The sequence below is a fragment of the Sesamum indicum genome, linkage group LG9, assembly GCF_026168435.1.
Source record: "Sesamum indicum cultivar Baizhima isolate 11 linkage group LG9, ASM2616843v1, whole genome shotgun sequence".
In the NCBI taxonomy this organism is placed as follows: Eukaryota; Viridiplantae; Streptophyta; class Magnoliopsida; order Lamiales; family Pedaliaceae; genus Sesamum; species Sesamum indicum.
The window spans coordinates 1530645-1652540 of NC_142665.1; the positions used below are offsets into that span (position 1 = coordinate 1530645).

Here is a 121896-nt window from a genome sequence, read left to right on the forward strand (position 1 = left end):
AAAGGTACACTAAATATATACATTAATACGACTTAAATTCACAATATTTTCTTGTGAAATCTTAACCTCACATCCGGGAAAGGGATCATTTGCTTGTCCCACTTAATTAGGTATTACAACTTGAATTATAAATTGATGAATTATATATGTTATTATCAGTACTTTTTTAGAAAAAATATAATTCTGTTTAAAATACGATGTTTTGTTAATATTGTCCAATGAGTTTGATGGACTTCTGCTACATCTATACTCTATATTATTCTAAAAAAAAAAAAACTCATTTTTACATATAAACAGCGATTACTTACACTGCGACACCAAATTTTTTAAATTATCAAAAACACCCTTATGTATTTTCTGCCATTCCTATTCAAATTTTTCTTTTATTTATATATCTATACTACTTATCTATATTAATATGACACTTTTACTCACAAACGACAGTTTGTAAAACAACAATATCAATTTTTTTGTATTTTTATTTATTTATTTATTTTTAAATTGACGTGTTGATTTATATATTTTATATTTATTTATAATATATTTAAAATATAAATAATTATTTAATATACACATAGAGATAACGTGCTATAACTATTACTACACTAATAAGGTGTTTCTCTTTCGTCAACCTGATTTGGGTTTTCTTATTTAGGTGAACACTTGCTATAGAATTTCATCAAAAATTTAAATGTGAAAGTTTTCTTCCCATACCCATAAAATCTTACTTCATATGAGAATTTGAAATTCAATGTCAATTTGAATCAATCATGATTTTAAAAACATGTGATGAGCTAAAATATAATCACTTCTTGAGTTATTCAAATGCAATCATCCAAATCTTTTTAAAAATTAAAATATAAAACTTTCTGCGCCATGATTTTATAATTTACTATCCAAAAATGAATTTTCGTAAAATCAATTAAAAGAAAACAAATCCTCTATAATCAATTATTCAGACGCTGACCCAAACTCAGGCCATTGGGTACTCAAATTTCCCCAGGTACAAACATATAACATTCCATACGGGAAATAAATCGCAAAGAAAACAGCAACATCGATTACAAGTAAACACCTCCACCAAGATTTCAAAAGTAAAGTTTTCCCCATCTAAGAATGTCCATTACAGACCGATGACAAAATGCAGCATCGAATGTATAATTAAGGTCCAAAAAATCATATAACAGATGGAACTAGTTGTGAGGGAATTTCAGTACACATACCCATCCACCAAAGAAAGAAAAAAAAATTGAACATTATACAGCAACAGACCAACCAATAAAGATATACCAAAACAATACTCTCAAAACCAAAACCTAGGAAGAGCAGCATTCAGTCAAGCTCCTCGCTGGTATGTCAAATGATCGAGTCATATGTTAGGCTTGTAATCTTAACATAGTCTCCGTTCCCCCGCTTGATTTGCTAATCACGACAAACTGAAAAGAGAACCATCGTCAATAATCAGAGCGAGGAGCAGAGAAAGTGGCAGTTCAATGTAGATAGACAAACACATACCAAAAACCAATGCCGGATTAAAATTTATCAATGCTTTACAGGGCTTGCCACGGATTTAGAATTTCCAGGTGTTTTCACTCCATCAATGACCATGTTTCCCACTCTGACTTCCATTGCCTCTCTCTCATCATTCTCCCTCTTCTTCTCAGAACCACCATTGTCAACTGGCTTCAGTTGATTAGATGGGGTATGCTGCCGAGCACGTCCACTTATCCATGGATGATTAAGACACTTAGCAGCTGTTAACCGTTTCTCAGGCACAAAATCTAGTACCTGAACGAGGAAATCTGCCATCTCATTTGCATCCTGCTCACGGAACTCATATTTTTCCACAAGAACCTTGTTGAGAGGCCAAAATTTTAATCTCCTGATATGCTTCAGATCTCCAAATCTATTGAAGAATTCCCGTGAATAACGCCCACCCAAGGCAACCTGCAGTTTATGTTTGTCAAGCCGGAAACATGGCTTCTTAGGGTAAATACTAAAGGAAGCAAGCTTAGCTTCAGTAAATTGAATTGGCATACACATTGATATTTAAGGTTTTTATTTGGGGCCAATGGCAGGTTGATTTGCTAATCAACAGGTAGATCACTTCTCACCTTGCGTGGCATCATCCCCAGCAGCTCCATCATCAGGGCCAGATGATCCTTCAGATCACAATGAATAACAATAAATGATCAGTCATTAAAGCAATTAAGCAATACATAAAAATTGGATTGACATTGATGTTATGTTGCTGTGTATGACATTAGAAGATGAATTCTCAGGTCAACTTTGAAAGCAAACACACACCAACAGGGAGAAAGATGCTTATTCTGCTTACGTCTGAGATGCACAGATTTGCTAAATCTCTGTATACATTTCCTTCATAGAATAATCATTACTGATATTAAGATCACCACTCATACTCTAATTTCTAATGACTTCTTAATTTCAAGAAAAACACATTCGAATAGAATTACACTTTTGCAATGGACAAGAGCAGATAATGGTGGCAGAACAGCCTTGTCCAAGCATTCGTTTTCTGCCAAAGAAAAAGAGCAGGAGGGAAGCACAAAAACTAGTAAAGGATTTTTTCCCCCATAAAGCTGCTCTTCTGCGGATTTCTTTCTCCTGCCTAATGTATATAGTACTGCCAATCTCCAACAGAACACTTTACGAGTAAATAGAATTTTGAAACATAAGATTTACATGTTCACCATATGAGAATCATCAACAGGCAGAAGTTATTGGTAGGTAATTTGTTGGGGATTGAGACCCCGTAACATGCTTCCAAACATAGTTTCAGTTAGCACATCAGTCTATATAAGACATGTTGCTAGAAGTGCAACCTCTACAGCATTGTTTCCTAAAACATACTTCGACTGTCACACTGGTAGACTAAAGCATATGTCAAAAGAAAACAACAAACTACTGCAGAGTCTTAAACAGTGCGAAGAGAACATGTTGACCCACACCAGATATATGCTCCTCAGATACGGCACACAAATCAATGATTGGTGGGAGTATAGTCTCTAAAGAGATTAAAACAAGCACTGGATAAGATCAGTAAATCATGTTGCATGCAGTTAGTGAGAAAACAAGCAAGCTGCTTGAGACAAATAAGTTTACAGCGAACAGTTGCTATTCGTGATTCGTTGTCCATTACTTACATGTATACAGTAGTTAAATAAAGAACCGGGCCCTCATACCTCATCACGATCATAGCTGTCACCACTATGTGGATCAAAAAGAACATCGCCAGTCGCCAGCTCAAAGCAAATACAGGCAAATGACCACATATCAGCTGATGTTGAGTACTTAGATCCTAAAATAACCTCTGGGCACCTATACTGCCTTGTCTGAATATCGCTTGTGAATTGTTTGTATGTCCAACATGCATTTCCAAAGTCAACTAGTTTGCATTTCAGTTCAACCTCAGCTAAGAGCTTGTGCTTTTCTGACCGGCTGACTCTCTTCTGGCCCTTAGTTCCTTTGCTTGAACCATTTGTTGCATCATTGTTTGCTGCCTCAGCAACTGAAGTATCCTGCTCCTCAATGGTCTTTATATTGGACTCATCATCCCTATGAGAATCTTCAGGCCCACTTGCCTCATTCTCTGGCTCAGTTTCGTCCTTCCCAGCACACCTCTGAGCTGCTCGCTTAGCCTTTTTTCGGATTTTCTTCTTCTGGTTCTTAGTTAGATCGCCATATGAACCCTTAGCATCTTGAGATGCCTCAGACTCGGACCCAACCTTGCCTTTACTGGAAGGGAGAACAAGGGGTGCACCTGATTTCCTTGGATCTTTAGCTGGATCTATCATAGACTGAAGTAGTACGTTCTCTGGCTTCAAATCTGTGTGTATGATTGATAGTTGACGGTGAAGATAATCCAATCCCACCAAAATGTGGAAACAGATTTCTTTAACCATGTGAAGAGGTAGCCCTTTGTAGTCTGAATACCTAATTAGGGTCAAAAGATTGTTTCCCAAGTATTCAAAAACCATACAGACATGCTGCCCATTTGGCCCTGAATGCTTAAAGTGATCCAACAGTTTCACCACACACTTTTTATCTTCTGGATCGCCTTCAGCGATCTGCTTTAAAATAGTGATCTCATCCATTGCTGCCTCGGTGTAGTGTTGTGCACTCTTTTGAACTTTCAGAGCTACATACATCTATCACCATATATTAAAAAACAAAAAAGAAGAAGAAGAATAAGAGTAATCAATCACCAAACAATTCGTTAGGCATGACCATATTAGCGAGTCATGAATGATAATATAAACAATTTCATGTAGAGTGTCTGCCATATCAAGCGTATGCGTGACTGTGCATGTGGATACAAGTCATCTTCCCTTCAATTTCTGGTTCTCTTCTCATAATACATGAAGCCTGAAGAGGTAGAAACAATTTTGCTAAACTAGTTTTTTCCTTCACCTCCTTGGATACGAAGCTCTTATTTCCCAGTAGAATTAATACATTGAGTTAAAAAAAAATAAAAAAAATCAACTACCTCATTTTAAATCCAGCTGAATTTATATTGAACACATCTCACAGGCCTTTTAAATGAACAGCAGAAAATATCTAGAGGTCTTAGAAGAAGTTAATCAGTTCTACTATTCACTAGCATTCACAAGCACTAAACAGAAGTAAGAAGGAAATACTTGCTCCAGTCACATAATACAAAGATAACAGGCATGTAAGAAGACTACATGAAGCAATGAGCCAGAAAAATGTACCAGTAATAATGGAATTACTAACAACCAACAATAATATTTCATGTTATTAACCCTATCCCTATTGCATAAGAGAAGCAAAATGCATCATTAAAGTTTTCGGGAATGAATATGTTTCAATTTCAAAATCCCATTGACAAAACAATGACAGCAATCGTTTCATGAAAACAATACAAGTCCCCACACAGTAACCAAGAAACACGGCAGCACAAAAGAAATACCACAACGTTTCATAGGAATACTCGTGCATTAAAATATTAACCTACAGTACACAAGTATGCATACTTGTTCGCGGCGTAACTGCAAACACTAAAGTGAAAGAATCAACAGAGAAACCTACCGATTTATGAGTGTCCCAAGCTAGCCAGACGGTAGAGAAATGGCCCCAGCCGAGCTTGCTCTGAACAACATATCTTCCATGTTTGAAGGTGTCCCCGATCCGCACGGCGTGGTATCCACCGCGCCTGTAGTCCTCAGTCCCCTCATCCTCGGTAGTGTAATCGCTCGTCTCGCTCCGATCGCCGCCGTTCCTATCCACTGCCGCCTCCACCTGCGTCTCCGCCATCAATCGGTTTTTTACCACTAGGAGACTTGGAAGAAATTGAAAATGAGATCGCGGAGCGGGCGAAGCTCGCAGAAACCTCAGCCCTACAACACTTGTAGCAGTGTGTTATTCGCAGAGAGAAGTGAGATTAGGGTTTACCTATTCTTGAATTTGACCGGAAAAAGAGGGTGAATTTATTACTCCATTATTTCCTCTTATTTTGTGCTTATTGAAAAGCTGAGAGCAAATTGAGTAGGAGGAACTTTCTGGATACGTCTGATTAGATGATCCGTTGTTATCACAAATTTAAAACAAGGAGAAATTCCATAAAACCCCAACCAACTATAAAAGTTCAGCTAAAAACTCATTGTGTTAAAAATATAAATAAAAATTTCTTGTATTTTTTAAAATATTGCACACATTTTCTTTGCCGTTTGTTTTATTTAATGGCATTAATTTGTTTTGTGACTTTTTGTTGTACCCTGTGATTTGAAAAATTATATCTAACACTTCTGAGATTTGCTTCCATTTTATAAAAAAGTCACTCTGTTAATCAAAATTCACCGAATTTGTTAGTATTAATAAAAAAATAGCAAAAAATTCTATATTTACCGTCATTTAAATTATTATGACTTGTTGTAGGTAAAATAGATCTTTTTATGACTTATGCATTAATACATGTAAGAAGGTAAATTTTCACTATTATAAGGATAGTTTAATTCGAAAAAAATAGTTTGAGCTATAATAAATTAGTAATAAGTCAATCGTGAGTAATAAGTATCAAATTTTCATTCAATTTTTTTATTAATATCATCAAATTCAGTAAATTTGGACTAATTATCAATTTATTATAATTTATTTTATGCGAAATTATTATAATCTATTTTTTTTTCGTTAGTCGTATTAATGAATATTCAACTAATATATTGTTAAATTGGCTAAATTATTAAAATATTAATATAATTGTATAATTATCAACAAAAATTTAAAAAATATCTTTTACTAAATTAAAAAATAAATTATCATGTCACGCAATATACAATTAGATTAACACGATAGAGGTTTTAAAAATATAAAACAATACATCATTAAAAATTGAGCAAGGGATAAACATACTAGTAGATTAAAAATATGACATTGACATTTGGAAGAAAAACGTGTTCTTATTATCATGGATATGATGATATTTTAAAATTTAGTGTTGCAGTATCACTGATTATTTTATTTTAATAAAAAGTAATTTTTTATCATATATTAATAAGTTACACGCGTTATATTTTAATTATCAATGTACTTATGTTTGTTGCAACATAAGTATGACATGCAATGTTTGGAAGCTAGGTTTTATTATGAATATTACTCTTTTAAACAAAATAGTTAAACTTTAAAAATCTCATATTTATTGAAATCAAGCGATAAAAAAGAGGTATTGTAATTAAAAAATCTTAAATTCGAGTTACGAGTATCTATAACCATAGATTTTGCAATATTTTTATTACTGTGAATAATATAATATTTTATATTTACTTGTTTTGAAATTTAAATATAATGATTGATACATATTTGATACTTATGAAAAATAAAAAATGAAATGAGTAGTAACATGCTACATCATTTGTTTTTTAAGCATAAGGCCCATTTTATTAGGGCCCTCAAATAAATGTATCAAAAATAAGTAAATAAATGGGCCTTAAAGGTCTTAAGGCTTTGACTTCTTATTGCCCATGAGTTTCTTCAATTTATACAAAATTAATCATTTTCTTTGTCTGAATTCCATTTCATCTCACCATACATATTTTACTGTAAATATATATTTGTTGATAAAATTTTCTCAAAAGTATTTGAAAAAAGAAAGACCCCAAAAGACAATCTCAAAATAAAAGAAATAAAGAAGGATAATTTTGTAAGATCAAGAAAGGTATTTTAGTCAAATTGTGTCCAAAAAGAGATTTCTTTTTTTTCATAATATGGTGGTTTTTAGCCTTTTTTGGAAAATATAGGAATAAAATAGAATTTGAATATTTTATTGGTCAAGTCAACAACTGTTGACTAAATGGTAAGGACTTGCTAGTAAAAATACAATAAAATAAATCATGACCAACTATAATGAATTGCAGGCATATATTGAAGTGGCTGCAGTCTGGCTTCAATAGGGAACAATTGCTTCCACTACCTTCTCAACTCGTGGAATGATGCACATTTCTTTTCACATGATAATAGCTCCCGACCACCATTTTCATATCAAATAAATATATATTATCATGTTTGACAAGAGGTATTTTAATTATTTTATAATTTCTCATATTTAATAATGACGTGGTCAATTTTTTTTTGCTAAAGGATAAAATTGGAAATTTTGCCACGACGCAATTGCACACAAGGTGAAATGTAATTTCCGAAAAAGGGTGCTCTTCTCAAGAAAATGATGTCTAATCAATGAATAATAACTTGCATAAAAAATTAATATTTTGGTATTTATAGTGGTGTTGTAAATTATATGGTGTGGTGGGTTGTATATGTTTAGTGTATGCCTCCTATACAATAAATTACATTTTTACCTTTATAGATTAATAATTTTTACCAATGTATATCAAATAATTTTGGTCAATCCTCATAATTAATTTCAGTCAAATCAAAAATATATATACCTATATTATTAATTCTCACACCTATATACCTATATTTGAAAACAATTAATCCAAACATATTATCAATTCTCACACAGAAATCAATAAAATATTTTTACACAAAAAAATATTATTAGAAACTGAAAATAAAAATGAAAACACAACCAAATGGGCACTAGAAATGCCATCCCGTAAAACGGGGACCAAAAGTACAATTTTGCCATACCTTTGGTACAATAAAGTTTAATTACTTGACCGTTCTTTCATAATAGTTCCACTGAGATTAAGATTAACTTGTGATTTCATAACTATTATTATTAATTGCAACCCATAATAAACTGGTTTGGGGCACATCTACATCAAATCAGTGGTATTAACTACCAAATCAAACAACTAAATAAAAAAAATAGTTAGATTAAAAACAATCCAAAAACAGGTCCTTTGTATTATTAAATCAATACAACTTTCTTTTGTATAATGATAATATATATTTATTGTGCACGGAGCCAATCAATGTTCAAGAATAACAAAAAGAGAAAGAGCAAAGAAGATAAAGGGGAAAGCGAAGTTAGGATATTTATTGACTTGACTATGATGAGCCTTCCATGCGAAGTTTCCCAGCACCTCAATTTGAATTTAGAGGGTAACTCGTTTCTTTTTTTTCATTTTGGTGGTAAGAATATTAGGATGGAGCAGTATTAAGACTTGTATACGAAGCTTCCCAAACTTTGAATCCGAATTTTGAGAGTAAAAAAGAAGGTAGCACATCAAACTGCTTTCGGTAGAACAACCTTTTTATCCTTGTGGAACCAGTACGACCTTTTGTGTACGGATGTCGGATCACTAGAGCGACACACACATATATTATATTTAATTATTTAAAATAAACAAATGAGGCTGTATATACTTAGCATAAATACACTTTATTGTAATTGAAATTTACTGAGTTTCTTTATATTAATAAAAAAAAAGTTAATATTTGCTCTTGAAAAGCTTATTGTATGTCAAATATTTTTTTATACTTATAAGAGTGAGAATATACATCCTCACGTGTATTAATGTGAGAATATGTATAAAGTAATTTACTCAAAAAAATATTTATTCGACCCTCAATCGAGGGTAAATATGAGTTTTTATTTTATTCATTTTTGTTAGTATCAGCAAATCTCAAGGGAACTATACATAATTTTTTAAATTACAGAGATTTATGTATAATCATACAAAACTTCAGGTGAAGAGAGTGTTATTATTTCATATATTTATTTGTCATCTAACTTTAATATTTATATCAATAGAATTACTTATTTATTTCAAATAATTCATGTCATATTTTAATCATCAACATGCTGTCGTACTTATTTTTTATTTTCGATCATATTTATCACTTTTTGGCTATTCATTAGATAAGAATTTTTATTTTAAAATATATCATATCTACCAATTCATGTATATACAAATATCATATTCCTACGCAAAAATAACACGTATAAATTGAGAAATAGTCCAAAAAATATTGCGTGCTACGGTAGTTAATATGTATTAATAATTCCTTGGATTCGAACTAGAAAGCTAGCCGAGGAGTCAAAATTTGGAAAAAGTTGTATATAACACTTTTTTCCAGTTCCACAAAGCGCGTTCAGCATTATCCCAAAAGTCGACGCCAAGTCTTTCTAAAGCTTGTGGACAAAGCTTCTTAACTATTAAATAGACCAAAATTGTCGCTTTCTCAAATATTCAAGTTATTTTATCAGTTAGGTTTAATTTAATTGAAAAATCCAATTTCATAAATATAAAATTATGAATTTGAGTTCCGTTGATATGTGAACGTTAATCTATTATAAGGATACTTATTTATTAATTATATAATTTATATTATAATTAATGAATATTCACTATTAATAATTAAAATTTATATTGTAATTATAATCACTTAAAAACAAATATTAAACCTTTTTATTGTAGTTTTCTTGAGTTAGTGAAATTGTATTATAATGATAAATTATTATTAATTAAAATAAATCAATTACGTATTTTTATTAGATCATATTCTGCTCAACCTTTAAGATGGTGGGCGAAAATTCAACCATATCTTGTTTGCTAGTAGAAAAGTAATAATGGTGCTGCTATTTAAATTGACACATATTTTCAATTTGGGAAAAATAAAAAGAAGGAAAAGTAATTAGTAATAATTAGTAGTCTATTCAACTGCCACTTGTGCTGTCCAATGCCACGTACCGGGCGCGGTTCCTTATCATAATTAATGCACTCTATTCATTTGAGTTTTTTTCTCATTCATTCTCAGTTTGTTTAATTTATTTATAATATATTGATGTATGAATTAAAAATAATTAACAATATTTTTAATATATTAAATATAATAATTGAATCAGTATACTATTTTTAAATAATAATAATACACCCTATTCATGTAGCATTTTCTTTAAAATTTAAATATTCAGTTTGATGTATGCATTTCTTTAATAAGGAATTTTCAATTTTTATTTTTTTAAAAGAATTTAAAGTAAAAATATAAATATTTATACATATTTTTATTAAAAATATATTAACTTGATACAATAATTCAGTATAACTACAATTTTATTGATTAATTTAAATACATATATTCATTTTAACACAAAAATCTAAAATAAAATAAAAGACACGCATTTAATACCAAAAAAAAAATAAAAATGAAAACATAAATAAATATGGGAACTATGTATTTAGTTATAGAGAAAGTTTTGACTGTTAGTGGGTAAAAAAAAATTGTTTTAGGAAGGTAGGAGTACTCATTTATGAACTTTAATTCAAAGTTTTATAGTAGGAAAGAAGTAATTGTTTCAATTCAGTAAAGAATAATAATAATCACGTAACCTTGTTATGGGGGTTCGAATAAATTACTTAATTAATAATAATAATTGAAATTAATTCAATAATAAATTCAAATATATAAATGCTATATATGGGAAAAAACAAACAGAACTTTCCACGTCAAGCGGGCGGTGCTCCTCTGCGGCCACACCCATGGCAGGTCCAACAGCCGTCGGTCGCTTTCACCGCTAGCAGCTATCACCCAGGCTACTCGTAGTGTAATCATTTAGAAGATTTGAACCCCACTCTCACTTTTAGGCATGATGCTCACGCGCTTCTTGCTCATGGCGCCCGTGCCCAACTCGGATTCTCTACCGGAGGATCACGGGCTTAACCGGCGAGTACGTGAATTGAGCTGAGGGCTAGCGAATCACGACAGGGAACGGTTGGTTTACGTTGAATCCGGCTTCGAGAAATTTTACTATATTACCCCCGTGTTTAGATTTTTCATCACATTAGCATGTGTATTTTTAAGGGCAATTTTAATTTTATAGTTGTAATTTTCACTCAAAAATCAACAGCATACCCAACCCTAATTTCTTTCATCACATTAATATTTATATTTTGATATTTCTTTTGTATTTCAATACTTATTAAATTTCTTGCATGAAATTCTCATATAATAAAGCTTCTATTTATATTATTTTCTAAAATTATGTAAGTTTTAATTCAATAATTGATAAATAACAATTTAAATTATTTCCATAATATTACACTGTAGTAATTTAATAATTATTGCTCTATAAATACAAAATAGACAATAATTTTTACAAATTACGCTCATATCAAATTCATAAATTAGTATTACAATGTTGTGACTAATATATTATATTGACTCAATTCGAACAAATCATCGAGTCACAATAATTATTAAATAGTACGCTTGTAATATTTATAGAGTAATATAAATTCTAATTTAATATTTACAAAAATATGTATAAATTTACTAGCATAACATTATGATATAATAATCTAATTATTATCACTTCCACAAAAGAACAGTAGCCAATAATTGTTACTATTTTTTCTCCAGTCAAATTTTAGTTATATATTAATGTATTATGACTCAATTCAATCGTATTTTATTAACACCTTTATGTTGCAAATCTAGCTTTTACGACAGGATATTTGGGTAATTTATAAAATAATTTTTTTGGTCATCGTATTATTTAAATAATTAAATCTTTTATTTCAAGCATCTTTTTAGGCAATAATACATCAAAATTTAGATTATTATTTCGATAATTTGAAGAATTGTCATCTCACTTGAGTAATTAAACGTTATAATTGAAACATTTATGAAGTTTAATAAAATTTAATTATTTTTATATTGTTTTCTCTCTCTGTATATAGAACACATTATGGACGGATTCTGAACATATACAAATAATAACTATTTAATATATTAAAATATATAAGTATTTATACATTAACAAATGGAATTTATTATGCAAGAAGCAGAAAGTATACTATATATTAGCAAATTATTTTTGCACATTTTCAACAAATCACGCAATTGGGATATTTTTGTTTTATTAATGTGAAGTGATACCAAAATAAAAAATTAAACGAGTGAGTATTAAAATAAAAAAAAAAAATGACTGAGGTGCAAAGTACAAAACCCCTCGTATATTGGGGTGTCTGTTTAACCTTTTCATTTTCCACAAACATATTACTTTATTTAGCATATCAATCTTATTACATATTTACTTAAAAAAGTATGATACGAATTTTCATTTGCCTCTACAAAAGTCATGGAAAGATTATTTTTCTTTAAACAATTGCCTTAATTGATACGCTATATTACATATTTACCTTACTTAGTAGAAACGTATTTAAAAAGCGAAAAACATAACAACTTTTATTTAGATCCATATGTATAGTATAGGTAAATTGGAAAAAAAGGTCACGTTGCACTAAATATATTGTATCTTTATACAAATATAGTTTAAAGGGAAGACAATTATTCAATGAATTTCATTAGTCTTTTTCTAACATGGCAAAGTATCTATTAACCAGCATTGAAATTAAATACGTGATACTTATATGTGCGTGTATAGTAAAAATATTATTGTAGATTGTTAGGATTTGAAAGCATATGTATTTATAAATTACTATTTCTACCCCTTTCGGCTTATTTCGGATGTTATTCAAAACATATTGAAAATTTTGATTTGCATAACAAAATTGTGTATTTTTATATTTTATAAAAATAATGATGTACTGAAAGTTATAAATAAAAATATCATAGTTAGTGAAATTTTGCACACATGTAATTAAAAATAGGGGAAAGGTAAAGGAATTAAAACTCAGGGGTAAAATAGTCCACACAGATGAAAGTTTTGTACCCTCCCGTCACTTTATGACGTATCAATTACAATTAAATCAGATGATACTGTTTTTCCGCCCCTGCATTTTCTTATTCTCCACAATTCTATATCATGCGGTTCTTTCAATTGGCTGCAGTTTCCTCAAACAGCACACCTTAATTCCTTAATTAATGAATTACTCGCTATTATTTCACGCGCTCTTTGCATGACACTGTACGTACTGCATTAAACATACCCGAAGTCCATAGCCCATGACCAAATAATTTTGGTCAATCCTCATAATTAATTTCAGTCAAATCAAAAATATATATACCTATATTATTAATTCTCACACCTATATACCTATATTTGAAAACAATTAATCCAAACATATTATCAATTCTCACACAGAAATCAATAAAATATTTTTACACAAAAAAATATTATTAGAAACTGAAAATAAAAATGAAAACACAACCAAATGGGCACTAGAAATGCCATCCCGTAAAACGGGGACCAAAAGTACAATTTTGCCATACCTTTGGTACAATAAAGTTTAATTACTTGACCGTTCTTTCATAATAGTTCCACTGAGATTAAGATTAACTTGTGATTTCATAACTATTATTATTAATTGCAACCCATAATAAACTGGTTTGGGGCACATCTACATCAAATCAGTGGTATTAACTACCAAATCAAACAACTAAATAAAAAAAATAGTTAGATTAAAAACAATCCAAAAACAGGTCCTTTGTATTATTAAATCAATACAACTTTCTTTTGTATAATGATAATATATATTTATTGTGCACGGAGCCAATCAATGTTCAAGAATAACAAAAAGAGAAAGAGCAAAGAAGATAAAGGGGAAAGCGAAGTTAGGATATTTATTGACTTGACTATGATGAGCCTTCCATGCGAAGTTTCCCAGCACCTCAATTTGAATTTAGAGGGTAACTCGTTTCTTTTTTTTCATTTTGGTGGTAAGAATATTAGGATGGAGCAGTATTAAGACTTGTATACGAAGCTTCCCAAACTTTGAATCCGAATTTTGAGAGTAAAAAAGAAGGTAGCACATCAAACTGCTTTCGGTAGAACAACCTTTTTATCCTTGTGGAACCAGTACGACCTTTTGTGTACGGATGTCGGATCACTAGAGCGACACACACATATATTATATTTAATTATTTAAAATAAACAAATGAGGCTGTATATACTTAGCATAAATACACTTTATTGTAATTGAAATTTACTGAGTTTCTTTATATTAATAAAAGTCTTCTGCCGCACTCCTCCCTGTCGCCACCTATATATATATACACGGTCCACAATTCTGTATCACTTCGCGACTCGTGCTCCCAAACATCTCTCTGTAAGTGGAGTCACTAGCACTGAGAAATCGGAGATAATGTCGGGGAGAGGGGGAGGAGGAGGAGGAGGAGGCGGAGGGCGCGGACGCGGTGGCGGGGGAAGAGGACAGTATCAGTCGCCTTCTGGTGGCCGTGGCCAACAACAATCACGCGGTGGTGCTGCAGGCCGTGGTCGGGGCCGTGGTACCAATGCTCCGCCGTTTTCGTCGTTGTCTGCGTCTGCTCCGCCTTTCCAGCAGGCTATGCCGGAGGAGGCCGCTGCGCTTGGTTCTAGTATGGAGCAGAGCCTGACGCTTCAGGCTTCGTCGTCGACTCTGGTTCTGCCGTCTCAGCCTCAGATTCCAGCGGCGGTGGCGGTGGATCGGCCAGAGGAACAGCCGGTATTGCCGCCTTCCTCTGCGAAGGCGTTGAGGAATCCACCCAGGCCGGGTTTTGGAACTATAGGACACAAAATCATTGTCAAGGCCAACCACTTTTTGGTGACAGTGGCTGACTTAGATCTGAATCACTACGATGTGAGTTCTTCTTCAACCGTGGAATACCTTTTTTGGTGTGGAGGAGTTAATGTGGTTGTTTGTCTGTATTTTGTTTGGAGCTCTTTTCGAATGTATATATTGTGTCCTTGTACTACAATTTTCCCCATGTGTGCAAGTATGTGTATATTTCTACTCATGTGCAGTCTACGGATGTGTATGTTTTTCCGCATGTATATTCGTCTTATTGCATAAAAACATTGTGCATGGAAATGACATGTATTTCATACGGTGAATAGCCTGCGAAGCTTCTCCAAAAATTTACCAATATTTGATTCATGTTTAATGTCTATAACTTTCTCTCTTTGTTGTTTTTTTGTGAATTTATGCATAAAACATATTTTTTATGCTGCAAGCACTTGATACATCGTATATACTTTTGACAGGTTTTGTCCTGTCTTTGATTTGTAAGACAATAATGTATGTTCATATGCAAATGTGCATTCATGGTATCTACTATTTGTCTCATAGTGTGTGCAACTTGTTTGTGCAGGTTTAAGTGATCTTTGTTCTTATTTGTACTTTACCTGTACGGGTATTTTACTCTTTTACTTGGCGTGTTGGAGTGCAACTATTGGGTCCTGCTCTGCTTCTGTTGGTTTTAGAATGTGTATTTTTATCTTTTGATAAATTTTCTGCAGGTTGTGTTCGCTGGTTTTATTTTATACATACATACTTCATATGTGAATATAAGATGTACAATACTTATTTTTTGCTTCACTTACTGTTCCAATTAATTCGAGTAAGCTCACTAATGTGATCTACTTTCCGTTACGGGGACAATTTGTTTGAGTGTGTTCTGCTCATTGTAGTAGAACATGCTTTCTCTTATTCCTTTACTGGTACTGGGGACTCTTCTTTCAACTTATTCTGAGTATATGTCTTTAGGTGTCAATTTCGCCGGAGGTATCCTCGAAGAAAGTATGCAGGGAAATTATGAACCAGCTTGTTAATTCTTTCCATGCATCACATCTGGGAAAGCGAAGGTTAGCTTATGATGGACGAAAAAGTTGCTACACTGCAGGACAATTGCCGTTCTCATCCAAGGACTTTGTTGTCAAGCTTGTTGATCAAGACAGTCAAGCCAGGTGAATCTTGCTATGAATAAGCAGTAGAACATTTTGATTGTGGTTAAAATTCAGCATATTTGTGTTGAAGTCCAATACTGTAATATGTGCACTGTAGGCCTTGCATGTCTCAGGGGAAGAACAATGCTTGATTGTAGAAATTGTAAAGATGGCATATAGATGGTTATATTTTGGAAAAGTGGAGGGTTTTCTATTTCGTCTAGTTGCTAATCTGATATGATTTCACTATGAAGATCCTTGTGGATGCTAAATATGGATTATGGCAAAATGTTAATGCATAAGTGCTGATATGAACAAGAAATAATGTGATTCATGAAGTTCAGGATATCTGCAGTTCTTAGAGCATAGAATTCCCTTGACTCTTTTGGAATTTTTGTGATGCTTACTGTGCAGGAGGGAGCGTGAATTCAAGGTCTCTATTAAATTTGCTGCCAAAGCCGACCTTCATCACCTGAAACAATTCTTACAAAGCAGACAACTTGATTTTCCCCAAGAAACTTTACAATGTCTAGATGTGGTTCTCCGGGTGAAACCCAGCAACAGGTGCAAATTTTCTTATACATACCTATGCAAACACATAAAAAATACAATAAGAGTTGTTCTTACTCATATCTTTTCATTGCAGTTACGAAGTTGTTGGACGGTCCTTCTTTTCTCCAGATTTGGGTAAGATGGGGGAGCTTGGTAATGGTCTGGAATACTGGAAAGGATTTTACCAGAGTCTTCGTCCGACGCAGATGGGGCTCTCACTAAACATAGGTGTTCAATGATTTATATATTTATTTTAAGCTTAATATTGTTTTTCTTTTCACTTTTGTGTTTTAAATTTTGAGTGTGGTGGATGCTGTCTTGGGATTAGTTATGAGCTTGCTGTTCTGTTTTACAGATTGTTCATTAATTCTCGCTACACTTTTATGCTGCAGTGTCATGTATGTCAAAATTCTTTATCAAAATTGCTGAACTCTCATGTTGCAGATATGTCAGCTAGAGCATTTTTTGAACCTATTTTGGTTTCTGAATACGTGTTCAAGTACTTCAACAGGGATTTGACAAGGCCATTGTCTGATCAGGATCGACTTAAGGTATCCTCTATTATCTAAACTATTGCAGCATTATGGCTTTAATAGCACTCTTAAGGAATGTACTCTGCTGATGTTGAGAACATAATCCTGAGGCAGTCATTGTTTGAGGCTTCTTTCATATTTCAACAATTATTCTCTGCATTTGTTATGTTTATATATCTTGCTTTGGTGAAAAGAACTCCATGTGTTTCCTTTTAGGTGAAGAGGGCACTTAGAGGAGTTAGAGTTGAGACCCGCCATCTGGGCCATATCAAACGCCACAAGATCACTGGCTTGTCTACTGAACCAGCAGAAAAATTGATGTAAGCTTATTTGATTGCATACGAATAGGTGCTTCACAAAATTTACTGTAGTTTAATATGTTTTTCCGAATACATGTAAGTTTGTTAACACTTCTTGCTGTTGTACTACAAGAAACTCAAAAGTATTGATGTTATTGATCTCGATCTCATTGAGTACCACTATCAATTTGTTGCGCTTTTTAAGCATGTATGTAGGTTTGCTTTGCAGCATATTGATTTGCAGTCAAACTTGTGTGATAGTACTACTATTGTCTAATGAATGTTCCTTCACTTTTTTTTTCTACCTAGAACAAAGCCTTCCATGAATGTATCCATATCCTACTGTTTTAATGGATATTTCCTTAAAAATCGAATTTGTTTTTAGTTGACATAATCCTTGTTAACGAATCAGGTTTCCGTTGGACGAGTCTGGAGCAAGGATATCTGTTTCTAAGTACTTCAGCCAAAAGTATAATATTGTGCTGAATTATCCGCATTTGCCTGCTATTCAGGCTGGTAGCAGTGTAAAACCTGTTTATATTCCAATGGAGGTATCTTGCTTCATCCCATATGTTATTCTTTGTTGTTCTATCTCTTGGTTTCTGTTTTATTATAGAATTATACTGTAACTTGTTCTTTGGCACAGGTGTGCAGAATCGTTGAGGGCCAACGGTACTCCAAAAAGTTAAATGAGAGACAAGTTACTGCACTGCTGAAAGCCACCTGTCAGCGCCCACATGACAGAGAGAGGAGCATTGTAGAGGCATGGATATATGCAATTGAATGTTGTTGTTTTTTGGTTTTTGTATAGTCTGTCTTGTACTTTTCTCTAATCAATTTATTTATTCATACTCTTTGGTGTCTTTTGTACTGAACTTTGAGTATGTGCAGATGGTCAAACACAACAATTACAACAATGATATACTTGTGAAGGAGTTTGGACTGCAAGTTAGACCTGAACTTACTCCAATAGAGGCACGGGTTTTGCCTCCTCCCATGGTAAATTTTTGGCCTAGTTGTCGTCATATTTCCTTTTTTCATGACCTGATTTTTGCTGTTTTTTTAAATTGCCAGCTGAAGTATCATGAGACTGGCCGGCAGACAGTAATTGAGCCTAGAGTAGGACAATGGAACATGATTGACAAGGTACATTTTCTTTGCTCAAAAAGAGTGTGAGTCTATTTGGTTGGTTCTATTAACTCCTGTTTTGCTGCCTGTGAGCCACGAGGAGTAGGGATTCTAGTGTGAGCTCCACATATAGTTTCACTTGTGTTATTATTTTGAGACACACTAATCCACCCTTTGTTCTTTAGAAAATGGTCAATGGTGGCAGGGTTGATTTCTGGACGTGTATCAGCTTTTCGAGATCAAATCTAGATGTTAACCGATTCTGCAGTGAATTGATTGGCATGTGCTGTAGTAAAGGGATGGTATGCATTTATCTGTCTAATGAATTGATGCACTTAAAAGAAGTGGTAATTGGACATTTTTATATTTTGTTTGTCTTCAGGAATTTAATCCAAGACCTTTAGTTCCTATTCGTTCTGCCCATCCTGGCCAGATTGAGAAGAGCCTGTCTGATATTCATGCAGAATCTTCCTCAAAACTTGTGAGCATGAAGCTGACAGGGAAACAACTTCAGTTGCTCATTATCATTCTGCCTGATGCCAGTGGATCATATGGTTAGTTTCGACCTATGGAGTCTTGAATCTGATATGGTATGTTGATGGAATTCTTGATTATGTCTTCCTCTGCAGGGAATATCAAGCGAGTATGTGAAACAGAACTGGGGATTGTATCGCAATGTTGTCAGCCAAAGCAGGCCCTGAAATACAATAAACAGTACATGGAAAACGTAGCTCTCAAGATCAATGTGAAGGTTGCTATGGAATCATTTGGAAAAGTTTTTAGATGTTTTACTCCTGATTTTTTCTAAGTCAAAACAAGACTTCCTTTTCTGTTTTTGTTTATCTTTTTCCTTATTTTGTCCTGCTTCCTTCTGCTCATTGTTTGACTAGGTTGGAGGGCGTAATACCGTCCTGGAGCAGGCACTACATGGAAAAGTGCCTTACCTCAGTGATCGCCCTACCATCATCTTTGGTGCGGATGTCACACATCCTAATCCAGGAGAGGATTCAAGCCCTTCTATAGCTGCGGTATGTCAACTTTGATCTTTGTACTAGTATAAAATACGTAGTTGTTGAAGTTGAAGTGAGTAATCTATAATGCAGGTTGTGGCTTCAATGGATTGGCCTGAAGTAACAAAATACAGGGGGCTGGTTTCTGCACAGGCCCACCGGGAGGAGATGATCCAGGATCTCTATACCTTGAGAAAAGATCCTCAACGGGGTATAGTTCATGGAGGAATGATTAGGTGAGATTGCCTACTCGACTTTTTCATATTTCCTGCATTTATTATTTCTTTGCTCTAATCGGCATTCCTTTTTGCAGGGAACTTTTGATTGCCTTCTACAAGTCCACTGGGCAGAAGCCTCACCGCATTATATTCTACAGGTTTAGCTCTTTGATGTGCATTTGCTTTACTAGCTTGGTTATGCTGCAGTGTGGTAATTGATCTTAAAATGGCAGGGATGGTGTCAGTGAAGGACAATTTAGCCAGGTTCTTCTGCATGAAATGGATGCCATCAGAAAGGTAAAGTGGTTTTTATTGTTTTCTGTGCTAGTTTTCATTTGAATAAGTTGTTCCATTAGAGGGTTTCTGTTGAAATATCTTTTTCTTACACGAACTAATTGGTAATATTCAGGCCTGTGTTTCCATAGAAGAAAATTATCTGCCAAAAGTTACCTTTGTGGTGGTGCAAAAGAGACATCATACTCGTCTTTTTCCCGCTGATCATGGAGACAAGCGAACAACAGACAGGAGTGGCAACATTTTGCCTGGTACTAGATTTGATTGAATTAAGGTTACTTATCTTCTCCAGTCTACACATTCTGTTTATAACATGTTATGCTTTTGTCACACAGGTACTGTCGTCGATACCAGAATATGCCATCCCCATGAGTTTGATTTTTACCTTTGTAGCCATGCAGGGATTCAGGTGAACTTCGTAACACCACAATGGTTTTATCAAAATCTCCTCTTAGTTTCATTTAGCATTATCTGATGGATAAATGAATAATTCCAAGTGAAGAGATATATACACGGGCCTTTTGCAATTATAACCCACTTTTTTGCTTTTTGAGCAGGGAACTAGCCGCCCAACCCATTACCATGTTTTATTTGATGAGAATAGGTTCACTGCAGATGGCCTCCAAATGCTAACCAACAACTTGTGTTATACGTAAGTATTTCTATGTTGAATTTGTTGATTGGACTCGATTTTTGGTCTACATCTACTGATCTACATCAAGGTACATTACTATTCATTTTTCAGGTATGCTAGGTGTACTCGCTCAGTCTCCATAGGTTTGTCTGATAGTCTTCAATTGATTATCTTCAACCTCACTCTCAATAATCCCAATAATTTTGATTCTATGTAACTAACTTGTGTGTGCAGTTCCACCTGCTTACTACGCTCATCTAGCTGCATTTCGTGCTCGATACTACATTGAAGGTTCTGATTTGTCTGACAGTGGGTCAACAGCTGCGGGGTCTGGCGGGGCTACTAGGGATAAGACTAGAGAGGTCCGCCCTTTGCCTGTGATCAAGGATAACGTGAAAGATGTGATGTTCTATTGCTAATCTGGTTGACTTATGTCATCCAGCCTTTTGACTTAAGAGGAACTCTTAATTTGTTAATAGTCCTTTTTTGCTTGCATTTGAGATAGGCTTTTCTCTGGTTAGAAAGCTTTCATGATGTGGATGGAACTGTTGGTTCTAACTCTCTGTCACTAAAATACATGACTCTTTTAACTGTTGGTTTTAACTACTGGTGCTTCAAACTTATGTAAACAGTTCATGTATTTAGTCGCGCCTTTTTCTTAAGTGTCTGAATTTCCCCATTTGTTCTTTACATTAGAACGCAGTTGTATCCTAACAAAATTGTGTTTGCAAATTGCAACCGCTGAATAAGACCGGATGGATGCTGCAACCAGCATCTAATCTGTGGGGTGGGGGGCCGTACAATACAAACATCTACAAAACCTCTAATCGGCCCATCAATTCCTACAAAAGTAGAAGAATACCATAGAATGCAACAAGAAAGTAAAAAAGCTCAGCGTTAGCTTGTGAGGCCTGTAATGGGCTGAATTCTTATTATCAGCTCGTCCTCCTCTGGGGAAAGATTCGTCTGCTTTATTTCTGACTGTGTCTGTGGCGGTTGTCGCTGAGGTGTTGGTGAAGTTAACAGGCAATGAACCTACAGGACATGAATGAATCTAGATATAAGAAGTATTGATATGCATGTTTTAGTAACATGGACACATGTTACATAGTGTTCAACAACGTTTACTTTTGTAGACAGGTAAAAGTAGTGGTAACGAGACTTAACAGTTGTAATCGGCCCATCCAATCTTTTGACCCGCCAAATCATACACCACCATCCTATCTTTCAGAACCAGCTCTGCAGAGAAGGACCAGAAATTAGTCCAACATTTAGCAGATATGTTCAAGCAGTAGGATGATTCATGATTCATACCTCCTAGAATTGTCATTTTACCATTATTCTGAAAGCCAACGCACCAGAGCGTAGAACCATCCTACATTAGCAAGTTCCAACATTTAATAGACATGAAGAAACTTGTCTACTTGTTTGATAGATAAGTGGAAACTACATGGACACATGTTAAGACCCAGACATATTATTAAATATAAACAATCTTTGCGTTTAGAAACATCATACCAAGGCCACCTGAGCTCTAGCGAACTTACTTTTCATGATATTGTGAAGTATGTGTAGATCAGTCGTTGGATATGAAGCGTTAGCCAAGTAGGGAGAAGATAACATAGTAACCTCAGCTTCGCACCGGTTACCAGACTGAACTGACTTTGTTCATTATGGAGTACATTGAACATGAAGCGACTAGTAAGTTTAAGGAATTTCTGAAATGTTAACTTACGGATGCACGCTGTTGCAAAAGATAATCTTGGGGCTTCAGTATCATTGAGGCACCACCGGCAAAATTTAAGTGAACTAGTGGGAACATTTCGCTGGAGAGGGAAAAGAAATGAATAAATGGAATAAGAAGATGCCAGAAAAAATGGGGAAACAGTAAGAATGCTTCTATGTGAAAAACCTGGAATTAGTCTGATAGCAGTGGTTTCTCCTAGAAAAAATAGCATGCGCAGATTTCGAAACAACAGCTTGTGTGATCTGTAGAAGTAACGTAAAACATAAATGTACTGTCATATGTATTCATTTCCAATGAGGGCATTATTGGCAACACCCTAAAAGGCTTTCGTCTTGGAATTTACTGTTTTAACAAAAGGATCGAAGGCCTCTTCTGCAAGGAATGCCAATGTTGTCCCAGAGTCCAATATTGTTCCTCTCTCGTTTGATGTTGCGAACACTGAAGGATCGATGTTTAGGTTCTGCCCATTTACAGCAATACTTTGTAGATTTACATAATAAAGTGACCTGAGAATTTGGACATAAAGCACTGTTGGTGGCACATGTTAGGAAATCATCAAATATAAGAACAAACAAATTTTACGTGGATTGGAGATAAGTTGCTTTTGGGTCCATAGTTGTTCAAGTGTTTATTACTATGATAAAATTTTCTTGCAGATACAAACAGACAGCCACCATATATAAAGTAAATAAAATTACAAATTTACCCCTAGTACACTTGCCAAAGTGCAGCACTAATCTCAGCTCATCATTCCAACATCCGACTGATTGTAGTAAGTTTCATATGACAATTCTTGAAATGCATAGAGAAAGGTGCATAACAGGGTCATACACTCACACGCACACAAAAACACGAAGGCCGCACCTGACACTGTTATGCATTCTTCAACTCTAGGATGAGCATTTTGTTATTCACAGACTATCTCAAACATAAGAAGTGATAATCTTTCAAACACTGTTGGCAGAGCAAATAGAGAGTCTAGAAAGTGGTGAAGCAGGAAAAAGTGCATACTGTGATGGAACAAGTGGAGTGTAAACCATGTTTGGGGCCTCTGTCTGACCAAAAACTAATACACCACCACCGCCATTTTCTCCTCTCAAGCAATGAGCAAATGCACCTTGGGTGATCCCCTGTGCAGAAAGTTGTGAAATCAAGGATATTCCCGTTCGGCCCAAACCTAATATACCATCAACTGCATTATCTGTCGAGATAAGGTCCCCAGTATGTGATGTGCTGCAACTGTGTCCAAACAACAACAAAACATAAAAAACGTGGAGTTTAAATATAACAAAAGAATGTAGATAGAGAACTCACCCGAAAATGATAGGTGCTGAAGCATTCGACATGGATGGGTTCCCGAGTATTGTATCCAGATATACTGAGTCTGATACATAATAACCTGACGTCCCACTGCCATCAGCATACCGAAATTTGTATCCGCACCGACTGTGATCAGCACAAGCAGCATCTGAAGATCTTGATCCTAGAGCACAGGGTCGGTCAGAACAGGAGATCACTGAAGCTGTAGATGAGTTGGATGGATCAAAAAGTTGGAGCTCTATCTGTTTTACAAACCAAAAACATTGTTCGTGATTGTTGTGAGGAAAACCAGAAAAATTGTTTTGAGCATTGTCGAAGACATTCACTACTATTTGCTGACGAGTTTAATGTAGCAAATCACCTCTAGGATACGACAAAGACACAAAAATTCTATCATTTGTAGGCTTCCAAAAACAATATGCAAAGAGAAAAGATGAAGAATGGATATACTTGGAGTCCACTGTACGTGGGGCAACCTTTGCAGTTCTTGCAGCTGACCCAAAGCACATGACTTCCAGTATCTATCAGTACGTAATATTCTTTTGGTGGAGTTCCCAGCTTAATTCTTGTAAAGTATCGCCTATAAAGCAAGATTCACTATGATTGTCCGTTACATCAATTGATTAATGTAAGAACTAACAATTCTTGCATCATTCCCTCCCAAGTAGACAGGGCAATTATATTCAAGGTTTACATCTACATTTGTCATCAAAAAACAAGGATTTTCACATGAAAAGTCAGTTTCAACGAGGCCCAATGAATTCATAAAAAAATTCAGCAAGAAATTGGCTTTACCACATTGTAAAAACCAGATATTCAATTCATTTATCTATAATTACTTTCTCTTCCTCAAACCAAAGACTCCATTTCCTGCAGGAGAAAAGTTAAAACACTTTTATCCATCTTCTAATTAATTTATCGTATTGAATTTTGATTTCTAACATTGTTAAACTTTTGAATCTTGAAATTTATCATATTGATTCATATTATACCTGATCTGTATGCAAATATAATTCATAACATATATCTATATATATATATATATGTATATCCAACAAAGTTTTGAAAGAAAGAAATGATGAGAATATAGACATATACCCAACAAGAAAAGGATCATAGGTGCCTAGGAGAGGGAAATTAACCACCCCAGCAGGCTGTTGCTGCAGCAATCTGCCGTGTCTAACCCGGTCAATGTTCCTGAGTTGACTCAGCCCAAATCCTGCGTGGCTCGTCCTCTCCAGACTCAGCACCAAGCTCTTCCCTCCTCCGCCAACCGCCACACCCACATCCAAAGTCAACAACAGCACCGCGGCGAACACCTGCACCAGCAGAGTCATCGCCGGCGGCATTTCCGCTGAACAAACCCCACTCCCTTTTCCTGTTCTTCCTCTCTTTCTTCTGCTATATATATATATGTGTGTGTATCAAATTAGTTTTTGTTAACAAATATACGTACATGTATAAGTATATGTACGTTATTGTATTTCGCGTATGCAAATTGGTGTGTGGGCGTGAATTTTGAGAGAGAGAGTGGGCGAGAGACAACGGCCGATAACTGATTTTTGAATTTGAACTATATATATATATATATATATACGCACGTACATTACATATAAAAATTGCATGCTCAGGATGATTGTACATCCAACAACGAAAGTTGCACGTTACTTTGCCCTGTAGAAGCAGGCTTGGGCTACTATTAATTTCTTTTTTATTATTTTATTTTTTTCATGATTGTACATCACACAAGAAAAGTTGTACTTTACTTTGCCCTACAGAAATTTCTTTCCTTTTCTACTGACATTTGTACACAAATTTGATGCCTATGCATAGTTTTTAAAATTTTAAATTATATTTTTTTATTTTAATACATTAAAATTTAGCATTTTCAATTTTGTAAGTATTATTGCTTTAACTATAAGTGAAATAAAAAAAATACATAAAATAAAATAAGATGATATGATTGGAAATTAAAAAAAAATAAAATCTTATATAAGAAAAGTGAAATGAGATGGGAGGGAGGACGAACTTGGCAATAAAGAGGAATGTTCATATAATACCTTTTTTTTTTTTATTTTAAAAAAAATTATGGATCTTACAAATAAATTGTCAAACTAGAAACTTCTTCTGTGGGAATTTCTGCTTCTTTCATAGTTGAAATCTTTTACATTTTTCCACACCTAAATTTGGGGAAAAAAGATTTTAGTTTCTTATTTATTTCATAAAAAAGTTTAAATTACGGACACGCAGAAGACGACCACCGACTCCACCCCCCTACTCTGTCAATATTCCATACCAATCCTATCGATTAGATCTCAAACAAAAATTGAAAATATATATATAAAGTACTCTCCAACAAAAAGTCCTCTTTCCTTAAATAAAAATAAACAATATTAGTGGTGTTTAAAAGAAATGTACAATACTTGTATGAATATTTCTGTGTACAGCAACGTCGGAGTAATTCTATGCTAACCACGAATGGTCTGAGACCCGTCAAAGCAAATGCAACAACAAAATAGGCCGTCTTAAAGCCTGCAATCTAGCGTACACAAACTACCCTCAGCGCGGGCTCGCGCCCCCCACCCCCACCCCCACCCAACTTGGGCTATAATAACAGGGAACTACTACTAACCAAGAGGAAAATGTATACAACCTCCACAGGTCGATCAATAGACTTTACAAGAATGGAAGGATACCGAAGAATGGTATATGCAACAAGAACGTTGTAATGGTGATTGGTATTAGCTTGTAAAGCTCGTTACGTGGTGAACCGTTGTTCTCAACTTGTCCTGCATTGAAAAATTCTGTTTTACCGGTGTTTGTTGTTGTCGAGACGTTCACAGATGACGAACCTGTAAGACATAGATTTGTTTTAGCGAGTCGGAGTATGAATGAAGACAATGATATGATATGATTTCAGGCAAAATACGGTGGTGTGTGAAAGTTAGGTAAACTAGTGGTAAAGAAGCTTACAGTCGTAGTTTGCCCAACCAATCCGCTGACCAGCCAAATCATACACTACGATCTTGTCTTTCAGAACAAGGTCTGCAGGAAGGAGAAATGATCGATAAAATGATCAATGATAATGTCTTCTTATCTTAGCAGTCAAGACAAAAACAGACGTTGAACATGGAAGCAGAACATTAAGAATTGAAGCTTACAACAAACAAACACCAGAGAGGATGCTCAATGATCCGTACCTCCTAAAATTGTAATTCCTTGACCCTGGATTTTCTGAATGCCAATGCACCACACTGCAGCACCACCCTACACAAAGCGGGGCATGTCACCAACATTTACTAAATATCAAGGAACTAGAGAACTTGTTCGATTATATCCAGGCTCGGTGAGTTCATTTCAATGTCTGTCCACATTGGATACACTGCTCCTCTTCCAATGACCAAAGTTCTTTAGAAACAGGAGACAGTTAAATGTAAATTGCATATTGAATTTTATCACTGGTAATCTAAACCAAGGACCTCCACAAGCTTTAACGAACATTTACTTCCAACTATTCCCATTATGCTGTGGATTATTCTCACAAATGCCATAGCCAGTTCGAAAAAGTTCATTGTTTGGTACAAAGGCTTAACATGATGACCGGTTAGATCTTTGAGTTCATTATAAAGTACACTCGAGAAGCAGCATATTAGAAAGTTGATATATGTAGTCGACCAAGGCTATGGTTCACTGAGAAGATAGAAATTTTAAAAGATATGAAATGAAGACTTACAACAGAGTTCTGCTGCAAAAGATAATCTTGGGGTCTGAGTATCATTGATGCACCACCAGCAAAGTTTAAACTAACTGGAGGGAAAATTTCTGAGATACTGAAGAGGAAAATGAAAAAACAAACTAAGGAGGCAATTGGACAGAAAGATATGTGAAGATAAATGAATCTTTGATGAAAAACCTGGAGGTAGTTAGATAGCACTGGTTTCCCTTAGAAAGAAGGGGGCGCACGGATTGTGATACAGTTTGTGTGATCTGCAGAACAGAGAATATTCCACAAATTTAGGCATCAGAAGAATATAAAATCCAACAAAAAAATGACATGCATTAATGTTAATGGGCATCAAGTGGAACATCCAAAAGAATTTCTTCTGCAACTTACTGCCGTAACAAAAGGATCATAAGCCTCTTCTGCAAAGTATGCCAATGTTGTTCCTGAATCAATTATTGTTCCTCGGTTCCCTGATGTTGCAAACACTGACGAATCAATGTTTAATGTCTGCCCATTTACTGAAATACTTTGCAGATTTACATTGTAATGTGGCCTGAGAATTTGGAATCAGAGAATTCATCAATTTGCAATGTTGGTGGCACATCCAACTGATGGAAATAGTGTAATTGATGGTTCTTGGATGAAAAAGGAAAATGCATAACACAGGCACACACAGAAGAAAACGCCGCAGCATGGAACTACTAATTCCTTAACAGCTTATGATTTAACTGTCGAAACCATTCTTAAAAGACAAGCTTTTTGTGCCTCATATACTTTCTGAAATACAAGAACAGTTATGTTTTTGCATATTGAGGATGGAAAATGAGCTAAGAAGACTAACTTGAACTGTATCATGTCATGCTGTTGTTGAATTGCAGTCCAAATTGTAACACATGCAGTTTTGGTCACTAAATAAGGTTACTTTTCAGGGTCAAAAAATCTTCTCCTTATTGGAAAAGGACCAAGCATCAACACTCACAGATGCATAGAGATAGCGTTTCAACCAAGCTAATCTACTTGGTTGCTGTTCAGCTTACTCCGAAGCCCTCAGTTTCAGATACTTTCAAACAGTACACTGATTAAGAAAATCAAGCACTTGGAGTCTAGAGTGTGGTGAAATTCAAGGACTTTTAGTCAGAAACCAAGGCCCTCTATACATTGTTTACGCAAATAAAAGGTCGCAGTACTCCCAGGCAAAAGTATGATAAAAGATTATCAAATATAAATAATCTATAACCCTGAGATTTAAGCATCTTCACTTTCTCATACAAACAGTGGTTTAAAGAAAAGAGATTGTAGGCCAAATACATACCTAGCAATCAGAAGAGATTTACATGTGAGGGGAAAAGAAAAGAGTACCTATTTATAAACAAAAATAGGTTTATTTCCGCCAATTATCAGAACCCTTCTTAACTTATTAGCGCTTCAACTTGAGTTCCTATTTGCTTTGGTGGGTAAAAATGCTACAAATTGCAATCCTGATGTTCATTTTGGACCAGAAAAAGAAGTGGAAAAGCAAATTGATAAATGAGGAAACATCTATTCTGAAGCTATCGCCAAAACCGATAAGCACTTTGCAAACTAACAATTTAAGACATAATTCCTGAATTTCAATTTTTCTGAGGTGGTATATAAGTTACCTGGATATCCATTCAAATGCATATTATACATAGCAATCTATCAAATCTAACAATCTTATTAAGAAAAGAAAAAAAAACCCATCAGATTTACACATTCAGGTATGGGAATTAGACCCTTCTTGCATGATACTTAAACAAAAAAGTTGTATGTAAGGAAACAAAAAACAGAAACAGGTCTTGAAAGTTGTCAATCAGGTAATATACGTACTGTGATGGAACAAGCGGAGTGTACACTATATTTGGCTCCACTATCTGACCAAGTACCAATATACCACCACCACCATTTTCTCCTTTCAAGCAATGGGAAAATGAATTTGGGGTGATCCCCTGTGAAGAAAGCTGTGAAATCACAGATAATCCCTGCTGTCCAAAACCAAATATACCATCAACTGCCCTATCTGGCTTCGTAAGGTCCCCAGACTGTGATGTGCTGCAACTGTCCCAAAAAACAAAACCGGTAAAAACGTGCACCGAGAATGATTTCAATCTAGAACAACGAGAACTCACCCAAAGACAACAGGTGCTGAAGAATTCGAAGTCAATGAATTTCCAACTATGGAGTCGAAATAAATTGAGTCTGATACATAATATCCTGATGTCCCGCTGCCGTCACCATACTGGAACGTGTACCCACACTGATTCTGACCGGAACAACCAGAATCAGAAGATTGTGCTCCCAAAGCACACCTTTGGTCATTACATGAGATCATTGATGCTGTCGACGAGCTGGAAGGATCAAAAAACTCCAGCTCTATCTGTTAAACAAGCAACAGCATTCCATGAACCATGTCACTTCTAGATGTCCAAAAAATCTGCAAATAGAAGACAGACAAAATAAAGAAATGGAGATATGCAAGAATGAACAATGGTGTACTTGGAGTCCACTGGATGTGGGGCAACCGGTACAGGGATTGCAGCTGACCCATAGCACATCACTTCCAGTATCAATCTGTACATAGAATTCTTTTGGTGGAGTCCCCAATTTAACTCTTGTAAAGTATAGCCTATAGAAAAAGATTCAGCAGCCCAATAAGTTCCAGTGAATCAATATAATTCTCCAGCACATCAAACAATGGATACACCCCCCAAAGGAAAAGAGAACAAAGAAAGAATACAGCCAAAAAAAAAAAATATTCCACAATTTGATATAAAGCCTAAAATGTTCAAGAAATTCTTGCATCATTCCCTTCCAAATAGACCAACTAATCCAGAATATATACTTTTTGGAAGGTTAATTACACCCATCATATTCAAATAGATACGACCCAGAACTTAGATGTACTTTTGTAATAAAGAAGCAGAGCATTTGACTTGACAAGTTAATTTCAAGAAATGACTCAAGAACTCATTAAAAACCAGCAAGAAATTATGAAAAAACATCTCCAACATCAAAAGACAACATATTAACTCGTTTATCCATTTGCAATTTGAAAAATGAAAAGCCACTGTAAAAACTCACATAAAAGTACACGTCCAAGTTCCAACCACACACACATATATATCTCTATATACATGTAATATGTTGATAAGAATTAGATATATACCCAACAAGATAAGGATCATAGGTCCCCTGGACAGGGAAATCAACAACCCCAAAAGTCTGTTGCTGCAAGAATCTACCGTGCCTAACCCGGTCACGATGCCTGAGTTGACTCAGCCCCATTCCCTCATGACTCACCCTCTCGAGGCTCAGCACCAACCCCTTCCCCTCACCCTCACCACCGACCACCACGCCTACCGCCACCGACAAAAACAGCGCCGCCCCCACCACCAGAATCCTCGCCGGCGGCATTCCCAATAAACAAAAGAACCTCCCTTTTCTCCTTCTCCTTGTACTCTCTTTCTTGCCTTTCCTTATAATCTAAGCAAGACAACGGCTATATGTAGGAGTACATCTGATGCAATTATCTCCTACGTGTGTATATGTATATATATACATACATACAAATATATATGTATCTCTATATCTCTGCGACGTATATATACGTGTATGTGCGCGTGAATTTAGAGAGAGAAAGAGAGGGATAGAGTGCGCGAGAAAGAGAGAGAGAGGGAGAGAGACAACAGCCTTTAACCGAAGTTTGATTTGAATCAAAAACTTGGACTAATTATTCTATTTTTATACGCACCCACGTTGCACACAGAGTTCTTTGCTTCGACTGCTTGTACGATGCGCATAACAAGTTGTATCTTTCTTTTTCAATTCTTTAATATTATTCTTTTTTTAATTTTCCTTTTCTTTTCCTGATTTTGGGCATCGTGTCAGTCTGCTTTTCTTTTCTTTTTTTTTATTTTGCTATTTATCTTAATTTTTATTTATTTATTTATTTATTGTTCGAAAAAGGGATGGATTTTATATATTAATTTATTTTAAAATCTTGCAAATCTATGTATAATTCATTTCAAAAAAATATATTCAAATATCTTTGATTAATTACAGCATCCAATGCATCATCAATACATTAAAAATTCATTAAATTATATTAAAAGGCAATAAATTAAAATGATACTATAAAAATAGATAAATACCCACATATAGATCGAACCCATTTATATTATCCAAATTCGAAGCCACAACAACAATTCTCCTACAAATATTTTCAAATAATATGAATTGGCAACTTAGAAAAATAAATAAATATTATTCTGAAGCGCATAATTGAAATACAACTAGCAATAATTGCAAATACCAAAATAGATTTGACATAAAAAATAAATAAAATAATGGAATAGAATGGAATGGGGGACCTGTTTTTATGATATAATTAAATAGATTGGAACAAGTTGTCCAGCTTCAGACATTGAGGCATTGTCCTAACAATAATATTTATATCATAATGTTGTAAACTCCGACTCATGATAAATTGTGTTGATATTGTTATTAATTGCAAATACCTTTTGAACAACATTAATTTCTTGTTAATTACAATTGAATTCGTCAAAATTATCAAAAAAAAATTCTACCGTATACTGATACTAAAAGTAGAAATTTAGAATAATACTATATTTAGTGCGTTATTTATAAATTATAAAATGTCCGGCATTCTTTATATGGACTATGTTAGTTGTTCATGGAAGAACAAAGAGTTTCTTATTTATTTCTAAAATATTACAAACTCGTTTTATTTTGAGTTTAGTATATAGTTTTATTATTATGAATCTAATTTCATATTTTTCAAACACTGTAAAATCTTATCTATATTATTTATAATTTGGACTGGGTGAAATTTTATTTATTTATTTATTTCCGACTAATTTAGACTGGGTTGAAATTCTTTATATAAATGTATCGAGCGCATCATACATTTCTAAATTTTTTAAATTTCGAAAACATCTTATATAAGAAACAATGATCTTTCTAGAAAAATTTCACCAAAGACCCTCCAAGAAGTTGCTTATTTTCAATTGATTATAATTATTAATTCATTATTATTAGACTACTATTAATTTATATCAAACTATAGAAGTCCATTTAATGAGTTGACTCAATAAATTAAATTAACAATTGTTGCATTATTATAGTGAATATTAAAAAGGTAGTAATTGAGGAAACTAATGTTAATTAGTTTGTCTTAAAATAGTAGGAGGGTGTCCCATAATCCTAGTAAAAAAGTATTCACAAGTATGATGAATGGGAGGCTTTTGAGATGCTAAAGCACAACCCAAGAACCTTCTTCACACTACCCTTAAAGAGGATAGGAGAGGAGTTTTCACCCACTACCCTAACCTTATACCAGCCCTAGCTACTACCTTACCTTTTTCAGTTCTTACCACCTCACCAATGTGCTCACTATCACTAAAGTATGTAGTCCAAGTAAAAATGGATCTTGTGTTTTTAAAAGTAAATTGTGGGATAGAATCGAATAAGATATAAGTTTATTTATGCAAGTAAATGGTTATTTGATCTGAGAATTGATTTCAGTTCATTTTACGTTTTATTAGAATTGTAACTATAGATTCACCTGTTGGATAGTAGTTATGATTTGAATTGAATATCCGGTATATAGAGAGTCGTGTGTTTGCGTTCAATAATGGTTGTTGCGGAGACAGTGGTTTCTCTAATTTTGTTAATTACAAGAAAATATTAATAATTTAAAAAAAAATTGAGTTGGAGACTTTGGCAAAATGTGCAGCCTCAATTATTTGATTTCATGCTCTTTCACTTTGCCCCTAAGAAATGGATAAAAAGCAAAGTGGGGGGTTGGCTTTTGGTGGATTTACAAAAATAACCCCCTTGCTTTTGCTTTCTAAAATGGAGGCAGAGGCAGAGGCAGCAGCTCTGACCAAAAAGTAGGTGACCAAATTGCAACTTGTGAACAGGGGCAAAAATATCATTGAAAACTTAGCCTGGTTGGTTTCTGACTTGTAAGTTTTTCAAATTCTTGGACCACTCAAGTAAGTACATTTGGATGAATAGATTTAGATTTTTAGGAATGATTTAGAAAAGTAATTTTTAATAAATTTTAAATTCTTAATAATATATTTTTTAAATATGTTTTTGAATACTTTTAAATTTAAAAAATTTTAAATCCTCCCACTCTAATTTTGAACTATATTTTGATTAAATATGGATGAATTTTAAATTCTTTTTATATTTAGTGTTTGAAATATTTTTTCAAATCCTTCTTTCAAATTCGTGCTCATCAATCCAAATACAACTTAAAATCATTTAAATTCAATACTATTCAAACAAATTCAAAGAATTTATTATAAAAAAATTGAAATTCAAAAGTTTTATTATTAAGGATTTAAAGTCCACTCTACATTAGGAGGGAGCTGCTAAATTCTAATGTTGGGATTGGAGGTCCGGTTACGTTATGGTATCTAATTAATGTAACTTTGTCTGGTTTAAGAAAAAGGACACTCCTACCACAAAATTCCACTCTACACATCCAATTTCCCATCTATTTTTATTCAAAAATTTAATAATTTTTCTGGGCTTTGCTTAAATGGAGTATAAAAATCCTCTACTGTTATAAAATATTGGGTAAATGTAACTTATTTCAAAAAGAGTTGTGTGTAATTTTTTTTTATTGTGAGAAGATGTGGAAAGAAACTGTAGTAGTTACAACTTTAATTTTACAGCAAACAAAGAGCATGTAATTAAACTTAACCTCAGAAGTATCGGTATAATTAATTCTGGAATATTTTATTTGAGTAACAACTGTTACATAAAAAATTAGAGTGATTTGGAGAAGTAGTTGAACAAAGAGCATGTTCCATTAGCAGCCGGATTGAGCTTGGCATGAGCATTAATTCACAAAATCAGAATAAGAACCAAGAATTGCATTTTTCCGCCACACCAAACAAGGCGTATAATAGAGGAATCTGTGAGCAATAGCATGTGATGGGGATTACGCGCTTTTGGATATGGTGAGTGAGTTGAGTGTTTCCAATCATGAGACAGCCCGTCCCCTGTCCCTGCTACAACCTGCAGTGAGGAATGCAGCAACCAGCACAAAGACTGGGAAAAGAATGTTATCAACACGGAAATGCTGTGCCTGAGTGTTGTTGACTCTGATATGTAAGGGTTCTAATACTTAGGAAGCATACTACACGAAGATTGCACAAATATCATGTTAAAACGTATTATTCCATGCTGGGTGCATGTGCCGTGAAGGGATATACCCCTGCACTGTAACTCAAGTATAATATGGATGGAGGAGATAACAAAAGTGTAATAGGATCATATATCAAATACAAGCTCCACAATCAAAATTTCACCGAAGATGGCCATATTGTCAGTCCTTAGGGAAATTGACATTATGATGCATAATGCAAAGCTGATAGTACCCGTCTCCAGATAGAGTTCGCAGTTGTCTTGTTTGCTCAACAAAAGAGTCAATCTCGATTATTGAGTGTATTTCTTATTTCTCTTCCAGCAATAGGGACGTGCAGGACAGAAGTGACGACAACTCATCTGGCGTTGCCAAACCAAAACCTTGCCATCGTATTCTACCGAGTCTGTCGAGTAAGAAAATGTACCTGAAGATCATCAGTGATAAGTAGTATGTCAGTTAAAAGTAGCTGTTTTGAATGGAGGCTGGAAAAGGATATCTGCCGAGGAGAATGTGATCAATACCCTGTAAGAAGATTTAATATCCTAAGCTCCTTTCTGAAGTAATAATGATCACCAAAAGAATAAACAATCTGCCTTTGCAGGACATCTTGCTTTTCACCAGGCTTCTGTTTCCTCATGATCTTGAGAAGTAGCTTTTTTATAGGACTGCGAGTCAATAACCACGAATCTATGAAGGATACCTACACAAGAGAAACTATTATAAAAAAAGAATTAATGCAGTTCATTCGCAATCATGCTAACATGAAGTCAAGTAATATATGCCACAGGCCCCCATGTTAATGATTCGCAACATGACAGGGGCACATTCACGTCATGGTAATATGTTTAGAGGGCAAGACGAATGGGAAAAGGATCATTTACAGTCAGCATAATTGTGGCATATATTGCTTCGCTGAGCCATGGTATATTAGTAGATGCGAGGAGGATAATAGCACTCATTATGCAGTTTGAGTCAATTTGGACAAACAAACTGCTGAACAAGAAGAAAGAAGAGAGCATTCTGTTTCTTGTGCAGTGGTAATCAATGACAACAATAGGACACCATATGTAACACTCCCAGGGCTGTTGCAGGCAAAAAGATTGGATGGCAGTGATTAGACACGACAGTAAAGGAACCCAGGGGTTTTATGAATTATATTTGACTCATTAGAACAGGTTTCAAGCTTATATATGATTATGACAATAAACCCTAATTTCTTGCGACATTTCATAGAACTAAAGCAGCCAAGTGAATCAAGAAACAGATTAAGAGCAAACGTTAATGTCCTTTTACTGCTGAGCAAAGATGAGGAAAATATATTTACCCTTACTCATTATTGGAACCAAGAAAGAAAAGTTTAAATTGTAACCACTTCTCTAAGATAATCAAAGTAGCTGAAAATGCAATACCTCATATAACCGAACATCAGGGCTATGACTGAAAGTTTTAAGGAATGGAAAGCTCCAGGAATCAACCATAGGCTGTCAGGATTACAAAAAAATAAAGTTAAAGAACACAATCTTCAAGCAATTTTCACCTAAATTGTAAGGGAGCTTTAAGTGGAATATTTGTTTGCCCCATCCTCAGTACCCAGAAAAAAAGATAGATCTTTTGTTCTCACCAAGTTCAGCTATTCACCTAACTAATTAAAATCTTGTAACTAAAGTTGCTTTTTCAGCAACCCCATTTCCTTTTACTTTGCATCTGCTCATTTAGATGGCAAGAGGGGATCAACATCCAACTTTAGACATTATGTGAACTTCAACAGTTAAACAGCAGATCAAACTCTTTCACATCCCAATTAGCGTTACGGGGTGGAAAGCATGAACAACATCATGCAGCAAAATAATTGGAATAAATTTTTTTATGGCAGCTTTTAGGATGCATTCTGTTTTTACTCTCTCTCATCCTCACTCTCTCAGCTATGTTCTCCAATCTTTTTGCAATTAGTTAACTGTAACGAAAAATATCGAACACCTTTCTCTTTGGGATAGAGGAATATGTTGGTAGTGAGATCCACTAACATGGCATAATAGACAACAATCATTCACAAATCTCACCTGTGAGCTTGCCCGAAACGACAAACACACTAAAGATGCTTTTGGGATATCTGACTTGGACAAATTGGCATCATTTCTGTCAGAGGTTATGGGCAGCTTAAGGCTAGAACCATCTGAGTAGTTCACTTCAACTGTAGGAAACTTCACAGCTGCAACCGCTGGAATTATTATCTTATTTGCCGGTCCAATCTGCATAGAACCACCATCCCAAACTTAACCTCAAAATCCCCAAAATCAAACACCTTTTTATGAAAAACGAAATCTAAATTAAGCATCGAACGTAATCAAACTCTTAGTCCAATAAATACTACATCAACATACCTTCCCACCATGTTGCTTCATCTCCGACATATCCGCAAAGTAACCCCTATTCATCTCATCTTTACTGTCCTAAATTACACATAAACATTTTTCATTCACATTTAAACAAATGCAGTTCCGTAACCCAAAGTGTAAGAACATGGGTGGACGTCAAATTACTCACAGCCGAGCTCGTTCTCTCTCAATTGCGTCCTTATTTCCCATCTACATTAAAATAAACCAAAAGGACACGCATTAAAACAGCACAAATCCAAGTTCTTTACAATAACTCACTCAAAAACAAATTCAAGTCGACCCATGTTCACTTTCCAAAGATCTAGAACAAGAACAAGAAACTAAACTACGAAAACAGAATTCCACAATATACAAAAACCCATCAGGGTTTAGTTTCTAGGATCAAACCCACAATGAAAGCGAAATCTACGGGTCCATACGGTCAAACCTGAAGCAAAATTTCAACCGACCTGATAAATGTCAAGGAAGCGACTGGAAGTCCATTGAGAAGGACTTCGTAGAGGGATTTCTGGGAAAATCTGTACTTCCTCTTTGAGCAATTTTCTACCATTGACACTTCTTCTTGGTGCGATTTCAATCAGTCTCTTCAATCTCAGCATCTTCAAGGTTTTTCTCCTCCCCCTTTGTGTGTGTTGTGTCTGAACTCTCTTCTGAAGCTGCTTGCAAAATTTTTCATTTTTCATATATGGAAAAGAGTATTAGGAATTGGGCTCCATAAAACTCCTGCCAGAGCCCACACTTCGTTAACGAATATATTCCTGAGCCCAATAAAGAAGTTGACAGCTCAAATATGAATTTATTTGGTTTGGGCTTTTACAAAGGCCCATATATCTGTACTATATATTTCAAGGCACATGTCTATTAAGAAATAATCCAGTTCATCTATACTAGTGAGACCATGATTTTGAAGCACAATAGAAGTGAGTCCAAAAGACCTTCACCACACAACAATTCATCACATACAAACAACACAACAACTCAAGATTGTAACAAGTCACTACATACAACACAACAAATCCAAATAACTTAAGTCGAAGCAAGTTTCTGGCACAACGATGTGCTGCAATTGTGAAAATTCCACATTTTTCTTGGCATCAAATTTCAAGTCTTGATACCATATTTTAAGATAGTAATTTTTTCATGCAAATTTCGAGGAGATTTGTGCATCGAATTCAAGAATAAGCTAAAGCAACATTTGAAGAGAAGAATCGAATAATAATATTTACCTCAAAGATTGTAACATCTTTTATTTCAATTTATAAAATTTCATTTTGTCCTATATTTTTTGTCTTGCATAATCCAAATTTTGTGTGGACAACATTCTATTCATATATATATATATATATATAAATATATATATTGTATTAGTAGTCTACTTTTATTCAATAATTTATAATTCATTTGAATACTTACTCGTAGAATGAAATGAATCAATACGTTGTTGACTGGCAAGTGAGTAAGAAACCGATCCTGAAAATGGGTTAACCGTGAAAAGGCTTTGTTGTCATTGTGGTGGCATATATGCCTTCAAAAGTTTCAGCATCATAATAATGTGGCAAAGGGCTTTAATGGGGGGGGGGGGGGGGTACAAAGCCAAAATGGAAACGCATCCGCCGTTCACCACTTTACACCACAACCACAATGCCAATGCAGGTCCGGATTAGGCGAGTCGGACAATAAATAATCAATTCATGTCACGGAATAGGTTCCTTTTTGTACTTTATTTGCGTCAATACACATCTGTTCTTTTTTATGTATTATAGATGAAGCGTGGAACACATTCGAATTCAATGATTGTTTGTAGACTCGTAGAGGAATGGCATCACAGTCAAGAACTCAGAAGGTGCCCAAGAAGGGGAAAAAAAATAAAGTTAAAGAGTAGAATTATAATTTTATAACATTTTATTTTGTTCAACATTTTATGCACTTAATTTTATTCTTTCATTTGAAAGCAAAACTGAACCAATTATTACACATTATCTTCTTTCTCCTTATAAATGAAAACAATAGTTAACATTACATGTAAATTTTAGATTATAAGTACAACTTATTAATTGATAGAGAAAACTAGTATATAACTCCACATCAAGTGCCAAGTGCTGCATACTATAAAAATTAGTGCAAAATAATAGAATCGCTCTTATAAAGCAGTACAATATTTGTGGAATTTGATGCCCTCACTCAACAAGTCCTTTTATTCTACTATTTCTTTAGGGCATGGAGATCTGCATAATACGTATTCATCCATTCTTTTATTATCTTAACCTCTACATTTCGTTGCTCCACCAACCACTCTGGATCAGTTTTCGTAGAATAAAGTATGTCTAGACAATGAGACCCTGCAAAAAAGGAGAATAAACATTTTCACATAGTGGAGATGGGGCATCTCAATCAAATAAAAGAGAAAAAAAATCACTGAGAAATAAAATAAATAATAAAGGGTAGAAAGAGAGAGAAAGATTATTTTTTGGTGACTAAATTCAAGAATCCATAATTCAGCAAAATCTGAAATTGCATACTCTCGACTGTTGTTACGGCGCGCATACTTTTTGATATGTCTTCTAAAACCCTATATATGATTCAAAAGAAAGGGGGTGAAAAGCAATTAAACAAAACATATAACTCTAACATAAATTAGTATATTTCCAAATTAAATAAAAGAATCTGGCTATTTCAGTTACCCTCCACTACTGTATGGATCTTTTAGACCATTTGAAAAAATTATGTTGCTCCCAAATCGGTGCAGCACTAACTTTATATCCTGCAATAAAATAAAATAAACTTTATATCCTGCAATAATTTGGTGTTAAATAAATTGCAATGTCTATAATTATTTATTACATATATGTATATATATAAGAACAATTGGGGTACTTCAAATTTTTGTTGATAAGATAATGAAATGGTAAAAAGAAACTTACATGGCCTCCATAGTAAGTAGTAACCCAATGAGGACGAGGAGAGACACCATATAAGCCTTTGCAGTATTTGATGAATCGATTTAGATTGAAAGGTGCAGCTGGAAACATTGTGTCATCTTCCCCTCTCCCGATAGGGATCACCAGATCGCTACAAGTCTAATGGAAACAAGACCAAACTAACACTCAAACGAAGAATATATAATTACAATATGCAGTATTTTAACTATAAGTCACAGTTAGAATTATCATACTTTTTTCTTGATTAATTTTCAATTCTTTGACCTCATTAATACGGAAATAATTTGTTCGAATTAAAGGGAGAAATTAGATCTTAAATAATGACTTACTTGCCATGGCCACCCCGTGTTGGTTTCATCGGGATAATTGTATTCATTTGTATCATAGCAAGAGACATTCCCTTTAGAAGAGACGACGAGCTCACCGAATCACACGTAGAGATATTGATAATACAGTAAAAGGGGATAAAGGAACCGTGCGTTGATTGTCCTCTAAAGGTAAGTTTTCTTCTTCCTTATGTAAAAAGCCGGCAAAAATCCGGCCAAGAACATCAGTTCCTCTTGGAGCTCCATCAATGCCACGGCACAACATTCTCACTGAATCAATTGGTGGCTGATTATATTGAGCAGCATATGAATATATTGAGTCCAGGTAATCCTTTAGCTCAAAGGAATTATTCAAATGCCTGAACCAAAAAATCAATTAATTATTGCTTTACTAAGGATAAAGTTAGAGGATATATAAATATATATTTACATATTTAGATCAATACAAAGTATGATATTTTACGAGCAGGTCTTGAATTTTTGACTAAGGAGGGAGAGGCCATTGGGTTTGGACTCGATTCTGTCAATTTCAGACCATGACTTTCGTATAGTTTGATAACAAGTGTGACTGGCCTCCTGCAAAAAATAGGAACCCAATATAATATACTACAATTTCCCATGAACTTTAAAGAAAATATTAGATAATAAAAATATATGAAAAGCATGAATAATTAATAATTAATACGTACTTTGAAGTCCTTGGTGACAATTGAATAATATCCATTTTGTGGAGTAATATTGTCGAAATAAAGAATAGGGGCTGACGAGGCTAGAGCACCTAAAGCAATGTGTGGATACTTAAGCCGAAGCCAAGAAGCTAGCACTGAGGGGAAAAATGATTCTCAGGAATATGAATTGCTTAAGCACAAACATTATGTATATACACATGTATATAAGCTGCATATGTGAGAAATAAGTGGATAATTAACTCAATTGAAAAGACATATTGAATTTCTTAACTTACTTCCTCCATATGATCCTCAAATGACAGTACTGGGAGATTTCTGAGCGGAAAACTTTTCCTTCACATGTAACAGAACCTCCGCATAATCTGCTATGGCTTGAGCTGAGTTGAAATATCCACGTAAGGTTTTGTTTCTTATGGCTTCTTCCATTGATCCAAACGGGACTGATTTTCCGTAAAATCGATGCTAATGAAGCAACAAAAAGAAAAAAACATAGTAAGAACTGTCACAGCCCAAATTTTTACTTTTAAAAGGAAAAACTTTCTCTGGTGTGAATGTGTGATAGGAAATAAAGAATATGAAGGTCATATCATAAATTACCTCTATGAAAACCGCAAGAGCTCCGAACAAAGGGGCAGTATCGCTGATAAAACCAATTACTCCTAAGTCTTCGTCGAGAGGTCTTCTGCCCCAAGATATGCAAAAATCGGAGAGCTTGAATTTGCACCACCCCAGTTTCTAAAATCGACCATGTATCTTTGTTGGAAAGTGGCATAACTCTGGGGTCCATAATTGAAGTGATCAAGGGTCTGAGTGTAAAAATATGTCTTAAAATCCTCAGAAGTTGCAGATGCAGATGAGATTTTATTAGGGTCCCTAGAGATTAATGATTGTTTATAATGTGGACTCAGCCTTGGGATTTTGTGTGGAGATAATGAAACAGATTCCAAAAACAATGGGAGAAGAAGGAGAGGGTAGAGTTCGAACGAAAGTACAAATAACCTAATACGCAGCAGCATCATGCAAGTGCAAGTGTAAATTTTGGTGGGGTGGTTTCTTCCTCTTCCTTTTCTTTTTTGGTTCAATGGACATCACTGAAGCAGCTTGTATATATAGGCAGGCATAAAGTAGATACTATGTGGAAGATTACTAGATGGTTAGTGGAGAATAATAGCATTATCTAGACTAAAATCTAAGTTGAAAAGAACTAGCTGAGCCTGAATGGATTGGTTTAGTGTGTGTGTCATGGATGTGAAATACCATAAATTCTCTATGTATTTATATACATTTCATAATTGATGGAATGCAGAATATTCTCATGACTAAGGCAATGATGCAGCGCATGGACTAACCTTAGTTGTGTTTTTTAAAATTATAAATGTGAAGATACCCAAAACTATTAGTTGTCAACTATCATCTAAAAGTTTGCATTTGTTATAAAATTAACAGTAAAACTTGGACAGAAGAATAGAACTCATGCTATTTGCTACCGAGAACTTCAATTGGAATATAGGCATCTTATCGTTGACACCATTTCTTGAATGAAAATTTTTTTTATGTAAACTTCATGGGAGATGCTTTGATATAATAAGTTTTATGCTTAGTTAAAATATACCTGCACAATCGGCTGATAAAATATACATGCAGGAAAAGAATTTAAAAAATCACAAATAATCAAACTTCCCCAAACTTTTAACTCTAAATCATGTGGACAGGAAAAAGCAATATACTCACTTAGATATTAACGTTACCCACTTCTCTTTTTCTTATCTAGATTACCCAACCTGGATGAGGCAAGTAAATTTATATATTAATTCTTTCATCTATTTTTTCTCGTGCTGTGCTTTAATTCCTAACGTTAATAATTAATAAATAATAAATTTGGATAAATGTTGATTATGACCAGCCAACTACTGATCATGTTTTTGCTTCTGCATCATAAGGACCCGTTTCTGAATGAAAGCAGCCGTTCATTATTTCCATATATAATAGCCAAAAAATTTTTGAGTCGTTTAAAAAATAGAAACAGCTATTAATTACCATTAGTATTGATATTTGATAGACATTCATTTTCATTATCAAGAAATCATGGTTCCAACTTTATTTATATACTTGGTTTCTGTAAATAATTCAATAGAGCATGCATGAAGTCCTCTAGGACCCTATAATTTGACTCGAAAAATAAAACAATTAGATACCCAAATTGTATGAAGTGCACTCATAGGCAGTACCAACTAAAGGAAAGTGTCTCTACAAGCCCTCTATTATTGTTTTTGCTTCAAAGTCTTTTATTCTCATAATGGATGCTTCTCATTTAGTAGTATGATTTTTCCACTTGACCTACTGAATTATTTCCATGCACCTAGTGATTTATCCACTCTGGGAGCATATAGCCAAGATTCAAATGACCATCTGACTATGCAAGGTTTTACCTATTGCTAATTTTAAGGACGTCCCATTGGGAAGAAGTACTGATGGAAATATGGACTCTACACATTCTTCATATCAGGATCAGCAGCTGTAGAAGAGGGGAAGCTTTGCAATTTTGGAGGCATGTACCGATTGTGACTGGGATCGCATAGATGTTTTAATATTCTTCCGGCTATTGCCTGATCTTACCTTGTTCGGTGCAAAAACCTTGAAACTTTTTGACTAATATAAGCACACTCTAGGAAATATACAATGTATGGCACTTTGTATAGAAAGAAAATGGAAAAAATATCAGCAATTCATCATCTTATGAAGTCACAAACTTTTCTATACCAAATCACTAATTGATGGATAACAAGAGGCGATAGGATTTAAATAACTTATAGTAATACTCCTATGTGAACAATTGACTTGCACCAGCTTCAGGTAATACATGTTCGAAAGCAGCAAGAGTTGCACCAGCTTCTAGGTTGTGTTCAGAAGGTCCTTCTCACATGGCGCGTCTACGTAAAGCTAATACAATATGCAGTACAAACTTGCAATAGAAAATTCAAATGGCTTCCATTAGCCAGATGCCGAAATTTTCACAATAAAATTCAAAATAAACCTTTATTATCATAACCTCAACGAAATTAAAATGCCAAATAGAAAAGGACACTTAGGAACCAATCAATGCTGTTCGTGATCATCGCAAAAACCTCCCAACTTCAGGGCAATGTGCACTAAACATGCAATAAAATTCACAACTCAACACAAATAATTAAAGAGTACGAGATCTGAGAGGATAAAGGAAAAGAACGAGAAACACACTTGACTGCCGGGAAAATCCAGAATGTGGACGGAGCCGCCACGAGTAAAGAGCAGTCATGCGTTCGGTAACGGCAACACAAAAAGCGAAGTCATCTTGAAGGACCGTCGGCGCGCTGACCGCCCGTTTGCTAGTACTTCGGCCTTGGCTGATCCTCCTCCTCCGATTTTTCTTCTCTTCCGTTGTCGCCTTCCATCCGTTCTCCGTTGGCTTCGACGTCGTTTGCGGCTGCAACTTTAATTTTACGAACCGAAGTGGCCTATTTTCATCCTCGTAAGGCAGCAAGCAACCTTAAGTTTAATTTAAGAGACCGTTGCAACCTGCAACCTTAATCAAATGTGTATGAAATAACTAATGGATTTTTTGTTTAAACATAACCATCAACACATAATCTATATAAAAATGGGCTTAATCCAATTTATCTTCTTATGATATTGTAAATAATTAAATTAATTTATTATTAAAAAAACAGCAATTAACCCCTGTATTTTTAAAATAAAATAATTTATTACTTTATTTTAAAAAAATATAATAAGGTAAATTGCTACATATTAAACAAAACAGGAAGATAAATTGCTAATATTTCTTTCGTACAATATAATTTACTCATTTACAATATCATAAATGGATAAATTGCATTTTTCCCATATAAAAATATACACCATGTTTGGTTTCATGTTTAGGCATTTATGGAGACAAGATAAAACACACTAAATATTTATTTTTGTATTTTTTACACCTTATTTGTGTGTTTTTTTATTTTTCAACTTTTTATATAATATATATATATATACACTTATTATATATAACATAAAAGAAATATGATTTAACAATAATAGTTATTTTTATCTCCAAAAAATACAACATTAAATATACAATATTTATATATAAAAATATATATAAAAGATATATGATTTGATAATGAACAGTGATTTTTGTCTCGCAAATAATAATATCAAAACCTACACTACTTATATTAAAATATTTTAAATTACCTCAAAATACAAATTCAAACATACCATTTATTTTCAACACACACTTATTTTATATCTATTTCTCTCTCTCTATCTCAAAAACACTCAAAATACAAATCAAAAGACTGTATATGTTGACGTGTTTCCGATTGAGTAGTTATTATCACTTTTTTTAAAAAATTCTTATAAGCTAAAAAAAATATACTATGTTATTTACTTATATCATTTTACACAAATAAATTAAGAATTTATTTTTAAAATAAATTTTAATATAATATAAGCTTTACAAATATATTATAAGAAATTTTAAATAAAATTAGCCACACAATCTCTAAATTTTACTGGCTATGAAAAATTAAATTTTAAATTAACATTTAACAATTGACTCTTATATTAAAAAAGGATAAATTATAACGACACTCGATGAAGTTTTATATAATTACGAATACTCTCTTATTGTTTAAAAAATTACAAGTATTTTTTTTGATACTTGATAAAATTATATAATCATTTGATGGAGGTATGAAATTGTAAATTTTACCTTTATTATATTTTGTTCTTTCTAAAAATTAAAAAGTAAAAATTTATATAAAATCGGACAGGACGAATGAAGAAATATAAAAAATTTAAAATAAATTATCCACTTAGTCCATAAAAAAAATTAGAAAAAATTTAAAAATAAATAAAAATTTAATTCTTATTCTATAAGGATATTTTATTCAGTCACCAACAACAAATGGATGAAAACCTAATAGAGGCCAATGGATTGAGTTAGTTGTTAGACGATTGTTAAAATCAGAGGGTGATTGGTAATTTTTCAAATAAAAAGAGAATATTTGTAATCATGTCAACTTTTAATAAGGCCGTTGTAATTTTTTTTTAATTTTAATAAAACTAATAGAAAATTATTTTATTTGAAAAATAGATCTTCAATCACTTAAACTAGCTGAATGTTAAAAAAAACAAAGTAATAATTATACGCGGAAATAAATTGTAATAACCATGTGATGACAATTACTTATTTACTGACAGTTATAGAAGAAATTAATCTGGAATAAATTTCAGACATAAAATTGTCACAAAATTTAGTATTAGCTAATAAAGAGCATTCCTAGTGAAAGAAGATGCCAAACCAGACCAGTTGTAGTTGTGATGTCAATAACAACAATAACAGGAAAAAAACAGGAAAATTTAGTAGGGAGACAGCACAAGTATTTTACCCCAAATTTCAGAAATTACACCGCAAAAATAACCAAATAAGTGTATTGTTATTCTTTTGTTTTGGGGTTGGCTGTGAATTCCCAGTTCCCAATCAGACTGTGGAACCTTAAGATCTGACCAAGAAAAAGTCTTGTGCGAAGCAATTAAAGCAAACCCAACCCCCAAAATCCACCACGCAAATCACACACACAACACACACTGACTGACTGCCGGTACCATTACCTTATCATATATGACTTCCGATCTGATCTGGTGATAATGAGGCGGCGTGATTTAGTATCCAGAGGCGGCGGCGGGGTGTGAATGAAATGCAGCCGGGTAATAATCCACTGACACTGCCATTTCCACTTAGTCCGTTACTGCTATTGAATGCCGCTGGAGGCGGCGTTGGTGATTTGGGAGAGGGAGGGTTCGAATTGTCGAGGTATTTGTTCCTAGGATCGCTCCTCTTCTATCGAGAAGGAGGCGGCATGGACCTGTCCAAGGTCGGTGAGAAGATTCTCAGCTCCGTTCGCTCTGCGCGCTCCCTTGGTCTCCTGCCTTCTACATCCGATCGTCCTGAGGTATTATCATTTTGTTCCTGGAAACATCTTCAACTGAACTGAGATATTGTTGTGTTAAAGGATCATGTATGTAATTGAGGTGCTAATTTATTGGAATATGGCAATGGACGTGATACTTTGTTACTATAGTCTGTGAAGTTAGTAATTTTGCGGCTATTTGCACACTGATGATCACGGAGATGTGTGTATATCGTAAGTCTGAAATTATTATATACTTATGAATGGATCGCTGTTTTTGCTTCTGTTAATAATAATATGTTTGGACTTCTGTCCCGAAAGCACTTAAGCTGTTTTGAAACTCAAATTCAGTAACTTATTGTTTGGTAGAAATTACTGAGGATGTAGGTAATATTACAACTCTTTTATGCACTTAACAAAGTTCCTACATGTTGATGGTTTGGGATTATACATACTGCAATTTTCATTTTTTATTCATGTATAACTATAATTAACATATTTATCCATTTATCTAAGTTTTGTTGCTTGCATGGTCATATCCAGTTGATCTATGGTTGAGCAAGGGATAGACTGTTGGTCACTATTTAAACGGATTTAATGGTAATTAACCGAGCTTTACAGAAGAAATATTTTGCACTTTGTTGTAATATCTATTTAATATTCTTATAAGGCCTTTAGATGTCTTATGCTAAGCCTAATGTGATTGTGTTCGGTTGATTAGATGGAAATGGAGCTAGACTGAAGTTCCATTTATATTTTTCCATAATTTGTATTTGAAGGGGTAAACTTGTATACCAAAAGAGCGTCACTGTTTTTGACAGCAACTTGGGTCAAATACCTGAAAGATCATTAAAAATGGGAGATTAAGGCCCAGTTCGTGCTACAAATGGAACATTAAGTTTCTACTTGATTAGGATTCTTGAATTTGCTAAATTACATCATAGCAAGTAAACTGATAAATTTTGAATCACTATTCTTCCCTTAAAGTGATTATCGTTCGTCATGGTATAAGTGTTTCTGCCTTATTTCTGACTTAATGTGTGCAATTAATTCTGCTTGCAGGTTCCAGCACGAGCTGCTGCGGCAGCAGCTGTAGCCCGTGTTCTTGCTGCACTACCTTCAGATCAGAGGCATAATCTCTCTTCCAGCTCTGAAGAATTAAGTTCAATATACGGGAGCAGATCTCAAGGTCCAGCTGTTGATGAACTCGAGAAAGAATTCTATGAGGAGGTTATCTATTTCTATTTAGTGGCAGAAGGGTCTTTTTTGTCTAATCTGGACATAAAAATCTTAGATAAAGGAGGTGTTTGGGTCACAGAATTATCTCCATGAGAGTTTTGATTCTGCTCGTGTCTGGAATAATTGCAATTTCATTTAGTCATGACAAGTATTGAAAGGCCTAGGAATACATTTCATGGTAGTGTTATCTTTGTCATTATCCATAGGTAGTAGGTGATCAGTCCAAAATTTGTTGTACTGAGTACAGTTTGGATGAAATCAGATCCTGGACAGCAGATTTCAGATAGGCTTATTGGTTAAGTTGAAGTTCTTGGTGACTTTTCGCAGAAGAAATGTTTCTTGTTGATACTTATATCATTGAACATCTAATTACCATATAAATACAATTACACTGAATATCATATTAAGCAGTATTAATGCATAATGCATTGTAAATCAAGTAAACCTCAGAGGGTGATAACTTTCGAAAGATGATTGTGGTATCTTCCATTATGCCACTTATTTAGTTAATGTGTCGTGATTTGGTTGTTAAGTTCTTTTCTTTCAAAACCACATCATCTCTGTTCAATGTTGGTTTGCACTTCATCAATTATGGTGCTCATTTTCACATATGTGGCAAGTCGCGTTTCTGTCGGTTTTCTTGTATTTATCTGCACTTTCTCCTTTACTTTATTCCGTCCCTATCTTCTCAATAAGCCATGCAATTAATAGAAACTGCTATGAATTTGGTTTTCTAGGATTTTGATCCTGTTAGATATATTTTACAACAAATTCCCTCTGAAGAAAAAGAGCCAGCATATTTTGAGGAAAAGGTATTATTCCTTATTGCACCCTTCTTGCCTCCATATACTTCATATGCCTATGTCCCTTTGTTTGATTAATGACATGCCACTTGGTGGGGTTGTTTTCTTCTCTTTTCTGCTCCCTTTGTGCTTCTCTTATTGATTCCATCCACTGTTGTAGTCTGCTTTCTGCATTGTATGTTGTTCAAAGGATCATCCTCTGTATTTTGTGTTTTTATCAATGTCATCTGTATATGCCTCTGGTTGTTTGGTGTTTACGTCTACGTCTGTCTATCATTCAACTATCTGTATATGGCAGTATATCTGGGTGGAGGCATGCAGCACACACATCAATGCATATATTCATCTCCTTTTGTGTACGTTTTTGGTCATATCACGTGTTCATGTATTTTGTGCTTCCTCTTTGGCTACATGCAGCTTCATTGAGGCTGCTAAATTGCAATGATTATATATAGTCTTCCTTGTTCTTTTGTTACTGGATGAAGTTCTTCGATTGATGTAATGATAGGAAATGCTCTCACAGAAATAGAGTGCGTTTTTATTGATGAAGTACATATAAGCTCTTAGAGGAATTTCTCCCCATTAAGATTAAGTTGTGTGGGTGCACTTCAGTGCCTGAATTTTTTGTTGGCTCACGGTTGCTATAATTGTGGCAATTCTCCCCTGAGAAATCCAAAAGAAGTTTGGGTGAGACTATCACATGCATATAACAAAAAGGAATGAAGTAGTATAAGTTAAAGTAACAAGAGTAAAAATGGACACTGTTTAAAGATGTTTATGGTAAATGAAGTAGTATCCGCAATTATTCTATGCTTAATTATGTTATTCTTTGTTGATAATGTTTCCATTTGGTTTGAGCATGTGCTTTTTCTGGGATTTGATACGATTCGGTTGATAGTAGAATGTTGTTACTGGGTTGATACAGTTTAAAATAATGTTCTTAGTACTTGTCACCTGCACTTTGTCACAGTGATTTCACATTTGATATAAAAAACTCAAGCACTTCACTTTAAGTGCTACATTGTGGTCCTTTTGTGAACTTGTTGCTCTGTGAAATTTCTTCTGGTGCTCTTTACCGGGTTTTGAACAATCAGACCTTTTTTTTCCTTTCGTACAATGATTCCATGTTAAACAGAATATTAAACATCTTATCAACCGGTCATTTACAGATCAATCTGCATTGCATTCTTTTATAGGCCGCTCTTCGACTAGCACAACTGGATAGAATTTCTGAGCGCTTGTCACGCCATGTGATGGAACATCATGAAGAAATGGGTCGGTTTCCTTTCTGTATACCCTTAAATTTCCTGACTGCGGGGAAGTTCTTCCAAAGTATCATATGTTTCATCTATATCTGTTTGATCTATGTATTACCGATTATGTGGTCTCCCTTGCTATACTTATTTTAATTTCTACTATTAGTGTAATTTATAATATCTACATAATATTTTCTTCAGTCTAAGTCAGAGTATGCTGTATGTTGCTTGGTTTAAAACTCTTGAACTGCCCCTCCAGTTGTGGATGGCAATTATTTATAAATGTAAGCACCGTTCCAGAATTGTTGAAACCCTGAAGGACCTTTCAGGAGTTCCTTACTCAAAGCTTTCATTCTCTGCGTGGTATTGGCTCACTAAGTAATGTGCAAACGAATTTATTTAATTGGAAATGTTGAACACCACTTGTTCCACTTAGATTGGCTTATTAATAATGTCCGAGCTCTTACTTTCCTGTGCAAGTTAAAGGCCTCCTACTATACATGCAGTTATTTACTTAAACCTAATAGATTGGTTTTCTGGAAACCAAAGCATCAATCGCAAGAGCATTAACTTCAAAGGAGATCACAGTTTCAATTTGTGCTTTGGGATTTATGCTCTCTCCTTTTTCAATTTGATACGTCTTATTTACAATTTTGTGATTATGGAGGCCACATGTTCAATTTCATTCCTTTGTAATTGTGCTGGCCGGTCCAGTTTTCCTGAGAACATTTCCGTACAGTTTGATACCCTGCCTGCATATTGTTTGCATAAAGAGATGTATGTGTCTTCAAGTTCTTAGATCTTTGTCATTGGCAGCATGTTTGCCACCGCATTACCTTTGAGAAATTGTCATTGGTTCCAGTCTTGGTCCCAGTTTATTTTCTTACATCTAAGTATTCTTAGAGATAAGATTTTCTTGCTATATATCATTTAGGATAAACTTGGGTTAATATTTTTGCTCTTATATTTCTTTCCTTGCTTTGATACACGGAGTTGATTGGCTGCATTATTTTTCTGACTTCGCATAGTGTTCCTGCCATCCTGCCATGCTTACTTATGACATGGATAAGCGAAATGCTTATTTGTAACTTCTCCTTCAAATGTTGTATTCTTTAATTTGTCAAAGTCTCTTGCGTCTTATCTCTATTTCTTGCTGGGCACAATCCGTGGTCGATTTCTTGTCACATTTTGGTTGCCGTACCGTCCTTACAATGCATAACTGTTCGCTTATTTGAAACTTCTTCAATTCCTGCATCCATGAGTTGTGGTTGGGTGCCTGTTTCAGTGGAGGGGATGAATCTGGTAAAAGAGTTAGAGAAGGACTTGAAGATTGCAAATGTTATTTGCAAGGTAAGCAGGTGACTCTTTTACCATTTAACTGTTAGTGTTAGAATAGTATAATTAGAGCCTTGTCGAAACATTTGAATAACATATGTTAACCTCGAGCTTTTGCCTGGTTGTGTGTGCTAAACTCTGAGATGTGCTTCAGGTGTGAATAAAATGTGGACATACATTTTGTATGCCAAACTTGCTCATATTATCTGAAACTATGACCGTGGGGTAGGCTATTTTCTGATAGCTTCTGCAATACACAATCTGAATACCAGATCACAAAATTCTACCTAAATGCATGCACACTGTCAAACTAACATATTGGCCCCTTCTTTTTTCTTTTACCCTTTTTTAGATTTCCACCTAGCATGCTGTAATAGCCAGATGTAGCTAATGAAACAGAGTTATCTCTATCAGAAAACATGGAAAGTATCATTCAAAATTACTGTGAAATATGCCTTATCACAGATTTTTCTTGCAAAACTAAGGTTATCATCGTACTTATTTTTATGTTCTATGCAGAATGGGCAAAGGCACCTGACATCTTCAAGGAATGAGGTGTCTAGGGATCTTGTTGTTACAGAAAGTTCAAAAAAGAAACAAGCCCTCCTGGTAATTTTTTGGCCTGAAGTTATATATGATTTGTTGGTTATGCAGCCTTCCCCCTTCCCACCCACCCAAACAAGAAAAAGATAAAAAAAAAAAAAAGAAAAACAAGGTGAGGAGCTATATCTACAGATATTCTTGGAGTGTCAAGATCATGAGTTGCAGTAGAATGCACATGTTCTGAAGAGAATGTCTCCCCTTTCTATTGTTGATTCTCATGTTTGTATGGCGACTTTATTAAGAAAAACATTCTCATAGATGCTGCTTAAGCATGAAGTTAGTATTTAGGCAAAATTGATTATTACAGTTTTTTTTATAGTGTCGATATGTGTTTTTTCATCTTATCTTTTATTTCTATCTGACCTTCCAACTATAACTGATTGCAAATTTTAACAAGTAAGACCTTTTTTCCTTCCATTTTGCCTCTGGATTCACAGAGATGATTATTGCATCATCCATTCCAAAATAGAAACAATATAACTTTTCCAACTTTGGGAAACAAATGTTTTTGGTTAAATATCTCCATTTGGTACAGTCATTGTGTTTGTATATGGGTCATGCTATAGAGAGACTTTGCCTCTAATTTTCCCATCAAAATGCAAGAGACATATGGGGCAATAATTTTATTGTTGGTTGAATCATCTAGCAACTTGTCCTTTGGATGTTTGTGACAGAGAGTGATGCTTTTATTACCTATATTATGTTATTGGAACTTGCAGGAGATGCTCCCCATCCTAACTGAGCTTCGTCATGCAGTGGACATGCAAGCGGTTCTTGATACTTGTGTTGAGGAAGGGAATTTCTCTAAGGTACTAATCCACTTTATATATAGACTCCGGAGGAAGCAGTTCTCCAGTTCTTTCTCATTTTTTAAGCTGGGTGTGCTTCCCATGCGTCTTATCATATGTAGTTGAAACATTTTGCTAAACCTGTGAATATATGTTCTCAGGCTTTCCAAGTACTATCCGAGTATTTGCAAGTTCTAGATAGTTTGTCAGAACTTTCTGCAGTGCAAGAGATGAGCCGTGGTGTTGAGGTGAATTGAGCAATTATATATATTTTTTCTGAAAATACACGCTCTGATTTCTTATCTGGTTAATTGTGCTCCCTCTATATTTTTTGTACACAGATTCCTCTTGGTTCAGTTTTGTAGTCTCTTGCAAGTTTTGACATAATTCTTCTCTTCTACTTATCTCCATGGGGTTCACTTCATTGTTCACTTGTTCGAATTTGTGAATTTCATGCAGGTTTGGTTGGGAAAAACTTTGCAAAAGTTGGATTCACTTCTATTAGAAGTATGCCAGGACTTCAAAGAGGATGCCTATCTCACTGTTAGTTCCAGATTTAATTTATATAATGATAGCTAATTGTAATTCATAATCCTACTTAATAGCACACCCACTCATTTTCTGCCTCACCCTTTCTTGACTTATTCCCTCATGCGTGTCTATTAAATTACTAATAAATGGAGTTGCTGGGGATTTAGTAGCCGGTGCTCCTGTTGTACATTGTTTTTGCCTTATTGATGCATCGTCTTGTGTAATACACCTCTTGTGATCTTAATAGCCGTGATTATACTCTCTCTTTGGATTCACTTAATTTCTGAATTTTGTGCAACATATTTGCTTTCATAACTCACTTGTGACTGATTATTCATGCATGATCCTTTTCATTATTGTTAGAACTGTGCTTGCTTCTCTCTGTTTTAATTTACCATAGGGTCTCATTTGTTATTTAGGCATAAAAACTATATCCATCAGAAATGAGTATGTTGTGTATTTCATGAAAGTTTCAGATAACCAAGGACAAGAGGACCACATAAAGCTTGTCAAAAGCTGGACAACTGGGAAATTTTTTGTTGAATCTGAAATCATGCAGATGTTTAGAGTTTCTTATAGGCATAGTCTGGCCATATATTTATTGTTAATGAGAAATAACAAAATATCTCTACATCGATTAAAGTGACATCACAAATTAGAAATTAAGGTAATAAATGTTAACAAATGATCATTGATGGAAGACGCACATCCCTTCATTCACTTTGTCTTAGTATGTAAAAGTGTAGCTATTAGCAAGAAAAAAGGTTCATGTGACAACTCTTCTCGACATTGTTGGGTTAATTAACTATTTTCTTTGTTACTAGCTTTTCAAGAAACTCCTACAAGTTATGCATCATAAAGTGTTCAGTTAAATCGACCATTCACTAATATTTAATACTCAAGACATTTGGTATCTTGAACTCATATAGGTTTTGTCTGCTTTTCAACAACCTGACTATGAATATGATTAAGTCGTCCACATTTTCATTTAAGAATGAAAATTTTACGTGTAGTGGTATTGTCAGAAATGACCGAATAAGGGCCACACCATGTATTTCATTTTGCACTGACCTAGTCAGGTTCCACTTATGAGCAAATACACATCTAGTTGATACTTTTGGTTGCAAAACTAAGCTTGATTTGCTTACTCTTGTCTGCAGGTGGTCGATGCGTATGCACTAATTGGTGATGTTTCTGCTCTAGCTGAAAAGATACAAAGCTTCTTTATGCAGGAGGTTCTCTCTGAAAGTCACTCTGCATTGAGGACTATTTTGCAAGAGGTAAGATTCCTATGCTTCTTGAAGTATCAGTTTAACAAGCACTCTCCGCGTGTTGGGTTGAACCGGAACAATGTAACAAATAGTAGACAGGCACAGAGGCAAGAAGTAAATCTGTAATATCATCTTCTAATCTCATTGTGACCTCAACCATACACTGATTACTTATAGGAAAACATTTAACAAAATATTGTTCACCAGGGATTGTGGGTTTTTTAGAGAAATTGCAGATTAGTTTGCTACTATATTTGTACCTTATCTGAGTATCTTTTCTTTCTCATCTTCTATTTCTCATAGAGTTTTTGTTTTCATCTTGTTATTAAAGAAACCTGAAGCTAGTTTCAAATTTATGATTCTTAAGAATGAGTACCAGCAGTGTAATTTTTTTGGGAGTGTGGTAGCCTATACGTGAGCCACATCAATCTTATTGATCCGAGCAGAGGCGTGTAGAAGCCATTACCAATCATTGGTCTTGTCAAGTATGCTGCTCATGCAATTATCTGAAAGAAGCTATGTAGTATAACAGAAAGAAGCATGCCACTTGTAAAATGCTGCATGTTGTATTATTTATCAGACCTTCTTCTTACTTCCCAGACTTAAATTTTCTAGATTATCCTTAGTTTTATATCATCACCACACATTATGAGCTTCATTTATGCTTGAAACTAAAAGCTTGATTTACTGCAGGATGCTGAACACCCCAATTTGCAAACTGCTAGGTATGGGCTACATTTTATCCAGTATTTATAGGCATTTGGATTCGTGTTATGCTTTGGGATCCTTATTTTCCCTTATAAGCTTTTGCTTAGATGCAGATGTTGTGATCATATGCATTTATAAGTTTGTCTTCAATGCCCCTGTCCAGGCTTACCTACAGTGATTTGTGCATTCAGATACCTGAATCCAAGTTCAGGCAGTGTTTACTAGCAACATTAGCCGTTCTCTTTAAGCTGATGTGTTCATATTATGCAATAACGAGCTTCCGACTAGAAGATAAAGTAAGTAGTAGTCATGTGCTCTCTGTTGTGTTCGTATCTTTCTTTCTTATCTTTTCCTTTTCTCTTCCTTCTTTTTTTGGATGAGAATCAATATTCTGGCGACAACTTAAATTGTAATTTATGATCTTTGGCAGATGATGTTGAACTTATTTCTGTTAAACTTAAGGTTTAATTCATTATAACCATTGCGACTATTAAATAGCCAGATATCTTTTTATTCATCTTGTGTCTATTACCCATGTAGAGCTGCTCCTCTGCTTTGGGCAAAGATATAAGCCTAAGATTTTATTAAATCTGTTCCATAAAATCTCTAGAAATGTCACCTTCAAGGATATAACATGTGATTTTTGTCAAAATGTTTTTTTTTTTTTTGAACACACACCCAATACACTCACGCACACACCCACAGGTTTGAGTACAAGACCTCCGGTAGGAAATCTTGGGCCCTCCCCCAGGGGACACTTTTTGTTAAAATGTTCTGATGCTGTTAATAGTACTGTTGGTGCTTACTGATGCTTTGCTCAGCACCTTACCTTTAATGCTAAATAGAGAAATGTCTATTGGCTTGCTTGTTATAGAAGACCATTGGTAGTGAAATCATGGTAGACTCTCACGGGCTTATCAAAGGAAGGGTCTGGGTCGCCTTGTTATAATTGTTTTTTTTTTTTTTCATTTGTCAATCAGGTATATTTACCATGTTCCTTCTCTCATTAAGGCATCCGAGTGATTCCTAGATCAATGGTTGTTTAAGTAATATGCAGATAACAAAGTCACCCTTTCTGTGGATTCATGATATCACAACTGACTTGAATTTTCTTGTGAGTAGAATCTAAATTTGTTTCTTAAGGCCCTATATTACTGTGACAGGTGTTACCCTGCCATAATTCCAGTGGGAGACAACAGGGTAACTCAGCTGGGGTCTCTGAGGATCCTGAGAGGGAAGTAACTTCTACTTCGCTGGTAGAAGATGGGTCCGTCTCTGCATCAACTGATGAGAGAAGAGATGATGGAACTGGAGCATCAAGTAGTGGATCCACTTGGTTCTCATTGCGTAAAGATGCAGCGACATTTGTTTCACATACCTTACAAAGGGGTCGTAGGAACCTCTGGCACCTTACAACAAGCCGTGTGGCAGTGTTGCTTTCTTCTTCTGCAGTTTCTTCAACAAGCATTCATCAATTTTTGAGAAATTATGAAGATCTGAGTATCTTCATTCTGGCTGGGGAAGCTTTTTGTGGGATAGAAGCTACTGAATTTCGCCAGAAACTTAAATCTATTTGTGAAGGTTATTTTGCTGCTTTCCATCGTCAGAATATTTATGTAAGTATACTCAGCTTCTGCTATGTACAAAACATGCATCCCTTAACTGCTTGATAGCGTAGTGTGCTTCTATGTTTGCTTGGATGCGTCATCCTTGATATGATATCATGAATGACTGAAATGTATGTGGTAAAAAGCATTTCACTGTGCAAATTCTCAGGTTTATATAGTAAATTGTACAAATGTCTGAAATGGTTGAAACATTATGGATCTGATAACATCGTACTGTACGAATTGACAGAAATGAAAATAGCGCATGGACAAAAAGGAGAAAACAACTAAACAAAGAAAATAAAAACGGAGGGAAAAAGAAATCCCCTGATATTTCAATGTACCTGGTCACAGCCGACCCACCTGCCTTCCCATTACCCTTGCTACTTCCACTCTATCAATGCAAATACTCAAAGCCACCTTTGACCCACAAATTGCAATGACGACACTCCTCTGATTCACTCACAAATTTGATTTTGCTCAGGAAAATTATGGGTTTTAATGAAATTAATTCCCAGTTGGTGTTCCTTTCTGCATGAAGTTTTGTGCATGCTTTGATTCATGTGCCCAAAAAGTCAACTCTTTGTCGTTAGGACCTTAAGATTGAGGTTATTTATTATTATTATTTGTTGCTTCTTTCTTAGAATCAGAGGAATAGATTTTGTCACTTGACGCTTCTTTTTTCTATGGATATTTGTGTTGGAATAAGAATTTGGAGTACTTGGACATGGCAGGCCCAGATGCCAGTGCTCTCAGGTGGCCCAAGATGGGCCTGGGTTGCATATGCTGAGTTCTTGGGGTTGGGGATGTGCTCTGAGTTGTAATTGTGGATGTGGGTTAGGTTAAATTGGGATTTGGACTTTGACTATATACATAGGGGTTAGATTAAACAGGTTTGGACTTTGACTATCTACAAATTCGGGGTATTGGAAAATGTGGATTGAGGTGGCAAAAGAGGGAGAGATATAAGGTTGGTAAAAGATGGTGAGATAGGAGGTGATGGTGCTGAAGATGGTGGTGGTTTCTTTAGAGGGGTAGCAAGCATGGTTTGGTTGGCGAGCTCTGTGGCAGTGGCGAAGAAGTGGCAGGTTTCTGTTTTTGTTTTCTAACAAGTTCTTATTATTGTAATCTATATTATAAACCTCTTCTTTTGACTCTCCTTTTTGTTTGCCTTCAGTTTTGCATTTCATTTCTGAAGCGAGTAAAGTGTCTTCTATACACGCCCCATTCTTATGCTTAAATCAGTTAGATGATGTCTGTCACTTTGGTACTGACTATGCTCATTTTTAGACAAATAATGTGCCAAATTTGACATAATATAGAAGCTCTAGCATGACAATGCTCTTTTGCTACAGTTCTAATTATTCTTTCTATATGATTTATGCTTCTTTGTAAGGGTTGAAAGTTCATCAACTTTCTGCATAATATTTATCATGAAATTGAAAAACTTACTGCCAGAATTCGTCTTTCCTCTCATATCTTTCATCCATGTTAAGACTTGGATCATTGTCTGGTTTCCAGGCCCTAAAAATGGTCATGGAGAAGGAGAATTGGCAGATAATGCCTCCAGAAACAATTCAAGTCGTTAGTTTTCCAGGGCTGGTTGGTGATGGAGCAGCTCTCATTGTTTCATCCAATAGTTCTAGGGCAAGATTACTGCATGACAATAAATCAGTTGGTCCACTTGTTAGTGGGTCAAAGAGGGGTGGATTTTCATATTGGCTGGAAAATGGAAACCCATTTCAATTGAAATTGAATGGCAGTTCTGAGGAGTATCCTGACTCCTTTCATCCCAATGGCTTGGCCACACAAGTAGCTGGAAATACTGATAAGAGAACCCAGCACACTAAATCTTCCCTAAACAGTGGTGATGTAAACCATGTTAATGGCACTACTCTTTCAGAAGATGAAAATGAAGATCTCCATGCAGATTTTATTGACGAAGATAGTCAGCTTCCTAGTCGTATTTCCAGACCAAGTCATGCAAGGCATCACTCTTCACATGGGAATAATGAAGATATGACAGCACAGACAGGATCTTCGCTTAGTCTCCTGAGGTAAGCTCTGGATAGTGGATTCTTCAATTTGGGTTCTATCAAATGCTATAATTTCCATATAAGCATTAAGTTTCATGGCTGTTTACGAGTCAGATTGCTGGACAAATATGCACGACTGATGCAGAAATTAGAGATTGTCAATGTTGAGTTTTTCAAGGTATGCTTATGTGTAACTTTTTTTTCTTGGAAAATTCTTTTTAGTTCTCCCATTTATCTCTATGTGCGTGTAGTTATGTTTGTGTGCCTCTCTTATTGGGTCTTTTAGTAATAGACTGTTCTTATTTCTGCAGGGATTTTGCCAGTTGTTTGAGATCTTTTTCCACTTGGTATTTGAATCATTCTGTGAACATAATACTCAACCTAGTGGAAAGGGCTTGAATGACTCACTTCCTCGTAAGTATTGTTTAGCATTTGATACATCATAGTTACTATTTTTCTGTTTGCTTCCAGAAAGCCAAATTGGTACAGCATGTTTGGAGTATGAGCTTCTCCTGGTATGTCTTTTTGTTTATGTTCCTCAGACAAGCTGAAGACTGCATTATCAAGAATTTCACAAGACTGTGACCAGTGGATAAAACCTCACTCTACATCAATTTCTTCTTTTTCCCCAACATCTTCGGGTGCATCATATACGCATATGGATGTCACACCTACCAGTCCGCCTAGTCACTTGAATCACACAACTTTTGGACTGAAGGTATTTATGCCAATGTAATACTGTGCCTATCCTTTAAATATAATGGTTTTCAGAAATGACGGTATAAGTTTAGGGTGTAAGTTTTTCTTTCGACTCTTTGCGAAAGATACAGAAACCAGTTGTTCTGCTCTTTGTTTCCCATGTATTTCTGATCAGCACTCTAACTTCTACAGTCAAGTTACCCAATATGTTTCCATTGGTTGTTCTGAACTAGATAGCATTCTGTGAGTATGTAAATTTCTCTAGGTGTTGATTTTTACTTGCAAAATGTCTCAGGCCATGAAGTAATTCACATCAGAAGTGGTCATACTCAATCTGGAGTCAGAAACCATTCATCTCATATTTTATGCTGCTACTTTCGTACTTGGTCCTTTCCCCTCTCCAATTGGCCTTAACAACTGTCATTGGGGTTCGATAATAGCATACTGCACAAGTATAGTGTAAACTGTTGGTTTCCAAATGATGATGTCAACACTGTATGACATCTTCATTTGATTACCAATATTTAAGCTGCTGAATTCCAAATGATGATGCCAACATTGGTGGCATCATCATTTGATAATCCAGCCGCTCATCTACTGCATGTAGGGCACAAAACTACCCACTTAGGCAGCTTGAACAAACCTGTTTTGGGGGGGTAGGGTATGGGAATTTGGAGTAACTCTATGAGCTGGAATAGGTTTCCATATGGGCAACTATTTCTACATGAGACAGGTCCGAGCAATTTTGTGCTTTGAAACCGAAAAATCTTACAACTTAAATTTTAGCCTTCCGTGTCATAACCTAAGTTATCCTTCTATGCTTATAATTACCAAATTGATTCTAGACCTTAACACGTAACGGGAAAATTTCTATCTCATTAGACTCAGGTGAACAGCGATGTTAAATTAATACTGTTAATATGTGATTTTTCTCTGCTTTTTTCTTCCACACCCTCAACCAGGCACACCTCAACATGCTTCAGATAATCATATTAATGTCGTTTATTATTATTAACTAAACGTAATCTGGTTAAAGAGTCTTCTTTTGACTGATACTTAAAAAATTTGTATTAATATATAACTATTCTGATTGATAGTTGCATTTTGCTTACTTTGCTAGTAACCTATGTTGATGTACTGCTGCAGGAAAGATGTGCTGGTGCTGATACTATAACTCTTGTTGCTCAATTATTGCATAGATCTAAAGCCCATCTTCAATCAATGCTTCTGCAGAACAATGGAGCAGTAGTTGAGGACTTCTATGTGCATTTGGTATGTTCTGTACTTGCTTTGGGATAGTAGTTGTGCTTCAGATCCATTTATTCTGGCCATTCATCAACTTAGGAAAAACTAGCAGGTTAAGTAGTCACTTATCTGAGAATTATAGCAGTGTCTATCTTTCCACATTACAATTGCCTGATCTTTTATTGATCTATAATAGCACTTTCATTCCTCAAGCTGAGTTAGAAAATTACCATTTTTCCTGAGTTTACACACTACGGAAAGGTATTCATATGTATTACTGTCATTATCACTAACTTATAGTCTTCAGAAAATAGTGTTCTGTTAATTCATCATTGTCATTAGTCTCTGCCCCAACGAAGTTGTTTGACTGGTCATTTTTTGGTAGGTGGATGCTGTTCCGGAACTTACTCAGCACATTTATAGAACAACAGCGAAACTATTACTCCACATTAATGGGTGAGACATAATGAGATATTGCCACTGCTCATTTAATCATTTCTTTCAAGCGATTGGCGGAAGTAGTCTAAGAAAATCATTTGGTTATGAGATGTGGCGCGAAACAGATTGCTCCTGTTAAAGTTCTTTCTTAGTTTATAATTTGTATATTTCCCCATCTCACATTTTTCATGTGGAGATTGTATGCTAGCTTTATCCTATGTTTCCTATTATCATTTTAACCAAAAGTAGCACCAATCCTATGAGTACCATTTAGTTTTGATAAACCTTACAAGGTCTTTGCTTGCATTGGGAGATTGTCTGTGGTCTCCTAAAAATCATCTGATGAATTTCTTCAAGTCTTCAACTGACATCTTTACCTTTTCTTTCCACCTATCAAGTCACCAACCACCACATGCCTCATTTCTTAGTAATCTCGTGTGAAGCTGTTTGCTTATCAAGCAGTGGCTACAGCTGCTCCTTGTCAAGTTTTGCTTCCTTTTGCATATCAGAAATTAGTGAACTCATTGCTTGATGAACAAGGGTGAAGGAATATCTATTCATTACTTGAGATGCCTCTGATATTTGGTTAGCCAATTATAGTGGTATTGATTGGTAGATTTGAGCAGGTACGTTGACCGCATTGCCAATGCTAAATGGGAGGTGAAAGAGCTTGGAATGGAGCATAACGGGTAAGTTGTCTCAGGAAGTCAATAGCGTCTAAGATTGGAGCACCGGTCGAGTCGCACAAAGTCAGTTGATAAGAATATGAAAATGATAAAGAATGAAGGTCAAGTACTTCTGAATAAGAAAATTATATAATGAAGGTCAAGTACTTCCTTGTCATTCTGTTATTTTGGTCAGTCCTTTTCTACTGAAAAGAACAGTCATGTCATTTTAAGTGGCCTTGTAAAGCAAGAAATAAAGAATAAATAAACATGAAGAAAGTACAAATTAAATCATCTATACTTTTCAGTATCTGGCTTTAGAAATTGGTTTTATGCTCTAGGATTTCCATAGAAAGGACATGCTGAAAGAGCATCTATTTGTAAAATCTGAAGGTCTGAGATTTATCTGATACCACGACTATAAATAGTGATGATAATGTACCAACAGTTGATAAAAAAGAAGTGGGAAATTGCCAAGAGAAGAAATAGATTTTTGGGAAAGAAATGAATAACAAAATTACTGAAGCAGCATTTTGAGCCTCATCTTCTTTTCACAAAATATTCGAAAAATAATGTCTGCAAGTATATCATGTACACTAGGAATAATTTGGTAATGATAATATGATTAACTGGGGAAAAAGAAAAATTGTAAATTGCCAAGAAAATATCATGAATGTGATCATTGTATCAGATGGGGAATTGAAAAATCTGATGAAGCTGCTGTTGTGTGCATCAATCACCGCATATTATATATCTGAAGTTTTGAAAGTTAGCAAGTTTATCATATGTAGAAGGGGCAATTTGGTGAAGATAATGTGATAAACCATTCAAAATAATGAAGTCAAAAAAGGTGAAGATAAGAACCTGAATGTGATCATATTCATTTAAAATTTTCATGGATTATAACTCCATAAGGCTTCAAATCTCTATACTTGTAATATGTGAGTGTAAGATTTTCCATATATTTTCCATAACTTGGAGAAGTTAGGCACTAATTTCTTTTGTTATTAGGTATGTTGATTTATTACTGGGAGAATTTAAGCACTACAAAACAAGGCTTGCTCATGGGGGTATACGGCAAGAGGTAATGAATGTTACTTAATATTCATGACTGCTGTCTGAAATGAAATGGAAATTCTGGCCAGAAATTGTGAGATTCTTTGCATCTGCGATACCATGTCAAATGGGCGAACAGGAGATCCCCTTCAGGATGGGAGATATGTAGGCGTTTGGGATAACTGTTCAACACATTCATCACCTTTTATCTTCTGGACCTATATGATGTATGCAAGCCATGATTTGCGTTGATAATTTGGTGTCACTGGTCCTTTCCATCAAGTTGGTATTGTTAACCATATAATCTTATCCACCATATGGACTTTGATAGTTGTGTCTCATAGTTATAATTCCAAAATCTTGATTTTCTTCTGCTTATAAATAGCAACTTGTCTCTAATCATAAGCTAGTGTTTGAAGCTACTGTTTCTTGCATTCTCATTTTGTTCTTGCCTAGCATTTAGAAGAGCAGAGTGTATCAAATTGCATTTGGCTGATGTGGCTCCTTTATCTTTCTACACTTACTGCTCCGTTTCTCCAGGTTCAAGACCTCCTCTTAGAATATGGCCTTGAAAATGTTGCTGAAACTCTCATCGAGGGCCTATCTAGGGTGAAGAAGTGTACTGATGAAGGGCGGGCGCTGATGTCCCTGGATCTTCAGGTTTCGATTACTTGGCTTAGTTGATAATCATACTTGATTCCCCTTTCTGATTTAATAAAGTTATCTTCCTGTTTTCAGGTTTTAATAAACGGCCTAAAGCATTTTGTCTCAATTGATGTAAGACCGAAATTGCAGATAGTGGAAACTTATATCAAGGTGAAAGTTATTGTATTCTCACTTCTCAAAAAATAGTGTTGTTTGCCAATATATAACTGCTGTAACTTTTGAAACAGGCCTACTATCTTCCAGAAACAGAATTCGTCCACTGGTCACGTGCCCATCCGGTACTAAAAGTCTACTTTAAGTTCATGTGCCAATATTTCAACATATCAGTTATTTGAATTTACATGAATGCCCTTGATCTGCAGGAATATAGTAAAAGTCAAATAGTCGGGCTTATCAACCTCGTTGCTTCAATGAAAGGCTGGAAAAGGAAAACGAGGTTGGAAGTGTTAGAAAAGATAGAATGATCCCATGTTGTTGACTGCCTTTGAGCCCTAAAAAGTTTTGTGATTCCTTCTCTTTTCCCTCTTTTCACCATTTCAGATGATCCCTGTAAATTGGATCCTGTCTTCCATTTTTTATAGGATCGGCTTGAGGTTGTATATCATCTCATTTGTAATATATCATCTTCCCTCAAATGGGAATGACTGTAATTTTGAAACAAACAGTATAACAAATGAGGGCATGAGTTCCTGTAATTGAGTTCCTGATTTATTTCCGCTCACCTATTTGACTATACTTCCCTTTCCAATTTGCATTTATAAATACTTCTGATTGTTGACCTATTTTATTATGATGAGGATGGTGGTGATTCTTTCTGTTTCTGTCACTTATATAATATTTTCCTTTTACAATCAAGCTGGAAACTGCATAATCTAGAATCGTTATTACTCTCCCTGTTCTCTGTTTTTCTCGATGTAGACCATCTTTAACGTATATGTTGATTAATTCACCTTTTACAGAGTAGTGATCATGTAATTAAAATTATTCAAAACTTACTTCTTGTCTGTTATTATTATTAATTTTCAATTTCAGTATTTTCAAGTAATTTATTGTTTTGTATCTAATTTTGTGCGATAAGTAAAAATATATTTGAATTAGAATCTTTTGTGAACAAAATTTCTTACGAAAAGATGTAATAGATTCAAAATATATTTAGATCAGCATATTTTATGATTTTCTTTATGCAAAAATATGTGATATAACGAAAACATTTTTGGATTTGGATATTCTATACAGTTTTTGTTACGAAAATAATATTTCTTTTTGCATGAAAAGACATTATATTTTATATTAGGTTTTCTTGTATGAAAAATAAACATAATAGAATGAAATTTTTAAAATTTATGATTCAGTCTAACAAAGAGATCCAACCAAATACGGCATCACAATTTAAAATATCTGTTCTACTTTATTTGAATTCACTATAACTTAATTATTTCATAATTGTTTGTTGGAATTGATATATTATTTAATTTATTAAAATATTAAATATAAATTACATACTTACTACTTATATATATACATACATACCAACAAAAGTGATTGAGTTGTGCGTGAAAATAAAATGCTTACATTAAGAATGTTCACAAATTAAAATGGGAATAGTTGCAAATCGTCTCAAAATGAACAATTTCGTTCATTCTTTTTCTCCCTCAATACTATTTTACATTCTCTCCAACTTTTCAATTCTCCAATATTAATTCTCTCTCAAATTATGTGAAAAATGATGAATGGAATGATCTAATTTGAAGCAATAGGAGAATGCGTTGTGCTACCTATCATGCTCAATGCTACACACGGCTGATCCACAGGTACCTGAAATTACATCAAACAAATCCACTTAACAATACATATAATTACTGAAAAAATAAATTTATAGGGTTTTTATGATATTTGAATCCTATCCATCACGCTCAAAGAAAACAAATACAGAAATTAAAGGCTTTGTTTGTGCTTTCTTTTATTCTCAATTTTTCATTTTTAGCATTTTCAAGTGAGTTTTTATTTTTTCCTTTTTAGATTGATTTTGTGTGATTAATCAAATATGTTTGAATTAGTGTGTTTTATGACATGTATATTTTTTTACAAAAAAGACATGAAATAATAAAATTGTGTTTGAATTACGATGTTTTTGTAGTAAATTCCTTTGTATATCAAGGCATGAAAATGTGTTTGAATTGGGGTTTTGTGAAATTTGATTACAAAAAAGGAGGTATTTTGTAATAGTTCCTTGTCCGAAACATGTGATAAATTAAAAAATTTATGATCAAATTCTACATAGAAAGATCCAATCATACATGATTTTAAAATTTGAAATAGTACAGAACTGACAATAAATCTTTGAAATGAAATCAAATAAGATAAGCTAATATTTATTATAATTTTTAGCTATAATTAATATTTTGCTATGGCCATCAGAAATTTATACTTTCAATTCAAGCATGTCAATTAATCACTACAAAAAGCTAATATTTCTTTATAATGAAGGTATTCGTTTTCAAGAGGGAAAGAAAACTGATATTGCTATAATTTCATATTTTATTTGAAAAAAAGAATAATTTTATCCTATAATAATTAAGTTAGGACACATGGTAGTCTGACAAAGTACAGAAGGAGATAATGATTAGGACAGCACAGTGTTGGTCACTTTAGAGAACAGAAACACATACCTCTGACACACACTGCAACACATTTATCTTTTTTAGTACTGTAGTAAATTGATGCCTTTTTATTAATGGTGAAAATGACAGCACATTCCTAACTCCTTGGTTAAGATTTTTTGTGTTGATTTTTTATTTGATTATGATAAATAATAATATAATATTAATTTGCGGTTAGTGGGAACTTACAAAGTGACCAGCTCCAAGAATCCAGTAGAAGTGTAAATTCCTGTAGGATTTAGTGAAGCCCTTTGTGATCTTTTCTTCCCCACAATAGATTGCTCTTCTCTCCATGCTCAAGAAACTTCTCAGCCCATCCCACCTGATCAATTTATAAACTTCCAATCAATCAACCATTACTTGTTATTTCTTAAATTGATGAGTAGTTCAATTTTACAGTTATATTTTTAAAAGAAACGTGTATGATTGACACTTAATCGCATGTTGCTGTATTACTAAAGTGTGATGAAAGTTGTTAGTTTTCGACAGTCTTACTTGAGCTTTTCCACCCAAGCTTCAGTTCCTTTGGTCGAGCAAATGACGTCGAGCTGCAACAAAAATTAAACCATATTACTTTCTATTTTAGCAAAATTTAACAAAAAAAAAAATGAAATTTGTATGATTTTTGAAATAGATAAATGAATCTTACTTGACCACTATATATAGTGAGATTGACCCCTTTTGCTAGCAGTTCATCAACCTGCAAAAAGATGAGGACAAGATATGGAATCATGACTCTAAACTTTCTAATAATATGTGGAAATTTCAAGGACTTAGCATGCAATTATTTACAAAAGGGTAAGCGTTCTTACCTCTTGGATCCTGGGTCTCATGAAATCTGCTTGCAGGGCATTGAAAACAAGATCTGATTGCCCTCCCCACCTACAAAAACAACGTCAATATTCAAATCCTCATTCTTATATGGAATTGAAAGAATATCTGAAAAAAAAACTCACTGAACGCTGCTTGGTATAATCTTGAGCTTCTTCTTGATCTCACCGTTCATTAGGGAATCAAGATCACCATCACCACCAGGAGTAGACCTCAAAGAATTCAAATATCTCGAGTAGCGTTTGACAGCAATCTGTTGTGAAAGCTCAGAGGCTGTCAATGACACAGGATCCATCCCTGAATCCAGCAGGAAATTGTAGAAATCCTGGAAACATTCTCAAATACTCACCTCATCCATATCATATATACTAATATTCAAATATTTAAACAAGTTAGTAATAATAATTATTTACCACCGAATTGCTGCTGGAACTGATAACATCTTCCAGCTCACTCCATGAATCAGTTGCCTCTACAAATTTCCCGGCATCAAGTTGCCGCTTTATTTGCTCTGCTAAACTGTTTTTATTATATGTATATCAGCATATATATATATATATATATATATATTCTTGTTTGACCTGAAAAATACTGAAAAATGTGGACCTGTTTGATTTCATGAGGCCATTCTTGTCCAGCCTGGAGACATCTTTGAGGAGAGGACCCCATGAAAACTGAATAATCATGTAAAAACATTACAAAAGTGAAGGTATATTAGTTGTCAGAATTAGCAACAACTAAGAAAAGGTACGAAAAGATGGTCATTTATTAATTTATTAACAAGAATTCATACCACAAAATCTTCTGGTGATATCCAAGTGTCCCCCAGTGCAATTCCTGTGTTCAAACAATTTTTTCTCCAATTGATCAGACGGATGCTTATCGAAATTTCAGGCAAATGAGTTCAATTTTCTTCAAATTGATTAACTAATTAGCTAATTTCCAAACACATCAAGTAATAAGAAATAAGATTAATGAAAATTGTGGTAATATATGTTGATTAATAATGAAGGAAAAATGATAAAGAAATAGGATTAGAATATTTACCTCCAAGCTTGAGCTTCAATTTTCCAGTTTGTATTGCATTGAGAGCTGACAATCCAAGTGTAACAGCATACTTCCCTCCATAAGACTCTGCCACTATGTAAAGAGGGCTCCTCTGCAGCCTCTCATTTCTGTTGAAAACTTGAATCAACAGTGTTGTCAAATCAGCTGCTGCCTCATCATCACTTTTCACCAACAACTTTGTGTCCTCCACAAAACTGTATCCAGTCCCCACTGGATTGTCCTAACCAAAATAATTCATCAACATAAATCACTACAAATACCCAACTTGTGACTTTAATTAATGTTGGAGGGTTATCGCTGGCCGACATCCATAATAAACCTATAGACACACTACAAGAACCAGGGCCTTGACTCGTTTGCCAATAATCGTAAAGCTGATAACATATATGGTAATCTCACCACAAACAGGAGATCAGCTATTCTCAACCATGTTGAGTTTCTTGGTTTCAGATATGTATCCAAAGGCCCTACTTCTTCAAAGTTTCCAATCCCAACTCCAGAAGCACCCTAATTGAAATTCAATAATTCATCTGAAAATGGATCACTGAAAAAAAGAAGAAGAAAATCCAGTGGAGAAAGAAATACTAACAGGTCCACCCTGCAGCCAAAGGATGACAGGCCATGGCTTTCTTGGATCTTGAGTTCTGTATGGACTTGTGTAATACCACCAGAACATGTGGGCTTCTGTTCTCAGACAGACAGACACATGAGAGAGGGAGAGATATGAGAATTCACAGAAAGAGAAGGTACGTATTCAGTGGAAGATGAATTCTTGAAATGTAGCTTACTGGGCCTGACTTCAACATAACCCCAGGCTTCTGATCCATCTCCCCCTCTTCTTCCACCTTCCACTACTACTGATAATTCACACACAAACAAAACGCAGACAACAAGAGAAACAACAACATGGGACTTAACCATTTTCTAAGGATTTATTTCTGCAAATTTAGAAAGAAATTCAGAATGTGTAGGAATTTTCAGTACAACTACACACACGCATATACAGAAAAAGAAAGATAAAGGGACGATGATGATAATGATGATTGGAGCTGGTCATTCCCTTTTGAGTGTTTAATTTGCCTCTGACCCCAACAGAAATAACCAAAAAAATAGGGCAGCTGCAGATCAAAAGTTTGGCACCAAATTTGACTTTGCAGATTATGTGATCCTTACTTTTTCACTCAACAAATAAATATTTGTTTATACATACATGTGCCCAGTTGTGCACGGAATTTGTAGCACTAAACAATTGACTGGTCTACCAAAAAAGTTGTATTCTTTTGGAATTGAAAGAATATTTTATTCAATTTTGTTTTTGTATATCTATATGTAGGATGACACGTGCAGTGGTTTATCAACATCTATCACTGCTTTCTTAAGTACAAATTATTTACAGTTACTACAAAAATAAATAAACACAACACAATATCACCAACAAAATGATCATAATTTTAATATTGTCAATAATTTATATATATATATATATATATATATTTATCATAATAATAAATTTTATAATTTAAAAGCGACCTACTCTTACAAAAAGTTATCACCAACAGTGACCAAATAAGTTGTGCATAAAAAAATTGTCACTCGAAATAATTAATGACTATAAATAATTAATATTATTATTGTGTATAAATATGTTGTTAATTGCTTATATATTTGTGACAAAATTAAAATTAGGATAAAATAAATAATTTTTCTTAATATTAGGTTCAATTATACAAATACTTCTTAACCTTATAAAATTATAAATAAAATCCTTAAAAAGACGTGAATGTAATTTACCCATATTTAGATCATATTGTTTTATAGTGGATAGTTATTTAGGGTGGGGCCAAAAGGTAGAGGGGAGATGCGTGCCAGAGAATATGGTTTTATCCCTTTTGCTGTTGAGGAAAGGACTCAAAAGTCCTTTCCTTTTGGTCCTAAATATATTTTTTTCAGAAAATCCCACCTTTTTACTAAAACAAAGGCAGTTATTTTTTGTTTTTTTTTTCGTTTTATAGAAGTGTTATTAGTTATATAATTGCATAAAGATTTCAGTTAAGATCATACATTAACAAATTTTAATTAATATCCAAACATTCAATGAAATTTAAATTCATAATTTCATATTTATTTATAAGATTATGAAATCTTAACACAGTTGAGTGTAACCAGAAATCTTAGTCAACCAACACAAAGGAAAAGAGAGAGAGAAAGAGAAAACGATTTGATTCAATTAGGACGAAAAAAGTGAAGAGTATATACTTTTTCGAGATTTGATAGATCGTACATTTATTATAAAGTATATCAAGTAATTAGATGATTGATTGATATCATATTTTTCAAATACGAGTGTGAGACGATTATTGTTGCACCAAATATACAAAATATCGAATATAACATAAATTTAATCGTGCATTGATTTGATTTAGTCCAAGAATCTTAAATGGGCTCAGAACAAAATTCCCGTCATTTGTCCGAAAATTCCTCAATTTTTAAAAGGTTGTCGGTATTTTGATATATTTGGGCTTAAGGAAAGACTGGGACAAGTTGCAGTTCTTGGAAAATATGGGCCCAAGTTTGGGATGTCGGAAAACAATGGGCCTGAGGAATCATATTACGGGCTGGCCAGAAAGACGTGGTAATCTCAATTTTTTTCTTAATTGAAGGTATTAATTTTGCAGTATTGAATTTCTAATGCATGTTTTGAATTTGTTTACTAATATTTGGATAAGCTTTACTGAATCTAGTTTAGTTAGTGATGTTGAGACTCATGACCAAATATATGGGCATTGATCTATTTTTAATTAGGAATATAAGCGTGTTAAATTTGTCAAAGCTCAAAGTTGGACCATCAAAACTCGCCCACTCCAGTCCAGAGACCCGACAAGTTAGATCCAGCACACAGAATTTTTAAAGTATTAAAAAAATTTAACACATCTCTTATATGTAAATATAAATAAAACCTACATTAACACTACAAACCGTATTACTTTTTATGTCTTATATGTACATATAAATAAAACCTACACATATTTTTCATATATGTATAAACATATATAATAAAAATTTTATTGAAAGAATAGTTTTGGATCAGGTTGGGGTTATTTAATCCCAACCCATTGAAATTCCTAATTTAAAAAATGATAATTTGTTAACGTTAAATAAAATTATGAGATTTTATGATGCTTTTCAGCTGAATCCCTAATAGACTTATTCTAACCAAATGGCTTGAATCTGTGGGACTGAATTGAAGTCTATGAACAACAGATTTTGCAAGGGTTGTTTGGAGATTTGAATTATCCAAAAAATAACATTAAGATTGTACATAATTAATTAAGTAAGGTGCCTTCACCAACTTGATTGCGTGACTTATTAATTAAAAAATAGTCATGCAACTTATAGGATATTATTTCAAGAATTGACCAATTACAATATTATTTGTCTTTTTCCTGTAACTCATTCATTATTTTAATTATATTAAAATATTTGTCTCATCGTTTGTTAATGGAATGTATATATTTCATGTAAAAATTAATTAATTTAGCACATTTGTATGTGTAAAAATATTTTATTTGTCATATGGTTTTATCACTTATTTTCAAATCATGGTAAGATTTCTTGTCAAAAAAAAAAAAAAATTTGAAACATACTCGTAGTTTATTTTTTGAATAAAAAATCTAGGATTAACTCATTGTATAGTTATTGGGTTAAATGTAATTTACCTTTCCTATGATATGTTAAATGAGCAAATATTCCTCTATGAAAAAAGAATTAGCAAATTATTCCCGTGTTCAAAAAATGAAGCAAATCAAATCCTACCAATGGTTTAGCTACGGGGATAATTTGCTTCATTTTTCAAAACGCATGGGATAATTTACTATTTTATTTTTTATAGGGGATATTTTTACTTATTTCTCTTGTCACATGAAGTAAATTTCATTTCTTCCTATAATTATGCTAACCAAAAGAACAAAATTAACTTCTCTAGTAAAAGAATCTAATTGTAACGAAGTAATTCATTTAACGAAAACTCATTCAAACATCATTCCCAACTTAGTCACCATAACCCTAATTATGTGTTTCAAAAGCCAAGTCCATAACACATAAAATGACAAACTCTATTCTTGAATCCACAATCGAACTAAAAATTATAAACACAATTCTTGAAACGATTCCATTTTAAACAAATAAAATTTTGCGTACTGGAAATGCAGAATTGCACTTCAGTTATTTTGTAGTATTAATAGGATTAAATGCAATTTTTGTTCCGTATTTTAGTTATTTATTTTTTTAGGATAGTAAATGAGTCCCGCTGTAATTTTTTAATTTTACATTTTTAATTTTTCAGTGATCGGAATTTATAAATGTTGTCGGAAAAAAAATATCTGTCCTACATACTTTTTTTAAATTTGAGGCTTTTGTTACAATTGATGAATTTAATAAATCAAAGTCGTGAAATGAACATAAAAGACAGAAAAAAACACACACACACACACACTAAAAAGCCTATCATGAGAGGACCCAACCGTCTCCAAGCTCTCTTAATTTAATTAAGTACAGCTGTCCTTATCTCTGGTGGATATATATATATATATATATGGTTTAGCATGAAATTGAAACCGCAACCAACCTTACACAATAATCATAGTTTAAACCTACTTTTAAAAAAAAAATAGAAAATGAGAATATATAATTATATTAGTATTAATAAATCAATGGAAAAAAAACAATTTTGTTCCATTAACTTAGGGATAATGGCATTTTTTGTCCAGGTTCATTAAGAATAGTGTTTTAGGATTGTATTTTTAAAAAAGTGGTAATTTCAATCCAAAAAACCCTAATTTTGTCGGAACCCTCACATGTGGCTCACGTGACCACAAATATTTGAGGCTTTGCTTACTCATCCGACAATCAATGGATGCGTGGATTAAAATAACGTGTATTTATTTACGTAGTAAAATTGATGTGTATAAATTAAACACATCAGCATTGTCAACTCACTACCGCTGCCCGGTGTCTTCAAAAAAACAAAACCCTAAATCTGACGCTTACCGCAAGTGAAGTTCAAATTTATGTTTTGCTAGCTTTTGGGTGTAAAGAGCATGTTTTATTGTGTTGTGTTGTCTTTTTATTTGTAATCACAATAAATTTAAATAAATAATCAATCACATCTTCGGTATAACTTAAAATCATGATCTTAAATTTACTTTTAAAAACTTAGTAATTAATAAGTATGAAAAAGAGGAACTTAAAATCAAGAAATCATTTCAAACCGCATCCATCCTTTGATTTTAATTGACAAATCATAATTTCAATACCCACTTTATAAAATTTCATGTGATCTTTTTTACAAGAAATTAATATAAGCAGAATTGGTATAATATCGCAGTATAACTTTTATTTATTGATTAAATCGTTTTTAGTTATTAAAGAATTATTTGATAATATCTATATATTAATTAGTAAAAAATATGAAAGTAATATTATGATAAAAAGATGGATTGAATATATAATGAATTGTGGGATATATATATGCTGAATTTCTAATCATACATTTATCATCTTCCAAATAATTTTATTAATTATATTACTTACTATCTTTCCATAAACCCTCAGAACACCAACACAGACACACACACACACACATATATACATATTAATTCTGTCCCTCAGCCGTTGTGTAGTATTTCGTTTTTGTCTTTCTCTCTCCATATATATACATATATATAGATATATATGTATAAACATTCACACACTCAAACACACAGCACAGTCACACACAGATTTCACGGTACTACCTACGACAGTTGAAACCTCTCTCTTCGCTGCCTACACTTCATCTCTGCAGCTTGAAGTCGAAGAAGATGAATCCCACCTCAATTCCAATCTCCAGAAGACTCCTCCAATCAGCAGACCTCAACAACTTCGACGCCGCTCCCGGAACCTCCCTCTCCGCCGCCATCGACCCCGTCTTCCAGCCCTCAAACGCCACCACCGCCACCCGCCCCTTCAACCCCAACCTACCCTTCGGCTCCTCCATGGTCCTGACACTCCTCGTCCTCCTTACCGCCCTCTTCTTCCTAGCCTTCTTCTCTGTCTACATCCGCCGCTTATCTTCATCAGCCTCGGAGGACACAGGGACTCCCTCATCCGCCTCCCGCAACCGTACTCCACCACCCAACCAGAAAGGCGGCCTCGACAGTTCCGCCGTGAACTCTCTCCCCCTGGTGGCCTACGGCAAGGCGGCGAAGCACCCGATGATCGACGACTGCACAATCTGCTTGAGCGAGTTGAGGGAGAGAGAGACGGTGAAGCTGATCCCTTATTGCGGTCACGTGTTCCATCCTGGCTGCATTGATACGTGGCTGTCGACGCACGTGACCTGCCCGCTGTGTCGGTCAGCCGAGCTGTTCGAGAGAGTTGAGGAGGAGGTTTGTTTGGATGTGACGCATGATAAGAATGGGAGGGATATGGGTGAGAGATGGAGGGTGGAGGATGGAGACGCGTGGAGGGACGAGAGGTCGGGGGAAGTGAGGAGGACGTGCAGTGGCTCTAGCCTGGTTCATAAGGAGGCGGTGTTGTTGCAGAGAAGCACAAGTCTCTGACTCTGACACACAGTTATGTGTTATTCCAGCCTTTTCTTTTTCTTGTCTTGGGAAAAAGTCAGACAACAATTCTGTCTTTTAAAATCATAATTTTCAATTGATTAATATTTATTATTATTATTTTTTATTAGGCATAAAATTTTTCTGTTCAAATAAAATATATAATTTAAAATTTAATTATCCAATAGTACCTATTGCTAGTAAATGACTGGAACACATGTATTATATATAAATTTTTTTCTTATAATATAAAACAGGAAATTACGAAACAAGCTCAATATCAAATTTGATATAAATAAAAAAAATTACTATCATTGTTTTAAATAAAATTGATAATGATATATCCTCATTTGATAGTGTTGATTCAGTATCCTCTGTATTACCAAAACTCAATATAATAATTGTTTCAGAAAAAAATAAAAATAAAAAGTATTACAAGAAAACTATATATCACTCAATTTTGAGTGAGTTTGTCTCTACTCAGACATGGTCCATTCTGCTACAACTTGTGCTACGCCCCAATAAATTAATAGCCAGATGAATTTCTTATTCAGAATTTTATTATTATTTTTTATAATGGATAAACTTTTTTGTTGAAGAAAACAACCCATGTAATTTTGTTATATATATATATCATTAAAATGCAACTAGCTCCTCTATCAAAACTTTATTTAATAGGGAAGAAATTCCTTTGGAAAAATAAAAAGAAAACCCAAGTGATTATATGTTTCTCGTGGACTATTTTTACAGTAAGGTCCAATTTTGGCTCGATATTCACATAATTGATTTTAAAAAATATTATTATGATGTTTGATTTCACATTTTATAATTGATTTTATATATAAAAGGATACTTCCATTTATATTTTGTGATTTATGGTCTATTTGCATCAATAAACTCATATTAAAAAAAACACATGCTCGTGTCTAATAAAATTCAAATTTATGATTTAGAACTAATTTATAGGATATTAATCTTAATCACTGAATTAAAAGATGGTTAGCCACATGCCCCATTTCTTGCACCTTTCTTTTTATATTTGGGTTGTGAGGTGAATTGTTAGGAATTGATAATTGAAGTGATGACTCAGACTTCAATTACTTTCTCAAAGAATAGACACTTCAACCAAATTTTTGTTGATTGACAAATGTAAATCACGTGCTTAGATCACAATTTAAGCTTCACAAAACCTCACCCCCATTTCTCGTTGCATTTAATATATGCATACTGTCTACATAAAAATTATATTTTTTATTTTGTTTAAAAAATATGCACATAATATATATTAAATATAATAACATGTTTAACGAAATTAAAGACCAAAGGCAATATATATATATATATATATATACACTTTATTTAGTGAAGAAGAATGCAAAAGTTTCTTGTAAGTTTTATGTTATGGACACTTTACCAAAAGTTATATTCACACGTCTCGAGAATATCTTTCAATTACTTTTTTTTATATGTTTTAAGCAAAAAAGAATACTTTAAGTTAGTAACAATAATGCCATGGTCGGTACGTAGGAATTACATTAATTGAAATAATATACACAAAAAATTACAAGGTAATAAAATTATATTATTTCTTAGTTGATTTTATCCACATAATTCATAACTAGAAAATAATAATTAATAATGAAATAAAATTATCTTTATGACAAATTTGTCTTTTAGTATTTTTTTTTCAAAAATTACTTAAATTCATATTTTATTGAATATGTTGAATTTTATTGTATAACATTAGACTTTTCAAAATTGTTTATAAATTAATAGAAACAATCAAACTGATATCACTTTCTGATTACCATGCATACACAATTAGTACTCAGTACCAGAAAAAAATGCACTTAAATTTAATAACAATGAACACTAAATATTAAAACTAATATAAGTGGTAAAAAAAAGAAAAAAAATTTCATTACCAATATGTTGAAAATAACTAATACCATGTTGAAATCAAAATCATACCAATGGGTTTGAGAATGTCGATTCCATTTTTACTCTATCCCGATCTACGTAATATGAAACAAAAAGTACTATCTAAAGTTTTGTTCATTAACATTTCAAAACAATCGACCAAATTAGGGAGAACAATCAAAACCTTACGAGCTGCCGCCCTATCATCTAACCGGCTGCAAAAATAATCAATTAAAGTTGGCCGACATCAAAGCCAACTCTTGTACGAACTCCGGACGACTCATTCATGTGACCCTAAACTGACTGTTGATTTGCTAACTCCTGTTGTTTTCACACAACCAACATTTTCTGTACGAGTACATATACAAACTTTATCCAATGCGAATAAACTTATGCAATATTACTAATCAATTCCATAACACGTATTGTTTCATCAGACCTGGTTCTCCCAAATAGTCTGATTTTCTTGGAACCAATATCTATCATAAAGTGAAATATTAACATCGTCGTGTTTTATATAACCCTCTAAATTGATTTCATAAACCCATATAGTAAATCTTGAAGTAGTCCCCCACAATAAGTATTTCCAAGTTCAAGCCTCAAACAAGAGTACTGTTTTAACAAATATTGCAAGCAGCATTTGCCATAACTTTTCATCATATCGGCACAATACTTCACTTGTGTATGTAAGAGTACAGATCCATCTCCATTTACATTACTAGTCAAGCTTTGTAAGAGTGTATATGCACACACCAATGCACAAATCACGGCAGCTTAAACTTCAAGAAGCCTTCTGCTATCTCAAAATCTCTTTATTCACAATAAAGCCATCACTAATAACCAATGACTTTCCAGTCAGATAAATCAGTAATTTGGTTAACTCAAATTGCTGTGGTAAGTAATGCTTTCTGCTGGTTGAGGGGAAAATTGACTGCAGATAATTAAGATGCAAGTGGACGCACATAACTTATGCTTATCCGTCTTAACAATAACAGAGGTGCCCCGCCTGTGGAAAGAAAACATTCTTTTTACGGAATAGAATGATGGAAATATGTGTAAAAGCTAAAGAGATTAATTACCTGGCGGAAGGGGAAACAGAGCTACTTATCAGAAAGCAAGCTTCTTATTTCATCTCTCATCATTGTTACTCTATATGCTATTTGTTCTTTTTCTACTAATGGGTAAAATAAGCTCGGACGGCCTCGACTACCGGGGCCTGGCACATTGGACACTTCCTTGTACCCTGGACCAATTTTTCAGCACACTTGGAACAGGTGCACATGTGCCCACATCTGCATCGAGTGAGAAGGTGGTGGTCTTCATTTTATGTAGATAGAGTATAATCAAGTTTAACGCTTATGCATCATGACAAGAATAGTTGCATGATTAACAAACTTAGAAACATCCATATTAAAAGTAAAGAGTGTTTTCAAGAAATTCAGGCCCCAGTATAGATTATCTATATGCTGCGATGGTAAAAATCACTTCCTAGCTTATGAGGCCATTGGTGGGGCACCTCCAATAATATACATTCCTTGTTCTATGGTGTTGCACATGTTATAGGCACCTTTAATCTTTTGGACAGATATCCCTACTATATACATTGATAACCTCTAAAGACATGTTTCCTTACAGATCTCCAACAATCAACTTCTGCTAAAAAATTCTGATTTTATCATAATTGAAAAGGCATGTGATGCTCTGGTCATTAGTTTTACCAATTTTTGGGATCAAATTAACATTTTATTCTCGTTGATTTGCTCTGCGTTTAAAATCTGATATATTTCATTATTAGTTTTTTTCTTTTGTCTAATTTTCTTCTTTGATTTATTCCTTATTTTACTATAGGATTTATAAATATATATATATATATATCCACATAAATGTGTATATTATAAATATATATATATATATTTCTTTTCTTTTTTCTTCCACCTTCTGTTACACACTTGAAAACCTTCGCCTCAGCTGCCCCATCCAAAAAACCTAAAACCACAAGCCTCCATCATTGTTCTCCCCTATTTCATGTTTTCTTCTGCCTTCAGCCATCTCAGTCAATGCCTCAAGACCCTCATTTTACATGTGTTCAAATCTCATAAGCATGTCACCACACTTGGTAAACCATCATCACCCATCCCTACTTCCTGTCTCATTTACCACTCACAATTAAAGCGTAGCCAAGCTTTTCATTCCAATTGATCAGCCTATGGATTTGCTGGGGATTGAGGTAGAACTGGAGTTGCGGTGTAAGGCGGCAGCAAGGTGATCTCAGAGGTTAGGAAGAAGAAAGGTCTACAAGAAAAGATGAAATGAGCCAAGGCCAAAGGGAAAAAAAGGAGAATGTATACATAATACTTTATGCTCCCCTCTCCTATTTCTGGTCCTATTTCCTTCTTGAACATCCTAAAATCCAGCTCATTTCCTAAAAAGGAAAAACAACTTCTCACTTATAAACTTATGATCACTAATTTTGAGGGATAACTCATTTTCAAACTCCCTTCAATTTTAAAACTCGTCAAACTTAATAATGGGACTGGAGGAGTATATGACTGCTCAGAGAAAAAGAGATAATCCTCATCTAATTCTTATTTTCAATCTTTCAGAGACTAGTTGATTTACTTATTATCAGTAAGCAGATCTATGTGCATTACACACCTCTAGATCTATATTCACTATATGAATGCCTGAACACAAAAATACTAGTGGTAACTGAGAGTTTTAATTTAACATGTTACTTAGAACTTTGTTTTGGTTTGATGTAATTTCCAGAGGCCAGCCAACACAGGGTGAGAGATTTGGTTATTTTAACTTTCAACGTACTTTGGCCTTTTATTTTTCAGATGACTAACATGGAGAGATAAAAAGGTTATTTTCCTAAATTCATTACCCTCTAAGACGCCATCAGTGATACTGGTATAATGATTGAAAAAGAAGGTATGTATTCTTATTGCACAAAGCTTAGAAAGTGTCTATATAACAGTTATCCATAGTTTTTTCTCTCAGTATCTATAGAGATAGGCACATTAATTACCTGTACAACAAGGAATCAATCTTGTTATCACAACACAAGCAGCAAATCCCTCTCCTTACATGATCCCATGGAGATTCATCACAAAGTGTATTCCTCTTGGATGCATCTGTATCTGATAGCATCAGTGAGGGTCAAGTCAAAATCAATGAGAGAAAAGAAAAGCACTATATGGGCACAAAGATGCACCAGGAAAGAAGCAGGATTTTAATTTCAGAAAGAAAATGATTTCCTCTCTAAGCCTGGAAAGAAGAAAATGAGATATATATCATATAGAAAAACAAAAGTTCCAATACAACCCTAAAAAATGCACAGGTTTATGAACTTCAAATAATATCCAGTTGGAAATTCACCTCTTGTTAAGATTGACCGATTTAAAGCTGCAGAAACCTCTTGCCGCACTGAACGCTGCAATTCTATTTGCATATCCATGCATGCTTCCAGCATACTTTGCATGTTGTTCATCCTTTGCTGAAGCCTAGCCATGTCAATCCTCAACTCATTGATTACCTCCCACTCCTAATATACATAAGCAGAATTTGTTGGTGAATTGGTGATAAGTTAAATTTAAGGAGCCTAAATTGCAATTTAACAAATGAACAACCGAAGATGTGATGGGAACTGAAATTTATAACTTCAATTTTTACACAAGGAAAAGAACGAAGTTTATGGCCAGAAGCACTGAAGTACAATAAAAGGATATTAAATTTTGAAAAACTATCGCTTTACATGAGAACATCTTATAGATCCCTCAATTTCGAAAGAACACGCATTTTGAAGTAGGGATCGTTGGGGAGTTGATGAATCGAGTCCAGAAAAAGTGGGCATGTTCCTGAAAGTTTCAGGCAATTAAGGAGGATTCTTCTTCTGATTTCTGGTAAGTTCTTCAGCATATTTGCGTGATGTTAGATGGATTCCAAAGCCTCGTCCTTAAACATGTATACTGTTTAAACAAGTCTCTTGGATAAGTCAACAAGAAATTTTGGTTTGGCAATACTTAAAACCGAAGCAATTTAAGATTTCAAAGTACAAAATTACATAAGAATAAAGTTGGGTGTCACATTAAATGGAAATAGAAGAAGTCAAAGGATATTTGGGATTACCGTCCCCAACTGCTGGCTAAGGTTGTTGTGTCCCAAATTTGGACCCTGCAACTCCTCATCACCCCAAAGTGGCTGAGATGCAGTGACAAGGCTGGAACTAGGAGCAAATGGATTTCTATCAGCAGATAGAGCCAAAGCTCTACCATTTTGCTGTCCCTGGTCTTCCTCAACTAGGCTAGGAGAAGAAGATGCATCATCCAGTTCCCACCCACCAGAAGCATGACCTTGCCGTTCCACATGAGATTGTAGCACCTGGTCTAGGCTCTCCCGGAAACCACTTCGAAGAAGGCTAGAGACGCGTCTCCTACATCAGAAAACAAAAGTTAAATACAGGGTGTGCAAGAAAGTCATGAATTTGGTGCAGGAAATTACTTGAGTCAACTGTTATGAGATTGCATACCGGCTGAAAAGCTCCCTAAGTTCCATACTGTGATCATTATCATCATCAGGGAAATAAAATGTGGGCATCCTTCTAACGGATGTACCAACCTCTCCAGAAGGCATATCTAGCCAACTATCAATAGCTTCTTGCAAATCGTGGCTTGGCCAGTCTTCATGTGATTCTTGCATCTGATCTTGCTCCACAGCATTATCAGATGTTCCCTGTAGCCATTGATTAGCCGAGCTTTCCTGCCAACTTCTAGCCGTTTCTTCTCTGCTATCATCCACCCATTCTGTGAATGCAACATTAGTTACCTGTTGCCAGGTGCTCACTTCAAACTCCGGTACTGACTCTTGGAACTCGTTCACTCGTGCTGAAGCATCTTGCCCCTCAAATTGTTCATTTGTGTTTCTGCCCAAGTCAGCGGAATGACCAGCTAAGTCATGAACATAACTTGCACCATTTCTTGGTTCATAATGTTCATCAAGTATTTCATGTGGTCCACTGTAATTTGCATCCTCGGTTTCTAATGGCAATTCATTGGTAGTGGCATTGATCTCTTCACCATGTCCACTACCGGCATACTCCGAATCAGCGGATGCTTCTTGTTCAGTTGCCTCCCTGTTCAAAGTCAGCTCTTGTCTGCTATCAGCACTTTCAACATCCAGAGACATTTCTTGCTGGTGTCTCTCAATGTTCATAGACACTTCTTGTTCGTTTCCCTCATTATCCATAGACACTTCTTGCTCATTTCTATCATTGTGCAAAACAGGATTTCCTAATTCAGTTGCTTGCGTTACAAGTTCCCGCTGACTCCTGTTTCTATCTACAGCACCTTCTGAGTCAGGTGTTGTATGAATTCCTGCCACCTCCCTTTCCATGCATGTGGACTCTGATTCACCATTATTTTCATCACTGAAAGAGGAGTCCAACTCAGTGCTATTGGCTGAAGTTGAAGCAGAATTATCCAATTTGGAGAGGAATCCTTCTCTGTATTGCCATATCATGAAGCCATTAGTTCAGTAACAAAAATAAGGAAAGTAAAAGATTAGCTAGCAAATATCTTAACACTTCAAGAGGTAAATTCAGTTAAAGCCAACAGAAATAACAAAATAAGTTGAGGCATGAGCTTCATTACAATAAAGACGATCAGTTTAAAATTTAAGCGGAGTGCTAGAGATGTATCATAAAGCACTTACCATTCAAATATAAATTACAATCCTAATATACAAGCACTAATCCAGTTGATATTTTCCAACAAGGAAACTAGCAGAGTCTTCAGATATTTATGGCTAATAAGCCAAACAGACATTATTGTTAGTTACAACTTCTAGCCCCTTCTACAATATTAGCCTCCCCACTCACGCCGCATATTATCTTAAACTGTTATCCTTAAATCCAAGCATGCATATATAACTCAAACTCTGAGCATGTAAGTGCATAAGGAGTATAGAAAATACGAGTTTGTAAATGGTGATCACCTCAGAAGGGAAAAATGCTGAGCAAACATAGCAGACCTCAAGAAAAAACAAAAGAAATATGCAGAGACTTTCACTTTGTGTTGGGAGCTGAATATCATGAACATATAGCATAAGATCACCTGAGTCCAGAAACTGTATGCCTTTGCCTTAGCAGACCTAGTTCAGTTGCAGCCACAGAAGATGGTCTCTTGTCTGGGGTCAATCTTTCATTTCTTAAGAACCTACCTCTGAGGAGAGCCTACAAGATGGTATTATAATTAGCTATACGTGTTTTACAAAAGTGATGACCCAAACCACCCATGTGACACATCTATCTCCCAAAAAGGAGTTGAAAGAATGTGTACTACTGAAATGCATTAAATAATGAATTATAACCTGAATGCGATTGCGATGGGCGAAATCTGATACTGGCCTCTGCTCCAACAAACAGTGAAGTTCTGTTTTCCTCTCAGATTGAGCCCTCTGGAGAAGATCAAGAAGAGTCTGTCTACCACATAATCTTCGAATGGGTCTTCGTGCACCAATCTGAGCATGAGTGGTAATCAATCCATCACACACCTGCTCAATCTGAGAACCAGCTTCTTCAACACCACCACTATGCGATTCCTGATTGTTTCTCTGCTGGGCATTCGTTTGTACCCATTCTCTAATAACTCTCACCCTTCCACACTCATTCTCGCCAAGCCATTGTGGCCCCGATCGATTGTTTAGATGGAATCCGTTAGATGAATGACTCATTGCACCACTGTTCATCCATTCTCGAAAAATTTGTCTAACCCTTTCCCTTTCAGTTTCTCCCAAGTCACTAGATTGTTCAGATATTATACTGTTATTATCCTCATGCTCCATCTCAGAACCTGTGGCACCTTGATTCTCAGTTTCATCTGCATCTTCAGAGACATCATGCCCATTATCGCTTCCTTGTCCCACCGACATGGAACTACTTAAGCACTCAGAATCAGGACCATTTCTATTTCGCCTCAACCTGCGAGAATGGTTCACCACATGGTCACCCTCAAGCTCCCGCCACATTTGTAAGAGAGAGGATGCCCGGGTGCTAGGCCTGCCTTGTTCATCACCCCACTGAGTCGACACTGGAGATTGTGACTCCCCAAAGAAAGAAGGACCAAAAGCAGATACATTATGCAAACCCGCAACGGCCATTTTCAAAATTTTATCACATTAAACAAGAAGCAAGGTACACAATCTCGACGGTTTTCTGGAACAAAATTTACTCAGAAACACCGAGTATTTGCAAGAAACTACTTCACATCGTTGTACCCATAATTCGTCATCAGCCTCATACTGGCACTTCAAAGTCAACTCACGTAATCCAATAATACCTGCAAAAATCTTGAAAATTGTTATTGCTAACATTCAAGCACAAAAGTCAAATCGATTCATGTTAGATTCTAGAAATATGTATCCTTCATACAACCCTTCCTAAGGGGAAAAAGAATATAAGCCAAGATGCTTACAAAATTAAAGATTTAAAAAAGAAAAAGGAAAAGGGTTGCAACTTGCAGATCCATCTTGTACCTGACTAATGACAACTCACCCAAAAAGAAAAGGGAAACAAAAGCAACTGCCAAAATTCAAATTTGCCAACACTTTGAAACTGAAACAAGAAACGAATCCAAATGTAAGGAAAAACTGTGGAAAAAAACAACTAATTCATTCCCTTCAGAAAATATTCTTTGTTCCGCCAAAATCCATATCAAACCAATGCACAACACATCAAAAAATCAAATCCATATAGTCGCGCATAAATTTAACAAAAATATAACAACAATAATCATCGAGAAAAACAAAAAAAAAACACCATATAATTGACCAAATAAAAGGGAAACAAAAAGATAAATACAATACTACCTTGTTGCAACTATCACGCCGCACAATTCTTCACATTCAATTACACATCACCGCTCTTTACATTTAATTACATATCACCGCTCTTCACATTCAATGCACCAATATGTGCTACAGAGAGAGAGAGAGAGGGTCAGTTACAGAGAAATTATAGAGAGAGAGAAGAAGAAGAGGTGGGATTTATTCATGAAAAATAATAATAACAGCAAAAAAATAAAGAAAATAAAAAAAGGGGGGGGGGGGGGGGGAGGTGGAAGAGACAAGTCAGCGGCAACGTTTAATTTAACCTCTCGGAAATTTGGCCGTAACTCTAACGTCTATTTTTCCCTGTACCCGTAAAACAAGATCTCTTTGACTAACGGGCGAAGGCCGCGTGTCGCAGTCCTTTCCTTTTCACGAAATTGCAAATCTACCCCTATATTTCTTGTATTTAACGGTAAGAAGCATAGAATTGTGATTGTGGTAGTGACTTTTCTTGCTAATTGTGTGGAGTGTGGATTGCAAGACAAAAATATGTGCGGTTTGGAATACACTTGTCTTTGTCATTATGAAATTTCTGGTTCTAGAGATGTCTGGATTTGGATCTTTTTTATTTTTTATTATTTTTTAATTTTAATTTGAATTTTATGCCATTTTTTATATGGATCATATTAAAAATATCAAACAAATGAATTATGTCGAGTTAAAATAATAGATCTCACATTACAATTAAATTCTTCGATGTTTTCATTTTCCTATCACACCTTATTTACATTTTTAAAAAATAATCTTGCGGTCCAATTTTTCAATAATTCAAATGACTTAATTTCTTAAGACTATTAGCTTCTACAATACTGTTTAAGATATTTACGAATTAACATCATAAATATTTGAATTATTGTCTGGCAGAAAAATTGATGGGCAACTTAACGACATTCCATCTTACTCCCACTATTTCATATTTGAACTTTCGTGTTCAGCCACAAGCATATTAAATATTTAAACAATCAATATAAATATTTAATAAATCCATTTACGACTATTAAAAATTGAGTATATTTAACTGTAATCGACAATCATCAAACAACCAAACAATAATGTAACTAGCAAATTTTTGAGACATCTTTATAGAAGGAATCCAAATTTATGACACTGTAATTCACTAAATCACTTACAAGTTACTTTAGAATCAATAAGCCATCATCATAATTTCTTAACCAGTAATATTTATTGATTTATTTTTCAAATCTTATGTTAAAATCCCATTAAAATTTATAAATATTTAATCAATTCTCATTTATTTTTAATCAATCATCCAAATGTTACATGACTTTGCTGTTCTTCTTTTTCCTTTTTTTCTTAATTTGTTTCTCTAATTACAATTAATTATTGTGTAGAAGAAACATCACACGCCCACGTGGCGAACGTGGGACTGAGAAGCATAATAACAGTCAATTATCCCACGAGCCCCACCTTCTCTTCTCTCTTGCCAATTCCTCTTCTCCACCAATCAACCAAGTCGCTCAAATATCTTTCTCAAATAATTCTTTCTTTTTTTTTTCTTTTGTATGGACTAAAAAAATAATTATACTTCTATCTAATAAAATTTGTATAATTATACGTAAATTTTTTATATAGTTTGCAAAATTACATCTAACACCACTGGAGTTGTTTTATTCTGATAAATAAGTCCTTCCGTTAGTCAAAATTCACAAAATTTGTAATTTCTCAAACCACATATGTATTAAATGCAATTTTTCGAATCATAGGAAGTTGAAGTATAATTACACCAAATCTCATAAAAGAGGAGTATAATTATCCAAAAAATAAATAAAACATGTAGAATGGATATTCTTTCTTTCTTTTTTTTGCATCAACGATCCATTTCAAATTATAATTTGATCGATTCTATAAATACATGACTCCAAATATCAAGTATTATATATATATAATATCAAGTACTTATTTCTAGCCATATTTCACGCTCTAGATGTACATTAGAACGTTATAATTGGAATATATTTAATATTTTTATTTTTAAAATTTATGAGCGCAAATACATCTCAAGATCGACTAATTGACCTGAGATCAAGTGATCGATTAAAGTATCTTTATTCATCTTCTATTCGAACATTAAGAGAAATTAATTCATTATTATTTTCAAATAATGGCTAATTTAATAAATGAATTGCACTCTTTTGTACTTGATCCAACACTTTTCTGTTCTTTTGACCTAAAATTGTGGGGGAAGATTTACAGTGATTTTTGGCTTTCTTGTTGTTCTTTTATGCCCCTTTTTCACACTTTGCGGGATTAGGGGCAAAGGAAGCTGCTTCCACATGGAGGCCGGTCTATTTCAGGAATTCAGGTTCAACCACTCCACTCTTCCAAAACAATATAAATTCATTTACTTTTTTATTTTATTTTTTATATTTTAAGGTAAATATTAAATTATATACCCTTTTTTTAAAATGAAATTTACATCATAAATATGTATATATAAAAATTTTATATTTGAATAAATGTATCTTTAGATACATGTTACAAGAACTTTAAATAAAAGTACTTTAGATTTTTCAAATGGGCTAATTTTATCCTCTCGTAATAATCTATTATAAAGGAAATTTTTAAATGATCATTAATTTCTGAAATATATTTATAATTTTTTAAATAATAATAGAGTATTTGTAATTATGACAAACTTCGTATGAGTACTTTGTAATTTACCCTCCTCCAAAAAAAAATAACTATAACACAATATCATATTTTTTGGTATAAAAAGTGGTCACGGAGTATCCTAAGTTAGATACATTTTTATTTTATTACGTCTTTTCATATAAAAGGTTATTATAAATTATTATAATTAATTCTCATCCTCATTCTATCATGATTTTGCGCAAGAGAACATATAAAAAAACATACTAATTCAACAATATTTTCATTTTATATATAAAATTCACTTGAAAATACTTCAATTGAAAAAAAAATGGTATTATTACCCTTTTTGGTCCAATATGAGTTAAATACACTACCTATCAAAATTTCCCCAAGAAATGGAAAAAAAAAAAAAAAAACAAACAAAGGAATTGCTATAATTCGTCAGACGGCTCAGTCTCGTGTATGGAAAAAAGGCGACTTTTACGTTGTGACCATTTATCCAATGACAACTATAAGTCGGCACTTTTCATATCATGAACAAAAATAAAATTAATTGCTTTTTTTATTAATGTTCCTAATAATGAAAGATTAAAGAAATCCCACAAGCCCTTTTAATGTCTGAAGTCGTGGGAGCAAAATCAGTGCCCAAATGTATGACGCTTTGGAACAAACCTTAGAAAACTCGAAGTGAGTCTGGATCTACAAACATCTACTTTACTCATAATACCATGATTAGCAAAAAATTAATAATCTAATCATTGTGATTATTTATGAAGAATTATGGGCCATTGTCCCTTCATAACACAACATTATTGGTGCTGCAATAAAATTTAAAATTCAAGAGAGACGGCCGGATTTGTGAATCGCTTTTATGTATGTTAGGGACAACTACACACTTTGTCGTTGTGTTACATATTTCATTTGTCATAATAAAAAAAATGTCAATTCAATTCGATCCTAAATTTATTATGGGTTTGATCAGTTTTACGTACAATACGTGTTATTATATATATATATATATATTAATTGCTAGGTATTATATATAGTGATTTATACATACAATGCATTATACTCAATTTGAGTTGAAAAAAATAAGAAGAAGAAGAAGGTATAGAGCAATATGGTATGCATCTAAGAAATCCTAAATTCAATGAATCAAACTAAAGGGGGCAAAAAATAATTTTTTTTTAATAATTCAAAGTTTCATAAAATTTCGAGACCATCTTACTTTGATGCTAGAATTCTCAAAAATATATCTGTATCTCAAATAAAACAGCTCTCACGACCAGTTCAAAACCATCTTACTTTTCATATTCTCATCATGTGTATTATGTAAACTTCAGATCAGTTATAAAGGCAACATCTATGCATCAAACACAACACAGAATGCAATATCAATTCACTAGCGATGCAAATATCCAAGTAAAAATTGTCATTCGGCAGAGTGAAACATAATGCATGGGCAAGGACGACTTGTGTTTGTATTATTGAGCCTAAATATGGATAAAATGAGGACCCCAACAGTTCCATAGAGCTCATGAGTACATGGGAGGGCAGTTGTTGATGTTGGTAGATTGATGGGCTTTTATGCATCTTCAATGCCTCAACTGTGTCTGTTGTCTCAAGGACAATATCATAAGTTGATGAAACCATTTCATTGTACTTTTAACAACATATCATTTCTGCTACTTCTTATCTCTTTGCATGTGTTCTTTGTACTATGGCCCTTCTGTTTTCTTCCCCAGATCTAATCAATCCACAGTCAAATTGCCTGTTTGGAGGGGTCTCTAGAAAAACATGCAAAAAGAAAATGTTGGCTTTGGCCTTGTGGGCGCTTTCGAGAGCATTTGGTATCTGTTTTGAAAAAGTACTTTTCAACTTTTGATTTGAAAAAGACTGTTTACAAGTATTTGAATGAACAGTGTTTATTTTTAAAATATAAGCAGATTCAGATTGAAAATTAAAGTACTTATAAGCATTCTTTTTTAGGTGCTTCGGGATGTTTTGAACTAGATAAATTTAATAGGAAAAATTATTTGTTTAGTCCTTTAAGTTTATCTGCTATTAATTTTTAATTTTTAAAATTTATTCATTTTAGTTCTAGTCCGGTTACATTCAAAATTATTTAATTTTAATTATTTGACCTAATTTCAGACAATTTTACCTCTACACAACTTTTTAAGAGCAATTTTAGTCCATATATATCAATTTTGTATCTCGTAACTAATGATCGCCTAGAATAATATAAGAGTCTAGGTTTATTGAAAAAATATTTGTTTATATTAAGACTATTAGCCTTTATCATCAAAAGGGCAAAAGAATTATAAATTAAGCAAAAAGACCAAACTGATAAATAAAAAATTAAATCTAATATTACAAAAAATAAAAGACAAAAATGAATTCAAATCAAAATTATAGGACGAAAATTTTCTTTTTCCAATCTAATATGATTTGTGACTATTTTATCCTTTCTCATGATAAATGGCTTTTAATAAATAGGATTAAAACAGTCTTTCATTAATTAAACTCTTTTTAAAAGTTTTTTATTCCTTACAATTCCAATTTAATTTCTTCTTTATGGTGGTTTTTCACAAATACTTAACCTAGTTAGAAATTTTAGTTTATATTGAAAAAAAGATTATTATTCTAACAACAAGATCTTTTGCAGACATTCCCTTACTATGAATTGTGGTTCCACTTTGGCCTGTTGGGTTTTAGGAGGGTGAAAGGAGGGGTTTATGAGCCATGGGAAAATCCAAATGAGCTTTCTTTTTCAGTCTTTTCCCATGAAAAAGAGAACAATAATAAGGAGAAAGACTCATTTAAATAGATTTTGCAGGGACCCTAGACTGACATTAGAAAATATCTAACACTCTATTTTCTTACGTACTGTCTCTCGTTTAGACAAATAACTTAATAATTAGACTATTACAGCTGAGGGGTTCTTCCAATTTTATTGGTATTATAGGTCAATCTATTTTATTATCTAAATAAGATTTCAAAAAAATGAATTTGTTTCATCGACAATATCATTCATACATAAGAGGAGGACAAAATTAAATTAGAATCTTAATCCTTAGCCATTATTTCCTAATTCATGTTTTTTCTTGTAAAGCACTAAAACCATGTTGCCTTAATTTCCACCAATTGGCATATGTGATGTGGAGTGAAAAGACTTGACAATATTATTAGATCATAATGCTCATAAGTCATATGCTCACCCCAAAAGTGTCTAAGTGAAGCATATAAAGTGAAACACAAATTATTTCCTCTTTATATGAACCTTAAATCAAAGTTACCTAACTTCTCATAATTTTGGGCCCTCATTGATGGTCTTCCTATTTAAGTTGTCGTTGGTAATTAATTTTATTACAATATATATATATATATTCTCTTTAATATGAAAAAATAAAAACCATGTTGACACTGCATTGCAGCTACTATATATATTGGATATTTTCACCCATGTATAGGGATGACAAGTGGGAAGAGCAAAACGAGCCCTACCATGAATTAGCTTTGTTCGAGGATGAGTTTTTATTTATAGACCTGGCAAAAGGCTTGCCATGAAAGTATTATTGTCAATAAATAATTAGCATCGCCCTTGAGTTTACTTAGCAACTTATATAATTATAGGAGCTAAAAATATAGCTCGAATATGGGTTTAGTTAATTTGTTCATTATTGCTATATGATTCAAATAATTATTATAATAGGATGTTGGTTTGTTGATATTTCTCTCAATATTCAAATGAAATATCATGGGTTTAACTTCAAATTGCAATATTTTTGAGAAAATGCATTATTTTTTATTTTATTGTAATTATTTATACTTCTGTTTTATGGGGTGGATTCATAATCAATCATTTTAGACCTATTAAAAATTCATATCCAACCCATATAAAATATAATATTATTTAAATTTTATCTATAATAACTCATTTTAAATTATAGCAAATTCAACCCAACCCAAAATTAGATGGATTGAATACATGGATCATAACCCATATTGAGACTCCTACCAAAGCTCATGATCTGAGTTGATAAATGGATAATAACAATCATAATTGATCACCCAGGTGTTTGGCCCATCTAGATATTATTGATTTCAAATTTATCATTTTAATTTTATCTATAAGTACGAAGTAAAAGGACAAAATTGTCTATATATGCCGATATATACCATTTTTATCAACAAATTCTGATAAAGTTTAAAATTTTTAGTATACTACTGTCATCCTCTTTCCTCAAAAGATTCATTCCTTTCGTAGTCTGATGACACTGACATAGTGAAGACTGTGTTACCATCTACATGGTGCGCAGTGTAAGAAATTCATGACTTATTTTTATTTCTCGGAGAAAACATATTCTGTATTCGCATTGTTAAAGTATTAGGTACATTTTGGGATTGAATGTTGTCCAAAACTTTTATTGAATTTTTTAATAATCAATTATGTAAAAATTAGGCCAAACTCACCCAAATTAAAAACAATGAGTAAAAATAAGAAAAAATGTTAATTTATAATGAATACACTAATTACCAAATCATTCTTATTTATATTAATTAAAGCGGGAAAGTGTTTGAAGTTTGAAATTCAAAAAAGGGTTCTCCATTTAATATATTTCCAGAAACAACCTTCTTAAAACACCGCTTTCCCTTTTTCTCCCACACCCCCTTTTCCTGGCCTGGCTCCTACACTTTGTCCCGACTCTCTCTCTCTCAGGTATATTTCACACACGACTAAAGTTCGTTACTGTTTCTTCTTCTTTGAATCTTTGGAGTTGTTGATGTTGTTTTTGCACGCAGATTCCTATATCACCCCAGCGGTTGTTTTACTGCGTGGAAGAGTGGTTTTTTAAGTAGAAATAGAGAATGGGTCAGATCCAGTACTCGGACAAGTACTTTGATGATACCTACGAGTACAGGTGCTTGTGATTTATTTAATTTTTGATTTGAGAATTACGACGGCGATGAAATTTTTTGAAGTATGTTTACTTGTTGGATTTTGGGATTTTTCAGACACGTGGTTCTTCCACCTGAGGTGGCCAAACTGCTTCCGAAGAATCGCCTTCTCTCAGAAGTAAGTTATTCGAGATGCACTGATCAATATGCATAATTAGGATTTAGGGTTCTGTTTTTTAATATTTAAACATTTACTCACCTGCGATTTTGTTGTGTCAATTGGGAAGGATTAGGGTTTTCCTGTTTCCTATTGTATTCGTATTTGCATTCGTTGGTAGATGAATTTGCCAAGAACTTCAAAGAATTGAGCGTCTCCGATCGGTAGAGTTTTTAATTTTATGGTGTCGTTAGTTTAAATATGAATGATATAAATCATATGTGGTACCTCTGAAGTATCTGTGCAATTAATGATTCACTCAGTGTATTTGGAATTCAACACTCTTTGCTCACGAAAATAACAAAAGGACTTTGACAAAATTTTAATCATCATTATTTAGGAATTTTGGGCCACTTGCTTGGGAAAATTATGAGGGGCTTTCACAGAGTTTAGTCATCATTTCGATGTGTTTTGACTGAGAACTTTTGTTTTGTTTGAAATTCTCAAAATAAATTGTCATTTTTTCTGTTTATTCTGGTCTTGGGACTTGGTTAGAATCTCTCCACATTTGTTATTTTTTATGGATGTTCTTGTAATTATGGTGGCATTCCTTTTTTTGCGGTAGAATGAATGGCGTGCTATTGGAGTTCAGCAGAGCCGTGGATGGGTCCACTATGCAATCCACCGTCCGGAGCCACACATCATGCTCTTTAGGAGGCCACTGAACTATCAGCAGCAGCAGGAAAATCAAGCTCAGCAGAACATGCTTGCCAAGTGAATTTTGGCTGCTTAGTTCCCTCTTTTCTGTGCTTTGGCTGGAAAAGGTTTAGTCTCATTTCCTCTGGAAATGTACTTCCTATAAACTATGTTATTATGGAATTTGGTCTCATCAAAGTGAATGTTAAATCTCTGGGCAATGAACTAGATGAGAATATCTATGTTGAAATTTCTTTTCAACTGATTGAACATGACTTGCTCTAAAAATGTATTACTAATACTCCAGATGTTTAATTAAAGGTTGTCATATTCACTGGTGTTTCTAGATAGATACTCTGTTGCTTTTTCATGTATTGGCATCTTATGTACTATGTAGCCGCCATGCAGCCAGCTATTTTTAATACTCTGTGGAGCAGTTTTGTTGAATGTGTTTCTTTTTCTTTTAATGGTCCCTGTATTTTGCATGATGTTGAAAACTTTTGTATGGCTGGTGTGTGAATAACAATGAAGTGTGTTATTTTTACGTGGCCAGCTCTCTCTGTTTGAATCTGGCTTTGGAAATATCAATTAATATCTCCATGAACAAGAGCCTAGATAATTGTAATTGTAGTTGTACATGCTATTGCTGCTACAATATTTGTGGTCCTTTTACAGTTTCTTTGCATGCCAAAGTGCCAGATTGAATATAGATAAAGAGAATTGCAATGGTGAGGTATGAGATGCGCTTCTTTATGACTGGTTCAGAGCTATATTGTAGGTCTTGTATCTACTTTAGGATTTGCGTGATCTATTTTCTAGAATTTAGATTGATGTTTATGATTTGTTAGTAGGACTATAAAAATGTCTTTTCTATTGTATTTGGTATGAAATTAGTTATACCGACCCTAAGGGAAAACCAGAAATTTTCTGTAATCTCCAGCTCTTGCTCAACCTGCATATAGTTATAAACCTTAAACTGTTCCTGTATCTTATATTTTCAATAATAAGCAGAGATCAGAAGTAACTGTTCCTGGATTATATTCAATTTCGTATTGTTATATCATATAATCCATTTGTGTGTTGATAATGTGCTTAATTCGAGTTTTGCCTGCTTCATCATCCACTTGTCCTCTTAAGATTTTCTTGACCCACTGTTCCAACTTCAGACAAATCGTCTCAGTCGTTTCTTCTTGATCCAGCCATGATCGATTGCTTTTTGTCTCGGTAACTTCTTCTTCATTGTGAAGGAATTAAAATCTAATTTGTCCTTGTTTTGTCTTTCTTTCTGGTTGATGTCTTAGAATTGGAGTCTAGGGAAGTGCTCTATTTGTCCAAAGATGCAAAAAAAAAGGCCAAGTAAAATAGTTTGGTCTATACTCTTGCAATAAGTTTTATGCTTCCTCTTCTAAATGGTAAAATTAACTTCATAATGAACAACATATTTCTTCTTTCTCAGCTACAAAAAATACTTATATAAAATATTAGTATCCTACACTGTTAATTAAATTTATCGCCATTGGATCAAGCACATTGTCATGATACTCCGCGAGCCACCAACAACTTAATAATTAAGCTCAATTGTTATTGAATTAATCCTACTACTACTAGTCCATGATATACACAAGAAAATAACAAGTTATACATTTTTAACGAGACTCGAACTCATGATGTTCGAGCAAAGAAGTAATAATTTGATCCCAAGACCATTGATTTCTATTATTTAACAAGAAACTTAATTAAATATGAGTAATATATACCTCATAAATTATTATTTTCTGTCCACAAGAAAATGTGTTATAAATTATCTTAATGTTCTCTTTGTCCTACATTAGATTCTAAACGAAAACGCAGCGTTTAAGATCATTAAAAAAATGAACTTGCGCTCGCAGATTTAGAACGGGCCTCGTTAAATATAGCAAATTGGTTTTAAATTCTAATTTCGGAGCCCAATTCTTACAGCTTTGTGGATGGAGGCCCATTTTTTAACTCCAAGTCTTTGTTCATCTCGCGCTTCACAGCTCCACCATAGTCCACAGTCGACACGGCGGCGGCGAAAACAGCGTTGACGGGGAACCTTTCAATCGGTAATTTTCTCTTTTCTCATCTGTTTTCCGGACGTACTTATCTTTGTAATGTCGATTTTTCCGTTTTATTCACGGAATTGCGGCCAGACAATCTCTCTGAATCTAATTTTCATGAATCAAATAGTTTATCTAGCATTTGACTCATGTAATAGTTTTGTGGCTAAAGTTGTGAGCTTTCAATATTTTTGTTTGGTTGGTGGATTTTGCGGCTCATGGATCAATTTTGTGTTGTACAATTCGTATATAGTTGTGATTTATAGAAGCTGTGGTGAAATTAATTTCATATGAATTTTGTAATTTTTGTGCTTGTTCAGTACTTTGATAGTGTTTTCTGCATGTTGTTCTTATGCAAAAAGATCATCTTCATCTGTTCATTGTTCGTGTGTTTTGTGGTGGTTGATGAATTTTTATTTGGTGATTTAGGGCATTGGTTGTGACTGGGTTACCGTCAACTTGAGTGAGTTTCAGCTGTAGATCTTTGTTTAGAGTTTTTGGTTATGAACAAGCATGTTACTGTGTTTTTTCTTAAATCAAAATTCCCCTTCAATTCTTCTGACAATTGTAGCAAGCCAAGGAAAATGAGAACATGGTAAAACTGACACTCTTGAACGAGGAACATTAAATGATATCTTGGAGCATTTCTGTCTCTGTTTAGCTCTATGCATTGTGACTCTCTTTGCTGCTTTCCTAACTATTCTCTTTATATAATCATATCTGAGTGCCTGAGACTTCTTGCATATTATTAAAATTGTGCTTTTGGACAATGTAATCCAAATGTGAAATCTTCGCATTTTATTCTGCCTCAATGGCTTGATATTACATTTACTGTTTCAATTGATTTACAGTTGCAGTTACTTTCTATTTAAAATAGAAGACGTTGTAATAAAAGTGATGACTGCATGTTCTATCATGAGATGAAGGATAACTAGTTGCATGTTAATGCAACTTACTGTAAATGAGATTTTCATTCATTTCAGCAAAGGAAAGAATGGCGTAGTTGATCTCTGCAGCCCATTAAAGTTTCTTATACAGTAAAACCTCTATAAATTAATACTCTATAAATTAATAAACTCTCTAAAATAATAAAATCCTCCGGTCCCGACTTGGGCCTTTGTAAAAAATCATCAAATTCGATAAGATAATAAAATAATAATTTTTCAGAAAATTCCTTTATAAATATTAGGTCCCATTAAAACTCTAAATTAATAATTCATAAATATTACAATTATAAATATTATGATAATTTACTAAAATATGAAATCTGTAATGCTTTACGCATTTGATCATTCATGGATAATTTTGCGATGCCTTTTAGATGAGAAGACATGGTTGGGTGTTATGAATTATTTTATTATCATATTGAGATTTATGTAGTATATGTTTCATTCATCATGTATGAATATATTTAATTGGTTATAATAATTATTTAAGTGCAACGAATTGATGTAAACATGTATATTTAAGTAATTCCAATGAATTGATACATGTGTCTATGAATATAATAGTTAATTGTTGCTTGAATATAATCAATGAAACATATATGAATTTATTTATTTTCAATATATATGTACTAAATTTGCTGAAAATTTAAAAAATCTCTCTTTTAATTAATAAAATATTAATTTATCGATAAATTAATATCTCTCTAAATTAATAAAATTTCATGGTCCCAAGGTTATTAATTTATAGAGGTTTTACTGTATACTCTGTCTCGACAGTCACTAGTACAAAAGATCACAAATGTGGGTAAAAATGATGATTCCCTTATGCTACATTTGGATGGAATGATTTCAAATGATTCCATTTTGAAACATAGTTCAAAATGAATGTTGAAGGATTTGAAATATTTTAAATCTGGCAATATCCAAATAAATTCCTGATGTGTTATTTGAAATTTGAAATCCCTAACCCCAAATCAATCAATCCCAATGTAGCCTTATACATTACTTCTGAATACATTGGTGTGTGAATTATTATTCCTTGCCTTTAGATCTTTTAATTCTTTCTTCTTCTTCTTCTTCTGTTTCAGATTATCTTTTGGTCTCTCTGCAGCCATCTTGATGTCCCGCAAACGCAATGCCATTGTTGCAGCAGGCTTAGTAGCTTTTGCATCAGCAGGCTTGGCATTTCCGTTTTACATGGCGTAAGTGAACTTATGACTAAATTTCATGGGTCTTAAACGCTGGGTTCCTGCTTTATCCCATGTCAACTTACAATCCTCGTCTGTTTACAGGTCCACGTCATCGAAAGCTCCTGTCATAGATTCATCAAAACCATTGCCCCCTCAAGCTACTTTTCGAGGACCTTATATTAACACGGGTTCACGCGATGTTGGACCTGATCATCAAACTTATCCAAAGAAATAATCTGTTTGTCTCAGTGCAAACTATTTGTGGGTATAGCTGAAGTGCTGACATACTCGGATGCATTTGTATGAAATTAAGAGATACTTCGACTACCCTCACGGTGGATAACGCCTCTGTATTTACAGAATGTACAAGTTAACTTCAACAGGCTAAGAAAAATTTCAGCCTGGCTGCTTATTTTTCAAGGACGTGTTGTTGTGAAAGCCAAAAGGAAATAGAAATCACATTCTAGGATGATTGTTTGCTAATTCATTATTATTATTATCATTATTTTCTGTTTATAGTTCCAATGGGACAAAGAGTGATTCTGGTTCACTTTACATTCCGGACATCCGGTGAAAGCATGCTGACAAGCTCACCATTTGCATAGTCATTATACCCTAAATTATTGCATTCAACAACGACCAATCCGATCGTACTCGAAGAAAATTGTTACGCTGGTTGTCCCTCAAAATTTTTTCCCCTTATCTAGCTAAGAAAAAATGAGGATTATAGCCGTTGGCTACTCTTTGAATTGAAATATTAAATGAGAATAGAGGATTTGAGTTCAAATTATCTAATCATCTAGTCATATATTACCAAAGTGTTAATTTATAAATATTATCCATATCTAAAAATCGGTTTTTCTCTCTTTTCTCTTTCCGCTAATCTCTTATTTGTTTAATTTCGTCATCTCTCTTATCTCAATTTTCTTATCTACGATTTTTTTCCGTCTCTTATTTAATTTCATGTTCAATCATTTTATTTGTTTTTTTATTTCATTTGTAATAAATTAATAAATACTTCGATAATAAAAAAAAACTAATTCATAACAGCTTTTAATTTAATAGATATTTAAAATTTCAAATTTAAAAAATTATGCACACACATCGATTACACAAATTATAACAGTATTAATAATTTATATTACCATATTATAATCATACATTATTACTAAAGAAGATTCCACCTTTTTTTCATTGCTGGAGATGAAAAATTCAAAATTTTTGGTCAGAAAGTTAATACCAAATAAGACATTGTTGGGGTGGATTTCTTACTAAATTGGCCTATTGTTGTCTCCTACTCATAAATCCAGGACTTATGAATGTCATTTAATTTTCATATTAGTATGTTCAAATCCTCTAATCCCCAGATTCTGAAACCATTAATTTCTTTCAGAATATTATATTGACATTAAGGAAATATTATTTAAATGCAATAATCTCAAAGTGGTCTCCACAAAGCCATGCACTCACTATATATAGAGGGGCATTGCTGTTCTCATTCCTCACACCACAACAACCTTAACAATGTCTAAGGTTTACTCTCTCATGTTGCTCCTAGTGCTCTTGCTTCTTACCACACCCTCTCTCATTCAGAGTGTGGAGGAAGATTCAACATCTTTGAACTACGGTATCTTAGATGAAGAAGAGGGCATATGGAATCTTGCTTCATCCAATGGCGACCACAAACATGCTCCGTCACCTAATGGCCACCACCACCACCACCACCACCACCGCCATGGTCGCCACCACGCTCATCCTCCTAAGCCGGCCCACCACCATGCTCATCCTCCTAATCAAGCTTGATTTTCATGTACTGTGTGGTTCTTTATGTTTGATTCCCATGTAATGATGAATCCTCTAATTAATTGAAAAGCAGTTCATTGAGTTGTTTCCTAGTGTTCATTTGTTTACCTCTTCTTTTTTTCTTTTCTATCTTTAAAAAAAAAAAAAAATTCAACCCAATTTTTAAATACATATTCAAAGAAAGTTAAAATTTTAAATGGTTATATTGTATTAAATGCATCATTCCGGGCGGATTCAGGATGATGAGGAGAGAATATTAGGCTAAAATTCGAGATTTATAAAATTAAAATTGAAAAATAATCCCTAAAGCTTATTTTTATTTAACTCCAAGACTATGATTTTTATTTTGAAATAAATTTGAGGCAAGACTATGATTTATCCGTCACAATTGTCATCCCTAATAAAATAATAATCCCCATGCTTCTATCTTATTAACCCATTTGGGCGAAAAGGTTTCAAAAGTTTCGAACAAAATAAAAAAACATTGTTATTGCGAACTTTAAATCTTAATTTCTAAATTCATGAAGTCTATACAACCTAAAAGTATTTACCGACACATTCCGACAACATGGTAATAAGCAATGATTCTTTTGTATCAATCATGTTAGTATTGTTTCCTAATGAAACTATTAACATTATTCTTTTGGAAAGTGCAATGGAATTGTGTTACTGAAATTAAATTTTAAGTATCTTTTTAAGAATATTTAGTCTAATTAGAATTAATTATAACAGTACATAAATATAAGGATAATCTTTTACTATTTCGAAAAATAAATATATAATTACAGTAATTAACCCGAATTTCTATTATTTCGTGGTCCAGCTTTTTCTTTTTCTACAGAAACAAGTAAAAGCAAGAAAAAAATCTGTCCTGTCTCTGTTTGATCACTTCCAATTTTCCCGTTTGTTCATCCGTAGGCCAGCGCATGAATCAAAACAGATGGTTCCAGAAAAGAATCGCAGCCTTGCACGCAAAGCCTTCTTCCTCTAATTCCCACTCCGCACACTCATTTTTCTCCAACCCGAAAAGGCGGCTGCTTTCCATTCCCATTATACATAGTCGATTTGAATACAAGTGTAAACGGAAAATTCAAGTGTAGTATGAGATAGATACCAAGATTGTAGTAGGATTTTACTCTTTCTTGGATTACACAAAAAATTATGGTTGTTTCAATAGCTTCTGCTGCGCCTGTTTTCACCTCCACCACTAGTAGCTGTAGTTCAGCCCACGTTTCTCTTCCTCCTCGTTTTGTTTGTGGAGTTCCTTCACGAAGAAGAAGAGGGCTTTTCAAGAACCCGCTTCGTGTGGCTGCTCCCCCGTCCATTCCTGTCACCGACATTTCTGAAGAAGATCAAGAAAACCTCGACCCTTCAATCGAGACTGCAGGTTCTGCAGAAATCCCTTCTTCCAAGTTTTCTTGGAGAGATCATTGGTACCCGGTTTCGCTTGTTGAAGACCTTAACCCTCGTTATCCCACTCCATTCCAGCTGCTGAATCGGGATCTTGTTCTCTGGTTTGATAGTTCTGCTTCAGAATGGGTTGCTTTTGATGATAAATGCCCCCACAGGCTTGCTCCCTTATCTGTAATTCTCCTTCCCCTTTTGCAATTCTTGTGTTTCGTGTTAATTTGATGCAACTCTAGGAGCCCTTTTCTCAAGTTTCAATTTTTGTGGCCAAATTTGAGATTTTTTATATTTATTTGCAGATTTTGTATTTCTTGGTTTTGGAGAATTAATCAATTTTTGATGGTGATGTGATTGAGCTGTAGGAAGGAAGGATAGATGAGAATGGGCACTTGCAGTGTTCATATCATGGGTGGTCTTTTGATGGATGCGGGTCATGTACTCGGATCCCTCAGGCAGCATCAGAAGGACCCGAGGCTCGTGCTGTTAAGTCTCCAAGGGCGTGTGCTACAAGGTTTCCAACCAAGGTTTCTCAAGGCCTTCTCTTTGTTTGGCCAGATGAGAATGGCTGGGAAAGAGCTCAAGCTACCATGACTCCAATGTAAATTCTCATGCACTCTTAGTTTTTTAGTTAATATTTTATAATATACCCTATTTAGTATTGCAAGTGGATCCTCATTGGATTATTATATTGAGTAAATAATGTAGACATCTGGATTGGGATGTTGATTGTTGTAGTTAAATAATACTTCCGTTGGTATTATAATATTAACGGTGTGTTCCTTTATGGGGAAATAGGCTGCCTGATGATTTTGATAAGCCCGAGTTTTCCTCTGTTACAATTCAGCGCGATTTGTACTATGGCTATGATACTCTCATGGAGAATGTATCTGACCCTTCCCATATTGACTTTGCGCACCACAAGGTAACTTGTGAAGAACTAAACAAAATTAGCTTGCAAATAGTTTCTAGTTCGAGTTTCTTTCATACTTTTATGTGCGTTATTTGTGTTCTTCCAATTTAAGTAGAATATCTATAATCTTGCTGATGTACAAAGCTATGCTACGTCAAGAGTGATGCATGGCGACTTAACAACCAGCCCATTGTGAAATATGCTGCATGCCAGTAAGCATCGTTTGGGAGCAAGGAAAAAAAATACTCTGAAGTCATTTAGCTTCTATGATTATAATTACTTAAAAATATTAAAGAAACCACGGTGGCTGAAGAGATTAATGAATCATAAGTTGGAAGGAAATTCTCATTCCTCAATAGAATTTTAAATCACTGAGTAGAAAATATGAAGGGAATGCACTTTGGACAGATTGTAATTTTCGTTTAAAGTTGGATGTAATTCCTTTACAGTAGAGCTGGAAACTGGTCTACAGAGAAACAAGTGAATCTGTTGAGAAACAAGTGTCTCCTCTTGATATTAATACAACATCTGGAGATTGTTCATAATCATAATAAAAATTCACTTAGTCCTGCAGTTCTACGTACAAATATCTTTGGATAACGTGATCATTCGAAAAATATGTTTTGGCTATAAAGGTGATTCAGTAAGCCTAGTATTGTCCTTGTTTTCGGATGGAATTTTAATGGACTTTATACTGATTTGTCCTCAGCTTATCTGTATTTTCTCAGACAAGGCGTTTGCCTGTTTTCTGACACACTTCACCACTAACAGGTCACAGGCCGAAGAGATAGAGCAAAGCCCTTACCATTCAAGATGGAGTCAAATGGTCCTTGGGGTTTTGCTGGTGCAAATGATGGCAATCCAAAAATCAGTGCTAAATTTGTCGCACCGTGCTACTATATTAATAAGTAAGTTTATCAGTGGCAAATGCTACTTGAGGTTGCATGTTAATCTATTTTCTTGGGTGTTTTTAGCTATGGCAACTGCTTTTTGCACTCGTGCACATGGAATAGTCTGCAGGATGTTGCCAAGTTGTCATCATTGGTCAAAATTGCTGTGTCCGGGATTATATTCTGATATATATGGCAAGTCGACGAGTAAATTGAATGTTGAAGGGTTATAAATCAAGTAAGCAATAGTAACAGGCTGGCTTCCAGAAATATTCATGTGAGGTACTGATGACAATTTCCCCTCCCCTAAATACATCTTCTGTACATTAATCAATATATTTTATGCCCAATGCGGTAATTTTTGTCCATTGTCTGCCAATGTAAATCTTATCAACAATGTAACCTTGGCATTACTGTGTCTCAGGCATTGAAGCGATATGTTATAGTTATATAGTATAGTTTTAGTGACTGCCAATTCATTCTTCATAGAGACATGAATCTGAATTTTATTATGTTGTTGCTTTCGTTCGTAATTCCAGGATTGAGATTAACACTAAGCTTCCAGTTCTGGGTGATCAAAAATGGGTCATATGGATTTGTTCCTTCAATGTTCCAATGGCACCTGGGAAGACACGGTCAATTGTCTGTAGTGCCCGAAATTTCTTCCAGTTCAGTATGCCGGGGCCTGCGTGGTGGCAGGTACGATTTAGTTCTTTTCCCAGGGTCAGATGGCGTGACCATATGCAGCCCTTTTCATCGATTAGTTTCATTATAAGAATCTTACAATCATGCTGTTTAAGGCACACAAGGAGGTGGAATTGCATCTGTTGTTTTTGCTCTCTTGGAACTTCTGCGGAAACACGGCATCTAAGCTTAGATGTTTTGTAATTTTTCAAGTATAGCATGAGGAATTAACTTTCTCATAGCAGCTAAAAGCTTGATGATTTCATAATAGGTGGTCCCCCGATGGCTGGAGCATTGGACTTCAAACAAGGTGTATGATGGAGACATGATAGTACTTCAAGGTCAAGAAAAGATCTTTCTTTCCCAGTCGAAGGATGGTTCTGGTGATATCAACCAGCAGTACACAAAGATAACTTTTACGCCCACCCAAGCTGATCGTTTCGTCTTGGCGTTCAGGAACTGGTTGAGACGACATGGCAACAGCCAGCCTGAGTGGTTTGGTAGCATGGACCAACAGCCATTGCCATCTACCGTATTGTCCAAACGCCAGGTTCGGAAATTCAGCCATCTTACAACAGCCAATTGATTTTAAGTATGCAACATTTGATAGTTAATCTGGTGAAAAATTAATATAAGTGAAACTATTTAACCTATGCAAAAAGAACCTCAAAACTTTAAATTACACGACCTGTTTTACATTACTGACTCTCCCTTTGTCATTCATATTCAAGGGAAGAATCTGAGATGTTTTACTGTAGATTATGTTGTCTAAATTCAAGGTTGTCATGTAATTATTCCTTCTTAGGATATGCTTTTATTCCCCTAGTAGTTCGGTAAGGCTGCCATTTAGCTTTTATGCTCGCCATACTCCGTGCAATATGCTGATTCCGTAAATCTTTTCTCTTCTTGTAACTTTTTGCATTTCTCAGATGTTGGATAGATTCGAGCAGCACACACTGAAATGTTCGTCGTGTAGAAGTGCTTATACCACATTCCAGACACTGCAGAAGTTCTTGATTTGTACCACTGTTGTTTGCGCTGCTACAGCAGGGATCCCTCCCGACATGCAAATACGAATAGTTCTGGGCGCAGCAGCAGTTCTGAGTGCTGCCTCCGCATATGCTCTTAACGAGTTCCAGAAGAACTTTGTGTTTGTGGATTACGTACATGCCGAAATTGATTGATAATCAAGTGGCTAGGATCTAGGAATAGTATCTTGAGAAAGCAGTGGACGCATAGCAAAGTAAATTGTCTAGATAGCCATTCATTTGTTTGATTTGCAAACAGGATGTTTATTACAAGAACAGAAAGTACAGTAATGATGCAATCAACTGTTAAAGCATGCACAACCCACAACAAGATGAAGTCTGGATTTGCCCACAGATCAACTCAAATTAGAAAGACAAGAGAAAGTTGAAATCAAATTGAAGATGAATTGGCCTACTGATAAAACTCAAATTTAGTCTTGCACGCTCAGTCTTTCTTCATAAACTACTGTTATTCAGCTTAAGCTGAAACCAGAAAGAGCTACCATACACCAGCAATCTGATGAAAACTACAAAAAGCAATGAATGAAATCTAAATATTTTCAACTCAAATGACATCCAAAGAACTATAAACCCTATACATAATTGATTGCAGTAACCTAAGCTAAGAATCACAATTCAAAATCAGCACTTGAAGTCTATATCACACAATCAGAAAACATTAACGTACAGAGAGATCAAAGCCCATAACAACACACGAAAATTAAAATAATAAAGAAAAAGAAAGAACTCAAAAGTACTAAACATCAACTGTGAATTCATTAAAGCACTTTTTCAGAGAAAGCCCATTACAAGATTTCGCAATCCTATATAGCAAAAGCCCAGAAAAATTCAGAGAAACAAGCACCTTTACATCTACCCCACAAAAACCAGACTAAACCCCAACCCTAAGAGCTAGTAAACTTGGTCACAGCCTTAGTCCCCTCCGAAACGGCATGTTTCGCCAGCTCCCCAGGCAACACTAACCTCACGGCCGTCTGAATTTCCCTTGAAGTAATCGTTGGCTTCTTGTTGTACCTCGCCAACCTCGACGCTTCTTGAGCGAGCTTCTCGAAGATGTCGTTGATGAAACTGTTCATGATACCCATGGCCTTACTGGAGATCCCAATGTCAGGGTGGACCTGCTTCAGAACCTTGAAGATGTAGATTTTATAAGTCTCGACGCTCTTCTTGGCCTTCTTCTTCTTCTTATCCCCGGCAGCGGCGCCACCGTCCTTAGGGAGCTTCTTGCCGGCTTTAGGCTTCTTCTCCGCCGCCGGGGCCTTCTCAGCCACCGTCGTTTTCTTCTCCTCCGCCGGCTTTTTCTCGGCCGGCTTCTTCTCTGCCTTGGGTGCCATTGTGATACGATTTACAGAGGATGGGAGTCAGAATCTTGAAAGTTGTTTTCGCTTTGGGTGTGGAGAGGATAATGGATGGAGGGAAGATGTGGAGAGAGAGAGGAATAAATAGACGAAAAGATGGGACGTGATTGGTCGGTTTAGACTGACACGGATTTTGGTTCTGCACGGTTGATTAGATAGTGGAGAATTTGGATGGTGCGATTTAGGGGATAGGCTGCATGTTTTTGATTGGTTAGAATTTAAAAGCACGGACCTCTAATCAGGTACGTTGGTTTAGGTAGAAATGGACGGATTAGATTGGGTTAAAGGAAAAGCGGGGTATTTTGTGCGTCGTTCAAATTTGGGGAAAACTCAAAAACTTGGCGCGTGGGAATTCGGGGTCTAAACAAAATCATATTTATTTTCAAATTATGATATTGGGTTGGGGACGATTTTTATTTTGTCAACAAACTCACCTCTAATAATATTTATAAATATATTTAAATGATTTAAACTATTATTTTAATACATAGATTTGCAATATAAATAATATTTTCATCATAATAATAACTTTAAATAATACATTTTTTAATTGAAAAAAACATAAAGTTTTATAGGGAGTAGAATGGGAGAGTGGATTGTAGAGGTGGCGAGTGAAGTGGTGTGGGTATGCAACAAATCTGAGGGGCATTAATGTAGTTGAGCGGATGAAACTCAAGGGGTCATCAACTTACTTTGTTTTCTTGGGGTGAGGGGAAACCTCAAACCAACCGCAACCCCAAACATCACCCAGTCACCACCTACCTACTGTCAAAACTCAATGAGAAAATATACTTTCAAATCGAAACCTACTCACCCAGCATAAAGGCCCTTAGGCCCACGTACTGTTGGAATTTGCCGGTCTGGGCTTAGAGTATTTGCATTAGTCCAATTCATATGGGCCCAAAATCCTGACTCTCTTTTGCTTCGTTGTAGCTTTTGCAAACTTCACGGATAAGATTATTTGAAGAAGTGGTGTTTTGGCACACTGGTGAGGGAAACTATCCATCGAGCAAAACTGCAAAGGATTTCATTGTGACGGGGAGGAAATTTGCGTGGCGATGGCTTCCACAAGTCTTTCATGGGCTTCATCTGCATGGCTTCAAAATCATAGCTTGACGAAGAAGACGAGTACAGAAACCACAAAAGCGACTGACAGAGCCTCAGCTTTCACACTTGTGGCTCAAAAGAAAGCCAAGAAAATACGTAAAGTATGCAAAATTTTGCTTCGCATGAAATGGGCTCTTATGAATTTCTTGAGAAATTTGAGTATCTTAACTGGGCTTTCCTTCTCCCTTGTGTCTGTGTCATTTAGGTTATATTGAAGGAGGATGTGTCAGCGTTGGGGAAAAAGGGGCAGCTGATGGATGTGAAAGCTGGGTATTTTAGGAATTATCTGCTGCCGATGGGCATAGCACAGATTGTGACTCCAGGACTTCTTAAGTAATTCTTTGGCATTCCTTCATTATAATTAGTACTAACATACTCTCAAGTGTGTTATTTTGGTGTTTTGTTGTTGTAATGCTTTTTCAATGTGTCTTTCTTGCTTCTGGTTGAAATTGATGAACTGGTTCTAGTTACACAGTTGTTTTGAGATCATTTCTGTGTTTATTGGCTTATGTTAAGGAGAAGGTACGAGATGGGAGAGAAAATGTTGCCCCTTTGAAATGACTGAATTACGATCGTTCAACTTCTATTGTTCGGCTGTTTCCTAACTACAGTGGAAATTAATTTTCGGCCCTTTGTTGTTCAGAAATTGTAAGAGAGGAGAGACTTTTTTGACTTGATGATGGCATAGTTCTGTTGTATCACACGCGGTGAATGATTCTCACCTATTTTTGATTTTGAACTGAACAAGGATAGGGGTTTGGCAGTTCTACATTCAGAATTCATGAAATTCATTGTTTTCTGATTCTTTGTCAGGGAAATGAAGATGGAAGAGGAGAGAATTGAGGCCGAGAAAAAACGAGTAATGAGTTGTGCACATTTTTAAATTATGCGTTAATTGTATATGTGGAAAAAAGTGGTGTTTTGATTTTGAAAAAGCCACATTATACTGGAATAGGGGCACATTATAGTTGATATTACCACAACATAAATGGGCTTGCTAGGTCCCAGGTGTACCGATGATTGTTGGCTTATTCATTTTACGTGCGTAACTTCGAAAATCTGCATCGTTATTTATACTTCCACCAGAATTATTGATTAACCATACAATTTACTGGTTGACATGCTCAAGGAAATGCAAAATACTAGTATAAACTATAAAACTTATAGTTTCCTCTTTGAAAGAAGCATTTCGTCAAGATATGTCTGTTTTTCCCGCTTAGTTAATATCGGTTCTCATATCCACTACTCGAATCAACTATTCAAAAGTCTTATTTTTATCATGATTTTCACTCAGTCAATTTAGTGGAGCAATATTTGAAACTTTCATGCAGTGGATATCATTTGAGCCTAGTTACTTTGTCTCATATTTGGCCTTAGGTAAAAGAAGAGGCACAACAGCTCGCTCGAATTTTTGAGACAGTTGGAGCTTTCAAGGTGAAGCGCAAGGGTGGGCAAGGAAAACAAATTTTTGGAACGTAAGTCTCATCGAAGTTCTGTTAAGCACAAAACTAATGTATTCTCTTGTTCCTGACACTGATACATACTCATAATGATAGTGTCACTCCTCAAGATCTGGCTGATATAATCAAGGCCCAGCTTCAGAGGTACTCTTTTCCCGGTTCATACTTACGCTATATACATGTCAAGGTCAAGTATGCTTAAATCACCAAAATGTTCAGTACTTCTTGAACATTTAATGATTTGTATAGTTCATAGTGCCTTTGTAAGTTTGTATGTTCTCATATTGCTGATCATCAATTTGATATGTTACTTTAAGTTCACTGCTAGTAGGTTATAAATAGTCAAAGATTGTGCCATTACTACTGATATCATAGACATTTAACCACAATTCCAGCACATATGGTTGTTGCCACAAAGTGCCATGATGCAGATTCAAAAAGTAATAAGTAATCAAAATCATCACCTCTATGAAAGTAGTCGTTGACCACTTAGAGTCAATCTATTGCATTCAATGTTGTAAGAGCATCGTTACCGAAGAAATTCATATATCTTTCAATGCTGTACATGGACGAGACATCACTTGGCTTTTATGAGGCTCACTGCCTCTACATGTTTCTGCCTGAAGGGACACCTGCAAACAACCCATTCACTTTCAATTAGATGAATTCTATACTTACCCACACAATCCTTCTGCATCAATTGTGAAAATACCGTTTCTGTTTGCTTGAGTTAAAAAATATGAATGACTTGATTTTGAAGGTTGCTTTGGCTCAGTTTCACGTGTAATTGTCAACCATGGTGCAATTCAGCTCTTTTCATAGTGTTTTCATGTTTACTTTTATAGGGATGTGGATAAAAGAATCATCTCTCTTCCAGAGATAAGAGAAACTGGAGAATATATTGCAGAGCTAAAGCTCCATCCTGATGTTACTGCTCGAGTAAGGTTGAACGTGTATGCTAACTAAGGACATGGACTTTCTAGAGCAACTCAAAACAGGCCCAAATTCTGTATCTTGGTGATTTTCTCAAGGTGCGTGCTTAATTGGTCATTCAAATCATTATTTGAGAAATTCAAAAAATTAAGCCACATTCTTGCACTCAAATCAGTGTGTTTCAGTATAGATCAGCAAAGAAGCATATCATATGTTCTGTTCAGTGTCTCATTCTTTCTCTTGTCGTTTCATATGTCTATAATGGTAAAAGAATGATTTGAATTCCTTTGCATCAACCCTACACCGTCACACTCTATTTTCCATGTATTATGAGTCTGATACAGCATCGAGGGTGAATAACTTTAAGAAAATTCGTATTTACTTTCTTTCATTTATTTATTTATTTAAATTAAGTTCCAGTTTCTAGATAATGTTTAGAATAAGTTTTGAGTCAGGCCCTCGATTGACCATGCCAACCGGAAGAATGCTTGCTCAGCCTCAGCCCTCTCATTTTGCTGGCCAGCTTAGATTATTACGAGTGGGTTTGCATTTAGGCTGTATATCCTTGAATATAATATCGGCAAGCCTGGCTTGATAGACTAATGCTGAATGAGGCTCAGCTTGACTAAACTACACAAATATATTAACTATAATAAAATTCTTTCTTAAAGAATATCAGAACATTAGTCATGTGATAGCATTTCATTCTTCAGTTAAAGTGTACTACATTTTACAGCCAAAAAAGGTTGATATTTATCTCTTTAAATGTTAAAAAAGTGTTTAAATTTGAGATTTAGGGGCAACTACTCTCATTCTTATACAATTAAAAGTTCCTTATGTTTATAAAGTGACGAGAACAACCTTCAACCTTCAAGCATATATAAATTTGCGAGTTGTGGAGGCAATTTGGGCAATCGAAAAGTTAGAAAATTAGTACCTAATACTTTATTTATCATGTTTTCTTGACTCTGTAGTAAAGTGTGAGATGGAATGCGAACCTCAATGATGAACTTAAGTGAATCAAGAAGAGGCTTCATATATGTGGGCAACCAAGCCTGTATTATTATGAGCTTGCACCACACAAACTCGAACCCTCAGATCAATTTGCAGCCCTTAGCTTTATTTCTTGGCTTTGGTTCTTGATTACGTTAACCCATAGTAAGACTGTATTATCATTTGACTTTTATTTGCACTCAAGTTTTATGTTATTTATTTGTTTACTCTAATGTAGGATTTCGTCAAACAAATGTTGATTTTTGCATCCGAAGGAGGGCTTCATATCTGTAAGTTCAAGATTTAATGTACTTAGTTATGAAACTAGAATTGTTCATCCAGTCATCCTAGGCCCTGGCTTATTTTATTTGTTGTATTTTAGTACTTGTGTTTTTGAGATCTATTAGCATCTGGGAAAAATATTTAATCTATTTGTATCTCCTATTGCGACCTGTCCCAACTGAATGATTTGTGTAAGTAGCAACTTCCCTGAAAACGGACTATCTAATAAACCACGCATCATTTTGCAGTCCTAAATTCAAAACTCAGTGGAGTCAATCATATGCAGTTTCTGATCTCTGAGTGATTGTTTTCTCTTTCAAGCAATCTTCTTTTCTTTTGTTTTCTTTATGACTGTAATTCGTAGGATTGCTTGGTTCTGATTCTGGGATGACCCCTTTTCTTATTGAACGAGTAGCTGTATGCAAACAGAAGTAATGTTACATTTGCTGTTGTCCCATTACTCGTTTTGATTCTAATGACCCCGTCTTTTACTACGAATGAATAGCTGCACACTAATAGTAGTAAAATTCGATAGACATTTTTGTTAGCCGAAAGCGGATATATGAACCAGAAGATGGATAAAGAATGGATAAAAAATGGTGCCAGAGTCTGATTTGTATCAGCAGAAAAGGGTAAAAGAAGAAAGGAAGTTGGTGTTCCTTAAGAGTGGAATTTCATTAAGTTTACTCAGTAAGCTTATGGGGCGTCTTTCATATATTGCTAAGTAGGGATGCTCACAGTGCTGTTTGATTGTTTTAAATATACACTCTTCACAACGGTTCGCACATGTGCTAAGTAGGGGTGCTGGCGATTTTTTTAAGTTCTAAATTAAAACCAAATCAATATGCAGTGTGATTTTACTCTAAATTTAAAATTGCAGTTTGAAAAATAAATCATGAAAAACAGTTTGATTCGATTTGATTGGGGCGATTTTAGAATTTTCTGATCGCCCCTAATGCTAAGTCTATGATTGCTTGCACATGTAGATAGTTGTTGTCTTTATGAACTTTATGGAAGAAAAGGGCAAAATCTTGGGGTTTGTTTGGTTTTATTCATAAGATGCTTTTCTTTACTTTTGGAAGATAGAGATAAGTGTGTATTCTTGAGAGTTTTTAATATAAAAATAAGTTAACATGCATTGAACTGTGTGTTTTATAAACATATAGACAGATATTCATGATGATTTTGGCTATCTGAAAAGTAAAAACAAACAGAGCCTATTTCTGAAGGATTTTCTCTTTTGTTGTTATCTATACTATACATGGAATTTTCAGTTGAATTTTAGCACTCCATCTGCTATGTTCAACTCATAAGTTTAATGAATTCTTTTAAATAAAGAAAAACAACTCCTAAGTTTAATTTGATTAAGGTTAGTTTTATAGATAATGCTCGAAATATCATTTATTAAATCTTATATATTACTAGAAACGTATTATTTATTATCTGAAATATATTATTGAACGGGAAATTTTAACTTGTATATCTTTAGAATGAGATCAAGGTCAATTTTATTGTTAGTATATTACACTTTTCATGTGATTTTAGTTGAAGTTCGATTTTAAATAGAAAATATAAAGCTGAAAATAACAAAAACATAGGAATGTAGGCCCTCTAGATGGTGCTTTTCCCCCCCTCCAAAATCCTAGATTTTTGTTAAAGCTTACAGTAGTTGGTGGTGAAGGCACGAATCTTCTTGCAGGCAATTTTTATATGTTGAAGTAGCAACATCATGTTCAATAATTGCGTACTTGGGATAAGATAAGACACTTACCTAATATATTCGCATCCTCCCATTCTTAACACCTCAATGTTTCCATTAGTGTAGAAGCTTTGTAATGAATCCACTCCATACATTGTTCAAATTGGTTTTCAATTTTTATTTGAATTTAGTTTCAACCAAATTCAACTCCATAAATTTGAGTTGAATTGACCCTAAATTTTTTAATACATTTTGTTATTCTTTTCACTTATCAAATCAAGATTTAATTGCGTACTTATCGAACGAAAAACTATATTAAAGTTTCGAATATGAAATATTTTATTAAATAGATCGATCATACACATGTAAATGCAATAAGTGTTAAAATATTAAATATTAACTTTTTTTTAAATAATAGAATTCTACATGATTGGATAACACCATTTTAAAGGGTCTGATGACACGTGTTGATTGGCCCACCATGATTAAGAAAGCAGTAGATACCGTTGGTGGTTTGGGAATCGTACGACAGATAATTTTCACAAGTTAATTATTTAAGTCAACTGAAAATACTTGATATTTTAATTTTTATTTGTGTCATGATATCTCAGAGTATCTACAGATAATTCCTCCAACCATAAAAATATATATAAAAGAGAACCCTCCTTCCATTTTTCCAAGTCTAATTTCTTTACTATTGACAAAAGGGTATATCAATCCGACAACTGCAACTTCTGAATCTCTTGCCATCTAATCCATTTTTTATGTTCTTCTATGAAGCATTATCCGTTTGATTGCAAGTTCACGATTTTATCTATCAACCTTTGGGCTATATATATTGATATTTCGAGTGTACATCCATGGCTTATATTTTTACAGGGGTATTGTTCATTCTGATCAGTATTTTACGAGTCCAATTTTAAATATTGTTATGTTGGACATCATTGCATAAAGTATTGTATATTCTATAAATTTCACGAGCTGATCCATCAATATTTGAGCTTATATGTTGCTCGAATGACGAGAGAAGGAAAAGTACATGGTCCCATTATACAAACAACATTAAATGGTATGGTGTACATTGGTCCATCCAGATCAAATGGCTTATAACAACGCATATCTATTTTAACTAGATCCTTGTGGGTCATATTTGAATAGACGCATCGTTGAAAACAAAGAACCTTTAAATTTATACGTTTGGTTGAGTTCTTTGTGTCGATCGATATGAGATGATTGTACACATTTGTATTAATAGACTGTTTTACTAAAAACAAAAATTTGTTTAAATAATTAAAAAAGTAATAATACATTAATTAAAAAAAAGAGCACTTAAAATATTTAATATATGTGGGTGTGGAGGAATTTTGTGGTGTTGAATGAGCGGGAAAAGTGGGAAATGGGATAGTTAGTGTTGGATTAGGGGTTGGGTGTGGGGGGCAGGACAATTAATCACAGCCTGCACTGATGCTAACACTGTTTGCATCAATAATCATGGCCACATGATGCGCTGTCTGAAACTATAGACTCAAGAGCATTCTAAAAGTCCTATCCACACACACACAACCACATGTGTCTCTCTATGTGCTTCTACACATATATAGTGTTTAGCCTATTTTTATAATAAATAGGATTTTGAGAAATTCTTCGCTAAAACAAAAGAGTGATGACATCGAAAGAATTTGATCAACTTTTTTCATTAGTCCCTTATGTTCACTTTTTTTGTTCTATTTTTGCAATAGAAAATACAAATATAGTTTGTATAATGATGACATTTCTGAAGATGTATGGTGTAATTTTTCAAACAAAAAAAAATTATAATTTATATAAATAATGTTAACGTATAGATATAATTATCCCAGAATATAATAATATTTTCTAATTATACAAATATATCGAGTGCATTTCGATTATTAATATATACTTTTGTGTTTTTATTAGGCATGTTATGGAAAATTGAGAACCAAGCAGGTGTCAGTTGCAGAGAGGAGCCAGCTCGAGGATGTGTGTGCTGAGTTGTCAAATGATGGCTCCTGATGAGCTCAAATTGTACACACATGCCACGTAAGGAGCTGTGGCCGCCTGCATATGCACATCCCACCTGATGTATAGCACCTGATGCAGACAATTAAACTGCACCTTTCATGCACCCAATTTTAGTGGCCAAGGGAATTAATATTTCAAACACCCAAAAGGGGTTACAATTTAAAGAATTGCAATGTGGACATTATTAGTCCACTATGGACAATTAGGCCAACCATTAACTACTAGCTTTTGGTCTCCTTCAAAACTTGTGGTGCATAAAATGGAGGGATTTTGCCCATAAATTTTAATTTCGCTTCATCACGATAAAATCAATGACATTTATATCCTATCAATAATGTAAATTAATATTTATTTACTTTAATAATTATTATTTGTTTCATTTAATAACAACTATTGATTGTTATTCATAATCGATGTTAATCATTGATATGCGGGTTGTTATTAAAATTCATAATGTAACTTAAATCCATGTTGGCATGTGATTCTTGGATAATTTTAGTTTGAGTTGGTTTTTGCAGGGAAAAAAATATATTGATTTTTTGTTTGATCATGTCAAATTAATTATATTATCATGTGAATAATCACTCTTCTTAATTTCGACATAAATTATATGTAAAAGATATTGCACTCGATACATGACTTGTCTTGGTTATAACTTCTTGCCGGTCAAATTAACTCAATCCGACAATAAATATTTTCGTAGCCGTAATAATAAATCGTGGTATTAAAATGTAGTAAATATAAAAAGAATTGGGGTGGACAAGAATTTGTTGGTGTGTGTTTGAGGAGTTTAATGAAAGAAGATGATTAGAAGGAAAGAGGTGATTAAGGTTGAAGCATTAGCAGCCCCCACTACATGTGCAGAATTGAAAGAATCCCCTAATTAATCTCTCCCCGCTTTCTTTGTATTTAGACATCTCACGCAATGTGTTCACATGCTCCCCTTAACGTGCACTCACTATGCAACAAACCAACCCCCACACTGTGTGTATTACATAATTACTTGCATATAATTATCCATTAATTTTAATTAGATGACAACCTGTAATGAGGTTGTGCATCACCTAATTGGTTGGTATCTCTAATCTTTATGATTGTTTTGTTTTTTAATTCATTAGGGTTTATTAAGATATTAATTTTTTATTAAAATAATGGTGAAGACAAGTGAATAATAGGATCAGTTAACCAATGCGGTTGGTTGAGTCGATGAAATTGAAGTCCCATAATTAAAAGGATAGGTTTGAATCCCATCCATATGTGTGTATTGTTTTATTTAAATAGCTCATATTACTCTCATAATAGTTCATTAATTAGTTTTTATGGATATATGATATTGATTATGAAAATATTGATTGTTATAGTTGTTATTTAAATTGCAATCGACACCCTAAAAAAGAAAAAGGGTTTAATAAGGAGTTAAGAAATTGGTTGAAAAGTTAGGAAGAGTGAAGTTGAATAGTTAGGTGTGAATTGGTGGGGTGAGAGCTACAACTGAAGTGATCAGCTGATCAAACACTGCAAGAAATTAACAGCTTTTTGAAAATTATTATATTTTAATTTGTTCTAAAACATATTGATATTAAAGAAAAAAATTCATATAGATGGATATACACATGGGATCACCAGTTTTCCACCCCATCTTTCCTATCTATTTCTACGTAATTACTCATTTAATCAAACAGATATTTAGTGTTCATATTTGATCACACTTATAAACACTTTTTGATTGTATTTTCTAAGTATAATTGATAGTTATATTTAATTTAATAATAATAAAAGGAAAAAAATCAAGTTGGAAAAACCTAATCCATGCACCACTTTTAGTTGCGGTGCTGGTTACTTATGCCTAACCTTAATTAGCTATCCCAAACCACTCTAATCGAATACACTCAATTCAGTATTATTGCGAGTTGTGTGATTGATTATTTTTTTTTTAAAATTATATACATGATAATATTATTAATTTTAATTTAATTTAATTCTGCTTGGATAAGATTTTTTTATATCTAATTTTCGCTTGAGGAAGAAGAATTGAAAATATATTTTTAAATAAGAGAAAAAAATAAGGAAAAAGATGCCCTCATCACTCACTCGCTTTTCGTGAATGAAAGGCAACCATGAATAGTAACCACTTAACCACTCAAAGAATTTCAACTTCAAATATTCAAAGAATTCGAAACAAATATTAATTAATAATGACAATTATGATTTTATAACCCCCCCAAAAAAATAAAAAAAAAATTGTTGTAACCAAATAATTATTCACATTGATCAAATGTCAACCCTCCTCCACACCCACCTAGCTCAGTAGTGGCAATCCACCAGCGGCGCTGCGGCGGAGAAGACGAGACGGGGCTGCTGATTGGATGAAAATTGGTGGAAGTTTGCGTCACGGCGCTCGTCTTCCGCCGGCGCTGGTAGGTTGAGATCCAAGGCCAACACGTTTCTTGTCTTCTCACCAATTACATCATTCGATGAGGAATCGTTAGCGCTTCTAGTAGCAGTAGTAGTAGTAGTAGTAGTGCTGTTAGTCGCCATCGCCACTGGCCTGTGCCTTCTCATGTGGCCTCCCAATGCTTGGCCCGACGCAAACTCAGACCCACAAATCGAACACTCGTGAATTTTGGGCTTGTTGATCTGATGATCGACGTGGAAATTTTTGTTGGGCGATTGTGTTGAAGGTGGGGGAGGAGGAGGAGGAGGAACAGTGTGGAGCTTAGAAGATTCCCCTTCTTCTACTTCATGTTGTTGATCGTCCGGCGGTGAGTTTTTCTGATCGATATCTGTGGTGGGCTTAGGCTTCTTGTGACTCGCCCTGTGGCCGCCCAATGCTTGAAACGACGGGAACGCTCTGCTGCAAGTCTTGCACTCGTAAACGTAGATGCCCACTTTTCCGGCGGTGGTGGTGGTCATTTCCGTCAATTTCCGGCTACTGAATTTGTTCTCCACCTCCTTGATTTCTTCCTCTGATTGTGAAGAGAAACCGCCGCCTTGGGCCAAAAGAATCAAACAGTTGGCCATGTCCTCGTCTTCCTCGGTGGTTGTAGATACTCCACTGGAGGTAGTCGGAGACGAAACCAAAGAATGACCTCTAAACTCGCCTCCGCCACCGACACATCCACCGCCGCTGGAGGAGGCGGAGGACGACTGGCGTAGCCGTTTGGTGCGCTTCCCTTTAACGATGGTTTGATCGTTGGACCCCGAGAAGTCTTCCAAGATTTCCATATCCATCATCCCACAAGAATTGTAATTAGGATTGGAGAGAATTATATATTACAACAGTTGCAGTGAGTGGGAAGTGTAAGAAAGTGAAGAGGAGTGATGAGAGAAAGTGTGAATGGGATAGTACTACTCACTCTGAGCTCTGCTATATATATACATGTATATATATACGTGTAAGTATTAACTTGTATGTATATCTGGTAGTGAGTGATATACTGTAAGTTTTAAGAGAGTGTGTGTGGAGTCAAAAGCCACCCTCCTCAACACTTACCATGTAAATGTAACACTTGCTTTTATTACATGCCTATTTTCTATCACACTTTTATATCGTACTCTATTATAAATAAATATATATAATTTTTTTCAAAATTCAAATATATTATAATTTATAATTAGAACTCAATACAATATACGAATTGGTGTGAATTTATACGCAAAATTACTTTATAGCTAGTAAAAAATTCAAACTATTTCAACTTACTAATATATTTTTTACACGGTGCACTTAAAATAGCAGTAAAAGTCAATAACAAAAAAGAAGGGGAGAAAATACTAAATAATGCATACAAAGCATATACATCATTTTTTGTAACATAACTGATGCTTCATTAATTAATTAATAAGATAATTACTTGTGGTTAATGCATGGTGTCAATGAAATTTGTAGCTATATAATTAATTAGCTCATTTAAAGCTAAAGTCAGGTACAAATTTGAACTCACCTCTACGGCTAATCACTCTACACATATCTTTAATTTAATTTTTTTGTAATATAATTTACTATTTCATGATTTCAAGAAAAAAATTAGAGTGAGAAATTAAATCCCATGAATATTTTTTGGGCAGAGCGGATTTAAGTAGTCTGAATCTTATATTGTGTGTTTAAAAGCATCGTAGCGCACAGGATGCAGAACGAATTTGTAATAAAAGATTCAAATTACAGAATTAAGAAGGTAGGAAGAAAAAGCATACAATGCACCAATTCATGTATACAAAATTCAAACCATCAGTTATAATTATATATATATATATATAGGTGAAGTGCAAAGGTATGGATGAGAAAGAGAATGAGGCATAACCGAAAAGAAAATTAAATAAAAAAGGAGAGAATGATAGGGTGTAATTAGATGGAAGGAAGGTTGGTAGTAACGTTTTTAGTGGGATTGTGGCATAATTGGTAGCGGAAGTCACGATTAAACAACAAGCGTTAAAAGCAAAGGGGAAGGGGGATGGCACGTTAAAAGCGCGCTCCACCTCATTCACTTACTACTACTACTACTACTACTCCATTCTCTTCTTAAACTTAAAGAAAAGTATACTATTTCAAGAGAGAGAAACCAAACAAGATTCGGTTGCCTTTCAAGCTAACCCACAAGCCCACAACCTTTTTTCATCTACCATATCATATATATATATATATATATATATATTATAATAGATTGTATATATTATTCTTCTTCCCTCTAAAACTATAAACTTGGCTCTCCATCTATTTATCCACTCCATATACATTAATATATATATATATATTAATCTTTTAAAATTCTCATGAATTAATTTAATATTACTCATACATTTATCCTTTTGACAATATTGGTTCAATTCATTAGGCGCAAAAAATAGAATTCGACGAGCATTTAACTGAAGTAGTCCAAACGCACGTCAAATATAACTTAAGAAAACTGAAGTCGGACTGTCCCAAAAAAGTTATAGAAATGAATCAAATATACAGTATTAGATGACAAAACCATAAAAGCACATAACAAAAACAAAATCCAAAAGCTGGAATAATTCAGATAAATTAAAATGGTTGAACTTGGGGAGGATAGACATATCTGTCTCATCTTCTTCTATTCAAACTTTGAACAACACAGACCTTCTCAAAACACATCCACCTCTTATTCACCAATCACATAAATTTGTTGTGTTAGAAAGGTATATAGTTAACAAGTGCAAACTCACCAAAATGCACATGTCCATAAAGAGTTGGATAGGGACACTAATGTCCATTCACAAGTGGGCTTCGGAGTGGAAAAGGATGCTACAGCTGTGTGCACCATACGAGTATCTGTCCAACTCACTCGTGGCTATTATTTTAATTTTTTTTTTAAAAAAAAGAAAAAATAACTAATAGACCGTTTTTTTTTCCTTTTTGTTATAACTAAAAAAATTTCTGCGTCATAAAATATTCCATTTAAACTATAAATACTACCTAAAAAACGGGCCATGATTAGAGTTCCAGCCTTGGCGCTATTTATTAATTTTTAATTAGATGTACTAATATCCAGTACCGGCTTAATATTTTGGACTTAATTAATTGAATTTATGGCGCAATTCCAACACATACATATGTAGCGTGGTCCAATTTTCACTTAATTGCCAGTTGCCATATTGTACTTTTAAATGTATTGCCTACAATGAGAAAAGAATTTCAGCTTTTATTAATTGAAAATAATTTCTGGTTTATTTGACAAATTGTGGGTTGATCATACATAATTTAAGAGAGAGGCAATTAGTATAATTAATCACGTAATTAAGGAGTTGTTGATTGACTTTATAAGCCCTTGGTACTTTAGTTGGAGCAAGTGGCTTTTGTGAAGTGAGTTAAATCATTTGAAATAAGGTATAATATTATGTTTATTTAGTATTAATTAATTAATTTCAAGGTTTTTTCTTTTTTTTTTTTTTGTTTTTAGCATGACGGCATACTATGTAGAGGGCGTCGTATTCTACGTCCAAAAGATATTATTTTGATACTCTTTTTTTTTTTGTATATATATAGTATTATCAATAATGCAACAATTTAGAGTTAATGATGCCATATCGTTACTTTAATTTAGATAATAACTTAAAAAAATAATTCTAACATTGGAAATAATATCTTATCTTTAAATAAAAAATCAACCTTTCAACTGGTCATAAACTTTTTTTAGCATGCCCAACGTAGAATTGCCCTACATAGCAAACACTCAAGACAAATTAGTAGATGAATTCGAATAATTTAAAAAATTATTAGGTCGGATCAACTGAATCATAAAAAATTTAAGGTTGTTTCATGAAAAAATACTTCTCTCAAATACGAGTCTGGTGTGAATGAAGTTTGGTATTAGTAGTGTGAAGCACGTAAGGTGCATTTGCTGTTGCAATATTATTCCACTCTTGCACTGTTGTTGTTTTGGTGGGTGGTGGGAAGCATTAGACAAAATTGTTGTCCAAACTCGATTTAGTCACCTTAAATTTGATACGGAGCTCAACATCAAAAGGAGTGGAATTCGTGGTGCTTCTAAAAGTCACAAGAATGTATATCAGCGTAAGATGAAGGTTGATTGGTATATTTTTTGGGATCGTGTTGGGTCGACTTCAATCTCATAAGTATTTAATTCTTTAGGATTTGAGTTTGATGTTACGTATTATTTTAGTATGACTGATCCAAGTAAACCACTATCATAAAAAATAAAGAAAACGAGAAGTTAGGCGTGCAACTAAGATCCTACTCCCTAATTCCTTACTCGAAGGATCACTGATTTGAGCATTTGAGAACTAATAATTACAGCATGCCCAACAATCCCTGATTATGATTTACGAATGCTGGACAATGACACTAAATCAGAATGTGACTCGACCAAGAATGAGCAATTACCACTTGGAATTTCCCCTTGCTTAATTCATTCTGAGTCCAACGCAGAATTTTTCATACCAAAATAAAATATAATAAAAATAAAAAGTCAACAATGGAACATGATGATACCGGTGATCTGAATTGGTCTTTGCTGCAACTCTTAAGTGGTACTCAAAGATGTTGAGTAGACTCTCATTATGTTATAATAATAAGGTATGGTGTTGTGTAGTGCAACCCACTTTCTATCTTCATATTCCCCATTTCAACCTCGCGGTTTTCATGGGTCAAACTCAAACTCATATGGTACTACAGTATCTCATCCACTTTAAACCCAGTAGAGAAATTTGATTGACTGTTTTGCCCTCCCTTGTTGTATTCGTACATAAATGCTTTTTGTATTTTGAAATTGCCCCCCCAATGTGTACCAAAATATCTATCTTGCAACCTTAAAATTATGAAATCTGATCGGGTCCCCACTCTCGGGCGTATCTGTATACTTTCTTTCCTAGTATGTCTTTTTGCTATCCCCCTACACAATTCATCAAACACCACCGGCATAAGAATCAATGAGATGAAACTATAAACCACTATTTAGCATATATTTTATAGGGGACAATTCAGTGGTTAGTGGTTCAAAATCTCCTTTTAAGAGGTTTTGGATTAAAATCCCAAGTAAGTACGTGTTAAAAAAAAATATACACATGTCAACAACAGTATTTTTGTTTAGGATAATATAGTGTAGAAACCCAACAATAAACAAAGGGCAGAATAGTTGTGTGTTGATGTGGGTGTTGGTGGTGGTGTAGGCGAAGGGCCAATTTTTGTTGGTTGCAACTAATGAAAGCAAGCAAGAAGCAGGTAAATAAGGTGGGTGTGAAACTGCTCCTACTTTGCATTGTCCATTGATGATACTGACTTTATGCCA

The 121896-nt window shown here is 34.3% G+C and overlaps 15 protein-coding genes and 1 pseudogene across 26 annotated transcripts; 7 read left to right on the plus strand and 9 right to left on the minus strand.

Annotated features, from left to right (window-relative positions):
• Window positions 1-1061: 1061 nt before the first annotated feature.
• On the minus strand, window positions 1062-5555 carry LOC105169964 (Protein kinase superfamily protein). 2 transcript variants are annotated; one of them, XM_011090515.3, is made up of 5 exons: window positions 5074-5555; window positions 3207-4172; window positions 2115-2162; window positions 1516-1947; window positions 1062-1436 (listed from the first exon to the last, which is right to left on the minus strand). In XM_011090515.3, exons 1-4 carry the CDS (start codon window positions 5296-5298, stop codon window positions 1543-1545), a joined length of 1644 nt encoding a protein of 547 aa, XP_011088817.1. In that variant the 5' UTR covers window positions 5299-5555; the 3' UTR covers window positions 1062-1436; window positions 1516-1542. The 2 variants fall into 2 exon arrangements, with proteins under 2 accessions (XP_011088817.1, XP_011088818.1); XM_011090516.3 differs by having other exon boundaries at window positions 3207-4162; window positions 5074-5214.
• An 8874-nt stretch (window positions 5556-14429) lies between these two features.
• Window positions 14430-21387, plus strand: AGO5 (Argonaute family protein). The gene is made up of 22 exons (XM_011090513.3): window positions 14430-14972; window positions 15879-16078; window positions 16472-16621; window positions 16704-16837; window positions 17054-17160; window positions 17359-17462; window positions 17854-17992; window positions 18088-18204; window positions 18333-18440; window positions 18516-18587; window positions 18755-18871; window positions 18952-19123; window positions 19199-19320; window positions 19460-19597; window positions 19673-19815; window positions 19893-19955; window positions 20031-20094; window positions 20207-20342; window positions 20427-20500; window positions 20649-20743; window positions 20837-20868; window positions 20960-21387. Exons 1-22 carry the CDS (start codon window positions 14496-14498, stop codon window positions 21142-21144), a joined length of 2949 nt encoding a protein of 982 aa, XP_011088815.2. The 5' UTR covers window positions 14430-14495; the 3' UTR covers window positions 21145-21387.
• A 26-nt stretch (window positions 21388-21413) lies between these two features.
• LOC105169962 (aspartic proteinase 36) lies at window positions 21414-25336 on the minus strand. 3 transcript variants are annotated; one of them, XM_011090514.3, is made up of 10 exons: window positions 24891-25336; window positions 24243-24372; window positions 23787-24034; window positions 23484-23711; window positions 22816-22978; window positions 22638-22714; window positions 22461-22551; window positions 22040-22100; window positions 21893-21964; window positions 21414-21760 (listed from the first exon to the last, which is right to left on the minus strand). In XM_011090514.3, exons 1-10 carry the CDS (start codon window positions 25139-25141, stop codon window positions 21561-21563), a joined length of 1521 nt encoding a protein of 506 aa, XP_011088816.1. In that variant the 5' UTR covers window positions 25142-25336; the 3' UTR covers window positions 21414-21560. The 3 variants fall into 3 exon arrangements, with proteins under 3 accessions (XP_011088816.1, XP_088741366.1, XP_088741365.1); XM_088885240.1 differs by having other exon boundaries at window positions 24269-24372; window positions 24891-25031; XM_088885239.1 differs by lacking the exon at window positions 24891-25336 and adding an exon at window positions 24588-24607.
• An 802-nt stretch (window positions 25337-26138) lies between these two features.
• Window positions 26139-31243, minus strand: LOC105169960 (aspartic proteinase 36). The gene is made up of 10 exons (XM_011090512.3): window positions 30701-31243; window positions 30031-30160; window positions 29664-29911; window positions 29365-29592; window positions 27907-28069; window positions 27706-27779; window positions 27526-27622; window positions 26993-27059; window positions 26766-26837; window positions 26139-26644 (listed from the first exon to the last, which is right to left on the minus strand). Exons 1-10 carry the CDS (start codon window positions 30946-30948, stop codon window positions 26469-26471), a joined length of 1503 nt encoding a protein of 500 aa, XP_011088814.1. The 5' UTR covers window positions 30949-31243; the 3' UTR covers window positions 26139-26468.
• Window positions 31244-34658: 3415 nt separating this feature from the next.
• LOC105169959 (ATPase complex subunit) lies at window positions 34659-37778 on the minus strand. Of its 3 annotated transcripts, none has more exons than XM_011090510.3 (7): window positions 37563-37778; window positions 37262-37302; window positions 37099-37162; window positions 36778-36966; window positions 36127-36198; window positions 35239-35417; window positions 34659-35141 (listed from the first exon to the last, which is right to left on the minus strand). In XM_011090510.3, exons 1-7 carry the CDS (start codon window positions 37710-37712, stop codon window positions 35024-35026), a joined length of 813 nt encoding a protein of 270 aa, XP_011088812.1. In that variant the 5' UTR covers window positions 37713-37778; the 3' UTR covers window positions 34659-35023. The 3 variants fall into 3 exon arrangements, with proteins under 3 accessions (XP_011088812.1, XP_011088813.1, XP_020552249.1); XM_011090511.3 differs by having other exon boundaries at window positions 37099-37167; window positions 37563-37661; XM_020696590.2 differs by lacking the exon at window positions 36127-36198.
• Window positions 37779-39217: 1439 nt separating this feature from the next.
• LOC105170221 (uncharacterized) lies at window positions 39218-44634 on the minus strand (annotated as a pseudogene). Its single transcript, XR_016067191.1, has 10 exons — window positions 41665-44634; window positions 41343-41529; window positions 41068-41201; window positions 40842-40954; window positions 40579-40737; window positions 40382-40469; window positions 40035-40190; window positions 39795-39874; window positions 39633-39682; window positions 39218-39452 (listed from the first exon to the last, which is right to left on the minus strand). The product of XR_016067191.1 is annotated as an uncharacterized LOC105170221 (transcript).
• A 1860-nt stretch (window positions 44635-46494) lies between these two features.
• Window positions 46495-64685, plus strand: LOC105169958 (coiled-coil protein). Its single transcript, XM_011090509.3, has 25 exons — window positions 46495-47060; window positions 48081-48248; window positions 48995-49069; window positions 50257-50335; window positions 51602-51666; window positions 52171-52260; window positions 52974-53063; window positions 53204-53290; window positions 53502-53585; window positions 54734-54853; window positions 55538-55569; window positions 55716-55848; window positions 56716-57168; window positions 58681-59216; window positions 59310-59373; window positions 59507-59609; window positions 59738-59913; window positions 61041-61166; window positions 61525-61595; window positions 62204-62266; window positions 63254-63326; window positions 63839-63958; window positions 64037-64114; window positions 64192-64242; window positions 64327-64685. The coding sequence occupies exons 1-25, from the start codon at window positions 46806-46808 to the stop codon at window positions 64426-64428; spliced, it is 3294 nt and encodes a 1097-aa protein (XP_011088811.1). The 5' UTR covers window positions 46495-46805; the 3' UTR covers window positions 64429-64685.
• An 821-nt stretch (window positions 64686-65506) lies between these two features.
• Window positions 65507-69708, minus strand: SCPL51 (serine carboxypeptidase-like 51). Its single transcript, XM_011090508.3, has 13 exons — window positions 69312-69708; window positions 69113-69207; window positions 68923-69030; window positions 68503-68743; window positions 68249-68292; window positions 68062-68129; window positions 67869-67974; window positions 67581-67780; window positions 67437-67506; window positions 67274-67324; window positions 67120-67172; window positions 66814-66946; window positions 65507-65779 (listed from the first exon to the last, which is right to left on the minus strand). Exons 1-13 carry the CDS (start codon window positions 69442-69444, stop codon window positions 65705-65707), a joined length of 1377 nt encoding a protein of 458 aa, XP_011088810.1. The 5' UTR covers window positions 69445-69708; the 3' UTR covers window positions 65507-65704.
• Window positions 69709-74100: 4392 nt separating this feature from the next.
• Window positions 74101-75239, plus strand: LOC105169956 (RING-H2 finger protein ATL57). The gene has a single exon (XM_011090506.3). It carries the CDS (start codon window positions 74382-74384, stop codon window positions 75120-75122), a length of 741 nt encoding a protein of 246 aa, XP_011088808.2. The 5' UTR covers window positions 74101-74381; the 3' UTR covers window positions 75123-75239.
• Window positions 75240-77594: 2355 nt separating this feature from the next.
• LOC105169955 (uncharacterized) lies at window positions 77595-85131 on the minus strand. Of its 4 annotated transcripts, none has more exons than XM_011090503.3 (9): window positions 84909-85131; window positions 83412-84379; window positions 83156-83274; window positions 81574-82545; window positions 81174-81477; window positions 80424-80589; window positions 80074-80185; window positions 78122-78334; window positions 77595-78048 (listed from the first exon to the last, which is right to left on the minus strand). In XM_011090503.3, the coding sequence occupies exons 2-8, from the start codon at window positions 84198-84200 to the stop codon at window positions 78217-78219; spliced, it is 2580 nt and encodes an 859-aa protein (XP_011088805.1). In that variant the 5' UTR covers window positions 84201-84379; window positions 84909-85131; the 3' UTR covers window positions 77595-78048; window positions 78122-78216. The 4 variants fall into 4 exon arrangements, with proteins under 4 accessions (XP_011088805.1, XP_011088806.1, XP_088741401.1 ...); XM_011090504.3 differs by having other exon boundaries at window positions 77595-78066; XM_088885275.1 differs by having other exon boundaries at window positions 83412-84389.
• A 7008-nt stretch (window positions 85132-92139) lies between these two features.
• Window positions 92140-93627, plus strand: LOC105169953 (cyclin-dependent kinases regulatory subunit 1). The gene is made up of 4 exons (XM_011090502.3): window positions 92140-92265; window positions 92349-92467; window positions 92562-92622; window positions 93227-93627. The coding sequence occupies exons 2-4, from the start codon at window positions 92415-92417 to the stop codon at window positions 93377-93379; spliced, it is 267 nt and encodes an 88-aa protein (XP_011088804.1). The 5' UTR covers window positions 92140-92265; window positions 92349-92414; the 3' UTR covers window positions 93380-93627.
• A 1597-nt stretch (window positions 93628-95224) lies between these two features.
• LOC105169952 (uncharacterized) lies at window positions 95225-98017 on the plus strand. 3 transcript variants are annotated; one of them, XM_020696884.2, is made up of 4 exons: window positions 95282-95381; window positions 95805-95838; window positions 97411-97524; window positions 97615-98017. In XM_020696884.2, the coding sequence occupies exons 3-4, from the start codon at window positions 97442-97444 to the stop codon at window positions 97745-97747; spliced, it is 216 nt and encodes a 71-aa protein (XP_020552543.1). In that variant the 5' UTR covers window positions 95282-95381; window positions 95805-95838; window positions 97411-97441; the 3' UTR covers window positions 97748-98017. The 3 variants fall into 3 exon arrangements, with proteins under 3 accessions (XP_011088802.1, XP_011088803.1, XP_020552543.1); XM_011090500.3 differs by lacking the exon at window positions 95805-95838 and having other exon boundaries at window positions 95225-95381; XM_011090501.3 differs by lacking the exon at window positions 95805-95838 and having other exon boundaries at window positions 95256-95381; window positions 97434-97524.
• Window positions 98018-100201: 2184 nt separating this feature from the next.
• ACD1 (Pheophorbide a oxygenase family protein with Rieske 2Fe-2S domain-containing protein) lies at window positions 100202-104548 on the plus strand. Its single transcript, XM_011090499.3, has 7 exons — window positions 100202-100899; window positions 101085-101320; window positions 101518-101644; window positions 102404-102540; window positions 103062-103221; window positions 103478-103756; window positions 104136-104548. The coding sequence occupies exons 1-7, from the start codon at window positions 100477-100479 to the stop codon at window positions 104388-104390; spliced, it is 1617 nt and encodes a 538-aa protein (XP_011088801.2). The 5' UTR covers window positions 100202-100476; the 3' UTR covers window positions 104391-104548.
• A 441-nt stretch (window positions 104549-104989) lies between these two features.
• On the minus strand, window positions 104990-105678 carry LOC105169950 (putative histone H2B.1). The gene has a single exon (XM_088884939.1). It carries the CDS (start codon window positions 105587-105589, stop codon window positions 105140-105142), a length of 450 nt encoding a protein of 149 aa, XP_088741065.1. The 5' UTR covers window positions 105590-105678; the 3' UTR covers window positions 104990-105139.
• Window positions 105679-106556: 878 nt separating this feature from the next.
• Window positions 106557-110602, plus strand: RPL9 (ribosomal protein L9). The gene is made up of 7 exons (XM_011090498.3): window positions 106557-106821; window positions 106926-107053; window positions 107534-107579; window positions 108098-108195; window positions 108277-108324; window positions 109026-109211; window positions 110345-110602. The coding sequence occupies exons 1-6, from the start codon at window positions 106672-106674 to the stop codon at window positions 109144-109146; spliced, it is 591 nt and encodes a 196-aa protein (XP_011088800.1). The 5' UTR covers window positions 106557-106671; the 3' UTR covers window positions 109147-109211; window positions 110345-110602.
• A 5653-nt stretch (window positions 110603-116255) lies between these two features.
• Window positions 116256-117606, minus strand: LOC105169948 (C2H2-type zinc finger family protein). Its single transcript, XM_011090497.3, has one exon. The coding sequence runs from the start codon at window positions 117362-117364 to the stop codon at window positions 116435-116437; it is 930 nt and encodes a 309-aa protein (XP_011088799.1). The 5' UTR covers window positions 117365-117606; the 3' UTR covers window positions 116256-116434.
• Window positions 117607-121896: the final 4290 nt, after the last annotated feature.

Excerpts from the sequence above, each read along its gene's own strand:
- LOC105169964 (XM_011090515.3), bottom strand. The coding sequence starts at position 5,298 with ATGGCGGAGACGCAGGTGGAGGCGGCAGTGGATAGGAACGGCGGCGAT. Across the intron at positions 4,173-5,073 it reads CTTGGGACACTCATAAATCG|ATGTATGTAGCTCTGAAAGT; the intron begins GTAGGTTTCTCT and ends ATATGGTGATAG. Across the intron at positions 2,163-3,206 it reads ACAGCTATGATCGTGATGAG|GATCATCTGGCCCTGATGAT; the intron begins GTATGAGGGCCC and ends TGTGATCTGAAG.
- AGO5 (XM_011090513.3), top strand. The coding sequence starts at position 14,496 with ATGTCGGGGAGAGGGGGAGGAGGAGGAGGAGGAGGCGGAGGGCGCGGA. Across the intron at positions 16,622-16,703 it reads CGGGTGAAACCCAGCAACAG|TTACGAAGTTGTTGGACGGT; the intron begins GTGCAAATTTTC and ends TTTTCATTGCAG. Across the intron at positions 18,205-18,332 it reads GAGAGAGGAGCATTGTAGAG|ATGGTCAAACACAACAATTA; the intron begins GCATGGATATAT and ends GAGTATGTGCAG.
- LOC105169962 (XM_011090514.3), bottom strand. The coding sequence starts at position 25,141 with ATGCCGCCGGCGATGACTCTGCTGGTGCAGGTGTTCGCCGCGGTGCTG. Across the intron at positions 22,552-22,637 it reads TGCTATCAGACTAATTCCAG|CGAAATGTTCCCACTAGTTC; the intron begins GTTTTTCACATA and ends TTCCCTCTCCAG. Across the intron at positions 21,761-21,892 it reads TGGATGGGCCGATTACAACT|GTTCATTGCCTGTTAACTTC; the intron begins GTTAAGTCTCGT and ends CATGTCCTGTAG.
- LOC105169960 (XM_011090512.3), bottom strand. The coding sequence starts at position 30,948 with ATGCCGCCGGCGAGGATTCTGGTGGTGGGGGCGGCGCTGTTTTTGTCG. Across the intron at positions 27,623-27,705 it reads TGCTATCTAACTACCTCCAG|TATCTCAGAAATTTTCCCTC; the intron begins GTTTTTCATCAA and ends TTTCCTCTTCAG. Across the intron at positions 26,645-26,765 it reads TGGTTGGGCAAACTACGACT|GTTCGTCATCTGTGAACGTC; the intron begins GTAAGCTTCTTT and ends TATGTCTTACAG.
- LOC105169959 (XM_011090510.3), bottom strand. The coding sequence starts at position 37,712 with ATGCTGAGATTGAAGAGACTGATTGAAATCGCACCAAGAAGAAGTGTC. Across the intron at positions 37,303-37,562 it reads GCTTCCTTGACATTTATCAG|ATGGGAAATAAGGACGCAAT; the intron begins GTCGGTTGAAAT and ends ATTTTAATGTAG. Across the intron at positions 36,967-37,098 it reads TGAAGCAACATGGTGGGAAG|ATTGGACCGGCAAATAAGAT; the intron begins GTATGTTGATGT and ends GGTTCTATGCAG.
- LOC105169958 (XM_011090509.3), top strand. The coding sequence starts at position 46,806 with ATGCAGCCGGGTAATAATCCACTGACACTGCCATTTCCACTTAGTCCG. Across the intron at positions 59,217-59,309 it reads TCTTCGCTTAGTCTCCTGAG|ATTGCTGGACAAATATGCAC; the intron begins GTAAGCTCTGGA and ends TTTACGAGTCAG. Across the intron at positions 62,267-63,253 it reads CTTGGAATGGAGCATAACGG|GTATGTTGATTTATTACTGG; the intron begins GTAAGTTGTCTC and ends TTTTGTTATTAG.
- SCPL51 (XM_011090508.3), bottom strand. The coding sequence starts at position 69,444 with ATGGTTAAGTCCCATGTTGTTGTTTCTCTTGTTGTCTGCGTTTTGTTT. Across the intron at positions 69,031-69,112 it reads TTTGGCTGCAGGGTGGACCT|GGTGCTTCTGGAGTTGGGAT; the intron begins GTTAGTATTTCT and ends AATTTCAATTAG. Across the intron at positions 68,293-68,502 it reads ATTGAAGCTCAAGCTTGGAG|GAATTGCACTGGGGGACACT; the intron begins GTAAATATTCTA and ends GTTTGAACACAG.
- LOC105169956 (XM_011090506.3), top strand. The coding sequence starts at position 74,382 with ATGAATCCCACCTCAATTCCAATCTCCAGAAGACTCCTCCAATCAGCA.
- LOC105169955 (XM_011090503.3), bottom strand. The coding sequence starts at position 84,200 with ATGGCCGTTGCGGGTTTGCATAATGTATCTGCTTTTGGTCCTTCTTTC. Across the intron at positions 83,275-83,411 it reads CCCATCGCAATCGCATTCAG|GCTCTCCTCAGAGGTAGGTT; the intron begins GTTATAATTCAT and ends ACCATCTTGTAG. Across the intron at positions 78,335-80,073 it reads ATTGATTCCTTGTTGTACAG|ATGTGGGCACATGTGCACCT; the intron begins GTAATTAATGTG and ends CACTCGATGCAG.
- LOC105169953 (XM_011090502.3), top strand. The coding sequence starts at position 92,415 with ATGGGTCAGATCCAGTACTCGGACAAGTACTTTGATGATACCTACGAG. Across the intron at positions 92,468-92,561 it reads GATGATACCTACGAGTACAG|ACACGTGGTTCTTCCACCTG; the intron begins GTGCTTGTGATT and ends GGGATTTTTCAG. Across the intron at positions 92,623-93,226 it reads AGAATCGCCTTCTCTCAGAA|AATGAATGGCGTGCTATTGG; the intron begins GTAAGTTATTCG and ends TTTTTGCGGTAG.
- LOC105169952 (XM_011090500.3), top strand. The coding sequence starts at position 97,442 with ATGTCCCGCAAACGCAATGCCATTGTTGCAGCAGGCTTAGTAGCTTTT. Across the intron at positions 97,525-97,614 it reads GCATTTCCGTTTTACATGGC|GTCCACGTCATCGAAAGCTC; the intron begins GTAAGTGAACTT and ends GTCTGTTTACAG.
- ACD1 (XM_011090499.3), top strand. The coding sequence starts at position 100,477 with ATGGTTGTTTCAATAGCTTCTGCTGCGCCTGTTTTCACCTCCACCACT. Across the intron at positions 101,645-102,403 it reads TTGACTTTGCGCACCACAAG|GTCACAGGCCGAAGAGATAG; the intron begins GTAACTTGTGAA and ends CACCACTAACAG. Across the intron at positions 103,222-103,477 it reads CGGGGCCTGCGTGGTGGCAG|GTGGTCCCCCGATGGCTGGA; the intron begins GTACGATTTAGT and ends ATTTCATAATAG.
- LOC105169950 (XM_088884939.1), bottom strand. The coding sequence starts at position 105,589 with ATGGCACCCAAGGCAGAGAAGAAGCCGGCCGAGAAAAAGCCGGCGGAG.
- RPL9 (XM_011090498.3), top strand. The coding sequence starts at position 106,672 with ATGGCTTCCACAAGTCTTTCATGGGCTTCATCTGCATGGCTTCAAAAT. Across the intron at positions 107,054-107,533 it reads GTGACTCCAGGACTTCTTAA|GGAAATGAAGATGGAAGAGG; the intron begins GTAATTCTTTGG and ends ATTCTTTGTCAG. Across the intron at positions 108,325-109,025 it reads ATCAAGGCCCAGCTTCAGAG|GGATGTGGATAAAAGAATCA; the intron begins GTACTCTTTTCC and ends TTACTTTTATAG.
- LOC105169948 (XM_011090497.3), bottom strand. The coding sequence starts at position 117,364 with ATGATGGATATGGAAATCTTGGAAGACTTCTCGGGGTCCAACGATCAA.